The following is a 144,179-nucleotide window of genomic DNA, read 5'->3' as shown; positions in this document are numbered from 1 at the left end:
ATCTGCAATGCAGACGAGCATATGGAACTGCACATCCACAATTTGTGGACATGACCGGACTGGTTTTTAATACGTCTTCCTGAATCCAGTCTTACTCCCATGTGATGTAAATTTCACTATTTGCTATTGTAAGGTAGGTTTTCCATAGCAATGCATTTTAGTTTAGCAGATTGCAATGGCCTAACTATTGTCTTCTATTTGGAAGGAAATCAAAACTGATGCTCACACTGTACCACTGATGCCATAATGAAGTAAATTTACTAAAGCATTTTATGGAGACAAAGATACTGGCATATTCCAGTAGGGTCCCATTTACATTGTTGCCAACTTGATTTTTCAATAGAAAGTCTATTGAGAGCATCTCAAACGGACACGTAGTTTGGATGTTGCCCATAGGTTGATGTGTTGGGACGTTTATCTTTCAGACACCCACACTCCCTGGTCACTTATCTCTCAATATCTCTCTGCATGTACAGCCAGAAGAAACGTTAACGGATCAAGTTTGTTGTCCTTTCCACTCCCAGGTGTCCCATGTTTTCATGGAGTTCTTTCAAAACCAACATACGGAATACTCTGGGTAGTACCAATTGTCAACTTCATCCATTCTTTAACTAAAAAACAGATACTGCTGGTGACTCATTATCTCTCTCCCGCTTACTTGGAAACCGATTTTGGTCCACATAAAGTAGTATTCTACCAATTATCTTATCTTCCCGTTGTGCTCTACGGATTTTTCCTTTTGGTAGTTGCTGAATGGACAGGGGGTGATCTTGTTCTCTTGCTTTTATGGAGGTTTCCACCGCCAACGGACACCACAATGGTGTGTCTTCCTCTTGATAAGCTTGTACTGCTTGGGTAGTGCTCTCAATTGCTTCCAGACTGATTTCCTCCGAGCATTCTTGAATGAACTCCTCAGGCTCTAGTGGCATTCTCGACAATCGGTCAGCATCCGCATTGCATTTTCCTGGCCTGCACTTGATGCTGAAATTGAAGTCAGCTAGTTCAGCGACCCATCTCTGACCCATGCATTCAGTTTGGCTGTATTGAGGACATAGGTCAAAGGGTTGTTGTCAGTGTATACCTCAAACTCTTTGCTGTAGTAGAGATAATGCTGGAGAAGTTCCGAATGTAAGTAAGATAGTAGGAGAGGAATCCTAAGATCTGCCTCAACTCCCCGACAGTATAAGGTCGCTTTTCATTTAAGGCCAGTACCAGAGCTATTTCTGCTGGGTCCATGATATATCCTTCTCCGGACACAATTTTCCCTAGATATCGGACTTGCCTTTTGAACAGTTCACACTTCTTTGAGGTCAGCTTAACTCTATGTTGTTGATACCGCTGTAATACGGTACTCACGTGTTCAACATGCTCCCGGAAGGTTTTGCTGTGTGCCACATTGTCATCCAAGTACGGCTGGCAGATATCGTCCCTCAATCCTTCCAAACAGGTCTTAATGATCCTCTGAAATTCTGCTGGAGCTGAAATGAGCCCAAACGGAATGCGGATCCACTCATATAACCCCCACGGTGTGATGAATGCTGTCAAGGGTCTACTGGACTGTTCAACAAACCCTTGATGCTATGCTTTACCCTGATCGAGGACAGTGAACCAGGTACTTCCTGATAGTCTAACTTCTGGTTACTGGGGTCCTGTCTTTCAAATTGATTTTCAGTTGCAACAATGGGATACAGCCTATATCAGAGTCATCTTTAGAGAATGCATGACACTCTTCTCTCAGCATCTGTTTTGCTATCGCTATATCTTCAGCACACAAGTGTTCCAGGGATACTGTTGGATCCCAAGACCCTGAGGTGGGTTGTGGAATTTCCTCCCCTGGGCAACTCTTATTTCTTGGTGGGGAGACTGAATTCATGGTAGACCCCTGGGCGGGTCTCACACTGGCTGGATATACCGTTTTAATGATTTCAATTCGTGTTTTGTAGTATTCATCACCGGTACTGTCACTCGAGCAAACCCACCAGTAGGAATTATAACCACAGTTTCACTTTGAACTAGGCCTTCCAGAAGTTCTGAGGAGTCTTTTGGCACGAACAGTCTTTTCTGGACTTTTCTTCTCGGTTCCACCCGGACTCCACACCTCACCCCCACCATTTGGTTTGCAGGGATGATGGTTGGGCACCAGCCTACATTGACTTCTTTTAGGTCCATTGTATTCTGTGCTTTCTTTACTCTATGAATCACATTTTCCGCCACGGCGTTTGGTATGGCAAGTGATGTGGCAATTGCATCCACCACCAGCGTCCCTGACTTGTGTTTCGTGATGACCTCACTGATTACATTATAACCCAGGATAGGATCCTCTGCCACGTTGTGATCGCTGGTCACAAGAAAAGGTACCAAAAGCTCAATGGTGTTGCTGTTCTTTTTGGCCCTCAGTTGGAAAGTCACTTCCACCCGGCCTATGAAAGGGATTTTGGTCTGGTTAACAGCTTTACAGTGTAGTTCCACTGGTCCTAAGAGTTATTTTAGTGACCGAAGGCAGATATGTGGCAGGTAGCACCTTCTCCATTCTTCATTTAAAAGGCTCGCTTGGGCTCCTGTGTCCCACAGTGCTTTTACCAGGAGTCCATCTAGCTGGCACTGTATAAAGTACCTTTCACCGATTAGGCTGATGAGGCCAGGGGCGGACACAGACTGTAGTGGGCCCCTGTGCAAGAAAATTTTGGGGCCCCCCCCTGCGCTTCATAAGGCAACAAAGTTATGTAAACATAACCCCCCCATGCGCATCTCTCGCCCCCCCATGTGCATCCCCCCCATGTGCAGCTCTCATCCCCCCCATGTGCAGCTCACCCCCCCGTGCATCTCCCATCCCCCCCGTGCATCTCTCATCCCCCCCATGTGCATCTCTCATCCCCCCCCATGTGCATCTCTCATCCCCCCATGTGCATCTCTCATCCCCCCCATGTGCATCTCTCATCCCCCCCATGTGCATCTCTCATCCCCCCCATGTGCATCTCTCACCCCCCCCATGTGCATCTCTCACCCCCCCCATGTGCATCTCTCACCCCCCCATGTGCATCTCTCACCCCCCCATGTGCATCTCTCACCCCCCCATGTGCATCTCTCACCCCCCCATGTGCATCTCTCACCCCCCCCCATGTGCATCTCTCACCCCCCCCCCTCCTAGTTAATTAATTGTATTTAAAACAAATAAAACTTGTTATACTTACCCCCATGCGATCCCTGCAGAATCCTGGCGCTCGTCCACGTTGCTGCCACCAGGCTCTACTGACGTTCGGCCATGTGACGGTGCCACATACATAGCCATCAGCTTTTGTTTTGGCCAAAAGATTTTTAAAGCCGCCACCACGATAAGGTAGACTCTTCTGGCCGGGCCCTACTTTAACCTATTAAAATTTTCTTAAAATATCCAATACTCTTTCAAGATATATTTTTATTTAGTTTTCTCTAAGGGAATGTGTCATATACATTTTTTTTTTTAAATGACCAATAATACCACATACAGGGAATACCGCCACACCATGACCAGACCACATATTACCACAACATAGTGACCGAATAATACCACACAGAAGGGGGAAAAACTGCCACACCATGACCAGACCACATATTACCACCACATTACTAATATTACCATAAGTGTCATTATACACGGGAGCTCTATACATGGTATGTATAATGTAAGTGTCCAGGTAATCTAGTGATCACCAGTGACATTATACACAGGAGCTCTGTATATAGTGTACAGGTAATACAGTGATCACCAGTGACATTATACACAGGAGCTCTGTATATAGTGTCAGTGTACAAGTAATACAGTGATCACCAGTGACATTATACACAGGAGCCCGGTACATAGTATATAGTGTAAGTGTACATGTAATACACTGACTCACTGGTGACGTCTCTAGGTGAAGTCCTTCAGCTACGCTTTTCTCCTTCATCCAGCACAGACTGCCATCACGTCTTCCAGCCAGGACTCGTCTCTGCATAAAATAACACAGTTATCTAGAGCACATTCCCCAACTTCTACATTACGCAGCTGAATACAGACGTGCATCCACCATCAATATATGGTTAGTTATTATGCAACCTACCATTCCAAATATAAATTGTAATCCACCACGGTGCCCCCATTAACTGTAAATAGGCACTTAATATATAATTTAATTAGAACCTCTACTCTTTCCGCCAATTTGTTACCAGTTACACTCCTGCATCCGCAACGCCCCCTACTCTATACTTCCTGCTCCCCACATTCATTATTTACATGTGTGGCACCCCAGGGGTCTGGTTCCCACAGTAATAGCAATATTACGTCTGTGAGCAGGTGGGAGGTTTCCTGGTCAGACATCCTATGCATGCCACACCTCCTGCCCAGTCCTGGGAGGGGAAGGACTTCCCCTATATAAAGCTGGGGCTGAGGCAGGGTTAGTGAGTAGAGTGAGAGAACACAGACAGAGACACAGTCTGGTCTGTAGTGGAGCAGCTTTAGGAACAAGAAAGATCAGGAGCTCTGTGGGAGCTGTGCTAAAAAGAGATCAGGGGCTGGAAGCTGTAGAGCTCGCCCTGATTGAAGAGTTCTTACCGGACCCGGGGTCCGAGGCTGTGGGGACTAATCCTTACCCAGCAGCAGAAACCGCCCGGCAGGGGATTTCAGGTCCTCTGGCCAAGAAACCCGAAGGCACGGTCACACGCAAGGGACCAGCACCGCGACGTGGAGCGGAAGCTACCAGAAGGCCCCGAGTCACCGGCCATACGGGTGAGCACCACACGGTACACTCAGGGACGTGGGCTACTTTTACCCGCCTCTAGCAAGGTAGCCAGAAGAGTACGATTAGTTGGGGAGGCCTACAACTCCGCCTGGCCAGGGGAGATCCCATCAGCTCACGGACTGACCAGGCCCCGATCGCTAGCCAGTACTCCGGGAGGGTCTACCTTGTCACCAGTAAAGACCCAAAACTACACCGCACCGTCTCTGAGTGTTTCATCATCCACGTCCGCTGCCCTGAGGCCATACCCCTCCCGTTGGGGGTTATACCATCCCCGCTGCACAACCGTATCACCGGCCTCAGCGGTCTGCCCTGCAGCGGCGGTCTCATGACCGCATTCAACGGGTGGCGTAGTCGAACATTCTAAACATCTACTGCTAAATACTGCCGCTCAGTTTGACTCCCTGGGCACGGACCGGGTCACCGCCACAAAACTACTACCCCTCTCAGATCCGGCTCCGGGTAGGCCCCCGCGTGCGCAACGCTACTCAGCACAGGCCCAGGGGCGCGTCAACTTTGGCGTAGTCGGCAGGATTCCGTGCCCGCAACCACCGGGTACTGCGTGCCTGAAAGAAGACTGTTAAACTTACCTGTGGTGAAGATTCCCGCCATCCGGCGCCATCTTCTGCCTTCTTCCCGCCATCCGTGAAGTTTTCCCGCCATCCGGCGCCATCTTCTGCCTTCTTCCCGCCATCCGTGGAGTTTTCCCGCCATTGGACGCCATCTTGAGGACGCCGCGCGGGAAGAAGAGGGGCGTGGACTCCGAAAGCGCGCGAGAACTGAAGCCCCGCCTCACGTCAGGACGTTGCGTAAGGTCCTGGAAGGAGCCCAGCAGACGCCGACGTCACAGGAGCGCGACGGAAGGTCCTCAACCCTGACGATCCACTGCGGAGCCGCGGCCTACGGAAGAGGATCATCGCAAGGTAGGCCACGGTCCACTAGGGGGGAGGAGGATGTCGGATACGGAGAAGAGCTTCACTGCCACAGCCACCGCCACCGCCGCCGCTGCTGCGGTCATGCCTTTCACCATGCCCTATATCCCGGGGGCAGCCTGGCTACCCCAGTACTCAGGGGAGTCACATACCCTGAATGACTTTAGAGAAAAGCTGGATAGCCTCTTCCAGGTGTACCCCCTCACAGAAGAGCAAAAAGTGAGCATCCTGGTGGCCCAACTAACCGGGGCAGCCCAAAGGGAGGTAAAGTCCTGGCCACCTGGGAGGAGGACTGTCGCAGGGATATTAACCCGGCTGAAGGACACCTTTGATACCCGCACCTCAGCCGAGATTAAGCTTAGATTCTACGGGTGCAAACAGCGAGCACATGAGAATATAAGGGACTATGCACTAAACCTACAAGAGGCCCTGAGAGCCATTAAGCAGACCGACCCTGACGGCGTGGGAAACGAGGACAGGCTGTTGACCGAACAATTTATAGAGGGACTATATTGCAATGTCCACCGAACCCAGTTGCGGGCAATGGCCTTACAGGATCCTCATCTGGACTTTGCACAGTTCAAGGACAGAGCCATCCGGGTGCTCCGAGAACCGGCACCGGGTGGCGTGGTGACCCACAGGCGCCCTACTACCGCTTACCACCAGGAGGCGGCGCCCTTGTCGGCAGGGCCTGTGGGAGCTGACGCGCAGGCTTTGAACAATGACCCGGCTCCAGACTTGCACCATCAGGTCCAAGAGCTAGCTAAAAGCGTTGCTGCGCTAACCCGAACTGTGCAGTCTTTACAGGTTTCTGCTCCAGGGAAGATCCAGCTGGCATCCGGACCGGAGGACATCCCGTGGCGTCGACCAAGGAGGACTCCACCGGCCAGAGGAAGACCCAGCGACCGATACAACGAGGACGGACAACCCATCTGCCGCCGCTGCAATCAACCCGGACATATGGCAAGGTACTGTCCTTTAAACTGGCACAACCTGGGGTAGAGGGCCAACCCCTAGGAATAAGATCACCAGGCCCATCGAACTGGCGTGACAAATACGTGGGAGGACGTCCAGTCTTGCCTGTGGTACTGGATGGCATTCCTATGAGTGCCCTACTTGACACCGGGTCACAGGTCACCACCATCCCGTACGTGCTCTTTAAGCAGTACTGGAATGACTCGGATATAACCCGCTACCCTGACGACGACTTGAGTATCATCGCCAGCAATGGTCAACCCGTGCCACAGATCGGATTCAAAGAGATGACCATTAAAGTCGGTAGAGTCGAACTGGCAGCACAGGGACTGATCATTGTAGACATTGACAAGCGCGAGAGTCACCCAAAGATAACTCTAGGAACTAATGTGATTGAAAATTGTCTTGCAGAGGTGATTTTCATTTTACAGCAGGTTGCCAAGAACGCCAGCTCCGGCCAGCAGCGAGTGCTCCAAAAAGAGATCCGGGCACTGATGCGGCGGCAACAGGTGGAACTCTCCGGTGGTGAGATTGGAAGCGTGAGAATGTGTGACCCTTTCCCTATTGCCATGCCCCCAAAAAGTGAAATGATGATTTGGTGCCGGGCAGCTATTGGTCTAAGAGGTAGAGACTACCAAGCAATGGTAGAACCCGTCTACTCAGACAGTAGGCCCACCATTTTGACAGCACGGTGGGTGGTTGATGTACGCCATGGGAGGGTGCCCGTTCGCATCATAAACATCGGGAAAAGGGAAGTGTACCTGCCCCGGTATGCTACGCTAGCCAAATTGTATACCATCAATCAAAATTCTGTACAGTCCGTGGAACCCTTGCCTCCATCTCATCCAGAGGAAGGTAACGGCTCTAAGAAAACAATAGAGGACTGGTGTCAGCAACTACATTTGGGTACTGACTCCACTCCCTCACACCAGAAACAGGGAGTCTATCGGGTGGTTCAATAGTACGAGAGAGTGTTTAGTAAACACCCGTTAGACTTCGGGCGAGTAAAGGGGGTAGAACATCATATCCCCACGGGAGACCATCCTCCCATAAAGGAGAGATACCGACCCGTACCCCCTGCACACTACCAACACGCCAAGGGAATGCTTAGAGACATGAAGGAGGCTGGGGTAATCAGGGATAGCTGTAGCCCCTGGGCAGCTCCACTAGTCTTGGTTAAAAAGAAGGACAACACCATGAGAATGTGTGTAGATTACCGGAAAATCAACCGTATCACACACAAAGATGCGTACCCCTTACCAAGGATAGAGGAGTCTTTGGCTGCTTTAAAATCTGCTAACTTCTTCTCCACTTTGGATCTCACTAGCGGGTACTGGCAGGTTCCTGTAGCAGAGGCGGACCGGGAGAAGACCGCATTCACCACCCCGTTGGGACTTAGCGAGTTTACCTGCATGCCGTTCGGACTCTGCAACGCACCAGGAACCTTCCAACGATTGATGGAATGCTGTCTGGGACACCGAAACTTCGAGACGGTCCTGTTATACCTGGACGATGTCATCGTCTACTCCAAGACCTACGAGGACCACCTGAAGCACCTGGCAGAAGTGTTCGAAGCCCTGGCAAACTACGGCCTAAAGGTGAAACCCTCCAAGTGTCACCTCCTGAAACCAAAGGTGCAGTACCTGGGACACGTGGTGAGTGCTGACGGAGTGGCCCCCGACCCTGATAAGATCACCGCAATTAAGGAATGGCCAAGCCCCTCCAGCGTAAAGGAAGTGCGGCAGTTCCTCGGGTTGGTAGGCTACTACCGAAGGTTTATTCCCGGTTTCACCAAAAAGGCAGCTCCTATGCAGGACCTCCTGATAGGCCAGTCCAGGAAGGCCAAGAACCAGAAGCCGCCCTTCAGATGGGAGAAGCTGGAAGAAGAGTCCTTCCGCCAGCTGAAGATGGCCCTCACGGGGGATGAAATCCTGGCGTACCCAGATTACAGCCAGCCCTTTATCCTCTACACCGACGCAAGTAACATCGGGCTAGGAGCCGTACTGTCCCAGATTCAGCAGGGGAAAGAACTGGTAATTGCTTACACCAGCCGAAAACTGCGACCCACCGAAAGAAACCCTGAGAATTACAGCTCATTCAAGCTAGAGTTCCTGGCAGTGGTGTGGGCAGTCACCGAACGCTTTAGGCACTACCTCGCCTCTTCCCGGTTCACCGTGTACACGAATAACAACCCGTTGACACATCTGGACACTGCAAGACTCGGTGCCCTGGAGCAGAGATGGATGGCCCGCCTGTCCAACTATGAGTTCACGATCAAATACCGGGCAGGACGCTCCAATACCAACGCGGATGCCTTGTCCAGAATGCCAAACCTACCGGACGTAGGGGAAGATCCAGAGGAACTGGAAGAAGTTGAACTCCCCGCGTTCCACCGTCATGGGACTATCCAGTATTCCCACCGTGTAAGGGGTAAGCAATCTGCTACGTTCAACCCCTTACCTCATTACAACTGCGCGGAAACGCAAGACAGTGACCCCGCCGTCCGACTGGTGAAGGAGATGCTGACTCAGCCAGATGCCCGCCTTGACCCAGACGCTCCGGAGGAGGCCAAGCAACTGTGGGTTGAGAAGAGTCGACTGTTCCTTTACAAGGGGAAGTTGTGCCGCAGAATGGTTAACTCCCGGACGCATGAACTGATCTGGCAAGTAGTGGTGCCAAGAAGAGACGCGGCTATGGTACTGGAGGCATACCACGACGGAGCTGGGCACTTCGGATGGAAGAAGCTGGAGTTCCTGCTGCGCGGGCGGTTCCACTGGGTAGGCATGAGAGGAACCTGTTATGTTCTGCTACCAAAGCTAAGGAAAGAGAGGAGATCTGTCCCTACTATAAGACTCAGCTGAATCCCTACGATGTAACAGGGAACCTGATCCTGCGATCAGACCTGCTAAAGTCCTAATCTAGTCTGTACGGAGACCTATAGATGTGAGGAGGGAATCCCTACAAGTACTAAGGACTGGGAGGAATATGGGACACCTCCTAACAGAAATAGTAGCAGACAGACGAACAAACAAAAGAGATAGAACATAGAGGTCCATAGACCAAGCAAACTAACAGAGTTAGACACAGAGCACAGGCTAGCTAGAAAGTAGATATACAATGAAGTCCAGCAAAGCCAGAAGGGCGGAGCAGGATTAAATAGGCCAACAAGGTCATGTGACCAGCAAAGGAAAAAAAACCTAACAGCAAGGTTCTAACAGTACCCCCCCTTCTAAGAGGATCCTCCGGATCCCCTAGGACCAGGCTTATCAGGAAATCTCCTGTGAAACGCTCTGATAAGTCTGGACGCGGAAACATCATCTGACCTCACCCAAGAGTTATCCTCGGGTCCGAAACCTTTCCAGGCCACAAGATACTGCAAACTACCTCTATACCGTCTAGAGTCAAGGATGCGAGAAATTTCATATTCCCCGTCCTCCACCACCGGAGGAACAGAGGCAGAGGCGTCACCATCCGACACAACAGCTTTTTTTAACAGAGAGACATGAAAGACCGGATTAATTCTCCAGGAGGTAGGAACCTCCAACCTAACAGCAGATTGGTTGACAACCTGAAGCACCTTAAAGGGCCCTACAAACTTGGGACCCAATTTCTTAGAAGGAATCCTCAACCGCAGATTCCTAGAGGACAACCAAACCATGTCACCAACAGCGAACAAAACCTCCTGTCGTTTCCTATCAAAGTAGTCTTTAGATTTTCTGTTGGCCTCCTGAAGATTACCACGCACATCCGTCCAAACTCTTTCCAAATCACCGGAAAAATTCTCCTCCTCAGGCACGGCAGATCCCAACTTGGAGAACGACCCAAACGACGGATGTCTCCCAGAACAACAAAAAAAGGCGAACAACCAGCAGAAGAAGATGTATGATTGTTCAGAGCAAATTCGGCAAGTGGCAGAAACTCAGACCACCCCTCTTGATTGTCTGCCACAAAACAACGCAAGAACTGCTCAACATCCTGTTTTTTCCTTTCTGTCTGGCCATTAGATTCAGGATGATATCCGGACGAAAACGACAAATGAATTCCCAACCTGTCACAAAAGGCACGCCAAAAACGAGCCACGAACTGAGGACCCCTATCAGAAACAATGTCAGTAGGAACGCCATGAAGTCTGACAATTTCCTTGACAAAGGCCTTAGCGAGAGTTTTAGCGCAGGGCAGTTTGACGAAGGGAACCAAGTGACACATCTTGCTAAAACGGTCCACAACCACCCAGATGACAGTAAAACCCTCAGAGGAGGGAAGGTCAGTTATAAAGTCCATAGCCAAATGTGTCCAAGGAGCACTGGGGACCTCCAAAGGACAAAGCAACCCCGCAGCAGGAGTATGTGAGGACTTAGATCTAGCACATATAGTACATTGGCGCACCCACTTAATGACTTCCTTCTGCCATCCAGGCCACCAAAAACTGCGACCCACCAGTCTCTTGGTCTCAGAGATTCCGGGATGACCTGCCAACCGAGATTCGTGACACTCAACAAACAAATCTCTCCTAAAGGTCCCAGGCACAAACAACCTCCCATGAGGAGTGTTAGATGGGGCATTCTCCTGTGCTTTAAGAATCTCATCTTCCAAAACGGAGTCTAAAGCAGCTATCACAACACCTTCTTGTAAAATGTTTTCCTCTTTCTCAGCACCGACTATGGGAGAAAAACTGCGAGACAAGGCATCCGCCTTAACATTCTTAGTACCAGGGATGTAAGTAACGGAGAAATTAAACCGCGAGAAAAACAGTGCCCACCTAGCCTGACGGGCATTCAGGCGCTTGGCAGCATCAAGATATATCAGATTTTTATGATCCGTAAGAACCTGAACGGGAAATTCCGCACCTTCCAAGAAGTGGCGCCAGTGTTCAAATGCGAGTTTAATAGCCAATAATTCCCGATTACCAATATCGTAATTCAGTTCAGTCTCCGAAAATTTTTTTGAAAAAAAGGCACAGGGATGTAATCCATCCCCGTTATCCTGAGACAATACTGTGCCAACCCCCACAGAGGAAGCATCAACCTCAACCAAAAACGGCCTAGTAACATCAGGCTGCATAAGGATGGGAGCAGAGGTGAACCTCTCCTTGAGATACACAAAAGCTTCAATGGCCTCAGAAGACCACTGAACCGCATCAGCACCTTTCCTGGTGAGATCAGTCAGAGGTTTGACAATACTAGAAAAATTTTTTATGAATTTTCTGTAGTAATTGGCGAAACCCAAAAACCTCTGTATCGATTTCAAACCAATAGGCCTAGGCCATTCCTGCACAGCCTGAACCTTAACCGGATCCATCTCAAAACCTTTGCTGGAGATAATGTAGCCCAAAAAACTAATTCTCTGTACAGCGAACTCACATTTCTCCAGCTTAGCAAAAAGCGAATTGTCCATTAATAACTGTAATACCTCACGCACGCTCCGCCAATGAGACTCCAGATCTGGCGAATAAATCAAAATGTCATCCAAATACACAACCACATTTTTACCGATCAAAGGTCTAAGGATGTCATTAATCAGATTCTGAAAAAATGCAGGAGCATTAGTAAGACCAAAAGGCATAACCAGATTCTCAAAATGACCCACAGGAGTGTTAAAAGCAGTCTTCCATTCATCACCCTCCTTCATGCGCAACAGATTGTATGCCCCCTTAAGGTCAATTTTAGAGAACCACTTGGCCCCCAATAACTGGTTAAACAGATCAGGAATCAATGGCAGTGGGTAAGGATTGCGTACCGTAATTTTGTTAATCTCACGAAAATCCAGACAAGGACGTAAACCGCCGTCCTTTTTTTTTACAAAAAAAAATCCAACCGCCACAGGAGACTTAGAGGGCCTAATGTGACCGGCGGCCAAACTTGTCTGTATGTATTCCTCCAAAGCCTTCCTCTCAGGAATGGTAAGGTTAAATAAACGACTTTTAGGAAGAGTCGCTCCAGGGACAAATTCAATAGAACAATCATAGTCTCTATGGGGAGACAAAACCTGCGATTCCTTCTCAGAAAAAACTCTCCAAAAATCCTGAATAGGAACAGGCAATTCTCCCCTATCCAAAGCTGCAATACGCCCGTTACAACACTTGTCATAACATTTATGGCTCCAGGATTTAATTTCACTGGTAGACCAATCCAGTACAGGATTGTGAAATTTTAACCAGGGCAAACCCAATATTACTGGAGAAGGCAAGTTATTCAACACTACCAAATCCAATTTCTCATGGTGAACACCATTAATAGTGAGAGGAAATTCACTGACCTTGAGAGTAATATTCTTCAAAGGGGAGCCATCCACAGAAACCACAGCAATGGGGGATGATAAAGGTTCAGGTTTTAAATTGAGTTTTTCCACGAATCCCCCATCAATTACATTCAGTGTAGACCCGCAATCAACAAACACCCGAAATTCCATTAATTTTTCCTGAGCAATCGTGGAAGCAGCTAAAAATATACCCTTGGAATTTAAACAGGCAATACGGGCGTGACTGACCATTTTTTTTTCTTTCTTCATACGAAGCTCACAGCCTTTAATCAAATGACCAGATTTTCCGCAATAGAAACACAAGCCTTCTGAAAAACGACGGTCTTTTTCTTGAGAGCGAGGTGCCACCGATCCAATCTCCATCGGTTCACCACTGTTAGTACACACATTATCATAACCAGAAACTGACATAGCAGAGGATTTGCTCTCATTAACCCTAGCACGCAGTCTTCTATCCACCCGTATAGCTAATTGCATAGCCTGTTGCAAATCCTCAGGTGTAGGATAAGCAATTAGCAGGTCTTTAACCCTTTCACTGAGCCCAGCAAGAAATAGACTTTTCAGAGCAGAATCGTTCCACCCTGTTTGAGTGGACCAACGACGAAAATGAGTACAATATTTTTCGACATTACCTGATCCTTGTTTTAAACGTCTCAACTCAGTCTCAGCTGATGCCACACGGTCAGGATCATCATATAATAGTCCTAAAGCAGAAAAAAAACTATCCACTGATCTGAAGCATGTATCACTAGGTTGCAAAGAAAAGGCCCACTCCTGAGGCTCTTTGCGCAAAAGTGACATTATGAACCCTACGCGCTGGGATTCATCCCCAGAGGACTTGGGTCTCAAACGAAAATACAATAAGCAAGCATTTTTAAATGAAAAAAATTCTCGATGTTCACCAAAAAATAAATCCGGCAAACATACCTTAGGCTCCAAGAAATATGCTCCAGGACAGTTACTCACGTGCTGACGGAGCTCGGCCACTTCCAGAGAGAGTCCCTGCAGGTGTTTAGCCAAATCCTGAACCGACACCATGATGGAACAAAAAAAAAAAAAAAAAAATCTTTCCTTAGAGAATTTGCAGGCTGGACTTACTGTTATGTTCTGCTACCAAAGCTAAGGAAAGAGAGGAGATCTGTCCCTACTATAAGACTCAGCTGAATCCCTACGATGTAACAGGGAACCTGATCCTGCGATCAGACCTGCTAAAGTCCTAATCTAGTCTGTACGGAGACCTATAGATGTGAGGAGGGAATCCCTACAAGTACTAAGGACTGGGAGGAATATGGGACACCTCCTAACAGAAATAGTAGCAGACAGACGAACAAACAAAAGAGATAGAACATAGAGGTCCATAGACCAAGCAAACTAACAGAGTTAGACACAGAGCACAGGCTAGCTAGAAAGTAGATATACAATGAAGTCCAGCAAAGCCAGAAGGGCGGAGCAGGATTAAATAGGCCAACAAGGTCATGTGACCAGCAAAGGAAAAAAAACCTAACAGCAAGGTTCTAACAGAACCATCGAGAGGTGGTGCAGAGACTGTGGCCCATGCAACCTAAGAAGGAAGGACCGTGCTAGCCAGAAGACTCCCCTGCAGTCCATCGTCACCAAGCAGCCGTTGGAACTGGTAGCCTTGGATCATGTAAAACTGACCCCCAGCAGAAGTGGCTACGTCTATGCGTTAACCATCGTGGATCACTACTCCCGATTCTTGGTTGTCGTCCCCGTCAAGGACTTAACGGCTCAAACAGCAGCTAGAGCCTTCCAGCAGCACTTTTGCCGTCCACACGGATACCCAGAGAAGGTGCTGACGGACCAGGGACCTGCCTTTGAAGCGGAAGTCTTCCAGGAGTTCTGCACTCTGTATGGCTGCCGGAAGATAAGAACAACACCCTATCATCCGCAAACCAATGGACTCTGTGAGAAAATGAACCAGGTGGTGATAGACCTTTTAAAAACATTGCCCCTGGAAGAACGCAGTCTGTGGCCTGAGAAACTGCCTGATCTGGTGGACCTATACAACCACATCCCGGTAGGTTCTACCAACTGTACCCCGGCTTACCTAATGAGAGCAAGACCTGGTAAGCTGCCTGTTGACCTGGATATGGGAGTCCTGACACCCGAGGACACTTCACCAGAAGCAGACTGGGGCACAGAGAGGCAGCAGCAGTACCGGAAAGTACAGGAGAGCGTGGAGCGAAGTCTCTGTCAAGCTAGAGAAAGACAGGAGAAGACTTACAACCAGTATGCTCCCGCTGTTCCCCTGGTACCTGGAGAGCAGGTCTTGAAGAGGAAGAGACGGCTCCACAAGTTGGACGACCAGTGGGAGAAGGACCCGTACACCGTACTGCCCTCAAGCCATGAGAACCCGAAAGTCTGCACAATCAGCAAGGATGGAGGAGAAACCACAGCCATTGTATCCCGAGATCACCTGAAGAAGTGTCCCGAACAGCTACGGAACCCTGAAGAAGAACAAGAAGACCCTCGACCCGCAGAGGAAAGGGAAGATATGGTCAGTACTGTGCTCGGAGACTTCCCTCGGTCTTGGACTCAAGTCAATGGCGCTGTTGTGGTACCCGTCCTCACCTTCCTCCAACCAGCATCTCAAGTACCTACGGAGAAACAGGTAGAGCTGGAAGAGCAGCCGGTCCAGGAGGCAGAAGACCCCACACAAGCAGACCAGGAGGATCAACCCTCTGCTTATAGTGAGCCTGCCGTGCCCCTAGTGAGCCAAAGAGCCCGTAGACAGCTGCCCAGTTTACCTTTGACAGCCCCTACACCCTGTAGCTCAGGACCAGTCAGTCAGCTCCGTAGGTCCACTAGAGCCACTAGAGGCCAGTTGCCCGTACGTTGGAGGATCTAAGTGTTTAGACTGCTTTATTTGTATTTACCTGTTTATTGTTGCCTGTAAATAATTGCGTATTTTTAGTTATTTTATAGGTGTCGTTTAGGGATTATCCGGAATCCTTTGTACATATGTTTGGAGCGTAACCCAGGAAAGGACAAAGACTGTTAAGGACTCGGGGCAGGACAGACCCCTACCTGGTTACGGCTCCCTGTTCCTTGGTGAAATGGACACCTTTGTTTTCTTCAAAGACTGCACCCGGTTGCGGACATGCCGTGACCATCCTAATGTGTTTTTCTTTATTGTACTGTTTCTGTTTTTACTTGTTATGTTTTACAAAAATATGTTTAGTCCCGGAGTACTAAATTTCACTAGGGGGGAATGTGGCACCCCAGGGGTCTGGTTCCCACAGTAATAGCAATATTACGTCTGTGAGCAGGTGGGAGGTTTCCTGGTCAGACATCCTATGCATGCCACACCTCCTGCCCAGTCCTGGGAGGGGAAGGACTTCCCCTATATAAAGCTGGGGCTGAGGCAGGGTTAGTGAGTAGAGTGAGAGAACACAGACAGAGACACAGTCTGGTCTGTAGTGGAGCAGCTTTAGGAACAAGAAAGATCAGGAGCTCTGTGGGAGCTGTGTTAAAAAGAGATCAGGGGCTGGAAGCTGTAGAGCTCGCCCTGATTGAAGAGTTCTTACCGGACCCGGGGTCCGAGGCTGTGGGGACTAATCCTTACCCAGCAGCAGAAACCGCCCGGCAGGGGATTTCAGGTCCTCTGGCCAAGAAACCCGAAGGCACGGTCACACGCAAGGGACCAGCACCGCGACGTGGAGCGGAAGCTACCAGAAGGCCCCGAGTCACCGGCCATACGGGTGAGCACCACACGGTACACTCAGGGACGTGGGCTACTTTTACCCGCCTCTAGCAAGGTAGCCAGAAGAGTACGATTAGTTGGGGAGGCCTACAACTCCACCTGGCCAGGGGAGATCCCATCAGCTCACGGACTGACCAGGCCCCGATCGCTAGCCAGTACTCCGGGAGGGTCTACCTTGTCACCAGTAAAGACCCAAAACTACACCGCACCGTCTCTGAGTGTTTCATCATCCACGTCCGCTGCCCTGAGGCCATACCCCTCCCGTTGGGGGTTATACCATCCCCGCTGCACAACCGTATCACCGGCCTCAGCGGTCTGCCCTGCAGCGGCGGTCTCATGACCGCATTCAACGGGTGGCGTAGTCGAACATTCTAAACATCTACTGCTAAATACTGCCGCTCAGTTTGACTCCCTGGGCACGGACCGGGTCACCGCCACGAAACTACTATCCCTCTCAGATCCGGCTCCGGGTAGGCCCCGGCGTGCGCAACGCTACTCAGCACAGGCCCAGGGGCGCGTCACATGCACCCCCTGCCCCAATTCATTATATCATGTCCGTGCTCTCCCCACCCCATCATCATTTATCATTTACTGTCCAGCAACCCCACATTCATTATGTGCAGCTCGTTATCCCCCTACTCCCAATTCCCCCATGTGCAGCTCATTTTCTCCCAATTCCCCCATGTGCAGCTCTCATCCCCCCATGTGCAGCACTCACCCCTCCATTTGCACATCTCTCACCCCCCTCCCCCACATGTGCACATCTCTCATCCCCCTCCCCCACATGTGCACCTCTCTCATCCCCCTCCCCCACATGTGCACCTCTCTCATCCCCCTCCCCCACATGTGCACCTCTCTCATCCCCCTCCCCCACGTGTGCACCTCTCTCATCCCCCTCCCCCACGTGTGCACCTCTCTCATCCCCCTCCCCCACATGTGCACCTCTCTCATCCCCCTCCCCCACATGTGCACCTCTCTCATCCCCCTCCCCCACATGTGCACCTCTCTCATCCCCCTCCCCCACATGTGCACCTCTCTCACCCCCCTCCCCCACATGTGCACCTCTCTCATTCCCCTCCCCCACATGTGCACCTCTCTCATCCCCCTCCCCCACATGTGCACCTCTCATTCCCCTCCCCCACATGTGCACCTCTCTCATTCCCCTCCCCCACATGTGCACCTCTCTCATTCCCCTCCCCCACATGTGCACCTCTCTCATCCCCCTCCCCCACATGTACACCTCTCTCATCCCCCTCCACCACATGTGCACCTCTCTCATCCCCCTCCACCACATGTGCACCTCTCTCATTCCCCTCCCCCACATGTCCACATCTCTCATCCCCCTCCCCCACATGTGCACCTCTCTCATCCCCCTCCACCACATGTGCATCTCCCATTCCCCTCCCCCACATGTGCACCTCTCTCATCCCCCTCCACCACATGTGCACCTCTCTCATCCCCCTCCCCCACATGTACACCTCTCTCATCCCCCTCCACCACATGTGCACCTCTCTCATCCCCGTCCACCACATGTGCACCTCTCTCATTCCCCTCCCCCACATGTCCACATCTCTCATCCCCCTCCCCCACATGTGCACCTCTCTCATCCCCCTCCACCACATGTGCATCTCCCATTCCCCTCCCCCACATGTGCACCTCTCTCATCCCCCTCCACCACATGTGCACCTCTCTCATCCCCCTCCACCACATGTGCATCTCCCATTCCCCTCCACCACATGTGCACCTCTCTCATCCCCCTCCACCACATGTGCACCTCTCTCATCCCCCTCCACCACATGTGCACCTCTCTCATCCCCCTCCCCCACATGTGCACCTCTCTCATCCCCCTCCCCCACATGTGCACCTCTCTCATCCCCCTCCCCCACGTGTGCACCTCTCTCATCCCCCTCCCCCACATGTGCACCTCTCTCATCCCCCTCCCCCACATGTGCACCTCTCTCATCCCCCTCCCCCACATGTGCACCTCTCTCATCCCCCTCCCCCACATGTGCACCTCTCTCTCATCCCCCTCCCCCACATGTGCACCTCTCTCATCCCCCTCCCCCACATGTGCACCTCTCTCATTCCCCTCCCCCACATGTGCACCTCTCTCATCCCCCTCCCCCACATGTGCACCTCTCTCATTCCCCTCCCCCACATGTGCACCTCTCTCATTCCCCTCCCCCACATGTGCACCTCTCTCATTCCCCTCCCCCACATGTGCACCTCTCTCATCCCCCTCCCCCACAAGTGCACCTCTCTCATCCCCCTCCACCACATGTGCACCTCTCTCATCCCCCTCCACCACATGTGCACCTCTCTCATCCCCCTCCACCACATGTGCACCTCTCTCATTCCCCTCCCCCACATGTCCACATCTCTCATCCTCCTCCCCCACATGTGCACCTCTCTCATACCCCTCCACCACATGTGCATCTCCCATTCCCCTCCCCCACATGTGCACCTCTCTCATCCCCCTCCACCACATGTGCACCTCTCTCATCCCCCTCCACCACATGTGCATCTCCCATTCCCCTCCACCACATGTGCACCTCTCTCATCCCCCTCCACCACATGTGCACCTCTCTCATCCCCCTCCACCACATGTGCACCTCTCTCATCCCCCTCCCCCACATGTGCACCTCTCTCATCCCCCTCCCCCACATGTGCACCTCTCTCATCCCCCTCCACCACATGTGCATCTCCCATTCCCCCCACTCCTAGTAAATTGTATTTAAAAAAAAAAAAAACTTGTTATACTTACCCCCATGCGATCCCTGCAAAATCCTGGCGCTCGTCCAAATCGCTGACACCAGGTTCTCCTGACTTCCGGTCATGTGACGGCGCCGTCACATGACCGGAAGTCAGGGGAATCATGAAAGCGCTGCCGCAGCAGCGCAGCGCTGAGATGTCCCGGACCCGGCTCTTAGCATGGGGCCGGGGGCCCCATGAGGAGAGAGACGCACAAGAGGGGGGCCCCCAAGGGGGCCCCTACCGGCTGGGCCCCATACTGGAGTCAGGGCAGTCATGCCCTGATGGCGGCCCTGCTGGAGGGGCCCCCTCTCCCTCGGGGCCCCCGTTCAATGAACCGGCTGCACGGGCGGTAGTTCCGCCCCTGGATGAGGCTATCTTTACTGACCGAGGATTCCTCCACCCAGGAGTACATCGTTTGACCTTCACACTGGGCTTTAAGTAACTGATGCCCCTGTCTCTCTTGCAGCTGTTGTAGACGGGAACACACTTGGGGATAGTACTGACGCAGCAGTTTAACCTCATGCGCCATTCTGGGGTTTGGTGAAATTTGGATTTGCTTCTGGGGTCTCCTCTGTGTTGAAGTTGCCAGTCTCCCAACACTGGCAACCTCCTGTCTTTTAACCCAAACGACCTTGACGATTGGCATTCCTTAGCATAATGTCCTTCCTCACCACATCTTAGACAGTGGACACACACCGTACTCTTAGGCTGGGTGCCCACGTAGCGTTTTTCAAGCGTTTATGCTGCGGAATTTCCGCAGCGTAAACGCTTTTTAAACGCTAGGTAATCCGCACCCCATGGTCCCCAAGGGGATTCCGCATGTTCTATTTACATGCTGCGGATTTTTCCGCAGTGTTTATGCTGCGTACAAAAATCCGCAGCATGTCATTTAATTTTGCGGAAGCGCAGCGGAACTCCCGCCATTGACTTGCATAGAAACCGCGACTGTACATTTGTACAAGCGGCTTCTATGCGTCTCTATGTGCGGATGGTACCCAGTTCTGGAGGAGAGGAGACTCTCATCCAGACCTGGGTACCATTGTACCTGTAAAAAAATAATAAAATAACAAATAAAGTTATATTCACCTGTCCGGCGGCTTCTCTCTGAATGCCGGCATCGCTTGAGGACCTGCGGTGACGTCACAGTCATGTGACCGCAGGCCCTTCACTGCTCTGTCTCGCAATATGCCGGCAGCTGGGAACCAGACAGGAACGAGCGCTGCAGCACACACCGGGGCCTCGGGGGTGAGTATAGCTTTATTTGTTTTAATTTTTACGGTCACACTGTATTAATCCATGCCGTTTGCATGGATTTATACAGTGTGACCTAGTTGTCAAGCACTTTCCAAGTGATGCTATCGCCTGGAAAGCGCTTGTCAATCTGCATGCGGAAACGCATGTGAATCCGCATGTGGATCCGCATGTATTCTGCAGGAAAAACGCATGCACAATCTGCATGCGTTTTTTCTGCCAGGGAGATGCAGAAATGCTGCAGAAATTTTCTGCTTCATTTCTGCATCGTGGGCACATAGCCTTATTTGATGAAAGCTTGGTATCTTCTGTTTTGGAACCCACTCCTGGGTCTGAGGGATACAGATTCTGGCCTGGAACGAATCAACTTTTTCACCTCAATCAACTCGGCTCGCAGTTCTCCTATTACTTCCTCCCAGTCTTCGCTGGCGATCCTCTCTTTTGTTGGTGATTTAAGGTTCCCTCTCGGAGGTGGCACTGGAGAGTCTCCATGATGATCTTCGGACTGGCCACTGGGGGTCTCCAAATTCAGCTGACTCATTTTGGTGATTTTAGGAGCAGAGCCTTTCTTTAACTTCTGTTTGCTCTCTGACTCAAAATTAGCTGCCTCATTCATTTTTTCAATTAGGACTTCGTCCAGAATGCTAGGATCTTCTAGGTACTGGTTCAGCTGCAACATGATGTCTTTGCTGACTAACCCCATTCCCAATGATCTCAAGAACTTCTTGTGGACTAGTCCAGCATCAAACTTCTCCTCCGCTTCTACATCTCTGGATGCAAACAATAGTCTATCCTTCAGTTCAATTACTCTGATCAAGAAACTTTGGGGTCATTCATTATTTTTCTGTGAGAGGTTAATGAGTCGGTGGAACAATTCTGAAGTACTCTCTTCTTTATAGTGCCCTTTTAAAATCATCTTCAGCTGTTGCAAGGTCAATTGACTCTTCATTTCTAGCATACTACGGAGGTTCAGTCCTGGGCTGATCGCTTTCACCTCCCCCTCAACAATCTCATCTGGCTGGTAGCCTGCATGATCTGGTGCAACAAGTTCATATGAGACAGTTTCTTTTTCTGTTCACACTCTCCAATCTGTCCCAGGATATTGAATTCTTTCCTTATGGTGATTTGTGGTGTTAGAGATAACTGTCTTCCTGATTTATCTAACCCGAGCAGGGTAAAGGTTCTGTCTGAGTCTGTCACCCGTTCAGAGGTTTTGGTCAATTCCTGCAGGGCTATTGTTAGGGCTTTGAATTGTTCATTCAATTCCTGTAGTTCTGTCTGCGGACAGAGATTCCCGCTTTTGATAATTTGTGCCGCCCTCCATCCTCCGACTTCAACCCGGTTAGAAACTGTGTTAGCTCCTGGAGGAACGTCCCCATGGCGTCTTCAGCTTCTTTCTTCCCCAGCTCGTCCATTTTTGCAATACTGGCAGCTAACAGTTGCCTGCGGTTGTGTCCTTTAGAAATCTGTTCTTCTGACGTCTTTATATGTACTGCTACTGTTCTCAATTCTTCACAGATTAACTGAAGAAGCAGCAGCAGCTTAGGTCTGGTCCCCTTTAACTGGTGTAGCAGAACTGAATTGAGGTGCTGTGCTGCTGTGTTTTTCCAGACACTTTTCCTCTTTTTCCTCTACACGCTAATTCCCACTTAGGATTTCCCGTATGGGTCACCAATGTTACACGCACGCCGCTAGGTTCAGATAGGGCGAGACGGGTTTCATGAATTCTTTGGAATCCTGAGGGAACCGTTACTCAGGGTGACCATAGGCTGCAGCTTCTCTCAGGCACACGATAGATTCAATTGCTGACCAGACACATCTGACAAGAGTCTTTTTCAACCGTTTAACAATGGAATTTAATCTGAAGCACGGCCAGTGCAATTCAGGGATATTACAGAAACAATCTTCATTACAGTACTGTCTGAGTTTCTTGAGCAACCAGCTCCAGTAACAATATAGTAGTTTCTTCACAAGGCACAGTATTACAGTCTCTTCAGTAGCATAATTCAGCATAGATTAGATATTTTAGCAGCACACTTCTATGCATACACAACCACAGGCTTTTCCTTCACAAGGACACAATACACTGTGTTCCAAATTTTTATGCAAAAAGTGTTTAGGAGTGATAAGGTAAGAATTTTTTTGTTTGTCAGTTAAACTCATTGATGGTGATGTGTGTCAGGGCTCTTTATATCACTGTAATCAATTGCAGACACCTGTGCTAGATAGTTTGGCAGGTGTGTCCAATGAAAGGCAAGACTACTTAAGAAGGCTGTCCCACATTATTAAGCAGCCTACATTTTCTGCCAAAATGGGAAAGAAAAAGGATGTGTCGGCTGCTGAGAAGCAACAAATTGTGGAGTGTTTAGGTCAAGGTATGACTACAATCAACATTGCCAAGACACTTCATCGTGATCATCGCACAATCAAGAAGTATGTAGCTGATTCACAGTACACACGTGTGCGTGCTGATAAGTGAAAATTGAGGATTCTTTCCTACAGGCAATTACGTCAGGTTAAAAGAGCAGCGGCAAAAAAGCTTTGTCATAGCAGCAGACAAGTTTTTGAAGCTGCTGGTGCCTCCAACGTCCCCCGAACAACAAGATGCAGGGTCCTTCAGAGGTTTGCAGCTGTGTGTAAGCCATCCTGTCGACCTCCTCTATCCACTGTACACAAGCAGAAACGGCTCCAGTGGGCCAAACAATACATGAAGACTGACTTCAAAACTGTTTTGTTCACCGATGAGTGCCGTGCAACGCTCGATGGTCCAGATGAATGGAGTGGAGGATGGCTGGTTGATGCACACCCCATGCAAACACGGCTACGGCGCCAACAAGGAGGAGGTGGAGTAATGTTTTGGGTTGGAATCATGGGGAGAGAGATTGTTGGCCCTTTTAGGATCCCTGAAGGGGTAAAGATGAACTCCATAATGTATGTTGAGTTTCTCAAACAGCACTTCCTGCCATGGTTCAAGAAGAAGAACCGTGTATTCCACAGCAAGATCATTTTCATGCATGATAATGCACCGTCTCATGGTGCACATAACACATCTGCATCTCTGGCTGATATGGGCATAAAAGTGGACAAACATATGGTGTGGCCCCCATGCTCCCCTGACCTCAACCCCATTGAGAACCTCTGAAGAATCATCAAAAGGAGTGTCTATGATGGCGGGAGGCAGTTCACATCTAAGCAACAGCTCTGGGAGGATATTATGTCCTCATGCAAAACAATTGAAGCAGAAACCATCCAAAACCTGACAAATTCATTGGACGAGAGAGTTCAGAAGCTCCTTTCGAACAAGGGGTCCTATGTGCAAATGTAACATCACCTAGAATAAAGTTTTGGGTTGAAAACTGTTTGATTTCAGTTTGTAATAACCTGCTAATGCTTATAATTTCAAAAATGACCATTTTTTTGTTCTTTATTCAAATGAAAAGGTTGAAAACTCTTCTGTGCATAATAATTTGGAACATGCATTTTGAGTGTTTTATTTTTTAAAAAATATACTGTTATCATAGGCAGTTTATACAAAAACCTTTATTTGACTGGAAAATTACAATGACTGCAATTCATATAGGTAATTTGGGAAAATCTGAGAAAATATTATTTGCATAAATAATTTGGAACACAGTGTAGTACACAGCATTCTTTATCCTGAATGGATATGGAGGGGTGGGGATTTGATGAGGGAGAAGAACCCTGTGACACAATTTCTTCCAGTCCTTATCTTCCTGCTCGATAATACTCTGCACTGTTAGTTCAGGAAGTTTATCTGACCTGTGTTTAGTTTCTCTCCTAATCTGAATCCTGTTCAGTTGCCTTCTGTCAGATCCAGATAACACACCACATTTCTCTTCGGCTTCAGCCAGACTACAATAACAAGTTCCCCACAATCCCTCTGGGGCTCTGCTAAACCCTCCCTGTCTCCTGTGACTGTGTTAACCCCTCTAGTTGCTGAATGCTTCTGAATCACAACACTTTCTGTCTCTTGTGACTGTGCTAACTCTTATAGTTGCTGGATGCTTTTGAAGCAACATCACTACTTCTGCATATCACAGTATGTTAGCCCACACACAAAACTCAGCTTCTGCAGAACAGCATAATACACACCTCAGATGATTCAGAACCTCATAATACACCTCAACTGCTGCAGAACATCGTAATACACTCCTCAGTTGCTGCAAAACCTCATAATACACATCAACTTCTGCAGAATCTCATAATACACCTCAGCTGCTGCAGACAGGACTGCCACCAGGAATTTCAGGGGCCCCATACTGGCAAAATGTTTGGGCCCCCTTGAGACTCTGTCCAGGCTCCATCGCAGCTCCGCCTCCACTCTTAGAACCTTCCACAGTCCCTTCGCCCACTTTTGGAACAACTCCACTACTGCACCACGTCCTTACCAATCACACATTAACAGTTCCCATTAAACACCAGATCACATACATAGCCAGCAGCTTTTGTTTTGGCCAAAAGATTTTTTAAGCCGCCACCACGACAAGGAGACTCTTTTGGCTAGACTCTACTCTACTGTAACCTATTAAACATTTGTTATAATACCCAATACTCTTTTTAGATATATTTTTATTTATTTTTCTTTAAGGGAATATGTCCCATACATTTTTTAAAAGCAATAATGCCACATACAAGGGACAAATACCGTCACACCATGAACAGATCACATATTACCATCTCATAGTGACCGAATACTACCGCATGCGGGGACAAATACTGCCACACCATGACCAGATCACATATTATACCACATAGTGATCAAATAATACCACATACAAGAAACAAATACTGTCACACTATGGCCGGACTACATAGTACCACGACATATTGACCGAATTATACCATATACAAGGGACAAATACCGCCACACCATGACCAGACCACATTATTACCACCACATAGTGACTGAATAATACCACATACAAGGGACAAATACTGCCACACCATGACCAGACCACATATTACCACCACATAGTGCCAAATACTACATTACTGATCATTAATAAAAAAAAAACACAATACTAATATTACCATAAGTGCCATTATACAGAGGATCTCTGTACATAGTATACAGTGTATAGTGTCAGTGTACAGGAAATACAGAGATCACCGTTGACATTATACACAGGAGCTCTGTATATAGTGTCAGTGTGCAGGTAATACAGTGATCACTGGTGACATTATACACAGGAGCTCTGTATATAGTGTCAGTGTACAAGTAATACAGTGATCATCAGTGACATTATACACTGGAGATCTGTACATAGTATACAGTGTATAGGTGTCAGTGTACAGGTTACACACTGACTCACCAGTGACATCTCTAGTTGAAGTCCTTCATCTTCGCTTTTCTTCTTCATCCAGCACAGACCGCCATCACTTCTTCCAGACAGAACTCATCTCTGCAGAAAATAACACTGTTATACAGAGCACCGCTTCCAGAGCACATTCCCCAATTTTTCCCCAACTTCTACACTACACCAGATGAAGCAAAAAAGCTAAATAGTGCCACCCTGCACAGTAACAGGACCCCCCCTCACTGAAAACAGTATCCTCAAAAATAAAATACATAACAACAGTAATAATATCCATAATTAGACCCTACAGTAATAATGTCCCACATCCTGCTCCCTTGTCTTCATCTTGCTGCCTTGTCTCCATCCTGCCCCCATGTCTCCATCCTGCCCCCATATCTCTCCATTCTGCCCCATGTCTCCATCCTGCCCCCATTTGTCTCCATTCTGCCCCAGTCTCCATTCTACCCCCATGTATCAATCCTGCCCCCATATCTCTCCATCCTGCACCCATTTCTCCATTCTACCCCCAATGTCTCCATCCTGCCCCATATCTCCATATGTGCTTCTACTTGCATAGTGCGGCTTTACAAAAAAAGTTAAAAAAAAAAAGTTTCTCCTTACTTTGCCGCGGTCCAGCGGCACCTCGCTCTCCCATCATCCGAGGCACAGTCGCTGCTCACTGACGCATGACAGTGACTTCATACGCCGGCGACATCTGTGCTGACGTCAGCTGCCGGCTTGTGATTGGCTGGTGGCTATTGTTCCACACAATAAGGAATCTGACAGCTGATTCCTACTACACGACACCCCGGGCAGCATGAGTTAGACATTGGTTCAATCATTGCAGTCGTGTATTTTTAATCTGATGCTGCCACTTAAAACACACATTTAATATCTGTCCGTAAACGTTTGCCTGTTGTAAAGAACTTGGCGTCCCCTGAATTGTGTGCGGTGGCTCCTGAGGATGGAAGCCTGGAGGCAGCGGAGGCCTGCAGCTTACAGGTGAGTGTGATGCACCCCACACCCGACAGGACTAAGACACGGTTTGTCTGTAAAGTCATGAGTTGTGGTCATGTGAAGCCTGCATCTGATGTCATTACATTATATTATACATACATATAGATTCAGTACAGACCAAAAGTTTGGACACACCTTCTCATTTAAAGATTTTTCTGTATTTTCATGACTATGAAAATTGTACATTCACACTGAATGCATCAAAACTATGAATTAACACATGTGGAATTATATACTTAACAAAAAAGTGTGAAACAACTGAAAATATGTCTTATATTCTAGGTTCTTCAAAGTAGCCACCTTTTGCTTTGATGACTGCTTTGCACACTCTTGGCATTCTCTTGATGAGCTTTAAGAGGTAGTCACCGGAAATGGTTTTCACTTCACAGGTGTGCCCTGTCAGGTTTAATAAGTGGGATTTCTTGCCTTATAAATGGGGTTGGGACCATCAGTTGTGCTGTGCAGAAGTCTGGTGGATACACAGCTGATAGTCCTACTGAATAGACTGTTAGAATTTGTATTATGGCAAGAAAAAAGGAGCTAAGTAAATAAAAACGAGTGGCCATCATTACTTTAAGAAATGAAGGTCAGTCAGTCTGAAAAATTGGGCAAACTTTGAAAGTGTCCCCAAGTGCAGTTGCAAAAACCATCAAGCGCTACAAATAAACTGGCTCACATGAGGACCGCCCCAGGAAAGGAAGACCAAGAGTCACCTCTGCTTCTGAGGATAAGTTTATTCGAGTCACCAGCCTCAGAAATCACAGGTTAACAGCAGCTCAGATTAGAGACCAGGTCAATGCCACACAGAGTTCTAGCAGCAGACACATCTCTACAACTGTTAAGAGGAGACTTTGTGCAGCAGGCCTTTGTGGTAAAATAGCTGCTAGGGAACCATTGCTAAGGACAGGCAACAAGCAGAAGAGACTTGTTTGGGCTAAAGAACACAAGGAATGGACATTAGACCAGTGGAAATCTGTGCTTTGGTCTGATGAGTCCAAATTTGAGATCTTTGGTTCCAACCACCGTGTCTTTGTGCGACGCAGAAAAGGTGAACGGATGGACTCTACATGCCTGGTTCCCACCGTGAAGCATGGAGGAGGAGGTGTGATGGTGTGGGGGTGCTTTGCTGGTGACACTGTTGGGGATTTATTCAAAATTGAAAGCATACTGAACCAGCATGGCTACCACAGCATCTTGCAGCAGCATGCTATTCCATCCGGTTTGCGTTTAGTTGGACCATCATATATTTTTCAACAGGACAATGATCCCAAACACACCTCCAGGCTGTGTAAGGGCTATTTGACCAAGAAGGAGAGTGATGGGGTGCTACACCAGATGACCTGGTCTCCACAGTCACCAGACCTGAACCCAATCAAGATGGTTTGGGGTGAGCTGGACCACAGAGTGACGGCAAAAGGGCCAACAAGTGCTAAGCATCTTCAAGATTGTTGGAAGACCATTTCCGGTGACTACCTATTGAAGCTCATCAAGAGTGTGCAAAGCTGTCATCAAAGCAAAAGGTGGCTACTTTGAAGAACCTAGAATATAAGGCATATTTTCAGTTGTTTCACAATTTTTTGTTAAGTATATAATTTCACAGGTGTTAATTCATAGTTTTGATGCCTTCAGTGTGAATGTACAATTTTCATAGTCATGAAAATACAGAAAAATCTTTAAATGAGAAGGTGTGTCCAAACTTTTGGTCTGTACTGTATATATATACATACATGACACACACATATATATGTATACAGTGTATCATCCCTGGCGGCATGGCTTACCATCTCCCACCATGCAAGACCGCCAACTTACCTATCAGTCCAGGCTGCACACTTTGCTCCATTACTTGCTGTGTGCATGTCTCTTGTCTGATTGCTTAGAGCGGCAGCACTGTTGCTTCCTGATTCTTAAAGTTACAGCGTGCGCAGTCCTAATGTGTCCCCAGCCTATTGCTGTGAGTCACTGGATACTTAAACCCCCTCCACCCAGTAGGAGGTGCCTGAGCAACACTTTCATTCAGTGTGTTCTGTGCAACTGAGTTGCCAGGTCCTGTCCTGTATCTTGTCTGTTTTCCGCCACCCTGGGGGCTGAGTACCCAGGCCCATTACCTGTATCTGTGATTTCTAGTCTTTTTCCGCCTCCCTGGGGGCTGAATTCCCAGGCTCGTTCCTGTATCTGGTTCCAGGTTCAGTTCCTGTCTGAACTGTGTCCTAGCCCGTTACCTGTTTGTCTCTATGTCTGATCCTTTCCTTTTCCTGCAGTGTCTGAACCTGCACCTAACTCCAACTCATTGTCTCTGTACTTCTGTTTGTGAGTTTTGTGTCAACTCGTTACTTCATTGCAAGTAACTTGTGTGTATCTGGTTCCGCTTGTCCCGTTTCCCTGCCTCCGTTTCTACTTCCTGTGTTCTAGCTATCTTCCTGTGTTTCCCAGTCTGTTCCATGTGAACAGAGCCTTGTCTGCCTGCACCTTCTGCTCTGCGGTTACGTTCCGCCTCGCTTGTCCTCCGCACCTGCGGTTATGGTCTGCTCTGTTCTGCTCTGCTTGCCCTCCGCACCTGCGGTTTTCGCTCTGCTCCGCTTGCCCTCCGCACCTGCGGTTTTCGCTCTGCTCTTCTTGCCCTCCACACCTGCGGTTTTCGCTCTGCTCCGCTTGCCCTCCGCACCTGCGATTTTCGCTCTGCTCCGCTTGCCCTCCGCACCTGCGGTTTTCGTCTGCTCCGCTTGCCCTCCGCACCTGCGGTTTTTGCTCTGCTCCGCTTGCCCTCTGCACCTGCTGTTTTCTCTCTGCTCTACTTGCCCTTCGCACCTGCGGTTTTCGCTCTGCTCTGCTCCACTTGTCCTCCGCACCTGCAGTTCTGCTCTGCTTGTCCACCGTACCTGCGGCTCTGTTCCAGTATCCCTGTCTGTACTGGTCTCTATCCAGCCTGCATTCCTACCTGCCAGTATCTGCTTGTCTGCATACCGTCCGTGCCTGCCAGTTCCACCTGTCTGCATGCCAGCCGTGCCTACCAGTACCCACCTGTCTGCATGCCTGATGTGCCTGCCCGTTCCTGCATTCCCCAGTGTGGGTCAACAGCTATGACCGGGGTCTGACCTGGAGTAGCACCTGGGCCACCTCCCACGTCCCTCCTCGGACCACGGAGTCGATTAAGCCGCCGTGTGTTCGTGGTCGGATCTGGCGAGGCCCCTAGTCACGCCCCTCTAGGCACTCCTCGGTTCGTGGCCCAGTGGGATCACTAACCACGCTCACGCCTGTCAGTCCGGGCGTGAGCGTAACATACAGGGTTTCCAAAAGTAGGTGGACAGAAAGTGTAATAAGGTTATGAAGGGGGAGATTTATCAAACATGGTGTAAAGTGAAACTGTCTCAGTTGCCCTTAGCTTCCAATCAGATTCCACTTTTCACTCCTCACAGACTCTTTGGAAAATGAAAGATGGAATCTGATTGGTTGCTAAGGGCAACTGAGCCAGTTTCACAGATCTAGTTTTCACAGATATATCTCCCCCAAATCTGTTTTCTTTTCAGATAATTCAGATAACACATAATGGCAAATAATTTAAATACAGATCAAAGAAAATGGATTTTAACAGAGTATTGGAAATCTCAAAATGCTGAAACCATTAGAGCAAATTGGGTTGAAACATTTGGTACTCAAGCCCTAAAGAGACAAACCATTTACCGCATTCGTGACAAATTCAATGCAACTGGCTCAATCCTTAATGCTCCAAAAACTGTTCGACGCAAAACAGTCTGTACAGAAGATAATAAACAACTTGTTGCTGAAACATTTGTTCAGAGTCCAAGAAAGTCCACCAGAAGAGCCTCTTTGGAATTGGGTATTTCATGAGCTTCTATCATGCGAATCCTGAAATTTATTGGGTGGAAAGCTTATCGTCCACGTCTAATTCATGGTTTATTGGAGGATGATCCAGACAGGTGGCTGCAATTTAGTGAGATTATGCTTACCGAAATTGAAGAAAATCCAGTAATTTTAGATAACATTATGTGGAGTGATGAAGCTTCTTTCAAATTATCCGGCCATATTAACAGACATAATTGTATTTACTGGTATAATGAGAACATGCATTTAACATTAGAGCAACAACTAAATGAGCCTGGTATCAATGTTTGGGGTGGTAGTTCAAGTTTTGGTGTTTTAGGACCAATATTTTTTGATGGAACAGTCACAGGAGATAAGTATCTCGAAATTTTAATGAATCAAGTTGTTGCCCAGTTACAGCAACAGCTTAATTCAAATGACCTTAATTTCCAACAAGATGGGGCCCCTCCACATTATTCAAGAGTAGTCCGCGAGTATCTTGATGAAACTTTTCCTAATAAATGGATTGGCTGAAGAGGCCCGCTTGATTGGCCGGCACGTTCACCAGACTTGACCCCAATGGATTTTTTCTTTTGGGGAGTACTCAAGGACAAAGTTTATAGTCGAAAACCAAAACGTGTCAGTGATTTGAAAAATTACATAAGAGATGCATTTCAAGAAATTAATACCCAAAGAGACTTGTGCAAAAAAGTTGTCAAAGCGTAAGAGGCAGACTTCAAAGCTGTGCAAATTGTAATGGAAAACAGTTTGAGCACCTGCGTTGATAAAATTTAAGGGCTTTTGTATTATTGTTCAGAATAAAATGTAATTGTCAATGTTATGTTTGTGTTAGTAAATATAATTTTTTATGTAAATCAAAATAAATGTTATTATTTTCTGGCCACCTACTTTTTGGACCACCCTGTATACACACTGCTCAAAAAAATAAAGGGAACACTCAAATAACACATCCTAGATCTGAATGAATGAAATATTCTCATTGAATACTTTGTTCTGTACAAAGTTGAATGTGCTGACAACAAAATCACACAAAAATTATCAATGGAAATCAAATTTATTAACCAATGGAGGCCTGGATTTGGAGTCACCCCCAAAATTAAAGTGGAAAAACACACTACAGGCTCATCCACCTTTGATGTAATGTCCTTAAAACAAGTCAAAATGAGGCTCAGTATTGTGTGTGGCTCCCACATACCTGTTTGACCTCCCTACAACGCCTGGGCATGCTCCTAATGAGGTTGCAGATGGTCTCCTGTGGGATCTCCTCCCAGACGTGGACTAAAGCATCCGTTAACTCCTGGACAGTCTGTGGTGCAACATGACGTTGGTGGATGAAGCAAGACATGATGTCCCAGATGTGCTCAATCGGATTCAGGTCTGGGGAACGGGCGGGCCAGTCCAAAGCTTCAATGCCTTCATCTTGCAGGAACTGCTGACACACTCCAGCCACATGAGGTCTGGCATTGTCCTGCATTAGGAGGAACCCAGGGCCAGTATATGGTCTCACAAGGGGTCTGAGGATCTCATCTCGGTACCTAATGGCAGTCAGGCTACCTCTGGCGAGCACATGGAGGGCTGTGCTGCCCTCCAAAGAAATGCCACCCCACACCATTACTGACCCACTGCCAAACCGGTCATGCTGAAGGATGTTCCAGGCAGCAGATCGCTCTCCACTGCGTCTCCAGACTCTTTCATGTCTGTCATATGTGCTCAGCGTGAACCTGCTTTCACCTGTGAAGAGCACAGGGCGCCAGTGGCGACTTTGCCAATCATGGTGTTCTGTGGCAAATGCAAAGCGTCCTGCACGGTGTTGGGCTGTGAGCACAACCCCCATCTGTGGACGTCGGGCTCTCAGACCACCCTCATGGAGTCTGTTTCTAACCGTTTGTGCAGACACATGCACATGCGCCTCCAGCCTCTGGACACTACGCTGACAGACACAGCAAACCTTCTTGCCACAGCTCGCATTGATGTGCCATCCTGGATGAGCTGCACTATCTGAGCCACTTCTCTGGGTTGTAGAGTCCGTCTCATGCTACCACGAGTGTGAAAGCACAACCAACATTCAAAAGTGACCAAAACATCAGCCAGAAAGCATTGGTACTGAGATGTGCTCTGTGGTCCCCACCAGCAGCATCACTCCTTTATTGAGGGTGTCTTGATAATTGCCAATAATTTCCATCTATTGTCTATTCCATTTGCACAACAGCATGTGACATTGATTGTCAATCAGTGTTGTTTCCTAAGTGGACAGTTTTGATTTCACAGAAGTTTGATTTACTTGGAGTTATATTCTGTTGTTTAAGTGTTCCCTTTATTTTTTTGAGCAGTGTATATACATATTTATTAATAATATGACACCCTTTTAAGTATAGGATGTGATTAGATAGATATGGGATAGATAGATAGACACATTATACTCACCTAGTTAGAGCTCTTTTCCTTCCTATCATTCTACAGCAGCATCTTTATTTTTTTCTTCCATTCACATGAGGCTGTTATGTAACCCTAAGGTGCTGATAGGATCTTCAGTGTTTGCTAAGATTGAACGGTAGAGGAAGGAGCTTTCAGCTTTCAGCTCCTTGGTCCACATTCAGTTTCTCTGTCTGTCCCTCCTAACAGCTGGTTAGTCCACTCAGCTGAGTCCTGCCACTGCTGGCTTACACTGTGTACTGCCACAGGGAGGCTGAGGCAGGAGGCAGTGGAGTGTCTGGCAGAGATTAGGGATGTTGTGTCAATTGTGACATTACATCCAGTCTCTGCCATTGTGGGTGTTAGCAGCTCCTCCAGAATCTTGAGAGAGCTGGTTACATCCCCAAGTGTGATATCTAGGCAACAGTGCAGAATGCTGACAGGGAGTATATTACAAACTGTCAGCATTCTTCAGCCTAGATACACACACAGAATAGGAAAAAAGCCTGGACAACCCCTTTAAGAGTACTTTCACCTGACCATATTTTAGTTTTGAGTGCTGTCCGTAAAATGAACTTACTTCACACGGACAGCACTCGGGCGAATGTTATTAAATTAGGCTGTTCAGATGGCAGGTTTATCAAATGGACCGAATGTCCGTGTGAAAAAAAAATCGCAGCATGTGTGTATTTTGGAAGAGCCTCACCTGAGTGTACAAAACAATTGGATCCTACATTTAGCATCTAATGTTTATAGATACATCACAAATTTTAACATAGACTGTGATTGTAAATTTTTTAAACTGCTGATGTATAAAAACAAATTCCATACGGATGACATACAAATGAAAGTATACAGTAGATGAGAAATCGCCCGTTTTTTCTGGACAATTTTTTTTTATACAGTCGTGTGAACTTAGCCTGACTGTGGTGTAAACTTAGAGTAGAGAATCTAAAGATTCGCCCAATTTATCAAACATTTTGAATCACTGTGACCATGAATCTGATTTCAGTCTGTCTAGTCTACACTTCCTAAAAATTAGATATTTTAAATCATCTACCCCATTATGTGTGACATTTATGGAAATAGATACAAAAAAAAAAAGCTTTTCTGAATGTGATTTGGAAAAGAAAGCAGTTTGTTGGTCAGATTTTTGCTTCTCACTGAACAAGGCCCATGTGAATGCTTGTACAGTTCCTCTTCGTTATTATTTTGCTTCATCGCTCATTATACTTTATCTCGTGTGCTTTTACATGACATTTCCAAATGACCAAATAACATGTCCGCTCAGAGGACTTCCAGTGTATGAGTACCTAATAATGTGAAAATGGTTTCTGTTCACCATGTTCATTGCCTCAGGGTACTGACCCTGGTAATGACCTACATTCTCTGCGTCACATGAATGTGAGGGTCCTATGACATGCCCTCTGAGGACAGGGCAGCACAGGAAATCAATTATTGTGTTCTCACTGCCTGTAGTATAAAGGCTCAAAAAGCACTGCTGTAGATTTATGATACACCGAAACACTAAAACTGTTTATATTCACCCTAGTAACCAATAACAGTGCAGCTTTCATTTAATTTTCACCTCTTAAAAAATAAAAGCTGTGCTGTGATTGGTTGCTATGGGCAACAGACGGTTTCTCTCTCAGTTTTTATAAATTTGGTGACCTCAAATAAACCAAAACATTTCCTTGATCAAAATAATGTGCATTTACTACAGAGGTAAAAAAATATAAATCTGACTCTGAGGAAAGAAGAAACATGCTGTCAATACCCATTCTCCGCCATATCTGCCATCAGGGGAAACTATGAAGATCTCCATAAATACAGATACCGTTGACAGACATTTAACATACACTATATGGACAAAAGTGTTGTGACACCTACACATTACATCTAGTTTTTATGACATCCCATTCTAAATCCATAGACATAAATGTGAATTCAGACCCCCATTATAACAGTGTCCGCTCTTCTGGGAAGGGTTTCTACAAGATTTTGTAGAGTGTCCGTGATAATTTTTGCCCATTTATCGAGAAGAGCATTTGTGAAGTCAGACACTGCTGTTGGATAAGGCAACCTTGCCCACAAAATCTGTTCTAGTTCATTCCAAATGTGTTGGATGTGGTTGAGGACTGCTCTCTGTGCGGCCGGTCTTGCGGCTATGGTTCCTCCTAATCGCTTCCACTTTTCAATAATACCACTCACAATTGATCGTGAGATTTCTTCCCCCCTAAATATTGCATTAACTGACTTGTTACATCAGAGACATCTGATCTACAGGACCAGGCTGGTCAGTGAGCTCTTTAGAACAATGCATGTTAACATACATCACATTAATACAATTAAATAAATAATAATACAAATTATGGATGAATAAGGCCACAATGTTTATTAAATGTAAGCAGAAATGATAAAAATTTATTTAAACTTTAAAAAAACAATAAGAATTGACCACGTTCATCCAGTATTAACCAGGGCGACTAACCCCTTCTAATCAACATCACAACAGACTAAGAACATTTTTAACTTCCTCCTCTGGGATCTTCAGGCACCAGAACCACTGTCACAACTCTTTATTAAAGGAGATCGTTCACAATGAAAGTCCACAGGAACCAATCAGTATCTATCTCGAGACTTACTTGAGCCCAAGAAGAAAATACCAGAACATGTACTGTTGACCCTATAATGAACTCAACAGACAGGTACCAGTAGAAAAATTTGGAAAGGAAAAGGGGGGAGGGAGGGAATAAAAAAACAAACAACATGAACCAATTACAAAAAAGGGGATGTGTTACCATGTTCCCTCCCTGGCGAATTGCCACAAGAAGCGCTCTTGCTATAGTAACACAAATCCCAGTAATACAATTAAATAAATAAAATTACAACCCACATTATGGTTGAATAAGGCTGCTGTCACGACTCAGCTGTCGGGTGAACAGGGATCAGGGGCTCCTACCCTGTCCCTAACACTAGGGGGCGCCATAGCTCACCCTATTTACGGGGATACCTCTGAAGATGAGGATGCCAGGGCCTCCACCCCCGCCCTAACTCCTAAGTAAGCCCCCCATCTGTTCACCTCCCCCACCCGGGGAAGAGGGGCGCTACTGTGCACAGTCATACATCAACCCGACAAACAAGGCAACACAGACAGGGGTTAACAGAAAACTCCAGGCATACAAAAATTCACTCACATATAACAGAGGAAAGCACCGGGGTGTGAAGCTAGGGGGATAAACCAAAATGGAGAAGGAATAAGGAATTTCCATGCATACAAACCAAACAACTGTCACAAATAATTCCTCCAACTCTCCTCCTCATAAGTAGTCCTCTCCCTCCGTTAGCCATGCAGCAAATGCTAGCTGTGACAATGACTCCATGCCAGAGCACAGTATATATAGGAGCGGGGAGTGGCTAACACTGGATAGCTGAGAGGCTAAATGAGAGTAAGCTTCCAGGAGCTCACCACTGAGCAGTTTAACCACTGCACTGCTGAAAGAAACCTGCACCATTTAATATGAAGGCGAAAGGCTTCTAATGAGTGGAGGAGTGGGAGGAATCAGACGCTGCAGTCTTCTGGTTCCTCTCTGTTGCGGTAAACCTGTGACAGCTGCAATGTTTATATTAAAAGTTACCAGTGTCATGTCCCATGATTTGGGAATTTTACAGACTGCATTGCACTTCTTTTGTTGTCATGTATTGTTTCATTGCATTGCAATGAAGTTTGCCTTCCTTACAAGTTTGTCCTCTCTCTCTCCCTGTCTCCCTCTGATGTGGCTGTGATGTAACTAACCCCTCCCTTCTTCCACATGTTCTTTCCTCATACTCCATTTTAGCCATAATAGAAGCTCATGTGCTTACACCCTGTATCCAAAAATGGTCTTTTTACCTGCTGCATGTTTGCATATTATTAAGCATTCTGCAACAAAATAAATCTTCTTGTGAATCTTCATCAACGTGCTTTGTGAGTAAGGTTAAAAGAGACAGCCTAGAAATGGAGTTTCACAGCGCCCTATATTTGCAGCTCAGCTATGGAGTCAGAATAACCAGGAATTATAAAAATGTATTTCAACTTTAATAAATAATAAAATAATTTCAGAGGAATGTATCAAAAAAGATAAATGACGATGTCCACTCAATATTAACCAGGAAAAGTAACCCACAGGCCATGTAGCTACGTAGCACTGCCAAATATGGCAGCCCTTTGATTGAAAGCAGTGCTGTACCATAGCTTTTGTCACCGCCCTTTGTTAATGATTCACTTCAAGGAGATGATAGAAGCTGTGGTGCTGCACTGCTGTCACTCACTTGCTTCTATCACTACTCCTTGATGAGAGCGGGGACAGAAGATGTGTGGCAGTGGGGAAAGTCCTCAGGAACCGATCAGATTCGAACTCAAGACTCTCTTGAGCCCAAGAAGAAAGTTACAGAATCTTGCAGAAACTGTACAGGCTGATTGAGTAAAAACTAGCATGAACCAAATATACAAAAGGGGCTGTGTCACCATGTTCCCTCCCTGGCAAATTGTAACATTAGACACCTGGGGCAATGGGACTTTAAAGGGTTTGTACATTACTTTATATTACCCCCCTCCCCCAATGTGTACCCCCGGGGCCCCTAAGGATTTTTGTAATTACCTTACGTTGCAGATAATGCCTGTGAGCAGCGCTATCACTGTCCGCTCACAGGCATCACGTGACCCCCGGCTGCAGCCGGCTCTGACATCCGCTGATCTCACAACAAGTGCTGGCAGCAGCCGGGGATCTTTGTCTTCTGCGTTCCAGGTGGATGCCAGGCTGTGAGCGGAATTACCCCCCCCCCCCGCATCACATCCGGCATCCACCGCGCGCTCTGCCTCTCCTCATTCATTGGGAAAGCGCACGGTGGATGCTGGGTGTGACGCGGGGGGTAACCCCGTCCACAACCCCCAGCAGTCGCCGCGGGGACCCCAGTGCTGAGTCACGCCTCACTTGTCGTGACATCAGCGCGGGGCCACCAATAGCGCCGCTCACATGCATTATCAGCAATGTAAGATATTTACAAAAAGTCTTAGGGGCCCTGTGGTGATACATTTTGGGGGGTAATATAAAGTAGTGTACAACTTCTTTAATGAAAAACTTGAATTCAGTGATTACGAGGTGTGCCCTAATACTTTTTTACATGTGATTTATATAGACAGCTTTGGGATCCCTATATAACTAGGCTGAGTTGTCAATCAAGAGCGTGAGGAATTGGGTGATGGTCCAAGTGAGAGCTGCAGACTGGGCTATTTCTGAGACTCAGGTTATTTAATCCCATATAAGAAGCAAAGCAAGATTTTACAGTTATCATGTATGCAAAGTACACTGTGAGCCAGAGAAAGGCAGGAAAGGGGGAAGGGAACATACGTTTGCCAACAATGGTGACATTGTACGTTAGATGCCACGCTCACAGAGTTTGTCATTACAGGAGGCGGCTTACTAGAGAAACAAGTATCAATGTGACACATTCATGTTCCTGCATCTCCAAATCAAGGATTTCATATGACAGATGTGTAGATTTCTCCTGTGTGTGGTTACTTTATCATGTCATTCAGATATACACATAAAAGAAAAGAAAATTTGCTTCGTTTTGTGATGAAGATTAAAGCTACACATTGACAATAGATGGCCGCATAACGTAAGAAGGTGATGTCATGCTACTACATCGGCACTAATGATGAAACTGTTCATAATGAAGTCCAACAGCCGCGCACAGCACTAAGTGATGTAGTAGTGTGACATTGCGATCTTATTTCACGGAATACATGTTGCCATGTTACAGCCTAAAAGCAATATGTTGCTTCTCTATTTTGCTGTTTATCTATTTTGCATTCCCCATATTGTCTTTGGCTGTGTTCACACTGCCTTTTGAGTTTCCGTTCAGCATTACGCAGTGATATTTGTATAATAGGAATCCATTATATTTTTATAGAGTCTGGCATAAATACCCTCTTCAACATTGAAATTGCAACACAAAGAAGTAAAAGTCATAGATTTATGGAAATCGCAGGATGGATAGACATGTTAATGATAGGCAAATGATAAAAAATGGAAACAAAATTTTCAAAACATCTTGATTTATTCAGTATCGATTATGAGCGCCACATGCAGAAATCTACGCACTTACATGCCTTTTCATGCTATCTATGAGGTTATTAATGGTTGTCCCAGAAAGTTCTGCCATGCTGAATGGCAGCTTTCTTTGCGATTGCCGACCAATGATGTCCCACATGTGCTCGATGAGAAACGGGTCTGGGGACACTTCAGGCCATGGTAGAATGTTTAGGCAATGCAGGCTGCTCACAGTAGCACAAGCAATATGTGGCATGGCATTGTTGTGTTGAAGCGTTCATACCATTGGTTCCAAAATCAAATCAGTCTGTCCTCTTCAGTGATAAGTCTTGCTTTTGTCTTGGACACAATGAAAGCTGGAGACTTTTATGGAAACCATTTGTGCAATGTATATGAAGAGGCCTTCACAATGGCACGTGAATGTGTCCCAGGAGCCATTTTTCAATACAACGCCAAATCACATGTTGCTTGTGCTACTGTGAGCAGCTGGCACGGCCCTATATTGATTAACAGGGTAGAGTCGAGACTATATAGTGGCAATTGAAGTGTCTAAAGCATAGAGCAGATCTACAATGCAACTGAATGAACAATAAAGTGCGAGTTAGTCAATTTGCATATACATTCGCATGCACTGTTGCAAATCAAGTACCTAGTTTAGAGCAAATGGATTTTTGAACTGGACACACTGAAACTCAAAGGACTGAACTGAGAGATCAAACTATTTGCATTCCAGTAACTAATATGCCTGCCTGCATCTTTAGTGGCCTCTGCCACATTTCTGTCCTTGTCTCCTGCATCGTTATCAGGGGGTGGTGATAGAATCAGGGTGAGTGACAGCAGGTTAACCGCACAGCTTCTATCACTGCCCTCAAACAAATCGTCATTGCGGGCAGCGCTGGTGTCACTTACCCTGCTTCTATCAACACCCACTGATGAAGGCTCATTTCAGGGAAAGAGGCAGCGGGGACAGGAGCAGGGATTGTGGCGACGGCGATTTAAGGTGCCGGCAAAGGGGACATAAGTGTGGTGCAGCCACTGAAAATGAGAGTGACAAGGACAGAAGTGTGGCGGAAGGTGCTGAAGATGCAGGTGGCGGGCACAGAAGTGTGGCCGCAGACTCTAAAGCTGTGGTCACTTCTCATTCATTACCCCCATGAACCAGGAGACAACATTGACAAAGCTTCGGTAAACGCGCCATGATGACGTTCAGTTTTACAGGAGGGATGATAGAAGCTGCGGAGAGGTGATTGCAGGTCCATCCTCCTGTGACATCCCATTTGAGGATCTCCTTGACAAAACATTACAGGAAGTAAAAAAAAACCTATATAGGTAATAACTACACTGCTCAAAAAAATAAAGGGAACACTCAAATAACACATCCTAGATCTGAATGAATAAAATATTCTCAGTGAATACTTTGTTGTGTACAAAGTTGAATGTGCTGACAACAAAATCACACAAAAATCATCAATGGAAATCAAATTTATTAACCAATAGAGGCCTGGATTTGGAGTCACACCCAAAATTAAAGTGGAAAAACACACTACAGGCTGATCCAACTTTGATGTAATGTCCTTAAAACAAGTCAAAATGAGGCTCAGTATTGTGTGTGGCCTCCACGTGCCTGTATGACCTCCCTACAACGCCTGGGCATGCTCCTGATGAGGTTGCGGATGGTCTCCTGTGGGATCTCCTCCCAGACCTGGACTAAAGCATCCGCCAACTCCTGGACAGTCTGTGGTGCAATGTGACGTTGTAGGATGAAGTGAGACATGATGTCCCAGATGTGCTCAATCGGATTCAGGTCTGGGGAACGGGGGGGGGGGGCCAGTCCATAGCTTCAATGCCTTCATCTTGCAGGAACTGCTGACACACTCCAGTCACATGAGGTCTGGCATTGTCCTGCAATAGGAGGAACCCAGGGCCAACTGCACCAGCATATGGTCTCACAAGGGGTCTGAGGATCTCATCTCGGTACCTAATGGCAGTCAGGCTACCTCTGGCGAGCACATGGAGGGCTGTTTGGCTCTCCAAATAAATGGCACCCCACACCATTACTGACCCACTGCCAAACCGGTCATGCTGAAGGATGTTGCAGGCATCAGATCGCTCTCCACGGCATCTCCAGACTCTGTCACGTCTGTCACATGTGCGCAGTGTGAACCTGCTTTCATCTGTGAAGAGCACAGGGCGCCAGTGGGGACTTTGCCAATCCTCGTGTTCTGTGGCAAATGCCAAGCGTCCTGCACGGTGTTGGGCTGTGAGCACAACCCCCATCTGTGGACGTCGGGCTCTCATACCACCCTCATGGAGTTGGTTTCTAACCATTTGTGTAGACACATGCACACTTGTGGCCTGCTGGAGGTCATTTTGCAGGGCTCTGGCAGTGCTCCTCCTGTTCCTCCTTGCACAAAGGCGGAGGTAGCGGTCCTGCTGGTGGGTTGTTGCCTTCCTATGGCCCCCTCCACGTCTTCTGGTGTCCTGGCCTGTCTCCTGGTAGTGCCTCCAGCCTCTGGACACTACGCTGACAGACACAGCAAACCTTCTTGCCACAGCTCGCATTGATGTGCCATCCTGGATGAGCTACACTACCTGAGCAACTTCTGTGGGTTGTAGAGTCTATCTCATGCTACCACGAGTGTGAAAGCACAACCAACATTCAAAAGTGACAAAAACATCAGCCAGAAAGCATGTGAGATGTGGTCTGTGGTCCCCACCTGCAGAACCACTCCTTTATTGAGGGTGTCTTGATAATTGCCAATAATTTCCATCTATTGTCTATTCCATTTGCACAACAGCATGTGAAATTGATTGTCAATCAGTGTTGCTTCCTAAGTGGACAGTTTGATTTCACAGAAGTTTGATTTACTTGGAGTTATATTCTGTTGTTTAAGTGTTCCCTTTATTCTTTTGAGCAGTGTATATAGGCAGAATAGTATGATATTTTATAATTGAGCAAATTACAAAAGTGCTTAGGGCCTCAAAATAGATATTTACATAGGGCATTATAGGTATTGGACAACCACTTTAAGAACCTAATAGACCATAAAAGTTGATATATCAGTGATAATGTGTTCACCACTAGTGTTCTAGTGTTTGAGGCTGACAATGATGTGTTTAGATCAGTTAGTGCAGCGATCATTGAGTTTATTACTTTCTTATTACTTTCCATTTCAGTAACAGTGAGTCTACACCTTTATCCTTCATGTACTCAGTTGTTTGAGATTTGCATGTGTTCATTAGGTTAACAATGAGAAGTTATGTACAGCACAACCTTGTGCTCCCCAGGGGGGAAGACATTTGCATGGAAAATATTTTCCTATACAACATCCAACATATGAGAGCATAACAATGAAGATACACACATACCAAACACAAGTCCTAACTGCTGTAATGACCGTATCACAACTGAACAATACCTTACATGTTGCATGCTAACTTGGTTATTAGGATGGCAATTTCTAAATGTAGCAATTTATTAGCGGCTACGCGCATGCCCATACATGAATAAGGCGTGGGGTCCTAGAAATTAGTTTGGTTTTCATTAGTGTTTGCGAATCCTACTATAAGGTATTTAGATTTTTCATGTTATAGCTCCTTATGTGGATGAGGGACTTGTGAATTGGATAATTGACTACCTGTCGGATAGGCCACAGTTTGTTAGGTGGGGGACGGCTACATCAGATAGTGTACTGAGCAGTGTCGGAGCCCCGCAGGGAACAGTGCTGTCGCCATTCCTCTTTACATTGTACACAGCTGACTTTCAGTATAAATCAGACCGTTGTCACCTCCAGAAGTACTCGGATGACTCTGTGATAGTTGGCGGTATTGGGAAGGACCAGGATGAAGAGGAATATAGAAGGGTGGTTGCGGACTTTGTAGTATGGTGCCAGGCTAACCATCTAGAACTAAATGTTAAGAAAACCAGGGAGTTGGTGATGAGCTATGGAAGGTGCAAGAAGGTATGCCTACCTGTTACCATTGACGGTCAGGATGTGGAGATGGTGGACAGTTTCAAATATTTGGGGGTTTACCTGGATAGCAAGCTAGACTGGAAGTGCCACATGGAGAAGGTCTACAAGAAGGGGATGAGTAGATTGTACTTCCTAAGGAAGTTAAGGTCTTTTAATGTGTGTGGCAAAATGCTTGAGGTGTTCTACCAATCCATTGTGGCTAGTGCCACCTTTGCGGCAATAATTTGCTGGGGTAACAGTGTGCGTGTTGCTGACGCCAACAAGCTCAACAAACTTATAAAGAAGGCTAGCGTGACGGTGGGCCTACAGCTTGGGACTTTTGAAGAGGTGGTAGAGGATAGGATTAAGAAGAAGTGCAGAGCTATAATGGGCAACAACACACACCCGCTTTATGAACTGTTTGCGAAACAGAAGAGCACATTCAGCAATCGCCTAATACAACTAAGGTGTAAAAAGGAAAAATACAGGAGATCGTTTGTTCCAACAGCTATGGGGGTGTTTAACAAATGTCTGAAAAGCAATGTCTAAAGCATTCCAAATGTTATGTTATCATATGTGTCATGTTCGAGATCTGTGTTCTCCTGCTGTGATACCGCAATTTCCTCCGGGATAAATAAAGTATATCTTATCTTATCTTAAAGGGAATCTGTGAGTAAGATCAACCCCCTAAGCCCTATACATGGGCACGTAGAACATACAGTGGGGAAAATAAGTATTTGATACACTGCCGATTTTGCAAGTTTTCCCACCTACAAAGAATAGAGAGGTCTGTAATTTTTATCGTGGGTACACTTCAACTGGGAGACAAAGAATCTTAAAAAAAATCCAGAAAATCACATTGTATGATTTTTACATAATTAATTAGCATTTTATTGCATGAAATAAGTACAATAGGAAAACAGAACTTAATATTTGGTACAGAAACGTTTGTTTGCAATTACAGAGGTCAGATGTTTCCTGTAGCTCTTGACCAAGTTTGTATACACTGACCTTCTCCAGATCTTTCAGGTCTCGGGGCTGTCACTGGGCAACATTGAGTTTCAGCTTCCTCTAAAGATTTTCTATTGGGTTCAGGTCACTGCAAGACCTTGAAATGCTTATGTAGCCACTTCTTAGTTGTCCTGGTGTCCTTAGACAGCTCTTTGGTCTTGGCCATGGTGGAGAGGTTGGAGTATGATTGATTAAGTCTGTGGACAGGTGTCTTTTATACAGGTAATGAGTTCAAGCAGGTGATCAAATACTTTTTTCATGCAAGAAAATACAATTTAATTATTTAAAAATCATACAATGTGATTTTCTGGTTTTTACTCTTAGATTCTGTCTCTCACAGTTGAAGTGTACCTACGATAAAAATTTCAGAGCACTCCATTCTTTGTAGGTGGGAAAACTGGCAAAATCGGCAGTGTATCAAATACTTATTTTCCCCACTGTAGGAAGCTGAATAGAATGATACCTTGATATCTGCAATCTGATCTCTTATTTCAGAGAAATCCACATTTTTCATATATGTAAATGAGCTGTTCCAGGCTATGGGGCGAACACTGATCTGCATGAGAATCTGCCCCCAGAGCTTATTTTTAATAAAAAGGGGCATTACCAGTGTGATATGTGATGGCCGCTCTCTGCTCTCCTGATCTCACTGCAGAGCTGTGTGTGATTATACCTAACACACCTGCAGGTTCTTCTCATTCAGCTTCCATCTCACAAGATACAATACAGCAGAGCTGTGAGAGCTGCAGCTGCTAACGTGTTTGTAAGGAAACAAAGTTCAGTTCTACAGTTCTCTGTTAGTTACATGTCTTACACTAGTGATGTCCCCTTTCATTTACAATAATCTCTGGAGGCAGATTCTCAAGTAGATCATTGTCCGGCCCATAGATCTTAACAGCTCATTTACATATAAGAAAAATGTGGATTGCACTGGAATAAGACATCAGATCACAGATTTCCGGTTATTTTATTTAGCTCCTATGGCCTACATGCCCATATGTATGGCTTGGAGGGTCGATCCTACTGACAGATTCCCTTTCAACATCTCTGATTATTGCTAGCAGTTCGGGTCCTCAGACCCCCACCAATTCCAGGGAAGAAGCATTCAATTAATACATTAGCAAGTGTACAGCTGTGTACTAGCTGACAAGAAAATGTATGGATGTGTACAACGTTGTCTGTTCAACCCCAGGACCTCAGCCAATAGCACACCAGTAGTCTTATACAACTCAATTAAAAGGAATCGGTCACCAGGTTTTTGTAACCTCATCTAAGAGCAGAATAATGTAGAAAGCGAGACCTTGATTCCAGTGATGTATCACTTTGTGTCACAACTGCTGCACTCAGTAAACTATCAGAGTTTTTAGATGTAGCATGAAGCAGAGCTCACAAAGCTAACCCCGCCCACACCACAGCTTTCTGTGCACATTGTCTATTGACTGTGAACTGCTTATCAGAGGAGGAGGCGAGGTCTGACAACTGTTCACATGAACACCATTCCCAGCAGTGATAATGTCTTGGTGATAAAACTTTCATTGTAAGTAAACAACAGCACACAGACTAATAAGTGACACATCATTGAAAGCTGTGTTTCAGCCCTCATCTCCTGCTGTCTCCAGATTACATAGCAAAAATCTGCTGACAGATTCCCTTTAAAGAGTAACCGTCATTTTAATTTTATTTCATATATCAGTAATACACATCAAAATGAGCAATTTTGTATTATATCTTTTCAGAGAAATCTGCTTCGTTCTCCTCCTGGACTGATCATTAATTTACAAAATTCTAAATTCACAGGTAAAATCTGTAGTCAATGAATACAGATTACTACATTACTGAGATAACCATTACTACTGATGAGATTCTATATAGTGAGGAGGGTGGTTAGGAGAGAGAAGCTCTGTCTCTAGCTTCCTCCTCTTCACCTCTACATAAAATCTTATCACTAGCAACTATCATCTCCTGTCTTCACTAAATACAGATTTTACCTGTAAATAGAGAATTTTGAAAATGAATGATCAGCCCAGGAGGAGAAAGCAGCAGATTTCCCTGATTAGTTTAAAGTTTCTTATTTACTATTGATTTCTGAAATAAAAAAATAAATCAACAGTTACTCTTTAAAGCAGGGGTCTCAAACACGCGGGCCCTGAGGCTGCTTTATGGGGCCCGCAGGCACAGACCCCTTGATGATTACGACCTGGTCCAGGAGGAGCCGCCGACAGCAGCGCTGCATTGCCACGCAGAGATCGTCTCCTAGCACAGCATTACCAATGCCAGCCGCCGGCCAATCAGAGGCTAGCAGCTGACATTTGCGTGCCGGCGCAGCAGCGTATGACATCACTGCCATGCGCAGATTTCAGCTGCTGGCCTCTGATAGGCCAGCGGCTGGCATTGGATATGCTGTGCTGGGAGACGGTCTCTGCGTGGCAATTCAGCGCTGCAGTTGGCGGCTCCTCCTGGACCAGGTCGGGATCGTCAAAGGGTCTGTGCCTGCGGGACACATGTGACGCCGAGGGAACGGAGGAAAGGTGAGAAGAATCTTTTTTTTTTCTCTTTTATGTGTGTGTGAAGAACAGCGCAGGGGACAATTCTACAATATGGGGACCTGAATGGGGATAATTCTATAATATGGGGACCTGTATGGGGCATTACTACCGGATGGGGGACATTACTCCAAGACGAGGACAAGGATGGGGCACATTACTGCAAGATGGGACCACCAGGATGGGGCACATTACTGCAAGATGGGGACCACCAGGATGGAGCACATTACTGCAAGATGGGGACCACCAGAATGGGGCACATTACTGCAAGATGGGGACCACCAGGATGGGGCACATTACTGCAAGATGGGGACCACCAGGGTGAGGCACATTACTACAAGATGAGGACCAGGATGGGCACATTACTACAAGATGGGGACCAGGATGGGAACATTACTACAAGATGGGGACCACCAGGATGGGGCACATTACTACAGGATGGGACTGCCAGGATGTGGCACATTACTACAAGATGGGACTACCAGGATGGGGCACATTACTATAAGATGGGGACCAGGATATGGAACATTACTACAAGATTTGGACCACCAGGATGGGGCACATTACTAGATGTTTGCCACAATTACTATACGGTGCTAATTGTAAAACAATATTACTCTATGTGGCCAATTGGAGAAAACAAAATTGTAAAAATAAAAAAAAAATAGAAATTAAAAATAAAGCATGAAAAAATGTTTTGCCACTAAAAATGCTGTTTTATATATATAAAGTAAACACAAAAAGTGCACGTTTATTATCGCCACATCCGTAACAACCCAAGCTATAAAAAAATAAACACAGCAAAAATGTTCAGACGGTGTATACAAAAAAATGGCATCACTAAAAATGTCACTTTGACATGCAAAGAATGCGGCCCACCAAATTCTAATTTTTTCCATGTGCGGTCCATATACCCAGCAGAGTTTGAGACCCCTGCCTTAAAGGATGCTTCTCATCTTCATAAATGGGTATTGTTGGATAGTGCTTATAAATACAAGCATATTTTAAATGTACTTATTAAAATTTTTAGCTGTTTTTGAGATATTAAAAACACTTGACTTGGAGACCGACCACCGCTGCTCGACAGGAGAAAATTCACAGTCCTTACAAGCTCTTTTCCATTGAGGTTGTAAGCACAATTTTGAAGATGGCAGGATTTCTGGAGCGCAGTTACCTTCTAATCCTATCCAGCTTTACCTCAATTCTTGCGAGCTAACCAGCAGTGGTGGTCAGTCCCCTCGGCAATGAGCTATAAACAAAATAAAAGTATTACAATTTGCAGCTGTCCTTGATATATTAACAAGTAGTAAACTGAAAAAGTGATTATTTTACGGACCAGAATAGTGCATTTTTTGCAGACGTAACTGGCTGATTTTTTTTACATGCCTTATGATTAACATTTTGTAAATGAATGATCTCTACCAGTCTCCAAGATAAATATTCTCTTTCTCCTACCTCTTCACACCTTCCATACATAAAACTGGAGAGAACAGACACAAAGCAACATAATGACTTACTGATGAAAGGTGTCAATTCCCCAATGAGTCATTATCGTTAACGTCAATATTAATGGGGACATCTGTATGTAGAAAAGTGGTCATGGAACATGTGATAATTATGTTATCAGCTTCCAGAAAACAATAAGGTCTTTCTAGATTCTATTAAAGCGCACACATCTATCGCTTGCCGATGCTACTGCACATGGGCGGGTGACATTTTGCTACAGGAGAAAGAAACCTGCCTGCAGCAATACGGCCCTCGCCACTCGCGCTTGCGCAGTAGCATTTCTAGGTTGCTGAGAGATGCTACTGCTCACGCGCAGCGCCATATTGCTGCACCCAAATTCTGTTTCCAAAAGCAAATTGGCGTGTGCGCAGTAGCATCTCTCGGCAATCGAAAGATGATACTGTGCATGCGCAGGTGCCAGCGGCCATTTTGGGAAATGTAAATTTCACATTGGCAGAGAAATTACAATACAAAGGCAATATTTAAAATAGTAGGCAGGTCACCTGTCAGAGGCATGAGATAGGCATACATAATGATAGCACCAGTTACAGCCCCTCCCCAAAGGCCACCCCGAAGCATGAGCATATCATTATGGCAGAAATGAAAATAAAGATTATAAAAGAACCACTGGACGGATTTCATCAACAAAGGTATCATTTTACTCAGTGTAATGTCACCCACCTGACAGTGTATGTGGTTTTCTAAGCACAATTCTGCTGACAGGTGCGCTTTAAGGACCTATACAGAATACTGTGTTTCAGATGGTTCTTTATGGGGAATCTGCTCTATTTACCTATAACAAAAAATAAAACGGATGTACAGGACAAGAGCAAGGATGGAGAGATTGTAAAATAGCAGGCAGGAAATATAAAAAAGCAAACTGTTCAAGTGCTAAAAGGTTTTAGAGTTGGTTGCTACCAACTGTCATAGGGGCGTCAGAGTCTGCGCAATCTACAGATTCTTACACTCTTCCTTTTAACTACAATGATAGCTATGATCAGCGCAGGGTGACTCGGGCGTCAACTCAAAGAGTTGCTGCTCCTAGGCTGGTTAGTAGAAGTTAAATCTTTGCTGGGCTAAGCTTGTTAATCTCTTTCAGTCACATGCTGTGGGAGAACCAGTCATGTCTGCCTTCCTTCTATATATGCTGGCTTTTGCTATGCAGGTAATGCCAGCTATAGTTAGTCTATCCTGGTCTGGAGAGGTGGACACATCCTGGTTAACTGGTGGTTATTCCAAAGTTGTTGCGAGCAGTGTTTGGTGAAGTCTTTCCTTTTCCCTTGGTGTCTGTGTGTTACTTTGTTGCTTCATGGGCTCTAGACTTTTGTTCCTTAGTGGTTTTCCCTGTGAAAGTGCTGTGTGAATGTGCTTCTACTTTGCCCTCTCTGTCTTGTTTGTGTTCTCCCCATACACTTATCAGATTAGTGCTACTCAGGAGCAAAGTGAGGAATGAGACCCAGGCATCACCACCATCAGGGGTAATCCTGGGGACAGGGATAGCTAGGGACCCTGAGGAACAGTATAGGAGCCCATTTGCTATTCTACAGTCAGACTGTGACATCAAGAAGTGGAAAAAGGGAAAAGGACTGATCACATTGTAAATTTTCTTCACTCGCGTATTGTAATGGCTGTGCCATCTATCTTCACCATTAAAAGTATGGTTTCTACATTGTACTTTTCTGCTTACCAATTTCAAGGACTAACAATCAGCAATGTTTCTCCTTCTGAAAACCCGATTTACGTAAACTTGTTTCATCGGTTTGTTTTGTAAAAATTTGTAGGTTTTCACTTGTTCTTTTAAATTACATTCAAGTACCCAATATGCTTCCATGGTCCAAAGAAACAATACAACCAGGTTACCTGGTTTTCTTTAAAGTTAGTTATTGACCATCTACCTAAATAGGAAAATATTTTCTTCCTAGTATGACATGTAAAGTACAACTGAGTATGTTGGCACTAGTAGAAATAATAGTAATTAATCGCTTACAAATTACATTATCACAAAAAAGACAAGAATTTTCATCATGGAGAGGATTTATTATACAAAAGTATAAAGGCAATCAGTAGCCCCTCCATCCAATACATTAATTCTTCATTCAGCACAGATAGTTTAGACAATAAATAATTAACAATAATAATTCAGACACGCTACATAACACAGATGACACGGGTATCAGAGCCATCTCACAGTGTTCCACGATCTGCAATTCCTAACAGGTTCCAGATTGTTTTGAGATAAACAGATCATTGCCACATAGCACCATCACTCCAGACATGGCTCGTCCATTGGCCCTACCATATTTTACAGCACGCAGAAGGTCAGATCCTATTATTATACTATTGGCACTTGGTAGGTACATTGGCCAATGTAATGAGTTCCTTGGGGGAGGGGAGTCACATATTTTAATATATTACTTTATATAATTCTATTTTTATATAACAAAATTTGTATATCCACAGAGTATGCCTATGCAAGATGCTCACGTACATCATGCATCCAAGTTACCTAAATGGGGTCTATGGGGGCTTCTGGCACATGACATTTCTACATGGTTTTACACCAAGGACTTAAAAATATGGATTAATAGAACTACACTTCTTATCTCATGCTGTTCACATTTCTCTAATTTATGTAGCCAATTACATATAAAGAAGGAAGATTCATCGGATTCACAGTCACGACCATGAACGCTAATAGGAAATGATAAAAATAGACATCGTGAAAATGCCTAAAAAAGTGTGAAAATAATAAACTTTTTATTTTACAATGACTGAATATGTTAGTAATATGGAGAATGTCTTTATGGGACTTAAAGGTCTATGCACAGTTTAACGCAATGATGCAGTGGGGCACGGAACCAGTATTATAGAAAAATCCATCTATTCACTGGAAATGTAGAGGAAACTCTGGAGCATCCTGAATAATACACGAGGCACTGACTTATTGTATATACACAAGACCCGATAAAACTGCATTTTCCTGAATTCAGTCCACCAAATGACCGCCGTATTTCTTGCTGGAAAACTTCTTAAGTTATTTAGAATGTACAATCTGCTCACTGTTCTCGTGTCATCCCATTACGAAACTGATAGATCTATGGAGGACCTGAGAAAAATTCTGTAAGAACTAAAAAGTGTATGTGATCCACTGAGATCAACCTATTTGGACAGACCAATTGGGGCATTTTCTGTAGGCTAATCTGTCACAGATGGAAATGGTATCATAGTCAAATGCTAATTAAAGGGAATCCGTCAGCAGGATTTTGCTATGTAATATGACAGCAGCATGATATAGGGGCAGAGACCCCAATCCCAGTGATGAATCAATTAGTTTACTGGGAGCAGCAGTTGTGATAGAGTCAGAGAAGAAATCGTATTGTTGAGCTGTGTATAACCCTGTCCACACCACTGCTAATCAGTGCTGGGTGTGTGGTTGGACTAGGAGGCACGAGGCATCTAGTCCTCTAGTGATAATCACTAAATAAAACACTGATTTTATTGAAACAGCAAAGCCCTCATTGAAATCAGGGTCTCTACCCTTACATTATGCTGCTCTCAGATTGCATAGAAAACCTGCTGACAGATTTCATCCAATCTTGACTGTGTTTCTTATATCAGTGGCCATAATGGATACTTTTTATGGCCCATATGGAAAGTACTGATACTAATCTAAATTGACTCATTACTTTGTGCTTAGAGTCTGCTGGTGTCCTGGTGAATGGTCTGATGAATGGGTAGCTGTCAAGTAAGAAATGTAGTCTTCAGCATGTGTCCACATTAACGATAATGAGTGTAAGGTTTTTAGAAGTGTGATTAGAAAATCTAGGTCAGTATTTGGAGGTCAGTCACTCTTGTGATGCTCAACATACAAGGTAATTTCGTTTCGGCAGGAGAGGCCGTGCTGTGCGCGTGTCTCAGACAGTTAATTCACTACAGGATTTTATTCACTGAAATGTACAGAGCTGCGAGGCTCACATTAGAGACGTCACATCAAACAGAACATTCTCATCATACAATAATCAGAAACAGAATAACCCAGCTAAGAAATCATTAGAATCAATTCCCAAAGCTGTCCGGTACGTATCATTATCAAACTGTCAATTACAAAATGAGTAAAAAGACTATAAAATTTGAGTAAAAAATGCTGCTGCTCTGAATACAAATGGACTGAACCTGGCGGCCACATTGGGTGACAAATGGCATCAAGACTCTCGTCGGTTTGTCATTTGACGTGCATGTTATCAGGGCACTTGGCCAATGTCTTTTTGTAAACCCTTGGACCCACGGGAGCCAAATAATTCAATTTGGCTAAAAGTTACTCATGCTTCCTTGCATGTTTGCCAGCACCACAAACACCCCTGAGGTAGACCCGTCTCTGTTGTATTGCATGGGGTACACCTCACAGTCCTCTCTTCTTGGTTAGACACTTTGGCTTTATGTTAGCACCTGGACTTTAGTTTTGCTCTTAGGTGCTGACCTCACAAACACCTTAAGAGTCTGAAAAGGCCCTTTTTTTTGCAGCTCAGATAAAATTAATGCAGTTCTCCTATTCCTCCATAATGTTCAGCAGTTTATTGCACTAAGTCCACGCAAAAAAAACTCCAGTATTGTGAGGTGCAAAGAAACATCCTCTATAAGGGCTCCCCATTCCTTGTCACTCAAAGGTGCCAGGTGACAAACATAGTCCCAGTTTTGCAGCAGCTATTACGTTGTTGCCAAAAGAGAAGAACAAGGGTGAACTTTTGGTCACATAGACTTTTACAGTTTGTTTTGGAATATCATCTCCAAAAAAATGTAGCAGTGGTTTGGATAACCATCATCATCTCTCCCCAAAAAATGTAGCAATGGTTTGGATAACCATCTTCGTATCTCCAAGGCTTCACAGTTGACTTGGTCATATGAACGTAAAAGAAAATTTACACTTACTGGAGGACAAAACATCTGTACCTCTTTTGTAACCATCCTCCTTATTCAAGCTAGGCCATCTCAGGTAGTGGTACAACTCAAGAACTGAAAGTGGAGAAAACACTGCTCATTTTAGTGCGAGAACAAGTCATCTCTCGTAAATGTCCACACATTACAATTATGCAATGATCTTCTGGGGAATATCCACTGATGCTCTAAGGAATACAGCATTATCACGTACATAGTTGCGTTTTCGAATGTCCTCATGAGAGATAAACTTAGGATATCCAAAGCCGAGGGTGCTTTCATCCAGAGAATTTCGAGAACCGCTTGGTTTCTGGAAGTTTTTCCAGTTTGGGTCAGGATTAAAGGTTTCTGTAATGTGTTGGGGTTTGGACAATGAAGGATCGCTTTGGTCAAGTAATGAAAACGTGACACGAAATGAGAAAGGCCATTCTAACAGGTTGTCATACTCGCCAGGGAGAACTCTTATATATACGGAAAGGTAACTGCCTTCACCGCTGCCGTTGCCATTCAAAAAGGCAGAGACTTGGAGCTTGTAGCCATATCTGTGCGTATAAAAGGGTGGGCTAAATGATTCAAAGTTGCCCCGAACCTTCGCTTCCTGCAATTTGCGAGAATAGTCGCTGATCTTCCATATGAGTATTCCTTCACTGCTCACAGACAGCTCCTCCACCTGCTTCCTCAGCTCCAGAATCTCCTGCCTTTGTCGATTTACTAAGGAGGACATCATACTGAGGTGGGCTCTCATATTTTCTTCTATATGTCTGCTCATACCAATCTTAGGGCACTGGTGGAAAAAAAGGAGAAAAAAAGCATGATTTTCTATTACTCTTATTAGTATTTCTTCCATTTTTCATTAGAATATGGTTACATGTAGCAAATTTATAGCTGACATTCCTACAACTGTCCCATTCATCTGAACAAGACATGAAGAAATATCCATGCACATGTTGCAGAAACCGCTCCATTCAGATGTATGGATTAATTTCTGGAAGGAACATGCCATCTGTGATCGAGCCACAAAGCATTACATTTCAGTCTTACCCTGTGTTTGCAGCCAGATTCCTTAAAAGGACAAAGTACTAAAGCAGAACTACAGCTGTCCTTTAGATGCCCACTCAAGTCTTCTCTGGCAATGCTGGCAGTGCCACACTGGTTGGGACAGGAGACTGGGTACCGTGGACACTGAAACTGGTGACTCTGCAAAATATAGAATACGATAAAATACTCAGTTTAATCACTTGAAACGTGTTAAGCAAATTAATAGATTACTGTAACCACAGTTTATGCAATGTGATGTTTTATAGTATCTATCATATATATATATTTTTTAATATTAAAAGTTTCCAGGATTTATTGGAAAAGAATACTCCATCAGTTATTCTCAAACTTGAGGTTCCAGTCATTGGTCAGGTGCGACCCAGCTGTTAATGCAGTAGGAGAGGAAGTTTTCCTCTGGCTGCACTAATCTCTGGTTTATGTACTTCATTTCATTTTTTTATGTTGAGAATGTAACAAGTAATTATGAGGCCCCATAGAAGCATTTGGAATGTGGCTCCACTACACTATGAAGCTTATCTTTTTAATCTTTAATATCAGCCACGTGTCTTCTCCTAATATACAGGGCTAATGTATCCAGTGATGTCACAGCACGGAGAAAAGTAGCTACAAAAAAACTTACAATTAAGAAGCATGCAAGCAACAGTCTCTAAACAGTATATAGTAGAACAAGGGTGATGTACACTGTGATACAACAGCACAGAAATAATGAGCATAGTAATATAATTGCGTGCATTATCCCCATGCTCCGACATCACCCGGTGCATTATCCCCGTGCTCAGACGTCACCCTGTGCATTATCCCCGTGCTCCGACGTCACCCGGTGCATTATCCCCGTGCTCTGACGTCACCCTGTGCATTATCCCCGTGCCTCGGAGTCACCCTGTGCATTATCCCCATGCTCCGACGTCACCCTGTGCATTATCCCCGTGCCCCGGAGTCACCCTGTGCATTATCCCCGTGCTCCGACGTCACCCTGTGCATTATCCCCGTGCCCCGGCGTCACCCTGTGCATTATCCTCGTGCCCCGGCGTCACCCTGTGCATTATCCCCGTGCCCCGGCGTCACCCTGTGCATTATCCCCGTGCCCCGGAGTCACCCTGTGCATTATCCCCGTGCCCCGGAGTCACCCTGTGCATTATCCCCGTGCCCCGGAGTCACCCTGTGCATTATCCCCATGCTATGACGTCACATTCCCAAGAATAATACACAAGTGGCAATCTACTACCATGCTAGTAATGTCTGTGCCTTTCCTGTGTTAAGATCAACAAACTTTAACCAGTTGTAAGTCCCTGGCATCTCCATGTTCTGACTCCTGAGGTCCTTGTAGAAATATTGAGAAGCCCTAATACATATTTTTTGTATACCATGTTCTCTTTGCATTGATTAAAGAACTGGTGTAAAGAAAGCCCAATGCTATCCCTTTGATGGTAGATATCTGATGCACTGCTCACCTATGCTACCAATATGTAACCCAAGTTTCACAATCACTTTAAACGCTGAGATTATAACTTAAGGGAAACTTTTCTTTTACTGTAAGTACTTTTTGAAAGCAAAGAATTTCCTCTATGCAGATACCCAGCAGTCCTAGAATATACCAAGTGCTCGTTATTACCTGGATAGTGTCGAAGACAAACTCCTTGTTGCAGTAAGGGCATGGTTGTGTACGCTTGGGGCACTCGGCCAGTGAGTGCTGTGACAGGACACGTCTCATCATTCGAGCGCCACACTTGTTCTCACAATACACGCTTTCTTGGGGACAGGAGCCCTGGTGATCCTAGTTTAGCAAAGAAAACAGAATGGGTTAATGGAAAGAAAAAAGCTTCCCCGTCTTCTGAGATGAGACAAATGAGTAAGATGTACTCAGCGTGAGAAAGACGAGAGGCATTTAAATGTTTGACACAGCTAATACATCAAAGATTATCGCTCTAAATTGTAAATGTGTAAGTCATTAGCTGAAAATGTGAAATATTACACTGAATGCTGAGCTAAGGCAATGTGGTTGGCATGACAAGGGGGGATTTTTTAAGAGGATCTTGAAAATTGCCTTATAAGTATATTGCATTAAAGAAAAATGTAAATGTGCTAATGGTAGAATCCAGATAAATAGAAATAGTAAAGTGACAGACAATCAATGCTAATAATTACACTGTATATAATAATGGTAACATGAGGGGTTTCCATTCTTCACTCAGAGGAGCATGCATGACTTATAAGTCTCCTCACTCTGACATGCCAGGCTTGGCTTGTCACTCTCCACAAGGAGAAATGCTACCCCTTGGACCCCACTCTTCAGAGGAAGAGGAGAGAGGAAGGATTATCATAGTGAGGACATATTTAGCAGATCGACTTCTGTGGTCATAATTTCAATATGCTATGTAGCCAAAAATTACCACTTACTTCTCAGTTTGAAAAAAATGGCATCAATGGCTATCCTATGACTGCATGTATGTCAAACGATCTGAAAATTTGCCTAAATCAGGATTTTGTGTTAAATGTATATTTTTTATTTTTACCATTTTTGTATCACAATCTTAGTTTAATGTTTCCTGTTTTATTTATAGAAGACTTTTCAGCAGCCTCATTATCATCACAGGCAGGTTTACAATGACAATAAACATCTTGTTGCGATTTCACTTTGAAATCAGATACCGCTCACCCATTCAAGTCTATGGGTACATGGAAAACATCGGACTGCAATCAGATGACATCTGAGTGCAGTCATATTTCCGACACTCGGCTCAAACTCTAATCAGAGTTTGATCTAAGTGACATTAGTATCGATCTGATTCTCTCAGATGAGAGAATCTACAGTCGTGTGAAAGAGCCCTTAAACACATGATCCACCATTCATAATATGTGATGTCAGAGCTGACTTTTCTTTTCCCTCCCATCATAATGGTCTTTGAACATGATACTTCAATACAAAAGATACGGTCTGAGTCAATCTATTGCTCCTAATGTAATGTACATGTGCATTTCCTGAAATACCAGGAAGTTAGAGTGTAAAATAGCCCCGGTGTCCAATGTGAAAATCACACTTGTAAATTTTTTAATACAGATTGAGATATAAAAAATAAAACTACCAAAAATTAAGACAATATGACGCGCCCCCTGGGACATATTCCTTTTTGAGGGGAATACCCGGCACCGGATCGGATGGGGGGTTGTAGTCTCCGAGCGGCTGTGACCCGGTCCCGTGCCCAGGGCGTCAAGCTCAGGGTTATGTGGCAGTCTTTACTGATGTTATTAAAGTTCGTTGTGTCGACTACGCCACCCGTTGTGATGCGGTCACTGTGGCCGCCGCTGCAGCAGGGTCCGCTGAGGCTGATGGTGGATGCGCAGCTTGGTGGGATAACCCCCAACGGGAGGGGTATAGCCTCAGAGGGGACAGGCGCAGAGGATGGGGGTTGTGGTGGTGCGGTGCAGCCGGTAATGATGACAGACTCGGGTAGTGCAGTTAAGGGTCTTTACTTACTGCAGATGTTCCTGGTCACTCTAGCTCCAAGTGACCTCCCGAGCCGTGCTGCGTCCACCAGGTCCTGGATCCGGCCAACCCCCAAACAAGTCCGGAGCGTGGCCCTGAGCTCTCCCTCTGTCCTTTCTTCAGCCGTCCCCACCAGTGATTCACCTAAGTCCAGCTCCCTCGGGCCTTCTGTTGGGCAACCTTTGGCCTAAGGTTCCCTGACCCTTCCTGTGGTGTGCCTTCAGGGTGAATGTAGTGGGTGACCGTGACAGACACTGCCCACGGTCTCCGGTCTCTGGCTGGGGAATGTCTTTGCCCCCACCAGCTTGGGTTCCGGTACCCTCTTGCTGACTCCTCACCCGGTGTTCTTATTTGGGTTCTTGGGTCCCTTCTTTGTCCCCGTCTGGGTCTTTCTTCACTCCACTCTCTCTCCAGGGCTGCTGTTTCCTGCTCTCTGCATCTGACTTGTCCTCTGCAGCTAACTGACTCTCTGCGTCTGACCCTGATTCTAGTTGGTGCCCTCCTTATATATCCCTCTATGTGTGAGCTCAGGTGACCAGCACCCAATGAGCTCCTACCACTACCCAGACTGCTCCCCCTATCTGCCCCTACACTACATGGGATGTTCCTCCCCCCTCCCACTCCAGCCAGGAACAGGCTCGGTCGCACCTGCACATTTCTAAGTGGGAGTGCCGTCGGCCTGCTCCTCTGGAATGGGATGTATGTAGTGCATGCAGTCTATCTGAGCTCAGTTCCACACTCCTTCCTTACCCGGGAGTGGAATATCACACCTCTGGGTTGAGGTGCAATACTCCTGTAGCAGCCGAATCCTCAGGGTGCTACATTCCCCCCTGGTAAATCACAGCACGTCCTCGGGCTGCAAAGACAAAAACACCAAAACATACAAATTTTTATAAACATATAAAACATATAAAATATTATATATATAAACTTTTTCATATAAACATCATTATAACATTCTCGTCGTCTCTTTCTTTCTTCCTCCTCTGGTCACCGTGCAACTCGTGACCAGGTAAAGTGCGACAGTCTTTTTATAAGCAGTTTCTCATAAAACCAGTAGGGGGCGCCTTAGGAAGCGCAACTATGTACAGGGAAGTTTTGGCCGTTCTCAGTCCCCGGCCAAGTAAAGGGAATGGGATGGCTGCTCACAGTCCTCAGCCTGGTTTGGGTAGGGGACACACGGGTTAAACTGTTCACTGGTCCCAACGGGGACTAAACTTTAAAGCAGCCACGGTTACTTGTGTACCCCGACGGGTAACTATTTACATCTTCTTTTGTACTATTTCAGTCATAGTACCTTCTAGCCTTGAACCCGTCCGGGTCTTCTGGCTCCTCCTCCCTACACCGCAACTCCTCCTCTGTCAGGCGATGCACGTGGAGGGCGTAAGGTCCCTTGGCACACTTGTGCCGGGTGAACGTTACCTCGTCACCGACGTAGAGGTCACGGCCTTTGTGACCCTCTGGCAGGTGAGACTCGACATCCCGTCGGGTAACGAAGACGTCACCCATGGTGTTCCGGTCCTTTATGAAGCCCCACCCATGCTGCGCATTAAACTTTATTACCGTCCCGATGGTACGGGGACGATCTGCTGCATAGGGGTCCCTTCTGGTCCGACTCTTTTGCTCCGCGCTTCGGGTCCGGGCCCATTGCTCTCTGGCCCGCCTCTCCTCCCGCTCTCTCTTGAACTCTGCCAGCTGTTGACGGCAACACTCGGTACGCTCTGCTGCAGCTGCCCGAGTCTCTCCGGTGAACCCCATCAAATCTTCTCCCGTGGGGTCCCACACGAACTGGGCTTCCTCGAGTGGAGGCGAGACCCGAGTCACGGGCTTTGGAGCCGGGATCAGGGGCTCACACAGGGGACCTAACTTCTTTTGTCGCTCCAGTTCCAAGAATTCTTTGGGCCAGATGAAGGGCCGCCCGTCCGGCCACGCTAGCTGGCTGAAGGGGTCCTCTCCCAGACTTGGCACCCTTGATGTTACGGGTGCGGGCGCGATGGTGGGGGCGCCCAGGTTGCCCAGGCCTTGCGGCCAGGCCTGGGGCATCTGGAAGGTAAATGGAACTGTTAACACGGCGGCACCCTGGGCCACCTGGCCTTGCGACCAGGCCGGAGGCTCCGCGGAGGTAGATGGCTCTGCTGGGGATGCGGCGCCCGGAAACGCTAGGCCTTGCGACCAGGCCGGAGGCTTCCCTTCCTTCGCCACGCTCCGGGTCACGACGCGTGACGTCACTGGGGTCGCGACGGCGGCTTCCGGTCGGGGCCTAGTCGGTGGCGGTGTCATGGCGGTCTCGGGTACGGCAGGGGGACTTTCGGGCTCTGCGACGGGGAGCTGGGGCAGGTGGGTGGTCTTCCGGTATGGGGTATAGGCGTCCCCCTTACCTGCTGCCATACGTCTCGCTCCCTCTTCTGCGCCGTCTCCGGCCTTGGGTCCTCCCGCGTCATCCGCAGAGGTAGTCGGTGTCTTCTTCCAAGGGAGCGGGTTCCGTGGACGGATTCCAGCTTGCTGGGCCATCTCCCGGCCCCACTCCGCCAGGATCTCCCTCTGCACTCGGGCCATCCTTCCCGCGAGGCCCTCCAGGGCACTCCGCGCGCACTCCCGATCTCGGGGAAGCTGCGCCAGGATCTCCGCTAAGCCTAGCGGGGTTGTTGACTCCAGCAGGCTCCTGACCATCGGGTCGGTGCTGCTCTGCTCTGCTTCCGGCAGGCTCCTGGCCAGCGGGCCGGTGCTGCTCTGCTCTCCTCCTTCTTCCTTCTGCAGGCTCCTGGCCATCGGGCCGGTGCTGCTCTGCTGCCGCTCCATTCCCGGGTCTACTCTTTCTCTCCTCGACTCCGGGTGCTCTTGCTCTGGACACCTCGCCTCCGGGTGCGCTCGTTCTAGACTGCTCCAAGCGACACCCATCTTTGCTCTTTTCTTTCGTCTCCTCCCACTCCGAGGGCGGTCCCGGGGCCACTCGGTGACTGTCAGCTCCAGGGGTAGTTCTTTCACGCTGACAGACACCTCCAGCATCACAGTCTCTGTTGGTGGGGGCGGTTTCCACTTTTGGCGCCATTTTCTGTCCCGGCCCACGATGGGAGGCGGCCTCTTGCCCTCCTTTGGCACGCCCATAATGGCGTCCGCTGCTCTTCCAAGGCGGGAAATCTGCGGTTTTGGCGGGAAGCGTCGCCCAGTGGCGGGAAACTCTGCAGATGGCGGGAACAAGCTGGAAATGGCGGACAATCGGCGGGAAACGACTGGTGATGGAGTCCGATGGCGTGGACCCTCCGGAACCGGCAGGAGTCTTCTTTCTGAGGTAAACTTGCACTTTTCTTCAGGCACGCAGTACCCGGGTGTTGCGGGCACGTAATCCTGCCGACTACGCCAAAGTTGACGCGCCCCCTGGGACATATTCCTTTTTGAGGGGAATACCCGGCACCGGATCGGATGGGGGGTTGTAGTCTCCGAGCGGCTGTGACCCGGTCCCGTGCCCAGGGCGTCAAGCTCAGGGTTATGTGGCAGTCTTTACTGATGTTATTAAAGTTCGTTGTGTCGACTACGCCACCCGTTGTGATGCGGTCACTGTGGCCGCCGCTGCAGCAGGGTCCGCTGAGGCTGATGGTGGATGCGCAGCTTGGTGGGATAACCCCCAACGGGAGGGGTATAGCCTCAGAGGGGACAGGCGCAGAGGATGGGGGTTGTGGTGGTGCGGTGCAGCCGGTAATGATGACAGACTCGGGTAGTGCAGTTAAGGGTCTTTACTTACTGCAGATGTTCCTGGTCACTCTAGCTCCAAGTGACCTCCCGAGCCGTGCTGCGTCCACCAGGTCCTGGATCCGGCCAACCCCCAAACAAGTCCGGAGCGTGGCCCTGAGCTCTCCCTCTGTCCTTTCTTCAGCCGTCCCCACCAGTGATTCACCTAAGTCCAGCTCCCTCGGGCCTTCTGTTGGGCAACCTTTGGCCTAAGGTTCCCTGACCCTTCCTGTGGTGTGCCTTCAGGGTGAATGTAGTGGGTGACCGTGACAGACACTGCCCACGGTCTCCGGTCTCTGGCTGGGGAATGTCTTTGCCCCCACCAGCTTGGGTTCCGGTACCCTCTTGCTGACTCCTCACCCGGTGTTCTTATTTGGGTTCTTGGGTCCCTTCTTTGTCCCCGTCTGGGTCTTTCTTCACTCCACTCTCTCTCCAGGGCTGCTGTTTCCTGCTCTCTGCATCTGACTTGTCCTCTGCAGCTAACTGACTCTCTGCGTCTGACCCTGATTCTAGTTGGTGCCCTCCTTATATATCCCTCTATGTGTGAGCTCAGGTGACCAGCACCCAATGAGCTCCTACCACTACCCAGACTGCTCCCCCTATCTGCCCCTACACTACATGGGATGTTCCTCCCCCCTCCCACTCCAGCCAGGAACAGGCTCGGTCGCACCTGCACATTTCTAAGTGGGAGTACCGTCGGCCTGCTCCTCTGGAATGGGATGTATGTAGTGCATGCAGTCTATCTGAGCTCAGTTCCACACTCCTTCCTTACCCGGGAGTGGAATATCACACCTCTGGGTTGAGGTGCAATACTCCTGTAGCAGCCGAATCCTCAGGGTGCTACAAATACATTTAACATAAAATCTGATTTAAAGAGTAGGTTATTTTATGATGACATATTGAAAGATCCCACCTAAATTGGCTGGACATGCTAACTAATATCACAGGACTATGGTGATTGTTAAGATGGTATATATATATATATATATATATATATATATATATATATATATATATATATATATATATATATATATATATATATATATATATATATATATATATATATATAAAGAAAATGTTGTGTAAACCCCCCTACATGGGCTAACTTATGCGTCTGCAGCCGCTTGACTGGCAGCATCAGGGGAAGAGAAGATTGGGCATGTTGGATTACAACAAGCCTATCCTTTCTCATACTGGACATTCCCTCTCCTGATCATGGTAGAGTTATGAGCCATCATGCATGTATAGTCAGTTTTAAGCTACCTCCTTCTTTATTTGAAGAATCTTAAGGTTTTGTTTTTTTACCCAAGCAGTCTTCAGTATGAAAAAGATATCATTATAATAGACAAGCAGCTATATCAGAAGGATGCATTGGAGAGAGTCAGTGAACTGGGACCACCATTAATGTCTTGACCCAAAAGGCTCATGTGTTTACTGTCAGCACGATGATGGCTGCACGTGAAAACAAGCTAATTGGAAAACATCCAATAAAATGGAGAGGGTCATGGCACATTCATGATGTTTGGTAACAATCACAGATTTCATACAAATCTATTAAAATCCAAATATACACAACATAATTGTAAAATAGTACTCATAGTAGTTCTATTGTGCATAGATAATTTCAGCACCACATTACACATTACAGAAAAGCCAATTTCAGCAAGACCAGCTGGCTAATATGTATATGGAGGCCTCCCCACCCTACACCTGATTCTTTGTTCTCATAAACTGCTGCCAAAAAATGCTTGTTTCTGTCTTCCATCCCTTTAGCTATTGAACAAACCATACATGCTTGACCAAACCCTCCGTGCATGTGGGCATTGGGAGTAACAGCTACAGCCAAACAAGCCAAAAGGCAGCATTTGAAGGTACCATGATTGCAGATCAGGGTTACTGAGCCCAACAGATGTCATTTATTTAGTGAACTCTCACCTCATAGGCCTCTCCAGTGAAGTCATTGCCACAGAATTCACAGCGAACCTTACGCTTCGGGCAGTCGTGCTGCATGTGTTCTGGTAAATCTTTGCGTATCAGTTTGGTGCTGCAGCGGTTTGGACATGGAATCACATTGAAGGCACAACTGTTGAGATGAGTCTAAGGGGCAAAAGTAATGATCAATGAAAAACCCAAGTCTTTTCCCTAGATTTCACACTGAGATAGAGATACTGTAGGATAGCCCATTTAATATATGTGTACCTGTATACCAAGAAGTTTAATACATAGTAGGTTCTGATGCTGTAACTCACTAACATTCTATGGATTCTATTAAACAGAGGCTGGACAGACATCTGTGAGATGGATTAGTGACTCCTGCATTGAGCAGGGGGTTGGATACGATGACCCTGGAGGTCCCTTCCAACTCTACCATTCTATGATTCTATCACTAGTAATATTGGGAATAGTATTTAGTTAAACTCCTGGGTCTAAGCTGGCTGAGTAAAAAAGATAAATGTATATTACTCAAAAAAGCTTTTGCATATGAGCATAATGGAACACTTTGGCTAAGGCTACTTGGTAATCTTGGGCACATTGCTTGCGATGCAACATCACAACGTAATGAAAGGGAGTGGGATATGACTCATACGTAAGTTGTGGTGACTATAACACTCAAATTGCAATATTTTAACAAAACTTTGAATAAAATAAGTTTCTAGTAAGGCGACTTATACAACGTCTTAGCTTTGGTCACCCATCATCTCACCTGGAGTTGTTTTATTTGCCCGCTCCATCGGCACCCCTCCTCACTATGTATACATCGAATGGACAGACTGAGCACTTGAGTTTCCAGCTCTCGGTCAGGGTAAATCTATTCCGCAGACATTTAGGAGAAAAGAAAAACCCTCATAAGACACAGTGAACAGAGCAGAGTATTTCACCCAGTCAATACATTCTCTAAACACAATAGCTACATTTTCATCAGGCTTGCACCTGCTATATGCCAAGTGTGACCAGCATTATGCCACTGGCGATTGTCCTTGGCCATGTGTAATAAAACATATATGACAGCTGCCAGCTCAGCTGTGCCTCAATCACTCAACAGGGCATTTGTCATGGAATTTTCAGAGAAAAGAAAGTTATATTGAGTTGAGACATTCCATGTTCTGTACCGAGCACGTGTGACGGGAAGAGTGTTTTTTTTTTAGCTGAATAAAAGGGGGTAGCTTTGTTCTAGGGCTTGTCAGACACTGGTAGGCTGGATTGACAGAATATATTCAAATCAGCCATTCAGCCTAAAAACTGGTACATAGAAGCATAGGCTCTCTCCTAATGCAGTCACCACAAAGACCCTTTTCTCCAGTGCATCTCAAAACTGTACTGATGTTGCTTTATCTACAGTCTGTACTGGGTTTGGCAAGGACGTAAGATACAAAAGCATGGTTTATGCTCCTGATGGAGCTGCATTTAAAAAAGAGCCAGGAACAGACGGGCATTGTTGTGGAACGAAGAGTCTCCCGGGCTCTGCATAGTGGTTCTGGAGAAGTTTTCTTTGGCAGGAGCACTACTGGTCGGCAGCATGGATAGGGGCTATTTTTGTAGACAGATCCTCAAGTAGAAAACAAATAACTGCTATTATTTAAAGAGACGTGTGTGTTCTCCTTCCGGAACAAACTAAATCTTCCAGGGAACGAAAACCCTACTACTAGTAATGATGGGATCTGTTAGTAGATGGCACAGTACCTTGTTGCGTAAATATCTCCTTTAAAGTATTGACCAGTGAAAAGTTATCCATTCCTTAGTAAATTCTCTTAAAGAATTTAGAGAATCCCGAATAAAACAATTATATATTCTTGTGTATAGCAGCATCTGTCTGAGATGGTTGCATTGAGACACGATGACCCCGGAGGTCCCTTCCAACTCTAACATTCTATGATTCTATGAATAGGAAGATTTACTGTTCTGGAAAGCTGAGTGATTAACTTATAGGAGAAGCACTGGAGATCATATGGGTTGTCATTCCCCTCTCCCAGCTAGGAAGTAACTAAGAAGAGGCTTTTAGTTACCAACATTATATAGAACAACTCAAGGTCTTCTATTTACTGGTGATATTTTTGACAAAAACATTCATGCATTTGACAGCTGAACGCTCCAGCTCACTGGCAGATAAGATGGCAACCACTATGTTCTGCCTGATTTGCTGTGACATAAACTTCAAGGTGAACTGGAGCGTATCCATTAAGAAAGGAAATAAGTGCACTTCTCTTTCAAGTAGACTAACAGTTGTTCAGATTCTAAGCCTTAAAGTCATCTTTACCTTTGCATAGTCCAGGGGTAGTTGGTCTTCTGGACACTTGAAAACACCTTCACTGCAGACAAAGAGAAAATAAAAGTTAAAATGATACATGTAGAGACAATGTCTGGCTTATATACTGCAACACACTGGCCCTGATTTATTATTTTCTTTTCACCTTTTTAATAGGGTAAAAATTGTTTGAATATTGAAATTTTTATTTCCTGTCAGGCGACTGATGTCGCCCAAATCAGCATGAATTTCAGCCGGGTGTATTATTCTTTTAAATACACCAGTGTTTTAAAGAAAATCTATTTAACAAAATCCGTCCGGGGACCATAGCCAGAGACCTGACTAGTCCGGCGTTGCCCCTGGCCGGCTCTTCCCAGCGCTGCTACATACACATAGGGAGTGACCCGTTGACCACCTCTAGCAGACCTTCAAAGTTTATTTTTTCTGAAACGCCAGATAGGTAACTTTATTGGAAGCTATTTACGCCATCAGCATCAGTGTAGGAGGCAATCCGTGCAAGCATGATTTGTGACCTCACATTGTATTCAACATATAATCAAATCTCCAAAATGAACTACCGTACATACGAATGTACAGTACGGGACGATCAGTCTCCCATGTGTATAATGCAGCTAAAAAGAAAATTACACGTTACTGGCCACGATAAACGTGGTTAATGTTTCCTCTTCCAGTGCCGATCTAAATCTAGATCCACAATTCAGCTTTGAGCTCTTTCCAAAAATGCACAAGACATGGGAGAATATATTTATAGGATAGATAGTGTTTAGCTGCTTTGAAATAACCCACAGCCATAATCCTGCTTCTTTTCAGCGAATGAGTTTGGTTTTCATCTCTTTTTCGCAAAGAAATGACTCCATAGCTTGGGTGTACTTGTTATATTTAATGAGGGCAACGTGCAGAGAACTTACAGAGGCAACTACATCTGATAGTTGGCCCCCAGGCCATTTTATGTAATGTAATAAAATATAATTATGTGTATCAAGCGCCACTGCCTTAGACGTTACTTGAAGATAATTAGAAGGAAATTATATTATTGGAAGTTATGTTAAATAAATAGTGCATGAGAAGCAATTTGGCATGGCATAACCCTGAACTGGAGCTACCATGAACTTCATAGGTAGCATGAGGTTAAAGTATCTAACATCACTATACTTATTATACAAGAGCGAGCAGCAAATTAACTCCTGCCAGTACACTGGAGCAACTTCTAAAACTAAATGTTGGTGATGGCAATAGAAGTGTTTATCAAGACAGCACAGCAACAGATGTGTTAAAGAACCTTACACTTTAGAAATAGCTTGTCAATGTAACAAATCTTTCACATCTTGGAAAGTTAGAGGATAACCCCTGCAATGTTCTGGCTGCCATATTGGTTGTCATCCGATGGCCACACAAAGGCTGTACTGACCGCCTGTACTAGGTATGAACAGTCATTCTGTGCTGTCAGACTCTTTAATTTAGGAGCGGTCCAACATTTACTTTTTTGTCTTTAATGTTTGCATGTCCCCTTTTCTCAGGTGCCCTGGTACCCAGTTCTGGGGGTATTCTGGTTTTCATTGAAGTGGCCAAGGAAGTGTATATAGACTTTCTTAGGAGCAATGCTTTCTGAGCAAAAGGTATGTAAATTACTTTTTTTTTACTATGGTAGAAAAGCTCTCTCATATAGCCAACACGTTTACTTTAGTGAGTAACCCTGAAACAAGTCCCTACTAATGTGTGTTTGGTTTGAGTAATATAAAATAGTCTTCTTCCTTCTGGAGGATAGTTAATCTACATCCATTTTTGCTAAGGAGCATTGCCTATAAGTTTCTTTATACCACCTGGATCTTTTCAATGAGAACTGGTACCACCAGAGCGGCATCATAGGCATGCCATCCTGTCAACCAATATCCTGCTTTGTCACTAATGAGGGGCATGAATTCTGAAACAGCTGTTTAGAGATGGATGTCAGGTCTGGATAATTTGCAGACTCTGCCCCAATAATAGTCATAGTTATTTATTACACGAACCATGCTATTAATGTTTTCTCCATGTGTCACCTTGTTGTTCCTCCTGTGTCCTACAGTGCTTGGTAGATGTCATAGTATGCAAGATCCAGATCATCATAGTCATCTAACATCAGGATTTACTTCTCCCCGATACGGTAGATGTCATTTTAATTTACTTTTTGGCCGTTACAGCTAGAAGGAATGGCTGTAGCTCTAACATTTATGTGTATTTGTATCTCCTTAATCAATTTCAACAAAGCAATCTAAAGGAAATTTGTGTACACAATTATGCACTTAATAGATCAGAAAGAAATTTCAGCATCCATTGTCGTATACATGTAGACAATCCTGCGACGCAGTGTAGAACCAGTAAGATGTACAATATCGGACTTTTGTACAAGCTACAAATGACTCAATATGATCCCAATTACAGCGCACATCTGGGCTGACTTGCAGATGCTGCGATGATCTGTGCTGCCAGCTGGCTGCTGAAGACTTTTGTTCTGAATCTCTCTCCTCTCATGTAACTTCCTCCCTTCATAAGCAAATGCTGTCCACACTGCACCACTGTGCTTGTTTGCTTTACACAATGGGCTACGTGTACAGAGCTTCTCCTGACTGCATCAGGCATTTCACAAGCCCCAAGTGGATATTACTGCACTGTAAAAAAAATAGGGTGTTGTAAATAGCATTCTTATTATTTGTACCTTCTTTGCTAATGTCACCAGCATGTTTTCCACAGTGCTATGGGTATTTATTTAATTTACAATTTTGCACTGCATATTGTTTGGATTGCTAACAACAAAACTGTTTATATTTTATGTAATATTATATTTTATAATAATATTTTTTTTTCGTTATAGAAAAATCACTATTAAGGTGATTTAAGCTAATAGAAAGGGATTCTCTACTTCTAACCCCCTCTAGTTAGTCTGATGAAGACCTTTGTTCTGAATCTCTCTCCTCTCATATAACTTCCTCCCTCCATAAGCAAATACTAGAAAGGGATTCCCTACTTCTTAATCCCCTCTAGTTAGCCATATTTGAGATATGGAAATAAAATCCAGTTCACACTTAAAAACTTCAGTGCATCTTTTTTGCCACCATTTACCAAATTTGCAGAGAAAGTCGTAGGGTTTTTATTACCATTTCACCTAGCAATATGGTGTGAACCAAGCCAAACATCAGTCTGTATATATTTTATTAGGTGCCCAGTAATGCGATGTCTTGGATCCCCCCAACTAGATAAACTCGGAATAAAACGCAAATAATGTAATCCAACTTTTATTCTTACACAAGACCCTTACTAGGGCCAAGGGAGGACCACATAAACAACCAAAACATATGCGAGCCAAAGATATTGCATTATAAAAAAGAAAATGATATAATACGTAACACAACAAAAATAAAAAACCTATAAGACCAAAAATGTGCAATCCGTCTTGGCACTTCATATAATAATACAGAAGCTCTAGGGACAGTAAACTGCACTCAAAGCTGGAGGTCAGTCTAAATGTCTCCCCCCAACCACCACCCCACTGGCTATGATACCCTCACCAAGCTAATATTTAACTTTATCCCTTGCAGAGAAAATAAACAATCGCACAAAGCTACCGCCATGTGAATGGCCAGATACAAGGACACATAGGTTACTGTAACTTTAAAGCAAACATTCACATTCTTTTTTCCTCTTGAACTGGAACGAAGTTCAGTCCTCAGTGAGAATTCGTCTACCCACCTCAGAGATCAGAAGCCGAGACCAGAAAACCACAGCGATGACAGAACCAGGACCAGAAATACCGGCCGTAAAAATGAGCTGCGGCCAGCTCAGAACCCACAGCATTTCTGCACACACCTTACAGATCTACAACAGTCTACTGTCAGGGGAACAGGGCTGTCCCTGAGTATGTCACTTTCTAGATATGACACATATCATTGCAGCTAATATAGCACACCCAGTACAAAGGGCAAACGAGGTAGATTATGTCAAGTGTCTGGAACAGACATTCTTGTTGATGCCCCATAAGAGACACATCTTATTTTTAATTCAACTTTACTGATTGTTCAATGATGCCTATATGTAAATTAGCACTCATCCAAAAATAAGAAACTCTCTACTGCCACCTATAGGTTATTACCCTGTAGTCAATGTTCAACCCATTAAAGAGCCTTGAAAACAAGACTAGGGTTTACAGCCAAACCATCAACTCCTATCGGTAGACAGCTGTTTGGAAGTTTTTGCTCCTCATCAGTACAGAGCATAGTACTGGGTAGTTGGCAGAGATATCATTGATGCAACTAAACATTGACACAAGTGGCACTGGTTATCCTCAAGAAGGTCCAGCTGGTGTCAGAGTCATAAACAATGTGACTCTGGTTTGGCTGACATTCCCAGTAAGTTTCATGGCAATTTAATGGATTAGACATAGACTCCCAGGATAGCTACCTATAGGAGGTACAAGAGGTAGCTTTAGTGCCTCGGATAGGTAGAGAAATAGTTTGTATACAGAGAGAATTACCAGTAGGACTCTCTACACCAGCTGAATCTCCATAAGGCGAACCAGAATCCCCAAGCTGTTCCTCTTTTTTTCATACAAGTTTGCGCAATTTGGCAGTAGGATGCAGCGATACTGGCTGCATTTATTTCAATATTATGGAACACTGTACTTGACACATGAGCAAACAATACAAAGTAGAAATGATGCATAAATGTCATGTACCATATGTGATAACTAATAGCAGATTTGGCAACATATGCAATCATAATGTGTTTTTTTCTTCCCAGAGATGGCCTAACAGTTGACCCATAAGCCCAATAATTGTTAACATCAGGAGGCTGTGAGAGGAAAACAGCAGATGTAAAACACTCTTCTTAAGTCCTACAAAATACACATCCTCGTCGGTTGTGCCAGGCAGCTGCTCGTCTCCACACCCAAGAATGCTGTGGGAATTCTCCTCTGGAATCTCCACTTTCCCTAAGAATGGCCAAATCTTATTCCTGCCAATCACCTGCTATGTGACGCGACCGAGGGAACCCCAGTGGAACCATTACATAAGTGAATACTTAGGCGCCTGTCTTATCGAGTGCTGCCATACAGTTCACAGAAATGTAGCTGAAGCTGTCGGTCCCCAAAATATGTATAACTGCTATATGTCCAATGTTAGAAAATAGAAAGAGCTGGTAGCCTGGCCCAATATATATTTAGATGTGCTATTCGGGCACGGTATTCCAGTGCATAGGGTGTGCTCTAACTCCTTTGTTCTTCAATGCCCCTCCCTGTTCAATACAAGCATCTTCCATCTACCGGTAACTGTTTTGCTAGGGGCTAGACAATAAACAGGCTATGTAATTGCCAGTTACCTCTCAGCTAATCATATAACTGAAAACCGTCCGTCCACATATGTCTGAAGAGTCCTGAATCACATGGGAGGATAATGTTAATGAGTTCATATTAATTCCACTTTGCAAGTCAAATGCTCAGCTCAGCCCTGCACACATTGTCGGGACTTATAAGTGCAAGGAGATTTTATAGCAAAAGTGGTTTTCTAATTTTTGGAGTTTTGGCATTACCCACTCCTGCTTAGGAGATGACTTCTTTACTCCATAACTAACTACTGGGAATGCAGACCGAGATTCTGCTTCTTATATGGAAGGGACTATGGTAAATTAAATAAATGATGCTTAAAAATGGATTAATCTTAATAATTATACATGTTCTTCTATCACTACCATACATTGTTCTGTTAAATGGTTTGCCATAAATCCATGTTGCAAATATAAGAGAGAAGTGTTGCACTTTAAACATGGCATGTGCCATATTGGTTTGAAAAGATAGACCTGTCCACATGAAGTATAATTCTTGTGCATCTGTGGCAACATTCCCCAGATTTTGTGGCAGATTTTCTAGAGATTTCATCACGGGAAAATCCACTTAATAAAACGACATGCTAATAATTATACATCAGCATCGCAGGTCAATTCCTGCTGTGTGTGGATGAGATTTGGTATAAACTACAGAGTTTTCACCAGGAAAATCCACAGCCTATCAGCCCTGTATTAAGTTGTAATAAGAACACATCCCATGTGGTGTCCCTTATGGGATTAAGACATCCTTTCAAATTGTAAATATTGCCATGAAGGTTCAGTAATAAGATGATTGGGGGAGATCAAAATTTTATTCATCTATATATAATCTCTAATCTCTCCTTCAAACCACATATCCAAGCTCTTTCCACTTCCTGTTGACTCCAACTCAAAAATATCTCCTGGATCCGCACATTCCTCAACCACGAATCTGCAAAAACACTAGTGCACGCCCTCATCATCTCCCGCCTCGACTACTGCAACCTCCTGCTCTGTGGCCTCCCTTCCACCACTCTCGCACGCCTCCAATCTATCCTAAACTCTGCTGCCCGACTAATCCACCAGTCCCCCCGCTATTTCCCGACCACTCCTCTCTATCAATGCCTTCACTGGCTCCCCATTGCCCAGACTCCAGTTCAAAACCCTTTCCATGGCATACAAAGCCATCCACAACCAGTTTCTCCATACATCTGTGACCTAGTCTCCCGGTACTTACCTGCACGCAACCTCTGATCCTCACAAGATCTCCTTCTCTACTCCCCTCTTATCTCCTCTTCCCACAATCGCATACAAGTTTTCTCCCGTGTATCCCTCCTACTCTGGAACTCTCTACCCCAACACATCAGACTTTTGCCTACCGTGGAAACCTTCAAAAGGAACCTGAAGACCTACCTCTTCCGACAAGCCTACAACATGCAGTAACCACCGCTCCACCATACTGCTGCACGACCAGCTCTACCCTCACCTACTGTATCCTCACCCATCCCTTGTAGATTGTGAGCCCTCACAGGCAGGGTCCTCGCTCCTCCTGTACCAGTCGCCGTTACGTTTTGTTCAAGATTATGTGACCTTCATGGCAATATTTCAAATGTAAATATAGGACATTAAAAGGGAATCTCTCAGGAGGTTTTTACTATATAATCTGAGAGCAGCACGATGTAGGGGTAAAAAACCTGATTCCAGTGATAGGCCACTTGCTCAGCAGCTTGCTGTAGTTTCAATATAATCAGTGTTTTAATCAGTAGGAGATAATCACTGACTAGATGTCTCATGTAAACCAGTCCAGCTTTACTTGTGTAGCCCCACCCCCACCACTGATTAGCAGCTTGCTGACAATGCACAGTGTATACAGGAAGCAGCCAATAAGGGGTGTGGGCGGGGTTATACACAGCTCAGCATTCTGAGCACTGCTGGATCTGTAGCAGGGAAAACAGTGATTCTATCAAAACAGCATTAAGCAGCCCAGTAAGTAATACATCACAGGAATCAGGGTCTCTGCCCCTACATCATGTAGCTCTCAAGATTACATAGCAAAAACCTGCTGACAGATTCACTTTAACAATATTTTTTGTTCAGTATTTTAGAAACTTGAATGGATGGGAAAGCTGGTTAGTGTAGCATGTCATACACATAGTGATACCATGCGGTGTTCCAGAACTCTATCCAGTGGCTCTCTACAAGGTGGTAATGCTGTGTACATTAATATGATAAAAAAGGTGCAAGTTCTGTTAGCCATATCTGTCTTTGTTACTGATCACAGCTCTAGATATGTATAGTCACATTCTCTTAATTTATGTAGGGTTTTTCTGTTTTTGTTTAGACCTTTGGCCCAATAACGTAGCCTGAGCTACCTCACATTGCATAGCAGCCAGCTCCTGAGCCAGAAAGTCTCAGCAACACTGAGCGCCAATTACTTGTGTCAGAGGTAGAGAAAATCCAGAGTGCAGAGACGAACAGAGGATCCATATAATGAGTCCAGAAATAATAGCGACCTTTTCAACCCAAAGTCTTCCAAATGATTATCTCATCCCATAATGTACTGGCAAAACACACTAAAACAAAAGAGCATGTTTAATGTAAAATGTACAATGTTTACAGCTGGATCTGAAATAACCATTGTATCACAGTGCAATGTTAATAACAAATAACGTAGGATTAAATATTTCCCTTGAGATGTAAAAACTCATACTCTGGCTGGAGGTTATGAAGAATAAATATGTGCATGTACCGTTACTCTGGAAGTTAACAAAAAAGCTTTAAAACCCAGAAACCTCCTTTAGGCTCAGTTCACATCTGCGTTAGTCACTTCTATTGTTCTATTCCATCATTAAGAGCAAAACAACAAAATGTACAGTAATTGTTGTGCCGATTTGTCACATGATGAGCACCAAAAGGTACCCAAAGACCCCACTAACTAGAATGGTGTCTGTTTTTTCATGATGTCCAGCATTGCGCTGTAAAAATATGACAAACTGTCGATACAGAGCCTCCAATGCAGACGTGAACCCAGCCTAATTTGTGCACTTTTATATATATGTATGTGATTGTTATTAATAGCCCTTATAAATAAACATATCACCTTATAATAAACACCCATTGTTCTATTTTAGAAAAGCCCTGCAGCAGTTCCATGTGCTCTAATGTAAGAGCTGCCCGGGTGGCATATTTGCCAACCATTAGACTGTGGTGTTATGTAAGCATGTGATGTTTGCACAATAATTATAAGGGTGGAAACATTACATTTAGATCTATTCTGCAAAGTATAATGTATTGGTATTTCATATTAATTTCTTTTAAAGCGGTTGTCCTCTTTCAGAAAACTTTTCCAGATATGTACAGCTCGTTGTACCCTACATTTTACTTATGATCCCGGGGTCCAGCGTCTCTGCCTCTGGTCTCTGATATTTGCGTACAGACCAGTGACCACACATTGAGATCGCTGCAGCCAATCAGTGATTCAGCGGCTCTGAGGAGCTCGAGACGTCTATACTGTCAGAGCCGGCAAGGTCAGTGATTGGCTGCAGCGATGTAGACGTCATCTCATTGCTGTGGCGGAGACACTGCGCTGGACCCTGAGAGGTTAGTAATACTCAGTGTTGTTTTTTAACGAGGAAAAGTTTTCTAAAAGGGGACAACACCTTTAAGGTAGACTTACATTTACGTTTTGCGTGAAGCTCCTAAGTTCCAGTAGTATTTGAAAAAAAGGCTGTAATGCTGTCCTAACATATCCAATTACATCAACCTGTGTATGATCCATTATAGAAGTGAGGGATTTATTTGTTTGGTAAGATAAGTCTGATTACACTCATTACAATATTGTGCAATTACCGTGATCTGTCTTCACACCTCTGCACCAACCACTTTATAATGCGGCTGCTTCCTTATGTGACAATGAGAACTCTGTACTTCATCTAGCAAAAAGCCAAGGACAACTGTAATCTATGTCACCCCCCCTCCCATAGGAACACCATAGCATACATCTACACAAGTCTGGACAGCCATACTGTTGGCTTAGTCACCAGTGACGCCTAGTCTTCATGGATGATCCCAGGATCCATTACCCCAAAGCCCACCCCAACTACTCTTGCTTTTCGAGTATCGTGTTTGATTTTATTTTAATGTTTGTGCATTAGGAGTCTGGTGGAAGGTTCTATTCCTTGATCAAGAGCCATCTCCATATGCACACATATACAACAAAGGCTGTGAATCACCAAGACCGCCCACTGGACTCTTAAAATGAGAATGAACGGGAATAAAATTGAAAAAAAAAAAATCAACTAAATATACAAGGTACGGTATATTGATTTTTTCCCCCCACCAATTCAAGGGTGGACATATTGGTCCAACTTGTGCGGCTGCACAGCGGCCTGGAGGTCAGGGGGTCCATACTACCTGCAAAGCAGGTGAAATTGTCCATTATGATGAGCTCTTGGGTGGCAAATGGCCCATATATTTGTTCTTGCACAGGGGCCTCTTCGGTCTGTGTCAGCCAGTGCACCAATTATGTGAGTCTCGCCGGCTCTTCCTGCTCATATGGCCTTTTGCTCATAGATCAGACTCCATGTTCAACTTAAGGTCCTCTTATTTTTTCATTATATTAAACAATTATTGTAAAATTGTGCAGTTTTCTTTACAGTAAGCTTATATTAAGAGAGGAGCAAAAACATTTGAACTACCCTAGTCCGATGTCCAGGTCAGTCCTCCATGGCAGCTAAACCAGCCAGAGTTCAATTCTACACCAAACAATCCTCCATCTGGACTCCTGAGCACCTCTGCCGCTTACTAGGGCCCCGTGATGTCATGATGACACGTGAGGCCTAGTCATGATGACACTTGAGGCCTAGTCACGACATAAGCAGCGGGGGGCCTAGTAAGCTGCAGAGACGCCTAGACATCGGACCAGGGATCTTTTTTGCTGTTCTCTAGAGGATATGGCACGATACAAAACATGGCTGTTATCAGCCTGGAAAACAGGGCTGTGTAGTTGGTAAGCCAAACCACCAACTCCTCAATTTCCCTGACTCCGACTCCACAGACGGCCTCACTACTGAGCGTGTACATAAAGTGCAGCACAGATTCATCTCAACTAAAAGCCGAGACCCTTAGATCAGGAACAGAACAGACCTTTATAAGACATTTCATAACTTTCCCAAATTCTTATGAAACCATTTACAGCACATCATGCATTGTACTACTGTACCCAATATATTATATATTTTAGGAGTCGGACACCGGCACCAACTCCACAGCCCTGCAGTAAAATGACTACTTTTCTTTTTAAAAGAGCCATTTACAAATTGTATGAATATATAAATGGCTGCACGTGGTAAGGTTTGGGTATGATATCAACCAGGAGTTTTTTATGGCAACACTATTATTATGAAATCCAACTCTTCAAATGGAGAATGCCACATGTTCACCTCGTAGTGAGGTTTTCTCATAGAGATCTAAGTGTATTCCTCTAACTAGTAGTTATAAAGAATAGTATAATTTGTTATTATAACCAGACTACAAATTACAGTCACTCACAGACCGAGGAGGCATGCAGCAGCCATATATAACATTTTATATATTCTTGCTGGAACTTGTGGTTCCATACGACTTCTGTTTTCTCCTTTTTATTTTCTCTAGTCTTGCGCACAATATCAGTTATTTTATTTATTTATGACATATACGGTAATAACAAGCACAGAGCAAGGTCAGCAACTCCATTCAGTCCTCACACCACTTCCTCTCATAATACAAGATAAGCAGTAGAATTCTGCACGCTCCCGCCAGAGAAAGTGCTGTATTGTTGTGTGGCAGATGAAACATGCACATTTCCTTCCCATTCACCTCCATGTTTCCAGCAGACAGTATTTCCCATGGTCAGGGTTATTTGGGGGCACTAGAACAATAAGGAGATTCTGTTCTCTTACAGCGGAGGAGAATGCAAGTCTGCCAGTACCTGCCAACATCTGACAGCTCCTATCTGGAAGATTTGGTCAGGATATTTGCGGTTGCAGACGACAGCAATGGTTTCCTTTGAAAACGAGTTAAACTGCATTAGGATAAAAGAAAAAAAAAAACGTTTTATCCAGAAGTCAGAATACTATTGTTCACAGACGATATCTTGACTGGGGTAGTGAGTGGAGCCATTAAACCTAGCTGATAAGACAAAAAAAAATGGAATTTGAAATAAACCATGAGAGGAGTGGTTCTTAGAAGGGACTGGTGCCAGCTTCATCTAGACTGGTGTGTTATAGTTAACAACTGTTAAATTCAGACTATCAAATAAATGCAGTAATTAAACTGCTGATGGTTCTGACTAAAACCAGCCATGGACATTAACTAATATTCATGGAATTATAAAATTTAGAAAAAAATAATCTCTCGAACACCCCATTAGGCAGTTGTTGGTCCCAGTAGGATGACAGTTTGTGATCTGTGTATGGTCAAAGGACTCTTCTATCAAAAAAGGAATTGTCCAAAGCATAGAACCCCTTTAATGTAATGATCATTCTAATTGTTTGCATAGGAAGTAACTGAGTTCCTTATAATAACCATCTATAGACTAAAGATTTCTCAGCTTTCCCATATAGCGACAGATTTCCATCGCATGTAACAATTGCTTTATTATCACAGATGTACTGGTTGTTGGAACACATGTTTGTCAGAACTGTAGTGCATCTGAATGAAACAGAGCATCTTTTGTTAGTGGGTAAATATCTCTTGAATATTTCAAGTAGCAATTCCACCCTTTGTACACTATACACAGATTTAACTCATCCTATAGACTGGTGGCAGTGGGAACCGCAGGTTGAGCCTCATGTGTTCTCCACTAAAAGTCCATATGGGGCACAAAGAAGGCTTGCCGCAATGTCTAAATGTGATTTTAATGAAGTTATACAAATGAGAAGTTTATGAAATAAAGGGGTTGTCTGGCTTCAAAATAGATCAGTACAAAATAACAGAAGCAAAGGATGGGTAAAAATAAATAATAATAATCCCATTCTTAAGTCATCCCCCCTCTGTGGTCAAGTGCCCAAAGAAAGTAACGCGACTGCTTTCTGTCCCACCCGAGCTGCACCAATGGAGGTTAAAGCACATGAGTATGCACCATTTTAATATTTTTTTTAACCATTTGTTGCATCTCTATTTTTTTTTTTAAAAAAGTTGAACAACGCTTTTAATAATTTATGGGGAAATTGCCTCCATTATAACGTTATGCTCTGCAGTAAAAGTACTTATAGAGATCATTGCACTCATGGTAGATTGCAATGCATAATAGTTAATAATAATTATAATTATTAGTCTATAACGATGAGATTTCACAAAACTGCAGGTGATCATGCTGTGAGTTCAGAGACACAGGGATCTAGCGCTACTGCACAGCAGGATATCCGTGATGCATTATATCGCAGTGAAGCCCTAATTTCATCATTATTCCATTTTGTATATCCCGATTTCCTGTATAGTGTTGAATTAACAATTTATGTAATCAGCGCAGTTTAGAAAATCAAAGCTGAACTCCGATTTGTTGGTAGGGGTCACAAGTGAACAAGTACACGCAAATTGATCGGAATGGCCCTTTGGTTAGATTGTAGTGTCAGGCTTCCAATAACAGTAATCTCCATGTAGTGCCAAAGGGGTTTGTGTGTCCACAAATGGAAATCAGCAGTGATGTGAAATGACAGGGTGATGTTCTCACATGTATTGATGATATGTCAGAAGATCGTATTTACTACATTTATTTATTAAGAAACTGTTAAGAAAAAAATCACACTCAAAAAGTGCTGCTTGTAAAGAAGCAAATGGTGTGTATCTGCCATTAGTGTAAGTTTCAGTGATACTGCCCCTTTGACCTCGGCACAGACACAGAAGGAGGCGACATATTGCAAGAACACAGACCTGCAAGATCTCTCAGTGAAATTAACACAATACCGAGGATCACTTTACACGTCCCGCATCTTCCCTCATGTCTTCACTCTCGGGAGGCTGAACTTGAGCTACGTTTTCTACTTCAATTAAACAGCAGTATGACCAAATCTGAATACTATTTATCATTTACCGGACTGCAACACTAATGCATGCAGAATGCAGATGTAATAAAATCAAATAGCGTAAAAATGGTTATTTGTACATTTATTTAGTAAGAAAAATAGTAATAATAATAATGTTCTTTGTGTGAGCATAGGCTTTCAGAACAAAGCCTAGGTCTGCTCCCTTACACCTACTCCGAGCAGACAGATGTCAGCACAGCCACACCATCTGTTGCTAGGCAAAACATGCTCATGGCGAGGAACTGCAACCTATGCAAAACAGGCAGGCCAGGAGGCGGCTATTAGCATACCTTGCCAGTTGGTTTGTCTGCAATTAACCTGGATCTATTGTTATTCATTAAATGCTACTTACACGCAGGAGGTTTTGGGGTGCGGTTCAGAAAAAAAACGCTATTTTTTGTGGAAAATCTACCAGGGTTTTTTGGTAAAATGCATGTGCATTTCCTCTTGCATGCTTGGATAAGATTTTGGTTTTGCACATAATATATGCTTAGGGCACACTATGCTATAAAGGTGTATGGCACACAAATGCCCAGCCTGAACTCATCCCAACTCCTCTAGTAAAAGGAAGACAGATGGGAATAAAACAATATAATGCACTGTGCAACAAAAGGGTTACAAGTTATTTGTATGTTATAAATTGTATTTTTAAGGCCAGTTTTATGAGGCTGTTGAGTTTGGGTCAAGAAGCTGTGACGGTCCCAACATCGTGGTCTGTACTCAGACTGTGAATATTAGCCATGTGAGACTGGCCTAAGGCCTCGTTCACATTGACATATTTCTAAGGTCAGTGTGGTCCGTGTGTGCAATAACTACAGACAGGCACATTGACCAAAGTCACAGATCAAACTCGTACTTATTATAGTCCATGTGGCTGTTCACATGTGCAAGGATTTTTGCAGACCAAGAGGTCGGCACAAAAAAGATGGAGACATGTCCGATTGATCCAAATCATATATCAAACTCGCAAATGCACATTTGTGAGTCCATGAAAAAAAAAAAAAAAAAAAAAAATCGGACTATTTGATGTAAGCTGGAGAGACCTCCATAATTTTTTTATTGCATATGAGAAAAATCTGATGAAACGTTATGGCCAGGGTCACACCTGAGCACCGGATGTGATATGCTAATGACACTCGGCTCCAGAGGATCACAGCACAGCTGCGGAGGAGACCAAGACAGTAATTTCTGCATCTTCTCTATTGCCTGTCTGGGCGGATATCAGACTGCACTGGGATGCCATCCGAGTGCAGATCGAAGTCTCACACGTATAAGAGCCGAGTCTCGCTGCCAATGGCAGCATGCGGTGATTATTTTCTCATGCTGATTTGACATACGAAAACACTCTGCACTGTCCCATAGTATAACATTGGGCTGAGTGCTATCCGATAAAACATTGCACAGCACTCCGCCGTGTTATACGCTCATGTGACCCTAATAGTATAAGCTGGTACACTGGTCAAACTGATATATCTCTATTAAAAAAAAAATCTAATGAAGCGTGGACCATTTTTAGCATGCGAGAAAAATCACTAACGTCGGAATGAACGGTTATGCAGAGGCACAAGCCGCAGGGACTCCACCTGTGTAGTATCATGCACCACCAACTGCTCCACCATCGTTCCTCTATGACAACTTACTGCGGCCGATCATCGCTCCAGCACTTTCCCATCAGGACAGCACAAGTTATCACTTCTAGTGTAAGTCTATGGGGGATATGTGACGTGATGTTCATAGGCCACAACTTTGCAATCACAAAAAAAAAAAATCAACTGTGTTGGATCAGTTTAATTATCATAAAATCAGTTTAATTCCTCCCCCACCAACATCATTCAATCCTTGTATCGTAAAACACTGCCAAGCCTCAGCTTTGGGGAGAATAGCTCCACACATATGTCATCTGATTGACTAGATTACTTTGATTTGATAGCAACCGGAGAAATGTATAAAGAAAGCCGTGTACGCCTCCCATGTGCGCCTCATGCATTTCACATATCTATCTGGGATTCAGTCTGACAACTGTTACACTATTTGACCATCCACTGGTGGACACAGACAGAAAAGGGTCCCTGTGCAAGAACAATATATGGGCCCTTTGCAGCCCAAGAGCTCCTAAAAATGCAAAATTGCACCTGCTTTTGAGGTAGTATTAGGCCCCCTTACCTCTTGCAGCCACACGGGTTGCACCAATGATACGTCCGCCCCTGTGGCCATCATGATTTCTCAGTAGCCACCAAGCTCTTATATTTTGCAACACAATCATCTCGGAGCCGACATTGTATATTTTCAATATTTGCTTCCTGCAGACACTGGCGTGCCACAGCTCAAGTCATTACGGCTTGGCCTCAATGGATTCTTTAACAAAGACATCTATATCCTTCCTTGTTTACCACAAACAAGGGAGATTGTGAATGAGACGGTAAGATAGGATGACTACTGAGGATATGGTGAGATGGCAGTAAAGGAACCATGAACTCCTCAGCTGAAAGACTGAGGCACAGCTTTGGCTTCTAGACTACACACAATGTCAGTGAGAACATGAAGTCACCTTGGTTCCTCTAAGTAGATATTCAGAAGCATAACGTGCATCCATGTGTATCAATGTCAAGTTCCTTGCAGATATTAGGGCAGGTACGAGCAGGTCTCTTCTATGCTCCTCACGCTTTCATTCAACACTTGAGGCTTGCACAAGACAGGGCCTGCTCCCCACGCTTGGTGCACGCAGCCAGAGAATAGAAGAGGAGGGTTTCAGAGATGTGTCGTGTGGGATTAATATAAATCAGAGCCAGGCAGTTTCCCCCATAGGCCATGGTGTCATTTTCAGAAGCTCTGTTGTAAAGACTATGTGGCTGGTTATCTTTACATGGCGTCTCCCGCTCCCTGACCTTCTGGGCGGTTTCCTGAGGCGAGCCTACATGTAATTATACCAGACAATTCCTATGGGAAATTTAAATTGCCCCACTGTATAATCATAATGAAAAAAAGAGCCCACACTTTACCTCCTGGATGGAAAATTCACCAGCAGAAAATTGAATAGAATAAGCTTCCACATTAATGAGACACCCTTGTGGAGCGGCATGTGGCCACCTCTTGCTCCGGTGCTTCTCTCATGCTCATATCATAGCTGACAGGCAATGAAGCAGCTCATCATGGTCCAGTTATACCCGTACACACAGGGCCCAAGAGAATTCGCTTGTGTGCCATAATACATTACCAAATTTTACACCTAAAACCGAATTTTTAAATTATTCCTAAAATGTGACAGTATTTGTCCCTTGTATGTGGTATTATTTGTTATGTGAGTATCCCTTCTTTAGGGTGCATGCACATGCAGACTTAAAATAAAAAATGCATTTTATGTAAAACACACTGCAGACAGATGTTGGCTGGAGTCCATAAGAATACATGAAATGCAAGACAGATATAACATTTTTTTAGGTACCGTTTTTAAGTTCTTTGGCATTTTTTATTAAAAATTGCAGCGTGCTCTCTGTATTGCATTATTTCATCCACAGATCTGCATTGTTTTTCTTTTTTTCAGTCTTTAGGGTGCATTTCTGACATTACAACTATATAGGGAATCTAGAATTCACATTGTCAATGAATCACGTGACTAAAATGCAACAAAACACGCAGATGCTAAAAAATATAAATTTATAAAAAAAAATTCAACAAACGTGTAAAAAAAAACAACAACCAAAAAAAAAAAGCATCATCGGTAGAGAACAAAAATGTTCAGATTATTACCCAGCTTTCCTAGACTCCTGAATAGTAAATGAGTCTAGGCAATAGGGCTGGTGATGCCCACCTATATTAGTAGGTATATTTTGTTGCTATGTTTTTATGGTGCCTTCAATATAATATTTGGTGAAATCTGAACCCCCCCCCCCCCTTTCCTTCTGGTCTCTTTTCTCTATGAACACAAGTGTGAACAGACAGAAGTGTGTTTGTGCTGAACCAGCGGAACATAATACTCCCACCATGATGCACAATCTCAGACAAATGTGCGGAAATGCATTAATCAGAGTGACAAGTGAGTATAAAGAGCCCATGGGTGAGCTGGGGGTATTAGTGCACACGTGCACAGGCAGCAATATGAGGAGCAGCTGCTAAATAAGCCTCCTCCCTCCGCCCCTTGTATATATTCAGCTCCTCCCCGCGTCACTCACGGCGCAGCAGCCATTGTGTGTCAGCCAAGTGGCACTTAATGAAGTCAGGGATTGAGAGGGGTTGTTCATCAGGCCCTAGACAAAGGTGGGGGAGGGATTGACTAAATGGTTAGGCAGCTCTTATGCTCAGCCCTCTGCTTATCCAATACAGAGAACACATCCTAATCATTAAGCCTTATTTAACGGCAAAATCTCTCAAGAGCCAATACTCCAATGCCTCATGTGTAATGCACAGCCAAGGATGATCATAGGAGAATTCATTATAAGCCACAAACACACTCAATTTTTCTAAAAAAAAACCTAAACATTGCAACCGATCGTCATTATCTGCTGCCAGAATTACAGCTGCATGAAAACTTCAACAATGATTGCATGTCTTCCACCAGAAACAATCTCTGTATATGTTCAAGAAGGTCATGGCATAACTTCTATTTACTCAGACTAAGGCCTCATTCACACGCCCGTGGTTAAACACCTAAGTGCAAAAATGGTACCGGTGTCATCAGTGTATGGTTCTTGTGTCCATTTTAACCATCAGTGTTTTTCGAAAATGTATATAGAAATAAATTACAAAGCTTCTCCTATACTTTGCGATGTTAAACACAGACAGCACCCGCATGTCATCCGAGTGCTGTACGTGTTTTTCACAGTCCCATAGACTTGTATTGACCCTTGTCAGTCATGCTGCTGGAAAAAAAACGGACACGTCTTCGTGAGTTTTGCACGGACACACGCTCAGTCAAAAAACACGGATATGTTAATAGCACCATAGGTTATAATGGGTTTGTGCTGAATCCGTGAAAAAAGATGGATAACTTGTAACACGGACGTGTTAATGCGGAGAAAAGAAGTCTTAGGGGACGTCCACACAGGGCAAAAAAACCTGCCACAAATCTGCAGAAAATCTGCACGTATAACATAAGAATTTAGTTGCGAATTTTAGCATGATATTCTTCCCATTTACTTTCAAAGGTTCGCCCATGGAGAAAATCAGAAACAGAAATTGGAATATACTGGATTTATAAATCCATACTATGGGCCAACTTTTGTACAGAATAAATTCCAAATCTCGTGGATGAGATTTGTTGTCCACTCAGGATTTTCCATGTGCAAATCCACATAGAATATCCACAGCGTGCACGGGGGGGCTCCGGACAATCCCTCCAGCAGATGATGTTGGGGAGATAAGGACTTGGCATGTCCAATTTCAGACTATTAATTCTTTTGTTCTGGGAAAGAAGATAAACTGCCAAGAAGGGAGTCAACAGAGGCACTCTCAGAGAACACAGGAATGCTTGGCAGAGCAAGCGTTCCTGTGTATGGAGGCGTTGGGAGAGAGCTGCTGACCAATTGATCGGTAGACCCATCATTTGGCCAATAGCTATTTTTTATGTATGGGGCAACTTAGGGTATGTGCGCACAGGACAGAAAGTCCAGAGCGCTGACTCCGTATGCCACCGCTAAGGCTCAGTTGACTGGTGTATGTATGGAAAATGCCTCTGTATATATGAAATCCAGGGGAGAATACCATAATTTTGGCATGCCATCTTATGAAAGTCTTTGTGCACATCTAAGAAAGTCCTACTATGGTTCCATAAAAAACAAAGAAGTAATACATGTATGAGGCTGAAAGTCTGTTGTAAAAAAAAAAGGCCTTTAAAATTGGTAGTTCGGTGAATTCAGGTCATCATCTCTACGCATGGTCTGTCTACATTTTCTAGAAATGCTTATAAACAGTCTTTATAGAAGAACAAGGAAAATGTCTGTTCATCAGGGGAGATGATTTTTAAGCAAGCTTAAAAGGAAACTGTACTTTCAATGAACTTTGAATATAAGAAACTTTGAAATATATCTTATCAGAGAAATCAGCTTTTTTTGCCACTTAGGAGCCACTTCTTCCTCTTTTCAGTCTTATTCAGTCTGAAATAAAAACTCAGCTCAAATCTGTCTTGTTCAAACAAGTCAGACTGCCAGCTCACTATGGTGTCAGGTTTCACATCCCATTATACTCTATAGGAGAGAAGAAGTGAGGAGGGAACAAGCAGAGGGAGACACAGAAAGATTGTGTTGAGCATTCTAACAAGTCTTTTACCTCATCCCAGAGCTTGATTCACATCCAGACAGTTCAGGACTCCTATATAATAGAATGTGCAGCAGCATGACAGTTATCTAGGGTGCTAAAAGGGAATAAAAAGCAGGAAAACCTTTCTATGTTCTGTGCATGGGAGCCATCATAGCAGCTAGTCTTCTCTCACCAGCTAACGGTCAATGTCAATTACAAACTAAGTGGTAGGGCCTGTAGATGTAAAAATTGGCAATGATGCAAGATACAAGTCAAATAATGGCCAGAAATTTTGTATCTCTTCATGTGAACACACAGGACAGCTTATTCTGAAGTTACTTGAAAGTATGGTTATCCTGTAAAAAAACAACATTCTTGGCAGCACATTGACCAGTGTAGACAGGCCATTAAACAACAGCTCATCAGCTTGCATGTAGCCAACCAGCAGTTGTTTATCTTTGTGATCGGCACGATTAAATGTCTCCAAAGGCTTTTGTCACTGTAACGTTCTAAAATTCCATCAAAGTTTCTGTCAAACTGTCTGAATTCTATCTGCAGCACTATTCTTGCTGTGAAAATTCAATAGGGTCTGTTAGTGTCTATTAGAATCCACTGAAATATGGATCAGTATAATCAGAGGCTTACATATAAAATAATAAGCTACCAGTTACTAACATTTTCTAATGTCATCCTAGACTAGAGATTCAACATGATAAAACTGTGTTTTCAGACTCACTAAATTCAACTATGACCTTGTAAAACATGGATCCCAAATACGGTGCTCATCTTCTTGTTGGTCAGCTGTAAGTCTATGGAGATGCATATTTTCCAGCCACGGCTAATACTGAATATTCACACAATTGAGTTTAGGTGCCCATGAAACACAGTCTGCGTACGAACCATGATATACGGACTCGCTGTGGGTCTCTCAACTCAAACTCAACAGCCTCATTTGTTAATGTACGTAATTTTGGAATAGGCTATCTGATTTACACTAGACATAAAGAACCTGGAAGCAGAGGCAAATAAATGAGGGTCATTAACTTAAAGTTTAACAGTCCATCAGCTCTTCAAATACATTCTGCCGCAATGTGTGATATATACCAGTATATCCAGCCTGTCAAATTATCCTGCATTAATCTAGTCACCTCGGACGTACGGTCATTCTGAAGATGAAGTCTGCTCCTCATATAGTCCTATAACTTATAGACAAATACATTTATCATTGTAGCCTTCAAAATGGACTATTTGTAACGACCTCCTTCAGGGTTATCCGAAAGCTCCACCATCTATTCCAAGAGGTGAAAAGCATAAGAACATAGAGCAGGATAATTGTGGATGAACTTGCTTGTAATATGAGCAAATATTTGCCGAGGTTGAACGGTTTCACATAACTTAAACAGAACAAGGAGTATTAACGAGAACTTTCTACAGAACAGTAGCACCCCCAGAGCTTGAATCCCAAACTCTCCACAGCATCCCGGTCAGCTAGCTACAGCCTGCAGTCTGCGTCTAATTCACTGCTGAAACACACAAGGACACAGTAAAACAAACGTATAAAAATACTCTGTTGTAAAAAAGTAACAGTAAACAGCAAGTGCTAGTAAAAAGGTGATAAAAAACAGGGTATTTAGTTGACACGTTTTTTGCAAAAAATGTATACTAAGGGACTGCTCTGATCTGGGTTACCTTGACGTTGGTAGAGCGGCTTAGTATAGATTTTTTGAAAAAAACGTGGAAACTAAATACCCTGTTTTTTATCACCTTCTTACTAGCACTTGCTGTTTACTGTTACTTTTTTACAACAGAGTATTTTTATATGTTTGTTTTACTGTGTCCTTGTGTGTTTCAGTCTTCTGGTGGTGTGAACACTGTCCTACAGACTTGTTCACCATGTGCATGGCCCATGTGTTTGTATTCAAGTCTATTCACTGCTGATGGAATTATAGGGTGACATTGCTGCGTGATGAAAAAATCCAAACACTGAAGAGAGCACAATGTGGAATTGGTTTTTATGCAACTTTCCAATATTTTTTTTCGGGTTCACTAAAGGGTTAATCTGCGTTATATGAGGAGGAGGTGGACAACTAAATATTAATCATCGCTCTATTCTCCTCTATTAATAATCTCATGCAGAGTGAAGAATTTGAGGCATCTTTAAAAGAACAAAGTCTCAAGTTTTTTTGGGGGGGGTGGTGAGGAATCCATCCCAACTTATTAGTAGTTAGTGTGTCCTAGTATGTCTAACTGACCAACAACAGTAAGGTCCACCAATTTACACAGTCAGAAACATAGCTCTGACCATTCTTGGTTACTAGTGGCTACCAAGTGTTCGTTAGGTCAAAACCTTCCTGCGGATACAATGCCTCAAAGTTTTTAGTGCGGAGCCAACATTGCAGGGGAGAATAAGGATCCAGCTTCTTTATCTGACAAGTTGTGATAGCCTTCACCTATACAATTTGTAGGCGGGGGGATGTTGGGTTGAGTTTTCTGAAGCTCCTATTGCACTATTGTTTGGCACAGGCAATCAGAATAATGGTGTTGAATGTTGATGGGAAAAAAATTCTTCTACAAGAACCTGCAGTGATTTGGAAACGGGTTACACTGCAAAAGGTGCAATCCAGAATACAAATGGAGCAGATTTCAAATCAGCAGCGGATTTACGCTTGAGTGAGCTAGTGAGATTTCAGAAAATGTCGTCCATGATGCTGGAATTGTAATTTCTGCTAATTTTTTGTCCAGAATCTTATTACATGAACCAAGGACAACATCTGTAAGGAGTTTGTATCTTCTCTGGTTTCCTCCCATACGCCAAAGATATACTGATAGGGAGCCTCAATGGGGACAGTGATGATAACGTCTGTAAAGCGCTGTGAAATTAATGGCGCTCTATAAGTGATTAAATTAATAAATATTGCATATCTGAAGGAGTCGTACCTGATGATTTACAGACTAACTCCCTTCAGCGTGAAATTCATGGACCAAATGGACTACTAAAGAGCAACTAAAAGCAAAAACAAGAATCCACGTAGTAGGCTATAACCAACTTTCCAGAATTGCCTTTTGGTGCAATAATGTTATTTTTGAAAAGATGTTAGGTGATAACTTTCAATGGGAATTAATCATTAACGTATAATGGTTTGTGTGAAAATATATACATACTTGTAGGTATTTGTTCATATACTGACGTTCAGCATCATTTTGAGCTTTTAGGGGACGGGGAGTAAATCCTAATCACTTGACTTTTTGTGACACTAAAAGAACTGACTCTTTGGTATTTACTATTTTTAGCAAATAAACAGTTTACCATATAACCCATATAACTTTATCTGTCACTAGGATATCAATTTAGAGTAAGTTTAAGCAAAAAAAAGTTTACACTAGACACAGGTAAAGTTGGTTATATGATTATAATTGGCCAAATGCTCATTCAGCCAACAATTATTTCTCCGCATCCCTCATACACCTGCACACTGATCTTGTTCATGTATTTTCGACATTGTTATACTAAAAGTAGGTGCGACACTCTTCTGGCAGTGGCTCATCTCTCATGAAATCTGTTAGAACTCTCCTGTTGGTTTTTTTCTTGTTTGCTGGTCACATGACCTTTTTTGCCTATTTAATCCGGCTCCGCCCTCCTGGTCTTGCTGGACTTCATTGTAATTACTACTCTTGAGCTAGCTTGGTGCTCTGTTACCTTTCTCTGTTAGTTTTGCTAGGTCTTCTGACTTCTATGTTCTATGTTGTGTGTTTGTCTTTTACTGCTACAATTTCTGCTAGGAGGTGTCCAACTTTATCCCAGTCCCTAGTTCTTGTAGGGATCCCTCCCTTGCATCTATAGGTCTTCGTACAGACTAGCTGAGGACTTTAGCGGGTTTGATCGCAGGATCAGGTTCCCCGTTACATCGTAGGGATCCAGTTTAGTTCTATTGTAGGGACAGATCTCCTGTCTTTCCTTAGTGCTTGTAGCAGATCATAACAGTAAGTCCAGCCCAAAAAGAAAAAAATTTCTCTAAGGAAAGACCTCCAGTTTCCATCATGGTCTCGGTTCAAGATTTGGCTCAACGCTTGCAGGGACTCTCTCTGGAGGTGGCCAAGCTCCAACAACACGTGAGTAGCTGTTCTGGAGCACATTTTGTGGAGCCAAAGGTACGTCTGCCTGATCTATTTTTCGGTGAACAACAAGATTTTTTTTCTTTTAAAAATGGTTGTTTATTGAATTTTCGTTTAAGACCCAGATCCTCTGGTGATGAATCACAGCGCATAGGGTTCATAATGTCACTTTTGCGCAAAGATCCTCAGGGATGGGCCTTTTCTCTCCAACCTAGTGATCCGTGCTTTAGATCAGTGGATAGTTTTTTTTCTGCTTTGGGTTTGTTGTACGATGATCCTGATCGGGTCTCATCTGCTGAGTCTGAATTGAGACATCTGAGGCAGGGATCAGGTAATGTGGAAAAATATTGTTCTCACTTCCGTCGGTGGTCTGCCCAGGTGGGGTGGAACGATTCAGCTTTGAAAAGTTTGTTTCTTGCAGGGCTAGGTGAAAGGGTTAAGGATTTGCTGATTGCTTATCCCACACCTGGAAACTTGCAGGAGGCAATGCAATTAGCTATACGGGTGGACAGGAGACTGCGTGCAAGGGTTAATGAGAGTAAATCCTCTGCCATGTCAGCTCCGAGTCTTGAGAGGGTCTGTGCTGACAAAGGAGAGCCGATGGAGATTGGGGCGATGGCACCCCGCTCTCAGGAAAAAGACCGCAGGCTTTCTGGAGGTTTGTGCTTCTATTGCGGAAATTCTGGTCATTTCATTAAGAACTGTGTGCTTCGTATGAACAAAGAAAAAAAAATGGTCAGTCATGCACGTATAGCCTGTTTAAATACTAAGGGAGTATTCCTATCTGCTACTACCGCTGGCCAGGAAAAATTAATTGAATTTCGGGTATTTGTGGATTGTGGTTCTACTCTGAATGTGATTGATGGGGGATTCTTGGAAAAACTTACATTAAAACCTAAACCTTTGTCATCCCCTATTGCTGTGGTTTCTGTTGATGGCTCTCCCTTGAAGAGTGTTACTCACAAGGTCTGTGAATTTCCCCTCACTATTAATGGTATTCATCAAGAGAATTTGGATTTGGTAGTATTAAATAATTTGCCTTCTCCAGTAATTTTGGGGTTGCCCTGGTTAAAATTGCACAATCCTGTACTGGATTGGTCTACCAATGAAATTAAGTCCTGGAGCCCTAAATGTTATGACAAGTGTTGTAACGGACGTATTGGTGCGGTGGAAAAAGGGGAATTACCTGTACCTATTCAGGATTTTTGGAGAGTTTTTTCTGAGGAGGAGTCACAAATTTTGCCTCCCCATAGAGACTATGATTGTACCATTGAATTTGTCCCTGGAGCGACTCTTCCTAAAAGTCGTTTATTTAATCTTACTATTCCTGAGAGAAAGGCTTTGGAGGAATACATACAGACAAGCTTGGCCGCCGGTCACATTAGGCCTTCCAAGTCTCCTGTGGCTGTTGGATTTTTTTTTGTAAAAAAAAAAGATGGCGGTTTACGTCCTTGTCTGGACTTTCGTGAGATTAATAAAATTACTGTACGCAATCCTTACCCACTGCCATTGATTCCTGATTTGTTTAACCAGTTAGTGGGGGCCAAGTGGTTCTCTAAAATTGATCTCCGGGGGGCATACAATTTGTTGCGCATGAAGGAGGGTGATGAATGGAAGACTGCTTTTAACACTCCTGTGGGTCATTTTGAGAATCTGGTTATGCTTTTTGGTCTTACCAATGCTCCAGCATTTTTTCAGAATCTTATTAATGACATCCTTAGACCTTTGATCAGCAAAAATGTGGTTGTGTATTTGGATGACATTCTGATTTATTCGCCTGATCTGGAGTCTCATTGGCGGAGGGTACGTGAGGTTTTACAGTTATTAATGGACAATTCGCTTTTTGCTAAGCTAGAGAAATGTGAGTTCGCTGTACAGAGAATTAGTTTTTTGGGCTACATTATCTCCAGTGAAGGTTTTGAGATGGACCCGGTTAACGTTCAAGCTGTGCAGGAATGGCCTAGGCCTATTGGTTTGAAATCGATACAGAGGTTTTTGGGTTTCGCCAATTATTACAGAAAATTCATAAAAAAATTTTTCTATTATTGTCAAACCGCTGACCGATCTCACCAGGAAAGGTGCTAATGCGGTTCAGTGGACTTCTGAGGCCATTGAAGCTTTTGTGTTTCTAAAGGAGAGGTTCACCTCTGCTCCCATCCTTATGCAGCCTGATGTGACTAAGCCGTTTTTGGTTGAGATTGATGCTTCTTCTGTGGGGGTCGGTGCGGTGTTGTCTCAGGAAAGCAAGGATGGAGTACATCCCTGTGCCTTTTTTTCAAAAAAATTTTCTGAGACTGAACTTAATTACGATATTGGTAATCGGGAATTGCTGGCTATTAAACTCGCATTTGAACACTGGCGTCATCTCTTGGAAGGTGCTGAATTTCCCATTCAGGTTTTCACTGATCATAAAAATCTGATCTATCTTGATGCTGCCAAGTGCTTGAATGCCCGTCAGGCTAGGTGGGCACTTTTTTTCTCACGGTTTAATTTTTCCGTTACTTACATCCCGGGTACCAAGAATGTTAAAACGGATGCTTTGTCTCGCAGCTTTTCTCCCATGGTCGGTGCTGAGGAGGAGGAGGAGAGCATTTTACAAGAAGGTGTTGTGATTGCTGCTTTGGACTCCGTTTTGGAGGATGAGATTCTTAAAGCTCAGGAGAATGCCCCATCTAACACTCCCCATGGGAGGTTGTTTGTGCCTAGTACCTTTAGGAGAGATTTGTTTGTTGAGTGTCATGAGTCTCGGTTGGCGGGTCATCCAGGAATTTCTGAGACCAAGAGACTTGTGGGTCGCAGTTTTTGGTGGCCTGGATGGCAGAAGGAAGTCATTAAGTGGGTGCGTCAATGTACTGTGTGTGCTAGATCTAAGTCTTTGCATGCTCCTGCTGCGGGGTTGCTTTGCCCTCTGGAGGTTCCTAGTGCACCTTGGACACATCTGGCTATGGACTTTATTACTGACCTTCCCCCCTCTGAAGGTTTCATGGTCATCTGGGTGGTCGTGGACCATTTTAGCAAGATGTGTCACTTGGTTCCCTTCATCAAACTGCCTTGCGCTAAGACACTCGCTAAGGCCTTTGTCAAGGAAATTGTCAGACTACATGGCGTTCCTACTGACATTGTTTCTGATAGGGGACCTCAGTTCGTGGCTCGTTTTTGGCGTGCCTTTTGTGACAGGTTGGGAGTTCATTTGTCGTTTTCATCCGGATATCATCCTGAGTCTAATGGCCTGACAGAAAGGAAGAATCAGGATGTTGAGCAGTTGTTTTGTGGCAGACAATCAGGAGGGGTGGTCTGAGTTTCTGCCACTTGCTGAGTTTGCTCTTAACAACCATACATCCTCTTCTGCTGGTTGTTCGCCTTTTTTTTGCTCTGGGAGACATCCGTCTTTTGGGTCATTCTCCAAATTGGTATCGGCTGTGCCTGAGGAGGAGAGTTTTTCCGGTGATTTGGAGAGAGTTTGGACGGATGTGCGTGATAATCTTCAGGAGGCTAACAAAAAATCTAAGAGGTACTTTGATAGGAAACGGCAAGAGGTTTCGTTTGCTATTGGTGACATGGTTTGGTTGTCCTCTAAGAATCTGCGATTGAGGATTCCTTCTAAAAAATTGGGTCCCAAGTTTGTAGGGCCCTTTAAGGTGCTTCAGATAGTTAACCAATCTGCTGTTAGGTTGGAGGTTCCTACCTCCTGGAAGATTAATCCGGTGTTTCATGTTTCTCTGTTGATAAGAGCTGATGTGTCGGTTGGTGACGCCTCTGCCACTGTTCCTCCGGTGGTGGAGGACGGGGAATATGAAATTTCCCGCATCCTAAATTCTAGACGGTATAGAGGGAGTTTGCAGTATCTCGTCGCTTGGAAGGGTTTCGGACCCGAGGATAACTCATGGGTGAGGGCGGATGATGTTTCTGCTTCCAGACTTGTCAGAGCGTTTCACAGGAGGTTTCCTGATAAGCCCGGGTCTAGGGGATCCGGAGGATCCTCTTAAAAGAGGGGGTACTGTTAGAACTCTCCTGTTGGTTTTTTTCTTGTTTGCTGGTCACATGACCTTTTTTGCTATTTAATCCGGCTCCGCCCTCCTGCCTTGCTGGACTTCATTGTAATTACTACTCTTGAGCTAGCTTGGTACTCTGTTACCTTTCTCTGTTAGTTTTGCTAGGTCTTCTGACCTCTATGTTCTATGTTGTGTGTTTGTCTTTTACTGCTACAATTTCTGCTAGGAGGTGTCCAACTTTATCCCAGTCCCTAGTTCTTGTAGGGATCCCTCCCTTGCATCTATAGGTCTTCATACAGACTAGCTGAGGACTTTAGCGGGTCTGATCGCAGGATCAGGTTCCCCGTTACATCGTAGGGATCCAGTTTAGTTCTATTGTAGGGACAGATCTCCTGTCTTTCCTTAGTGCTTGTAGCAGATCATAACAAAATCGACCCACCACCCAACATTGTCAGAGAAGACTTAGGGCATCCCTACCAGTGGCAGCCAGTCATGTCTGGTGGCACTTATCCTTCAGAGCAACCTATTTGCCCATTCTTCCCCCCTGACATTTGGAGGAGCTCAATATAGATAGAAAATGGTCAATATATACTGCCAGAAATCTGAAGCATGTGGTCACACAAAATACAGTAAAATGCTTATATTAAAGTCAGAGCATGGCGTATTTATCACAGAAAACAAAATCATGGCGTCTACCTATTGTCCTGAAATGGGTAAATCTGCAGTAAAACCAACAACAAAAGCCACATGTTAATACGTGCTTAATGCTTATGATTTCATCAATTCCCCTGCTAGACACCACATGCTTTATCCCCTGATCACAATCACTGGAATTTAAAATCTAAGGATATAATTGATTTTTTTTTTCAGGACATCAAAAGAAAAGGAAACAGAATTGATGTCAAAACTTTCTAATGTCATTAAAAGTTTTCTGACAATGCTCATATCCTCATTTTATAGGATTACACACTGGTAAACTACTTCTCAGAGTCTTAAGGAGCTGACATCAGTAGCCGAACCAAAGCATGAAAGTGCTCTTCTCCTCCCTGACAACATTAAGCATGAGGTGTATATCTGGGGGGCATATGGGTGGATCCCGCTGAGGCATTAGAGCAGATTGTAGTGTTACTCACACGTAACCTGCCTGTAACGTTACAAGATCAATACTCTAGAGCAGGGTTCCCCAACTCCAGTCCTCAAGGCCCACCAACAGGTCATGTTTTCAGGATTTCCTTAGTATTGCACAGGTGATGGAATTATTGCCTGTGCAGGTGATGCAATTATCACCTGTGTAATACTAAGGAAATCCTGAAAACATGACCTGTTGGTGGGCCTTGAGGACTGGAGTTGGGGAACCCTGCTCTAGAGGTTCAACATCCCTCCTTACATACACACCTTATAAATCTGACCACAAATAGTGAGGGGTATCCACAACTCATCACCCAAATACCACCATATCCTAAACACATTTCCAGGGCAGTAGATGATGCCTACATGCAGCTACGTGCTAACTTTCTGAGCGACATAAACTTTTCTTAGGTGAGCAATGGTCATTACATAATGACAGCCCAACGTAGGAATCTAAGTCAGCCAGGACTATTATGACAAAGAGACAAAGGCAATAAGAAAATGGTAGTAAAAATATTAACTCGTGATATGCTGTTACCAGTGGCAAAGGAAGACATAACAGTATTGAAAAATAAAAGGGTATGCCACTTTTAACATTTGTGGGTAAATTACAGGGATAAACTCTCAGATGAGTTCAAGCTCAGTCTTGGAATGTAAAAGGTTTTTCTTGTGGTTATAAGGGTATGTGCACACAGAGTTTTTTTGGGTGAGTTTTGTAGTGGAGTTTTGTTTCCTAAATTGGTTTTGAAAGCGTTTTCTGCAGCCTTCTGATTGAATAGTGACTAATTTGGAGCATTTTCCATCAGGATATACTTCAATCAAGTGACATGCACTCTCTTTTTTCCCACCTGGTGCTTTTCAAAACCTGAATCAAAAGAAAGAAATGCTCAAAAGACTAAACATATGACCAGCAAGCATTTTTGAGCAATTTTTCAGATGTTTTTTTTCGGAGCGGACTCGCTCCATAAAACTCCTCCAAAAATTCTGTGTGCACATAACCTCAAATCCAGTACCTGGATAAAGGTCAATGAAGTGTATCCTCATAACAGCATGTTGGCTCAGTGTTTAGCACTGTGGTTGGGTCCTGGGGTCAAATCCCACCAAGGACAACATCAGCAAGGAGTATGTTCTCCATGTGTTTGCGTGGGTTTCCTCTGGGTTCTCCAGTTTCCTCCCACACTCCAAAGACATACTGATAGGGAATCTAGATTGTGAGCCCCAATGGGGACAGTGATGACTGTATCTGTAAAGCTCTGTGGAATATGATGGCGCTGTATAAGTGAGTATAATAAATAAACAGCCTATATGGATATGGGTATAGAAACATACACTGATTCATTTCCCACCCTCTAGCATAGCACTGGTTGAGATCAGTTTCAGCCTCAAAGTTTGGGCATTTTTAATGGTTTCAATCACATATAAAAGTAGTAGATCTAAAGGATTACAACATTGTGATCCACTGACCATTGGAAAATTGACTTTTATGTTGGCGAATGACCCTAATCCAATGTAATTACTAGATTGCAAACCAATGTGAGCCCATCTTTACGCCCTGGCATGCCACGACTGCCCATCATATCACAATGTACATAGCGTAAGCAGAGTTTCAATTGCATGAAATGACAAGAGCTTGCAATCAAAGCTGATTATGAAAAGTGAATAAGAGGAATCTCACTGACTACAGTGTAAGCAAACGAGTTAGTGCATCTGTAGTAAGTGCCTGGGGAATAGCCCTGGCACCATAGATGATGGATTTTGGCAGTTTTACAAGCAACAGAAGAGTGGAAGACACTGTAAATCCTCCTGACTGTAAGAGGCAGCAAAGGATCTGAACAAAGGAATTAGGTGCAGGGCACAAGAGCCCCTTGTTCTCTACATTATTCACCTATTTCCACCACATTGATGTGCATTTCCTCTGCTTCATAACCCAACTCATACACTTTCCAGCCTTGTGTTTGTTGACAACCAGCAACAATGCAACACAATGAGCGTCCTGCTGCTCCATTCACTTCATTACATTGACATTCATCCAACCTGCCTCAAACTAAAACCAGTACAACAGCCTAAGCTCCCGAGGGCTGGGATGGGTTTACTGGAAAAAAGAGAGAATATGTCAATACAATCCAGCAGGTGTAAATCTGGCCAAGCACGTAACAATCAATTACCATTATTCATGGTCTACGGTAGTAAAATCATTGGTTCTACACTTTTATTTGCTGGAGAGAAGTTAGTTTAGAACTAGAATTAGATAAAAGAGCAATGGAGAATATTATCAATACTGGGGACAACTCTGCATGGAGAAATCACTCATCATTTCTTACATCCACACTCTTTCCCTTACAATTTTTCCTAACAAATTTTGTTATTTTTTATAAATTCCCAAAATTGGAGGCAGTTTTGCATTTGTCAAGATGTAACAACTCCCATCACAGGGGATCAATATTGGTTGTTTTGGCTGGAATCAGACACATCTATAGCGCCTTAAAAAAAATTACTCTCATCATTGCAAATATCCGTAATCTCTCCCATACAATTTTCCCTAAAAGATTTTTTCGATTTTCTATTAATTCCCAAAATTCAATGCAGTTTTGCATTTGACCCTTCCCATTGCGGGGGATCAATACTGGTTGGATAAGATGGAGATTGAAGTCTACCACTATACACCAATTTTGGACGCTTGATAGACAAGGAGCAAAACCAAAAGATTTGCCCCACTTGCAAGAAGAAAAAGCCAAACTGCAGCCGGGTGAGGAGCAGCAGGTCAGCACTTCTTACACTGCGCGGTCTATGATGGAAAATTCACCTTAGGTTACAACCTGCAATCATATATTTCACTCGTGGACTTTTTGGTGACAGTGGGGTCGCGGTTATGTCACAGGGCGCCATGAGCCCACAGTGACGGTCATTACAGGTGTGCAGCCCACGCTCAACACATATCCTGGAAAGTGGCAGCCTGTGGGGAGCATGAGGGGCACAGGCCAGCAGTGACATGGCAGCAGGGCATAAAGAGGCAGACTGGCACAGGCACCAGAAGAAAGGCTACAAGGAGCTGTCAGCACACTGGCACTGCCCCCTCCTGCTTACCTGAGGAACTCCTGCAGGCAGGTGTCACAGAAGCGGTGCCCACAGGTGGACACTTGCACGGGCTCCCTCATTGCCTTGCCACACAATGGGCAAATTAACTTGCGCCTGAGCTTCTCCAGGAACTTGTAGTCATAGCCCGGCATCTTGTGGCAGCAGCGGCACAAGGAGCGCAGGAGCGGAGGGAGGCGGCTGCACGTCCAAGGTCGCCCGTGTCACTCGCCACTTCTCCCTGCAGCTCGGGGCGTGCAGAAAGTAGGTGTCACCTCCAAGACGGGAGCGCAGGGCATCCAGGGGGGCAGCAGAGCAGGGGCAGGATCCGGGTGTCTCCTCAGCCGCGGCTCCTTCCAGCTGTCTCTCTCCCAGCACTTGCTCTGTCTGCTCCAGCTCAGCTGCTCAAGGTACATCCAGCCCTGCCTGCCCGCCCCTCCTCCGCACGGCGGCAGGGAGGGGACTGCGTGACACTCTACAGGTCCCCCGACAGGTGGCGCTGCGGAGCATAGCACACAGAGGACAGTGACAGACAGAGCGGAGGGCTGTGCACACTACGACTCCCATCCTCGCGGCTCCAGCTGTAGTGTCACTAGTGCTCAGTCTTTATCATGCATATTCTTTTGGTACATTTTCTTACTAATATTCTCTTTCTTGCAGTAATCGAGACCTATCCTCTTAATTTTATTGGCCATGTTGGACTAGAGCTCTGAGAATAATAATAATAATCTTTATTTTTATATAGCGCCATTAATTCCACAGCACTTTACAGACATTATCATCACTGTCCCCTTTGGGGCTCACAATCTAGATTCCCTATAACTATGTCTTTGGAGTGTGGGAGGAAACCAGAAAACCTGGAGGAAACCCACACAAACTCCTTGCTGATGTTGTTCTTGGTGGGATTTGAACCCAGGACCCCAGCGCTGCAAGGCTGCAGTGCTAACCACTGAGCCACCATGAGCTACCTGCCTGCATTCACAGCCCTTCCATTGATTAGCCAGGCGTGATGTCATCATTGCAGGGTGACGCACATGTGATGTCACGCCGGACGACTAATGATAATAATATTTATTTCTATAGCGCCAACATATTCCGCAGCACTCTGCATTTACGAGGGGACTTGTACAGACAATAAAGACATTACAGGATAACACAACTCAACAGTTACAGGAGGAGTGAGGGCCCTGATCACAAGCTTACAATCTATGAGGAAACAGAGGAGACAAAGGGTAAATGGTGAAAAGTGCTTGTATTCTACGGTCCAGCCATCAGTATAATAAATAGGGTATTCACATAACGCTGCATGAACCGGTCACCAGCCAGTATGGGCACAAGTACAAATGTGGCACCCCAGGGGTCTGGTTTTCCACAGTAATGTAATGTTATGTCTGAGAGCAGGTGGGAGGTCCTTTGGTCAGGGATCCTGTGCATGCCACACCTCCTGCCCAGTCTTGGGAGGGGAAGAACTTCCCCTGTATAAACCCGGGGCTGAGGCAGGGTGAGTCAGACAAGGAGAGTGGAGACAAGAAGCAGCATAGGAAACAGGAGAGTTCCAAGGAGTCAGGGGCTGGCAGCTGCAGCGCTCGCCCTGACTAAGAAGATTCTTTACCGGACCCGGAGTCCGAGGCTGTGGGGACTAACTTCTACCCAGCAGCAGAATCCGTCAGGCAGGGGATTTCAGGTCCTCTGGCCCAGAAGCCCGAAGGCACGGTCACACGCGTGGGACCAGCACCGCCATCGTGGAGCGGAAGCCATTAGAAGGCCCCGAGTCACCGGCCATACGGGTGAGCACCACACGGTACACTCAGGGACGTGGGCTACTTACATCAGCTTCTAGCAAGGTAGCCAGAAGAGTACAGTCAGTTTGTGAGGCCTACAACTACGCCTGGCCAGGGGAGATCCCATCTGCTCAAAGACTGACCAGGCCCCGTTTGCTAGCAAGTACTCCGGGAGGGTCTATCGTTGTTACCAGTAAAGACCCTGAACTACACTGTACCGTCTCTGAGTGGTTCCTGCTACCCCCATCATCCACGTCGGCTGCCCTGAGGCCATACCCCTCCCGTTGGGGGTTATACTATCACGCTGCACAATCCTACCACCGGCCTCAGCGGTCTGCCCTGCAGCAGCAGCTCCCTGGCTGCACTCAACGGGTGGCGTAGTCATCAACTATTTACTACTAATAGACTGCCGTCTAGTTTGACTCCCTGGGCACGGACCGGGTCACCGCCACGAGACCACAACCCTCCACTGATCCGGCTCCGGGTAGGCTCCCGCATGCGCAACGCAGCGCGACACAGGCCCAGGGGCGCGTCAACTTTGGCGTAGTCGGCAGGATTTCGTGCCCGCAACCACCGGGTACTGCGTGCCTGAAAAGCAAAGACTGTTCAAACTTACCAGTGGTGAAGATTCCCGCTATCCGTGGAGGTTTCCCGCCATCCGGCGCCATCTTCTACCTTCTTCCCGCCATCCGCGAAGTTTTCCCGCCATCCGGCGCCATCTTCGACCTTCTTCCCGCCATCCGTGGTGTTTTCCCGCCATTGGACGCCATCTTGAGGACGCCGCGCGGGAAGAAGAGGGGCGTGGACTCCGAAAGCGCGCGAGAACTGAAGCCCCACCTCACGTCCGGACGTTGCGTAAGGTCCTGGAAGGAGCCCAGCAGACGCCGACGTCACAGGAGCGCGACGGAAGGTCCTCAACCCTGACGATCCACTGCGGAGCCGCGGCCTACGGAAGAGGATCATCGCAAGGTAGGCCACGGTCCACTAGGGGGGAGGAAGATGTCGGATACGGAGGAGAGCTTCACTGCCCCAACCCCCGCCAGCGCTACCGCTGCTGCAGTTATGCCCTTCACCATGCCCTATATCCCGGGAGCAGCTTGGCTACCCCAGTACTCAGGGGAGTCACATACCCTGCATGACTTTAGAGAAAAGCTGGATAGCCTCTTCCAGGTGTACCCCCTCACAGAAGAGCAAAAAGTGAGCATCCTGGTGGCCCAACTAACCGGGGCAGCCAAAAGGGAAGTAAAATCCTGGCCACCTGGGAGGAAGACTGTCGCAGGGATACTAACCCGGCTGAAGGACACCTTTGATACCCGCACCTCAGCCGAGATTAAGCTTAGATTCTACGGGTGCAAGCAGCGAGCGCATGAGAGTATAAGGGACTATGCACTAAACCTACAAGAGGCCCTGAGGGCCATAAAGCAGACCGACCCTGATGGGGTGGGAAACGAGGACAGGCTGTTGACTGAACAATTTATAGAGGGTTTATATTGCAATGCCCACCGAACCCAGTTGCGGGCAATGGCCTTACAGGATCCCCATCTGGACTTTGCACAGTTCAAGGACAGAGCCATCCGGGTGCTCCGAGAACCGGCACCAGGTGGCGTTGTGACCCACAGACGCCCCACTACCACTTACTACCAGGAGGCGGCGCCCTTGTCAGCAGGGCCTGTGGGAGCTGATGCGCAGGCTTTGGACAATGACCCGGCTCCAGACCTACACCATCAGGTCCAAGAGCTAGCTAAGAGCGTTGCTGCGCTAACCCGAACTGTGCAGTCTTTACAGGTTTCCACCCCAGGGAAGATCCAGCTGGCATCCGGACCGGAGGACATCCCGTGGCGTCGACCAAGGAGGACCCCACCGGCCAGAGGAAGACCCAGTGACCGATACAGCGAGGACGGACGACCCATCTGCCGCCGCTGCAATCAACCCGGACATATGGAAAGGTACTGTTCTTTAAACGGGCACAACCTGGGGTAGAGGGCCAACCCCCAGGAAAAAGATCACCAGGCCCATCGAACTGGCGCGACATATGTGGGAGGACGTCCAGTCTTGCCTGTGGTACTGGATGGCATTCCCATGAGTGCCCTACTGGATACCGGGTCACAGGTCACCACCATCCCGTACGTGCTCTTCAAGCAGTACTGGAATGACTCGGATATTACCCACTACCCTGACGACGACTTGAGTATCATCGCCAGCAATGGCCAGCCCGTGCCACAGATCGGATTTAAGGAGGTGGCCCTCAAAATCGGTAGAGTCGAACTGGCCGCACAGGGACTGATCATTGTAGATATTGATAAACATGAGAGTCACCCAAAAATAACTCTAGGAACTAACGTAATTGAAAATTGTCTTGCAGAGGTGATTTTCCTTTTACAGCAGGTTGCCAAGAACGCCAGCTCCGGCGAGCAGCGGGTGCTCCAGAAAGAGATCCGGGCACTGATGCAACGGCAACAAGTGGAACTCTCCGGCGGTGAGATTGGTAGCGTAAGAATGTGTGACCCTTTTCCTATTGCCATGCCCCCAAAAAGTGAAATGATGATTTGGTGCCGGGCAGCTATTGGTCTGAGAGGAAGAGATTACCAGGCAATGGTAGAACCAGTTTACTCAGACAGTAGGCCCACCATTTTGACAGCACGGGGGGTGGTCAATGTACGCCATGGGAGGGTGCCCATTCGCATAATAAATATCGGGGAGAGGGAAGTGTACCTGCCCCGGTATGCCACGCTAGCCAAATTATATACCACTAATCAAAATTCTATACAATCTGTGGAACCCTTGCCTCCATCTCACCCGGAGGAAGGTAACGGCTCTAAGAAAGACATGGAGGACTGGTGTCAGCAACTACATTTGGGTACTGATTCCACTCCCTCACATCAGAAACAAGGAGTCTATCGGGTGGTTCAAGAGTATGAGAGAGTGTTTAGTTAACACCCGTTAGACTTCGGGCGAGTCAAGGGGGTAGAACACCGCATCCCCACGGGAGATCATCCTCCCATAAAAGAGAGGTATCGACCCGTACCCCCTGCACATTATCAACACGCCAAGGGGATGCTTAGAGACATGAAGGAGGCTGGGGTAATCCGGGATAGCTGTAGCCCCTGGGCAGCCCCACTAGTTTTAGTCAAAAAGAAAGACAACACCATGAGGATGTGTGTAGATTACCGGAAAATCAACCGTATCACACACAAGGATGCGTACCCCTTACCAAGGATAGAGGAGTCATTGGCTGCTTTAAGATCTGCTAACTTCTTCTCTACCTTGGATCTCACTAGCGGGTACTGGCAGGTTCCTGTAGCAGAGGTGGACCGGGAGAAGACCGCATTCACCACCCCGATGGGACTTAGTGAGTTCACCTGCATGCCGTTCGGACTCTGCAACGCCCCAGGAACCTTCCAACGATTAATGGAGTGCTGTCTGGGCCACAGAAACTTCGAGACGGTCCTGTTGTACCTGGACGATGTCATCGTATACTCCAAAACTTATGAGGACCACCTGAAACACCTGGCGGAGGTGTTCGAAGCTCTGGCGAGTTACGGCCTAAAGGTGAAACCCTCCAAGTGTCACCTCCTGAAACCAAAGGTGCAATACCTGGGACACGTGGTGAGCGCTGACGGAGTGGCTCCCGACCCCGATAAGATCACCGCAATTAAGGGATGGCCAAGCCCCTCCAGCGTAAAAGAAGTGCGGCAGTTCCTAGGGTTGGTAGGCTACTACCGAAGGTTTATTCCCGGTTTCACCAAAAAGGCAGCGCCTATGCAGGACCTCCTGATAGGCCAGTCCCGGAAGGCCAAGAACCAGAAGCCGCCCTTCAAATGGGAAGAGCTAGAAGAAGAGTCCTTCCGCCAGCTGAAGATGGCCCTCACGGGGGATGAAATCTTGGCGTACCCAGACTATAGCCAGCCCTTCATCCTCTACACCGACGCCAGTAACATCGGGCTAGGAGCCGTACTATCCCAGATTCAGCAGGGGAGAGAACGAGTGATCTCCTATGCCAGCCGAAAACTGCGACCCACCGAAAGGAACCCCGAGAATTACAGCTCATTTAAGCTAGAGTTCCTGGCCGTGGTATGGGCAGTCACCGAGCGCTTTAGGCATTACCTCGCTTCTTCCCGGTTCACCGTATACACGGATAACAACCCGTTGATACACCTGGACACGGCAAGACTCGGTGCCCTGGAGCAGAGGTGGATGGCCCGTCTGTCCAACTACGAGTTCACAATCAAATACCGGGCAGGACGCTCCAATACTAACGCGGATGCCCTGTCCAGGATGCCCAACCTGCCGGACGAAGGAGAAGATCCGGAGGGACTGGAAGAAGTTGAACTCCCTGCGTTCCACCGTCATGGGACTATCCAGTATTCCCACCGGGTAAGGGGTAAACAGGCTGCTACGTTGAACCCCTTACCCCACTACAACTGGGCGGAAACGCAAGACAGCGACCCTGCCGTCCGACTGGTGAAGGAGATGCTGACTCGGCCGGAGGCTCGACTTGAACCAGACGCTCCGGAGGAAGCCAAACAACTATGGGCGGAGAAGAGTCGACTATTCCTTTACAAGGGGAAGTTGTGCCGCAGAATGGTCAACTCCCGGACGCATGAACTACTCTGGCAAGTAGTGGTGCCACGAAGAGACGCAGCCATGGTGATGGAGGCATACCACGACGGAGCTGGACACTTCGGGTGGAAAAAGCTGGAGTTCCTGCTGCGCGAGCGGTTCCACTGGGTAGGCATGAGGGGAACCATCGAGAAGTGGTGCAGAGACTGTGGCCCGTGCAATCTGAGAAGGAAGGACCGGGCCAGCCAGAAGACTCCCCTGCAGTCCATCGTCACCCGGCAACCGTTGGAACTGGTAGCCTTGGATCATGTAAAACTGACCCCAAGCAGAAGTGGCTACGTCTACGCGTTAACCATCGTGGATCATTACTCCCGGTTCTTGGTTGTCGTCCCCGTCAAGGACTTAACGGCTCAAACAGCAGCTAGAGCCTTCCAGCAGCACTTCTGCCGTCCACACGGGTACCCGGACCAAGTGCTGACGGACCAGGGACCTGCCTTTGAAGCGGAGGTCTTCCAGGAATTCTGCAATCTGTATGGCTGCCGGAAGATAAGGACGACACCCTACCATCCGCAAACTAATGGACTTTGTGAAAAAATGAACCAGGTGGTAATGGATCTGCTAAAAACATTGCCCCTGGAAGAACGCAGTCTGTGGCCTGAGAAGTTGCCCGATCTGGTGGACCTATACAACCACATCCCGGTAGGTTCCACCAACTGTACCCCGGCTTACCTAATGAGGGCGAGACCTGGTAAGTTACCTGTTGACCTGGAAATGGGAGTCCTGACACCTGAGGACACTTCACCAGAAACAGACTGGGACACAGAGAGGCAGCAGCAGTACCGGAGAGTACAAGAGAGCGTGGAGCGAAGTCTCTGTCAGGCTAGGGAAAGACAAGAGAAGACTTACAACCAGTATGCTCCCGCTGTTCCCCTGGTACCCGGAGAGCAGGTCTTGAAGAGGAAAAGACGGCTCCACAAGTTGGATGACCAGTGGGAGGAGGACCCGTACACCGTACTGCCCTCAAGCCACGAGAACCCGAAGGTCTGTACCATCAGTAAAGACGGAGGGGAAACCACAGCCATTGTATCCCGGGACCACCTGAAGAAGTGTCCCGAACAACTGAGGAACCCTGAAGAGGAACAAGAAGACCATCGACCCGTGGAAGAAAGGGAAGATATGGTTAGTACCGTGCTCGGGGACTTCCCTCAGTCTTGGACTCAAGTCAATGGTGCAGTTGTGGTACCCGTACTCACCTTCCTCCAACCATCATCCCAAGAACCTACGGAGCAACGGGTAGAGCTGGAAGAACAGCCGGTCCAGGAGGCAGAAGACTCCACACAAGCAGAACAGGAGAATCAACCCTCTGCTTATAGTGAGCCTGCCGTACCCCTAGTGAGACAAAGAGCCGGTAGACAGCTGCCCAGTTTACCCTCGACAGCTCCTACACCCTGTAGTTCAGGGCCAGACAGTCAGCTCCGTAGGTCCACTCGGGCCACTAGAGGCCAGTTACCCGCACGCTGGAGAATTTAAAGTGTATAAATTGTTTTATTTATGTTTTTCTGTGTATTGTTGCTTGTGAATAATTTTGTGTTTCCAGTTGTTTTTAGGAAACCTTGGTGGATTTACCGGGAATCCTTGTATATAGTTGGAGCGTAACCCAGGATGGACTAGAGACTGTTAAGGACTCGGGGTAGGACAGACCCCTACCTGGTTACGTCTCCCTGTGTTGGTGAAATGGACACCTTTGCTTTTCTTCAAAGACTGCACCCGGTTGCGGACACGCCGCAACCATCTTATGTGTTTTTCTTATTGTGTTGTTATTGTTATACTTTGTTATGTTTTTCTAAATGTGTTTAGTCCCGGAGTACTAAATTTCACTAGGGGGGAATGTGGCACCCCAGGGGTCTGGTTTTCCACAGTAATGTAATGTTATGTCTGAGAGCAGGTGGGAGGTCCTTTGGTCAGGGATCCTGTGCATGCCACACCTCCTGCCCAGTCTTGGGAGGGGAAGAACTTCCCCTGTATAAACCCGGGGCTGAGGCAGGGTGAGTCAGACAAGGAGAGTGGAGACAAGAAGCAGCATAGGAAACAGGAGAGTTCCAAGGAGTCAGGGGCTGGCAGCTGCAGCGCTCGCCCTGACTAAGAAGATTCTTTACCGGACCCGGAGTCCGAGGCTGTGGGGACTAACTTCTACCCAGCAGCAGAATCCGTCAGGCAGGGGATTTCAGGTCCTCTGGCCCAGAAGCCCGAAGGCACGGTCACACGCGTGGGACCAGCACCGCCATCGTGGAGCGGAAGCCATTAGAAGGCCCCGAGTCACCGGCCATACGGGTGAGCACCACACGGTACACTCAGGGACGTGGGCTACTTACATCAGCTTCTAGCAAGGTAGCCAGAAGAGTACAGTCAGTTTGTGAGGCCTACAACTACGCCTGGCCAGGGGAGATCCCATCTGCTCAAAGACTGACCAGGCCCCGTTTGCTAGCAAGTACTCCGGGAGGGTCTATCGTTGTTACCAGTAAAGACCCTGAACTACACTGTACCGTCTCTGAGTGGTTCCTGCTACCCCCATCATCCACGTCGGCTGCCCTGAGGCCATACCCCTCCCGTTGGGGGTTATACTATCACGCTGCACAATCCTACCACCGGCCTCAGCGGTCTGCCCTGCAGCAGCAGCTCCCTGGCTGCACTCAACGGGTGGCGTAGTCATCAACTATTTACTACTAATAGACTGCCGTCTAGTTTGACTCCCTGGGCACGGACCGGGTCACCGCCACGAGACCACAACCCTCCACTGATCCGGCTCCGGGTAGGCTCCCGCATGCGCAACGCAGCGCGACACAGGCCCAGGGGCGCGTCACAGACACAGAGGGCTATTAAGTGCACGGAGGCTGTGTGATCAGATGAAAGAAGAGACCAAATTTTGTGGAAAATTTTGGAAAGGCAAAACGGGGATAGTTAGATAAGTGGGGCCAGGCCATAGATCAAGCTAAAGAAATGAGTTATTAGGCCAGGCTTAAAACTGTGGGTATTCGGAATTAATCGAGCTGTGCTGGGTAGTGCATTCCAGAGAAGTGGTGCAGTAAAAGAAGAGCCACAGATGCCGAGGGGTAAGAGGTGCTCCTCAAGGCTCCTGTCCAGCGGCCACATGTTATCAACATGGCCGATGTACCTGGTCATACAAATTGATTTGCACCAACTCTAATGGAAACAATATGGGATTTTGATAAATAATCAGAAAAGAGAAGCACTGCTTACCACCTGCTCTGTAAGGGCTTGTAAACTGCGTTTTTGCTGCAGAAAAGCATTTTACTGTACCAGCAAAGTGAATGAGATCTTGGACAACTCATGTACATGCTGTTTATTTTTTTCCTTGTTTTTTTTTTCAATTCTGCAGCTTGTCAATTCTATCAGCGTTCTTGCAGCACTTTTCACCTATTCAAATGAATGTGGAAAAAAGCAAGTAAAAAAGCATCAAAAATACATGTCAAAAACGTGTTTTACTCAGCATTTTTCCTACCAACACTTTAATTTTTTATGCAGGAAAATCTGCCAAATACACATCGTGTGCACATTGCCTTATAGTAGGTTCCAGACAACATTGCCCAGTGCACGGTTCTTGATGGCCACAACAAGAGCTAATCCAAAAAAACTGCTTTGCAAAGTACTGGACTACTGTATTTTTAGTGTATTTTTTTATATATAATTTTGCCCAACTTTTCAATTAATTCATGTAATTTAGTTCTTAATCGTCTGCATGCTCGGATATGTGCTATGATATGTGGACAAGTGACTATTTTTGTGTATAGATGTGTAGACAGGGGCTACAATGCGACTTCAGCCACGACACAAGTCACGCTTCCAAAAAGCACTCTATGCCACTGCATATTGAAAGTGAATGGGGTCACAACTGCGCCAAACACGTTGCAGGAAATTCAGCTGGTTCTGATCTTTTGCGACTTGCTGGTCATGGTGCCTTGCAGGCCACAATACAACCCCATTCACTTGCATTACTCTGGGATGTAGCCGTGGAATAGATTTTTGGCTGTGTGACCTGTGTCATGGCCAAAATTGCCATGCAGTCCTGATTTGGTATGTTCACACAGGACACATTTGCTGTTGAATTTCTGCAGCGGAATATCTGCTATGCAAATGCTGTTTATGTATAGCTGGCTTTTCCATTTGCAACGCAGATCTCGTGGGGAAATCTGCAGCATAATTTGACAGGTTGCGGATCTTTAATTCAGACCCCTGGTCTGTTTAGTGTGGATGAGATTTTTTGGGTGACAAATCCATTACATATTACAATAGTATGATGAGATTTTATGAAAATTGACCCGTGCTGCAAATTTTAAAGCCTCATGTTAATCTATGCTGCAACACAGACTTCACCCATTACTTGCAAATGTGCAGCAAATCCAAATAGGTTTTAGTGCAATTAGATTCTAATACTATTTGCCGCTGCAGATTTCACAACCGATAAGTCCCATGTTCATGTACCCTGTGTCCCTCTTTGACCATAAAAAATACTTAGGAGCTATGCATTGCTAATCAATTAAACTAAAAGAAATGCATGGGAAAAAATCCAGAGTGACTGATTTTCTTCACAGGAACAGATGCCCGAGGGGCTCTGTAACCATACGACTGTTAATAGGCCCTTTCAATTGACAAAATGACCAGTTTAAAGCAATAAAATACATTACGAGGTTCCACAAGGCTCTTTTGCTAAGGCCTCTTTTAGACGTCAGTGTTTCGAGTAGTGTGGTGACTGTTTCCACACGTACTGGAGACACTTACACACGTAGACACATTCAAATGAATGGGTCTGTGCACATATCAGTGTGTTTCCACAGACCCCGTGTCCGTGGGCAAAACATGCTGACATGTCCGTTTTTTACCCGCTGCATGGGCCGCAAAACGTCCGTGTGTCATCAGTGTGACATGTGCCGACGCCTGGGAATGAGTTTACAGTTCATGCTGTTCACAAGCGCTGGGTGCTGAACGCTGCCCTCATCATTGTCCCCTGCCGGGACTGCGATCAGTACCAGCAGGGGACCATGATGAGAGTAGTAGTCTGCTCCCGTTGTGTCCTGGTGTAAAAATAAGAATAAAGTAAAAAATCCTTATACTCACCTGTCCTAAGTGTCCCCTGCTGTAATCCATGCGACCACTCACGTCAAGGAGCCGGGCAGAATGACGCCTGCAGCGAGCGGGCCCCAGACCTCTGCTGAGCTCAGTGAGCGGTGTCCTGTCATTCACTGAGCGCAGCTGCAGCGAGTCATTCTCCCCAGCTCCTTGGCATGAGTAGTCACATGGATTACAGTAGGGGACACTTAGGTCAGGTGAGTATAAGGGTTTTTTATTTTATTCTTATTTTTACAGTTGGATTGCAGCGCCGACAGGGGACAAAGATGAGGGTAGCATTCAGCACACAGGTGCACACGGACACGGATATCTCCGGTACGGGCTTTTCCAGTACCGGAAGTATCCGGATGTGTGAAACGCGCCTAAGACAGGTCAGGGTGACTTATAGACAGGTTATCATATGACACCAAGCTCTGTCATATTCACTGTAAGGCCATATAGACGTTATAGGGACCCCTCTTCTATGAATCAGAATGGGGAGCTGCTCCATAACAGCAGCTCCCATTCCGACAGAAGCCATGTATATATTACATGGACGGCCATTCCCATGACTAGCCAGCATGTCTTACTATATTTTGTGGCCTGGTTGGCAGCAGCTTCCAGTGGTAAAATTAGCTGGGAGTGGTACCGCAGGCAACATTCAGATATGGGTTATCTCTGATTAGACAACCACTTTAAAGAGGTCTTCCCACCCTTTTGGTATGCCATAACTTGTTAGTACCTGCAGATCCCACCAATAGGACCTGCTTCTATCTCTATAAAGGGGCCTTGGGTGCACCGCTGATCAAAATTCCTAGTCATTTGTATGGGAATTTTGACGACTTCTCCACTGAAGTTTCTTCAGGTAGATGCAGGCCCCATTGGTGGGTGCATGTGTCTTCTTACGCAAAGTGTCCTCGTAGTCAAGTGTCGGGCCCTTTATTTAGGAGGTGCATATTGAAATCTGTGTTCTGGTGTCGTAGACGGAGTATGCTGAATATCGGATACTTGAAAAGTGAATTATTTGCACAATGGCTTTATTGATCCAAGGAAGTCTAAAACTATTTTATGATCTTCACCTCCCTTGGCTCATTAATAAGGGGATATCCAATAGTGATGTCAGAATTGGTTCACATTTCCATTTCTTCACAATGTTTTGGCACTCAGGATGACTAGTCAACAAGCTATGGTGAAAAATTATGGCCCTGATTCATCAAGACGGGCTTTTTTTGTACGCCAGTCTTGATGAAGTGTTTGTTGGAGTAAGTTGCACCAAATTCTTTGAACCTTCTGCCTCTTAATAAATTTGGCTCATCTTTCAGCTGTAATGCGCCCCCAAAGAAATGTACCCCCTTGCCAGGAACTGGCTTACACCACTGTCATAATTTATATGACTGTCCCTCCCTGAGAAATGGGGTTACTCGGAGCCGGGTTAGTGTAGGGGCACCGGGGGAGGCAGTCGTGGCCTGGACCCGGTCCGTGCCCAGGGCGGTCACATAAAAGATTTTAATGGGCTTTCAAGTAAGAGTGGTATTTCGACTACGCCACCTGCGGTTTCCGGTGATGGACACCAGCGCTGCTTCAGTCCACTGAGGCTGGTGTTACAGGCAGCTAAGATGGGACGGCTCCCCGCAGGCGGAGCAGGCCTCAGGGCAGTGTGAGGAGGAATGGTGGGTGCAGTGCCGCGCAGGAAATAACAGGCTGAAGCGGGGTATGAAGTCATCCAGGGTTTTTACTCACATTCAGATGAACTTTAGCCGCAAAGCTTCCCTCTGCTCCTCACGGCGTACTGCGGCCACCGGGAAGGGGGTTCAGCACTTTCCAGGTAGATCAGGAGCACCTGTCGAGACCCCTCTGGTGTGTGTTCCACTCCTTGGTAAGTTCTCCCACTAAGTCTTCACCTGACTGTTTGTGTGGTTAGAACAAGGTATAAGGCCAGGTCCCACTGGATAAACGCAGGTGGCGTAAGCCGCTCCGTCCGTATCCCCCCTGGGATCCACTAAGCCTCCGGGCTTTTCCGACTGAGACGTGAAGTAACAAAGTTAGATATCGGGGGCCGGTCACCCCTCTTGCAGCAGGAATCCCTCTGACTAGGCCAGAATAAAGAATACAGGTGGCGTAGGCCGCTCCGTCCGTATCCCCCTGGGATCCTTTTGCCTGTGGAGCCTATCTCCTCCGCTCCCCTCCAGGCCTTCTTATGTTAGGACCTTGACCGGGTAGAGACAGTGGTTAACTCTGACCCACTCCTCGTCTCAAGGCCAGAGTACGAGGACCGTGTATCTTCAGTCAGATGCAGCCTTTTGATGGGCTCTGGCAGAATACCGCAATCAGAGACGAAGACCGCAATCAAGGACGAAGATCACAATCAAAGACCTTGAACTTAAGATGGCCGTAGATTAAATATGAAATATTAAGTGTTGCCTAAAAGTGTGTCCTCCACCCTCACCCACTACATGGTTCCCCCTATCTTTGGTTCCCCCCATCTCCTCTATCCCGGGCCGGGGCAGCACCCTGGTGCATTTAGGCCCCCTACAGGACAGGAGTGGTTTAGTGTTGAGTGGTAAAGTGGGGTCCTGAGAGATGCTCCATCCTTACTTGGAAGAGGAGATACCACACCTCGAGCTGAGGTGCAGTACCCCTGTGGCGACTGAACCCTCAGGGGCGCCACATTTACCACCTTTATGGTGTAAATCATGAAAAAATTTTTGGATGTGCTTGACCATGTCCCCTTCTGCCTGACCTCTGCCCAAAAGATGGTGTAGCTGGCCAAGACTGGTATAAAAATGGCAAAACAATTTTGTGCAGCTACAAATTATGTAAAAAAAAAAATAAATAATTTCAAGCCGTTTTACGCCAGAAAACTTGCATCGACTGCTTGACGAGGTTTTCTCTATTGGCTGATTACTATGTTATCTGTTCCTAAAACTCTGGCGAGAGCCATTTTCCTCATCACCCAGCTTTTGGAGGAGCAAATATACCTACAAAAGGAATAAACACAAATGTTACCAATTAAAGGAGGTTCAGACTTTACATTCGTCTGTTCCGTTTTAGGAAACGACAAACGGATTAAGAGATCCTCTGTATCACTTCCCATTGATTAATATGGAGTTCGTTTGGTGGAAGTTTAATTTTTCTCTAAAAAATGGAACCCAGAGGGACCCAGTAACAATCAATGGGGCCCCTCTGCTTCCATTTGCAAACTTGATGCTGCTGATCACTTATTCCACTTGTCTGTTCCTAAAGCAGAACAGATAAATGTGATGTCAGAAAAGACACGCGAACAGAGCCTAGAATTGCATTTTCTATATGGCTGCCAATGTAGAAAATATGTGCAATGAACAGCTATTTGCACCTCCCGCTCCCAGAGCTGTCTTGGTGGGTCTCCAGATCCAGATACAACTCCATTCTAAGGACTTTTTTATCCTAAGGAGGAAATGCCCTCTAAGAAAATGTAAAAAAATTGCATTTCTGTGTAGTCATTGGTAGTTAACGTCACTGAGGTCTTCACAGATGGACACGGAGACTGCTATAAATTATATATAGTTTTACATTTCGAGATCACTTTCTGGTAAAGTGCTGAACACTTCATGTGACTGGTTTCATAAAAGCCCCAAAGTCGTTTCCTTCAAATTCAGTATCATATTTTATAGTCATTATACCCTTGGGATCCAATGAGCTTCACAGCAGTTTTTCAAGACGCCAACAGACAAACTGTGATATTTTGTGATACGAAATCTCCTATTAAGTACAGAGAAAAGCAGAGACATACTTCATCTAATTATATGACACATGGATTCTCTGGAGTTTTCTATGCTGTTCGTATCATTAAATTCAATTGAAGGTACTGTAGTTGTGGGGGGGAGAGTTGTTCCACAGCATGGAAAGTGGTCCACACAAAAGTATGTCGCCCCCTGCCTGACTCACCGCATTACTGTGTCTTATGTTGATTCTTAACAACGTGGGCTCACACATCTGTGAAAGTGATTGCTCACAGGGAACTGGTACAAGTGGGAGGACATTAGCGATTAGTATGAAGAACGCGTCAAATAATAAATGACATGTTTGTACAGAGTAAGGTAGAAATGTGTTAATTTCATTTAGCATATACAGGTCACAAATCTCTCACATCACTTTTAGTTTTGTTAATAATTTTATGTCTATTGTATAATTTGATATTATATACACAACTAGGCTACTGCAGAACCTCTTAGGCCTCCTTCACGTGTCTGTATTTCCAGTATGTGTAGTATCCGTTTTTTTCATGGATATCACACATGCCCATTATAAGCTATGGTGCTGCTCACAAGAACAGAGACATGTACGTTTTGTTCCGGCAACACGGATGACAAGTCTATGGATCCGTTAATAAAACCTACAGCACACGGATGGCGGATGGCAATAATCGGTATAATTGTAGCATTTTATGACAAGCAGGCTGGGTTTAATAGAACTCTATACTCTACATGGTCTCTTGCTGTTGGGATCTTGCAAACATTCACTGCTTCCCTCCATAACAAGACAAAGATCAATCACTGAAAGGCATTTATCATAAAGCCATCTGCTGTATGACACTCTTAAAGCCCCCATACATATTAACGTTAGCTGATGCCACCGATATCAGAGGGAATGGCCGACAATCTAATGTGTATGGGATCCTCCCAACTCTCCCCCAACAAGGATCCGGCCTTTTGGATTTCCAATGACCGATCTCTTTTGTCCGGCGGAGAGATAAGCCGCTGCCAGAGGAGAGGTAATGGCTCTCTTATAGAACACACAAAAAAGAAAGCTCATAGGATTGTTCAGCCAACAATTATCTAATCTGTATGGGGACTTTTAGCTCCTACGCCTGTAGCAGAACTCCAACAAAGGGTGGAGGGAGCCTGTCAATAGACTGCTGTTTTCTATAAGGAAAATCTATTTATATTTCTATAAGAATTGATAAATTCAAATTTTTATTCATCTATAGGTTTAGAACCTTTTTAAATAGTCTAGTACCCCAAAAAGTTGATTTAAATGCTGAAACAGTAGTCATACAGGGAGCTTAGTCCCTATCATGCCTGGAGTGTAGTTTTTGACTTATTTTGTTTTTCAGATTTTTTTAAAATTTCTTATGCAAATGAGGTAGCTCTGTGCACCATTGGTGTGGAAAAAGATCAGTGCATTGTTCATTTTTATTGCCCAGATGTAGTACTTTGCATTTTTCCCTGTTAAAAACCATTCTGTTGGTTGCTGCCCATTGCTCCAGTTTATTTAGGTCTTTTTGAATCCTCTCTCTCTCTTCTCTAGTATTAGCTATCCCTCCTAGCTTTGTGTCATCAGCAAATTTAATCAGTTTACCCTCAATTCCTTCATGTAAATCATTGATAAAGATGTTGAACAATACAGGTCCCAGGACGGAGCCCTGTGGTACCCCACTTGAGACATTCATCCAACCACCCTTTGAGTCCGATCACTAAGCCAGTTATGAATCCACCTAACAGTTGCCTGGTCCATTGCATACTTGATCATTTTTTCAATAAGGATGGTGTGAGATACTTTGTCAAATGCTTTGCTGAAGTCAAGATATACTATATCTACAGCATTTCCCTGATCCACCCAGTCAGTGATTCTGTCATAGAAGGAAATTAAGTTAGTCTGACATGACTTGTTAGTTACAAACCCATGCTGACTCTGGTTAATCACTTCATTCTTATCCATGTACTTACATACATGTTGTTTAATAATTTGTTCAAAGATCTTTCCTGGTATAGAAGTCAGACTCACCGGCCTATAGTTCCCTGGGTCCACCTTCTTCCCCTTTTTGAAGATAGGAACAACATTTGCTCTTCTCCAGTCTTCTGAGACTTCTCCTGTTCTCCAAGAATTTTCAAAGATTATGGAGAGTGGTTCTAAAATTTCTTCTATGATCTCCTTCAGTACTCTGGGGTGTAATTCATCTGGACCTGGAGACTTGAACTCATTTATGTTAGCTAAATATTCCCTCACAATCTTTCTGTTTACAGATAACTTGGATTCCTCTATTCCTTTAAAAGGACAGTGAAGATCAGTTGATGTTACATTTTCTTTCTGAGAGAAAACAGATGCAAAATAGGAATTAAAAAGTTCGGCCTTCTCAACATCCTCTCTTACCATTTCTCCATTTTCATCCTGTAAAAATCCTATAGCATCTTTGACTTTTCTTTTACTTTTGACATACCCCCAAAATCCTTTTTTATTGCTTTTGACATCTCTTGCAAGCCTTAATTCATTGTCAGCTTTAGCTAACCTGATACGTGACCTGCAGGATCTGCAGACTGCATTATAATCTTCTTTAGATATGCCTCCCTCTTTCCATTTAATAAACATTTCTTTCTTTCTTTTTAGCATGTGTTTAAGTTCTGTGTTCATCCATCCTGGTTTCCTTAAATGCTTCCCATTCTTCCTACTTTTCGGGATTGTTAACGATTGTGCTTTGAGAATCTCATTTTTAAAAATTTCCCATCCTTCCTGGACATTTTTGTCCTTAAGGACATCCAGCCATTGGATCCCTCCTATTCTCTTTCTGAGTCTCTTAAAATCTGCCTTTCTAAAATCTAACCTTGAAGTTTGAGTCTTCACATGTCTTCCTCCTCTAGTTATCCAAAATTCTATAATAGCATGATCGCTGCCTCCTAGGGTCCCAGCCACCTTTACCTCCTCAACCATTTCCTCCCTGTTTCTAAGGATTAGATCCAAAGTAGCAGATCCCCTTGTTTTCTCCCCTACCTTTTGGAAGATAAAGTTGTCAGCAAGAGAGGATAAGAATTTGCTTGACCTGTTAGTTTTACTTGAGAGAGATTCCTAACAAATGTCTGGATAGTTGAAATCTCCCATGACCACTACGTCATATTTTTTGGAGAACTTGGTCATTTGATGCATAAAGAGTTCATCCATATCTTCAGCTTGCCCAGGTGGCCTGTAGTAAATGCCTACAATGGTGTCCTTTCCGTTGTTCTCTCCTTGTATTCTTACCCAAACAGTTTCCACAGAACTCCCAGTCTCTGAAGCTTCAATCTCTGTGCAGATATACGCTTTTCTAACATACAATGCGACACCTCCTCCTCGTTTATCAAGTCTGTTTCTTGCAAATAAGTTGTATCCTTTTAGCCTTGTATTCCAATCATGTGTATCGTCCCACCAAGTTTCAGTGATTCCAATGACATCATATTCCTTTTCCTGCATTAGTAGTTCCAATTCTCCTTGTTTGTTGCCCATGCTTTGTGCATTTGTATAAAAACATTTCAGTTTGTGATTGGTTTCTCTTCCTCCCATATTTTTATTATTTAAATTGTTTTGTCTTTGTTCTTCTTTTCCACTTCCAGTAGCAGAGATCTCAATAGTATTTGTCAGCTGTATGGCTTTTTCTGGCCTTTTGCTTCCCTTCCCACATTGTTCTAGTTTAAAGCTCTCCTGATGAGTGTAGCAAGGCGACTTCCAAATACATGTTTTCCAGTCTTCGTAAGGTGCACCCCATCTCTAGCAAGTAGTCCATCGTATAGGTAATTCATTCCGTGATCCAGAAATCCAAATCCTTGTTGACGGCACAATCGACGTAGCCAGTTGTTCACCTGTAGAATCTTATTCCACCTCATTGTTCCATGGCCATCCACTGGGAGGATGGATGAGAAGACCACCTGCGCTCCCAATTCTTTCACTTTCTTGCCTAAGTCTTCAAAGTCACTTTAGATGGTTTCCAGGTCCTTTCTTGCGGTGTCATTTGTCCCCACATGTATTAGCAGGAATGGGTAGTGATCTGTAGGTCTGAAGAGTCTTGATATCCTGTCAGACACATCTTTAATTTTTGCTCCTGGAAGACAGCACATTTCTCTTGAGGTTATGTCTGGTCTGCAGATAGCGGCCTCTGTTCCTCTTAACAGGGAATCCCTCTTAACAGGGAATTCACACACCTCCACCCTACCACCTCAGACCAGCAGAGGGAGCCCGTTAGGGACATATATAGGGAGGGTGGAGCTAGGCAGCTCAGTTCAGTCTTTAGTTTAGTGTTCAGAGACAGAGAGGAACACAGCTCAGAGTTGATCAGAGAGTGTGCTGACGTTCAGAGAGCAGTGAAGAGCAGCAAGCTGGCTGCAGTGCTTAGGTGAGCCAAGGCCTACAGCACGTGTGAAGGCCTAGTGAGGGCCTTGAGTGGGCTGAAGGCGAGAGGAGAAGGAAAAAGTAGCAAGGGGGCAGAGGAGCATACCAGGCTCACCCCGATATATATACCGGACACCGGGTCCACGCCTACAGGGACATTTATACTCAGTAGGAACCACCGGAACCCCTGGAGGACTACAGGTCCCAGGTTCACCAAACGCTGATTACAGTACCAGGGCTAGGAGTCACGGAGGTCCCAGCGTCCAGGGAGAGTGATCTCCAAAGAGAAGGCCCTACCACCAGGTCAGCAGGTGCAGAGAGAGACAGTAACCAAGCTAGGCCTAGCTCCAGGCAGGTCAGAAGCTTAGAGAAGAAAGCAACGGATCAGGAGGCCCTATACCCGCTCACTGGGGAGAGTCCAAAAGTGTGCCCTTCACCTGGAGTACCCTGGACTGTGCCTGCAGCATCACCAGTAAAGGTACTGAAGCTTACCCCCGTGTGAGTGTCCGTCTTTCCTCCGGGACCGTCCTGCCGTCTCTCCCCTACACCACCATCCAGTTCACCCCACGCTTCCCTGAGGCCCGCTCCATCTGTGGGGAGCCATTCCATCACAAGCTGGCCTACCATCCGCCTCAGAGGACTGCTCCGCAGCGGCGGCACCCCTTAGCCGCATTCCACAGGTGGCGTCACGAACTATCCAAATCCCCTATATAATCCCCTATATAATCCCTGCAATGACACTGTGTGCATCTGCGCACTAGGCTCATGCATGGTTATTGAACACGTGCAGGGCCAGGGATACATTTCAGATAACGCTGGATCTGTGAAAGAGAATGCTGTCAATCAACGTAAGGGGAGGTGCAAGCCTTGCTAATTGAGAGGGCGGATCAGTGCATTGTATTCTGGACCACACCAAGGATGCACTGTGCTCCTTCATTTTCTTTTTCTAAGACTGTGTGGCCATGATGCGGATTTAATGTGTTTCCGCGGCGCCATTTCCGCCACGAAAACGCATTAAAAACGCATGTTAAGTTGTCTGCCATGTTTCAAAATTATAATCCGCATGTGCTGTGCACATGCTGCGGAAATTTCCGCTGCAGATTATCATTGCGGAGAAATACGCAGCACTACCATTTCTTGTGTGTAATCGCGGCGAAATCGCAGCCATTGACTTGCATTGAACTGCATAACATCCGCATGCATACATGTATGCATTCAGATGTTATGCGGTTCAATGCGCGTATGGTACCCGGGTCTGGAGAAGAGGAGACTCTCCTCCAGACCCGGGTACCATTAGCAAAAAAAGAATTAAAATGTAAAAAAAAAAAAAACATTATACTTACCTCTCCGGTGGCCCCCGGTCTCCTCTCCGGTGGGTTTCTCTGTCATCGGCGTCCCGTGGTGTTCTGAAAGGACCTGCGGTGACGTCATTTAGTCATGTGATGGTCACGCGACCGCTGACGACGGCGGTCGCGTGACCTGTCAGCTGACTAAATGACGTCAGCGCAGGTCCTTTCTGAACATCGCGGGACGCCGAGGACAGAGCACACCACCGGAGAAGGAGACTGGGGGCCCCCGGAGAGGTAAGTATAATGTTTTTGGTTTTCTTTTACGTTTTCTTTTTTTTACTATTGATGCTGTATTTAAAGCAGCATAAGTTGGTCACACACTATAAATCCATGCCAGTTGCATGGATTTATATTGTGTGACCAACTTGTCAAGCACTTTTCCAAGTGATGCTCAAAATTGATTGGAAAAGCGCTTGAAAAAAACGCATGCAGAAATGCATGCAAAAACGCTTGAAAAACGTTTATCCCTGGCAGAAAAAAACGCACGTAAAATCCGCATGCTTTTTTTCTGCCATGGAGATGCAGAAATGCTCAGGAAATTTCTGCTTAATTTCTCCACCGTGGGCACATAGCCTAAAAGTTTAACATTTTTATAGGAGCCAAGTCCCCTATATGACTGTATAGTAGTTTAAACTGATTTTTTTGGAGGGTAACAGACTCCTTTTAAAGGGGTTGTTCACCCATATTTATTTTTTGTAAAACCAGGTTCTTAGTCGAAAAATAAGAAAATATCTATACTCGCCTAAAGATCCCCTACCACCCCGCTGTAGCGCTGCTCTGGTCCTTTACCTCTCTCATTGCTTTCGCTTCCAGTGGGGATAAGCATGTAACCATTACAGCCAATTAATGGCCGCAATGGTAACCAGTGCTTATTGGCTGCAGCCATCTATACACTACAAGGAAGTCTGGGTTCATTGCTCCTTATGACCTCTGGTCATAGGGTGCAAAGGAAAATAAAGGATCATTAAGAAGTCATATTTCCAGGTAGATGTTTATGAAATACCAGTACTTTACATGATAGGAATGATACACAGCACATTAATATTTTGATGTCTCATACTATTAACTATGGAGTTGTTGGACATTCCACTCATATTTGTGCGGCTTCCTGACCTGAAAATGTGGTGTGAGTAGATATTATTGAGTAATTCTCTAGTTGTGTTGCATTATAAATCGTCTCTTCTTTACCATACATTCCTGAAAATACCACTGGAAAATCATGAATGTGCAGACTGAGTCATATGATGTTCAGCTTTGGAGAAAATCAAGACCCTTTTATACAAAAACAACGGAAATCATTGACTGTTTATGAGTAAACGCATAACATAGACATTTATTGTGTGTGTGTAATTGCACAGTTTTGGAATATTATAAAATAAATTACATTTTACTACGACTCATACAGAGAGACAAATGTTCAGCATGTGGCGTGAGCAAAAGGCAAGTCTGCCACACATGAGACAATATCGCTCTAAGTATTGTACTCCGTAATATTTAGATTAGTAGGACTAAAAACGGAAAATATGGAAGTTAAAAAAAACTCTTGTCATTTGTTGCTCATCAAAAGTGTGCTTTAAAATGTGTGGTTTTGTTTGGCGGGACCATCTGAAAGAATCCCACTTAATGTATGACCATACATGTGCCATTTTAAGGTCTGTATACCGTGTCTTGAAAAAGTATTCATACCCAGTGAACTTTTTCACATTTTTTAATGTTACACCCATAAACTTAAATATATTTTATTGGGATTTTATATGATATACCGCCAACACTGGTGATATATTTATGGTGGTATATGCAGTATGTTTAGGGTTGTTGTCCTGCTTTAAGATAAATCTACACACCAGTCTCAAGTCTTTTGCAGCCTCAAACAGGTTTTCCTCCAGGATAGTCCTGTATTTAGCTCCATCCATCTTTCCATCAACTCTAACCAGCTTCTCTGTCCCTACTGAAGAAAAGCCTACCCACAGCATGCTGCTGCCACCACCATGTTCAACAGTGAGAATGGGTGTTTTCAGGGTGATGTGCAGTCTCAGTTTTCAACCACACATAGTTTTGTATTTAGCCCAAAAAGTTCTTCTTTGGTCTCATCTGAATAAAGAACCTTTTTCCATGTGCTAGCTGCGTCCACTACATGGCTTTTTGCAAACTGCGAACGGGACACCTTATGGCTTACTTTCAAAAATGGCTTTTTTCTTGCCACTCTTCCATAAAGGCCAGATTTGTGGAGTGTACGGCTAATAGTTGTCCTGTGGACAGATTCTTACACCTGAGCTGTGGATCTCTGCAGCTCCTTCAGAGTGACAATGGGTCTCTTGGCTGCTTCTTTAAGGCTGCGGAAACGCATCAAAAACGCATGGTAATCCGCACCCCATGGTCCCCAATGGCATTCCGCAATGTCAATGCACATGCTGCGGATTTTTCCGCAGCGTTTCTGCAGTGCTCATAAATCCGCAGCATGTTCATTAATTTTGTGGAAGCGCAGCGGAAGCGCCGCCATTGACTTGCATTGAGACGCATAGAATCCGGATAATATGCGTTTCAATGTGCGGATGGTACCCAGTTCTGGAGGAGAGGAGACTCTCATCCAGACCTGGGTACCATTGTACCTGTAAAAAAAAGAATAAAATAAAAAATAAAGTTTATATTCACCAGTCCGGCGGCCCCTGCAGCGCTTCTCCTTCCAGGACCTGAGATGACGTCGCGGTCATGTGACTGCAGCCTGTCTCGCGAGATGCCGGCAAGCCAGGAAGGAACCAGGAAGGAGCGCGACAGCACACGCGACGGCATCGGAGGTAAGTATAGCTTTATTTTTTTTATTTTTACGGTCACACTGTATAAATCCATGCCGTTTGCATGGATTTATACAGTGTGACCTAGTTGTCAAGCACCTTCCAAGTGATGCTATCGCCTGGAAAGTGCTTGTCAGTCCGCATGCGGAAACACATGCGTTAACGCATGTGGTTACGCATGTGAATCCGCATGTATTCTGCAGGAAAAACGCATGCACAATCTGCATGCGTTTTTTCTGCCAGGGAGATGCAGAAATGCTGCAGAAATTTTCTGCTTCATTTCTGCATCGTGGGCACATAGCCTAATTAGTGCCCTCCTTGCTTGGGATGTTAATGTAGGTGGGCAGCCATGTCTTGGTATTAGGAAGTAGTTTAGAATAATTCCAGCACCTTCTCCGTATCCATCACAAGAAATGTAAAGTTAAAACGTCCATTTTATTAGTTCCATTAAAAAAGCGCCATATGTAAGGCAGACCTAAGGTAAGGCTGAAATTTTTCCTTTTTTTCCTTATATACAGTACTGACCAAAAGTTTGGACACACCTTCAGCAGAAAAACGGTTTGCGTTTAGTTGGACCATCATTTATTTTTCAACAGGACAATAACCCCAAACACACCTCCAGGCTGTGTAAGGGCTATTTGACCAAGAAGGAGAGTGATGGGGTGCTACACCAGATGACCTGGCCTCCACAGTCACCAGACCTGAACCCAATCGAGATGGTTTGGGGTGAGCTGGACCGCAGAGTGAAGGCAAAAGGGCCAACAAGTGCTAAGCATCTCTGGGAACTCCTTCAAGATTGTTGGAAGACCATTTCCGGTGACTACCTCTTGAAGCTCATCAGGAGAATGCCAAGAGTGTGCAAAGCAGTCATCAAAGCAAAAGGTGGCTACTTTGAAGAACCTAGAATATAAGACATATTTTCAGTTGTTTCACACTTTTTTGTTAAGTATATAATTCCACATGTGTTAATTCATAGTTTTGATGCCTTCAGTGTGAATGTACAATTTTCAAAGTCATGAAAATACAGAAAAATCTTTAAATGAGAAGGTGTGTCCAAACTTTTGGTCTGTACTGTACATGTCTTGTTAGGTTTCCAGTTGTGTCATACACCTTCCATTTTTGGATAATGAATTGAACAGTGCTTCGTGAGATGTTCAGAGTTTGGGCTATTTTTTTATAACCTATTCCTGCTTTTCTCTTCTCCATAACTTTATCCCCACCTGTTTGGTGTGTTCCTTGATTTTCATGATGCTGTTTGATTACTAATGTTCATATCAAACCTCTGAGGCCTTCACAGAACATCTGTAGTTATACTCAGAATAAATTACACATGGGTGGACTCAATATACTAATAATGTGATTTATGGAGGTAATTGGTCCCTCAGGATTTTATTTAGGGGTATCGGACTACAGAATGCTGAATACAAATGCACGTCACCATTTTCAGATTTATATTTTTAAAATATTTATAAAACATGTATCATTTCCTTTACACTTCACAAATACTTGCTACTTTGTGTTGGTATCATATAAAATCCCAATAAAATACATTTACATTTGTGGGTGTAATGTGAAACATTGTGGAAAAGTTCACAGGATATGAATACTTTTTCAAGCCACTGTCATTCAATAGTATTTCTACCCACATGAGCACTGGTAAAATAGAAGCATTTAAAACCCAATATCTGACTGGACATGGCCAAATTTGCATGTTATATGTGAAAAAGCAATGCGTAAAATGCAGAATCTACTCAAGGCCTCCATGATAGAACTGATACAAATTAGGAGCACAGGATATGTTATCGGAATCTCTCCAGCTGGCCTTAGATTTCCAATTCCATCCGGCAAAGGACAAACGACCTTTCTGGGAATGTTTCTGGAATATTTTTTCATGGAAAGCTCTTTCGTAGATTAGCAACTATAGGGTGAAAACCTTAAACACAACCAACCTTTTTTCATGACAGTCTGTCATTGGTTGGCTAAATGATCGTTCATTCCTTAATGACGTTTCACCTTACAAAGATTCTTTTGATTGAAATCATCCATTTTGACAAGTTTACACTTATGTGTAGGGGCAGCTTTTAGGCTTTGGGACTGTAGTGCAAACAAGGTCACATACCATAGATTGATAAAAAAAAAATGCTAATATTTTAACACCTTACAAAATCGGGTATAGTAATAGTGATTTACCATTGATTGCTTAACCACTTCCTAACCGGGCAAATTTTTGTTTTTTTATACTTTTGTTTTTTCATACTAGAGCTCATGAATATCGAGGATTACATAGCAGGAGCTCATCATTGAGAAGGCTAGCAGAGATACAACAGATAAAACTGTGATTAATCACAACTGCAGCATGAAGCCCAGTAAGTGACCCAACATTAGAATTAGGGTCGCTGCCCTGACCTGCCATGGTGATAGATTTGCTTTTAGGGTAATCACATGTTGTGGTCATATCTGGCTTTTCTCAGTGAGTATTTATGTACACATATTCACTTACCAAGATTTGTTCTCCATTCCAGTAGAGTAACGCGCAATTACATTTTCATTTGCAAGAAAACTCATAACTATAGATGGTGAAATTGATTTGTAGGACCTGGTCTAGTGGACAGCCCAGGAATCTGTGAGATCTTGCAAACCGCCTCTTACTGGCATGACGTCATGGTTGCAGCCTGATGCAAATGTGACGTCACATACAGTATGTCCATTTATTCAAAAGAACAGCTGTGGATGCCTGGAATGAAGAGGCGATTTGAAGGGCTCCTGCCATAGATCCGTGACCATTGGAGCGTTGTGTTCAAGTCGATTTGCACCATCTCTACTCACAATTTAAAAGGGTTGCCTAATCTTTTTCAGGTGCTCTCCACTCCTCTGTCTTCTGGCTTTCTTCTTGCTGGAGATGAGCGGGGCGTTTCTTAAACCCCCATCATCCACACCTGCTGCCCTGAGGCCATACCACTCCCGTTGGGGGTTATACCATCACTGCTGCACATATACCACCGGCCTCAGCGGACTGCTCTGCAGCGGCGGCGTCAAAGCCGCACTCAACGGGTGGCGTAGTCGACAATCAAGTTAACATCTACTGCCATAGACTGCCACTTAGTTTGACACCCTGGGCACGGACCGGGTCACCGCCACAAGGACTACTACCCCTATCCAGATCCGGCTCCGGGTATCCCCTGAACATGGCCCAGGGGGCGCGTCAACTTTGGCGTAGTCGGCAGGATAACGTGCCCGCAACCATCGGGTACTGCGTGCCTGAAGAAAAGTTCGCATTTACCTCAAAAAGAAGTCTCCCGCCGGTTCCGGAGGGTCCCCGCCATCGGACGCCATCTCGGATCGGTTCCCGCCATTTGCCCGTCATCTGCAGTCTTTTCCCGCCATCCACAGAGTTTCCCGCCACTGGGAGAAGATTCCCGCCATTTCAGAAGATTTCCCGCCTCTCAGAGCGGACGCCATTATGGGCGTGCCAGAGGGTGGCAAGAGGCCACCTCCCATCGTGGGCCAGGACCAAAAATGGCGCCAAAAACGAAGACCACCCCCACCAGCAGAGACTGTGATGCTTGGGATGTCCATCAGCGTGGGAGGTCTGCCCCAGGAGCTGACAATCACCAAGTTGCCCCAGGACCGCCCTCAGTATGGGCGTAGACAGAACAAAAGAGAGAAGATGGGAGCAGCCTGGAGAAGTCTGGAGGAGCCGTACCCGGAGATGGAGGGAGAGGCAGGCAGCACCGACCCAGTGGTCAGGAGCCTGTTGCAAGCGACAACCCCAGAAGGCCTGGTGGAGATCCTGGCGCAGCTCCCCAGAGATCGGGAGCATGCACGGACCGCACTGGAGGGCTTGGCTCAGAGGATGGCCCGAGTGCAGCGGGACGTACTGGCCGCATGGAGCAGAGAGATGGCCCAGCAGGCTGGAACCCGCCAGCGGAGCACACCACCTGCAACGAGGAGCACGCCTGCCCCTGAAGAGGATGCAGAAGGGACGGAGGCCGGAGACGACGCCGCAGAGGGAGCTGAAGAGACGGAGGCAAGTAAAGGGGACGTCACTACCCCAAGCCCAGCCACCGTAGGCCTACCCCCGCTCCCCGTCGCAGAGCCCGAGACCCCACTCACCACTCACGTTGCTGCATCGTCACCGCTCCAAGCTAGGCCTCAAGCGGCAGGAGCCGCGACCACGCCCCCTGTGACGTCACGCTCCTCAACACTGAGCGCGGCCAAGCAGGAGACGCCACCGGCCTGGTCGCAAGGCTGAGTACCCCCGGGCGCCGCAGTACCAACAGCGCCCTCTACCTCCACTGAGCCACCGGCCTGGTCGCTGGGCCAAGTAACCCCGGGCGCCGCCGTCTTCACGGTGCCCTTTACATTCAGGGTGCCCCAAGCCTGGTCGCAAGGCCTGGTGAACCCGGGCGCCGCTACCACAACAGCGCCCTCAACGTCCACAGCGCCACACCTGGGTGAAGACCTATTTGCCCAGCACACATGCCCGGATGGGCAGCCCTTTGTGTGGCCACCGGAGTTCCACCATCCCCGACTCCGGAAAGAAAGACCTCTGGATGAGCCCCTGATCCCGGCTCCGGCGCCCGTCAAGATGACCCCGCTCTCGTTAGAGGAGGCGCAGTTTGAGTGGGACCCCGCAGGAGGACGTCGCCACTGATGTACAGTAGGAGCACTGTAAATAGTTACCCGTGAAGGTACAATAACTGTTACCATTATAGTCCCCGTTGGGACCAGTGAACTGTTCCAGTGTGTCCCATCTCCCCACAGGCTGAGGACTGTGAGCAGCCATCCCCTTTTCCCCACTGGCCGAGGACTGAGAGCGGCCATATCCCTTGTATATAGTTGCGCTTCCTAAAGTGCCCCCTACCGGTTTTATAGGAAACTGTTTTTTCTACCAGAGACTGTGGCACTTACCTGGTCACAATTTGCACAAGTGGCCAGAGGTCAAAAATGTTTTATATGAAGAGTATTATGCTGCTGATATATATATAGTGTTTCATATGTTTATGATGTTTTTGCAAAAATTTTGTATGTTTTTGGATATTTTGCTCTTTTACAGCCCGAGGACGTGCTGTGATTTACCAGGGGGGAATGTAGCACCCTGAGGATTCGGCTGCTACAGGGGTATTACACCTCAAGCCAGAGGTGTGGTATTCCACTCCCGGGTAAGGATGGAGTGTGGAACTGAGCTCAGTAGGCTGCATGCACTACATACATCCCATTTCCGGGGGACAGAACTACGGTACTCCCACCAGTATATGTGCAGGTACGACAGCGTCTGTCCCTGGCTGGAGTGGGAGGGGGGTGGAACATCCCAGTAGTGTAGGGGCAGATAGGGGGAGTAGTCTGGGTAAAGCTAGGAGCTCATTGGGTGCTAGTCACCTGGGCTCACACATAGAGGGAGTATATAAGGTGGGCACCATCTTAGGACAGGGTCTTTTTAGCCTGAGGAGCAGAGCAGAGGAGCTCAGCCAGGAGGGCTGACAGGGAGCTGTGGCTCCGGCTGGGCCCAGCTCTAGAGCCAAGCCTGCAGAGGGAGAGAGGAGAAAAGAAGGACCCAGAGAGAAAGACAAGAAGGGAACCCCAAGATCCCAGAATAAAGACAAAAGGGTGAAGGGTTGGCGGACAAGGGTACCGGATCCCAAGCTGGCAGAGGCCAAAACAAACCTTAGCCAGGAAACGGAGGTCGTGGGCAGGATCTGCCACGACCCTCACCAAATCCACCAGAATGGCACACCGAGCATAGGGTCAGGGAAGCCAGGGAAGGTTCAACCAACAAGAGACCCGAGGGAGCCGGACACAGGTGGATCCCTGGTGGGAACGGCCAGAGAGAGAGAGAAAGTCAGAAGGGAGCTCAGGACCACGCTCCGGAATCGCCTGGGGGTTAGCCGAGTCCAGGACCTGGTGGACGCAGCACGGCTCGGGTGGTCACTCAAGGCCAGAGTGACCAAAAGAACACCAGTAAGTAAAAACCCTGAACTGCATCTCCTGACTCTGAGTCTTCTTTCTGCATCATCACAACCCCCATCATCCACACCTGCTGCCCTGAGGCCATACCCCTCCCGTTGGGGGTTATACCCTCACTGCTGCACATATACCACCGGCCTCAGCGGACTGCTCTGCAGTGGCGGCGTCAAAGCCGCACTCAACGGGTGGCGTAGTCGACAATCAAGTTAACATCTACTGCCATAGACTGCCACTTAGTTTGACACCCTGGGCACGGACCGGGTCACCGCCACAAGGACTACTACCCCTATCCAGATCCGGCTCCGGGTATCCCCTGAACATGGCCCAGGGGGCGCGTCAGTTCAGAGCAGTGGCGAAGTTTGACAGTGATCCGGCCAACTTCAGAGCTGCGCTTGCAAGCTGTATAGCAAACAGCTTGCAAGTGCATTCCCCTTGCCTAGGAAATCAGCCAAGTCTGATAGACCTTAACTGTGTCCGGAATCCTAGGCAATGAGCTGTAAAATAAAAAATAAAAAATATCTCCATTCTTGAAAACATAGAGGCTTATTATTAAATGGGAAATACAAAGTTACTTGTTTTTGCAAGCATTTTGCAATTGTACCCATTTAAAGGGAACCTGTCATGTCGTATCTACTATCTACACTGCCCCGATTGCTTTGTTAGTGATGCAATGTGCATCACTAACAAGCCTTTTTCATTAAAATTGTTGGTATTATAATGATTTTATAGCTTTTGATATACTTTGTCCTACCTGCTCGTTTTCAGTCATAGGGGTGTGATCCTCATATTCAGTCATGGGCGGGCGCCGAATTCAGTCACTGCTGATGCCGCCCATGTATTTGAATATTGCTCCCGGCAAGCGCTATTATTGTGGTGGCACATGCTCATTTGTACATGTCCTGCCGCTGGTCCCGCGTCTGCGCAGTGAGGCTGTGTGATTACCAGCTTCACTGTGCAGGCGCAGGGAATAGAGCGTCATAACGCATGCGCAGTGAAGCTGGGAATCACGCAGCCTCACTGTGCAGGCGCAGGACATGTACAAATGCGCATGCATGGGCCCTACAGAAGTTTATGGATGCCAAAGAAGAAGTGGCATATAAGTGGAGAAAGAAGCATATTTTTCTAATAAGATATATAAGAAAGTTTCTTATATCCGCTTGTACTATAGATTTAGGAAAAGTTTGTTAAAATGACCATTTAATTCACGTCATTAGAAAATAAATGTGCCTGCCCTTAGGTGCAGCATATACTTTTATTATAGTTGCCATTTAATCAGATACCGGGTATGTAAGGCAATTACTAGGGTAATACTGACAATATATATTCTGAGCATTTACTATACAGAAGTAAATTGCTGTCAATCTTTGCAGGTAGTGAAATATAAACAGTGAGGAAGGTTGGGTAGGTGCAGGTATAGAAGCGTGGGTGTGTAACCTATGATTACCACTGAAAAGCTCTTTTTTCTGAAAATTGTAAGGCTTAACAAAGACAAATTGTGTGAGCTTAGGAGACATTAGTACACAGGAATTTTATTGCCATTGGGCAACGCAGAGGAGAACGCCGGCTGAATATGATGATAGGTTCGAGCAAGATGTGTAAGACAGTTTCTAAAATAGGTAGAGTACAACTCCTGCTCCTCAGAGTCATTTCCTGTGCTCTACAGAAATATATCGGCCCTATAATAGCCTCCACACAAAGGTCCAGACAGCTAATCCTGTCTGGCGTAATCTCAGAAAGGACAGAAGCTTAATGGATATGTGGCTTTAGAAGAGTTTCCATTTAGGCTTTTTTGTGTTTTTTTTTTAGTGTATTACTTCTTGCTCCACCTGTGTGTACGGGTGAAGAATTACTGTACCTTTATATCCCACTGTGAACCCAGCGGCTCCGTCTATGACTGTCTGACATTTCCCCCACTGAGGGGCTGAGCACACCGATCAGATCAATGTTTAATCAGGACTGTACTGACAAATTATTATCAGGGTCTCAGCTGTGAGTGTCCCAGGCCACATCTGGTGCTAAAATTGGAGGAAAATCTAACAACTAATGGAATTAGATGAAATCTAGGATTGGGAATATTAAAACACGAAAACATTTAGCTTTTTTTCATACATATATTTTAGTACTTTTTATATTTTTGATATATTTGTTCTATGTGCCGTAAAGTGACTCTATTTTAGCCAGACGGTGGTTTTCCTGAAGTGTCATTTTTGTCGTCTTCTTCATCGTTGCCACCGATGTCTTTTTGTTTTAAAAAATGTTATATATGAAATAGTGGCGGCTTCGGAGCATGTGCCTCTTAATAAGTAGGAGCATCTTACTCCAGCGGTCCCAATCATTAAAGGGAATCTGTCACCACTTTGGAGTTATCAGACCTCTACTATGGCCACACAGGGTATAGAAAAGTAAATCTATACTTACCTGTATGGCCCATAGTAGAGGTCTGATTTCAGAGAAAAGCGCTTTAATCAATTCTATTTTGTACAGATTTGGCGTCCGGGAAAGGCCAAGCAATCCCTGCCTATGTGCTTATTATTCCATGAAATCCCCGCCTATATTCTTAATTATCATATTCTCCCCCACCCCCGCACGTCACAGGGACCTGAAATGTGCACTGGTCTCCCTGACTTCCCGGGAATGTGCAAAGTGCTGCTCACATAGAGCTCACATAGAGCGCGCTTTGCTTCATCCCGGCCCCGTCTGCCTGTGCACTGCGCTGCAGGTTTCTGCTGCGCAGGCGCCGGGAAGTGACAGTGACTACCCGGCGTCACTACAACAATTTTGTCCATGTGTGTAGTTTGAGGGTGAAATTCTGACAGATTCCCTTTAAATCATGGAAAGTTCGGAAGTTTGTCACCCATTTGGAAACGTATTATTATTATCAGCCTTCATCTCAATCTCAAGCCATGGCGACTTGATGGTTGAACACTCTGTAGGAAGATAAATCTTGTGTAAGCCTAGACAGGTCCACCGGTGTCTTCTCCACCGTCACTTGATAGTATCAAGCCATTGGATTGCTGGTCTTCCTCTTCGCCTTGTTCCTTCTATTCTTCCGACCATGATGTACTTCTCTCTTCGTACGATGTGTCCAAAGTAGGCAAGTCGTAGCTTGGTGATCCTTGCTTTGAGTGACATGTCTGGCTTGATTTGTTCCAAAATGTATTTGTTCCTCTTGCCATCCATGGTATTGATAGCATCCTTCTCTAGCACAACATTTTGAAGGCATCGATTCTTCTTCTGTTATGTTTCTTTATCATCCAGGTTTCGCATTACCACAGAAAACACCAAGCTATGTATGAGCTGTGTCTTCATCACCAGTGAAATGTTCCTAGCTTTGAAGACCTTGTCCAGTGACTTCATTGTTGATTTGCTGTTCTCCTATTGACTTCCGATGTTGTCATTGCATCTCGAGTTATCATCGATCTGAGTAGTTTCATTTGGAAAAAGTTACTATAAAAAGCCTCTTTCCACAATTTAAAAATTTTAGCATGGAAGGATAAGCTGAAAATGGAAACAAAACATCACATATTAAGCAGTTACTCCAAGATTTTTAAAGCAAAATTTACCCCAAAAAGAGGCTCAGCAACCTAAAGGAGTGAACACCATTCCTTCAACTTCTACTTCACAATTGTCTGTGAATGTGAAACTTGAAAGAAACGAGGAACCTAGTGGTAGACAAACCAAACTTACATCAGATTGTGAAAAATCGTTCCATTTTTGACAAAAGGAATTCTCAATTTAAGACCTTGTTCAGATGGTCAGTGTGCTGTCCATGTGCCCACCGACAGAACATTGACCATTGTCAGTATATGGGCCAATGCATTTTTTCATTCTATAAGGAAAATATTGCAGCATGTAACAGCAGTCAGCTCCTACACCCATGCAATATTGACGAGCACAAAGTGCAGACAAATACGCCGAGCCTGTCACCTCCGCTATTTAGGGATATGAGTGGCCTGATATGGCCGTCTAGAAAAAAAATAACAGTATAAACAATGGCATAAACTTATAGTTACCTAGCATTTTCCACACAATAATTTATTTATACATAAAGTAATATTTATAATGTAGAGAAAGTTAAAGGATTTGTGATAAAGTTGTAAGTACAGATGAGTGGATCAATTTGTGGGTCAGCTTCCAGGTCTGTGGTTCCTGGAGTCTATATGGGAGGCTCGTGGATCTCTTACCTTCTGGCGTGCCCGCTGCACCATTTGATTTGTCAAGGCTGGCGCAACGTCATCTGTGCGACGTGACACAAAGACGACGCCCACCCCTGAATAATCAAAAGCCGTGCCGGAGACACTGGAAGGTAAGACATTTGTGGGCAACCCATCTAGCCACCATGTACCACTTATCTGGACGCTGGTCTGGAATCCAGAGAATCGATCCACTCATCTGTAGTAAGTTATCTTTTTATTCAAAGGATAGGGAATAGCTACCTGACTGCTCAGGGTCTGACCCCCATAATCCTGAAAATGGGGCTTGTCTGAATGTAGTTAAGCTCTGCTTAACTTCCTATGCTTGACCTCTACTTCATTCAGATGGGCAAACATGCGGTCACGTTCCGCCTAGACGTGCACAGCCTCACTCAATGCAAGTATATTGAGCGAGGCCGGACATGTGTAGTCGGAATGTAGAATCCTCACAGTATGCAGTGATGTAAGCATTCACAGGTCTGTGGTCACATACAGTGACTGCAGACATGTAACCTAAGGCGGACAACTGGGTGTACAATTAGAAAAAGCAATATATATATACTTAAGGAGTATTCTCAAAATCGTTTGAATTTTTTTTCATAATTTAATAGTACACATTCATATATATATTTATATATAGATTTATATATATATATATATATATATATATATATATATATATATATACTAGCTATTGAACCCGTTCTATGCCCGGGTGGCAAACATTTTTATTGGTATATGGTCTCCCATGCTGGTATGTGCTGCCCCTATCCTGGTATTTGTGCTCCCCAATCCTGTTCCCCCATTCTGTTATGTGCTGTCCCCATTACATCATGGTATGCATGGCACCCCTCATCCCTATCCTGGTATGCATGGCACCCCTCATCACTATCCTGGTATGCATGGCACCCCTCACTCCAAATACTGATATGCATGGCACCCCTCACCCCCAATCCTGATATGCATGACACCCATCACCCCCAATCCTGTTATGCATGGCACCCCTCACGACCAATCCTGGTATGCATGGTCCCCTCAACCCCCAATACTGGTATGCATGGACCCCTCACCCCCCAATCCTGGTATGCATGGTACAGCCTCATCCCTATCCTATTAAGTATGGCACCCCCTCACATCCCAATCCTGGTATGCATGGTTCCCTCACCCCCCAATCCTGGTATGCATGGACCCCTCAACCCCCAATCCTGGTATACATGGTCCCCTCACCCCCCAATCCTGGTATGCATGGTACCCCTCACTCCCCAATCCTGGTATGTATGGTACCCCTTCATCCCTTTCCCGGTATGTATGGCACCCCTCACCCCCCAATCCTGGTATGCATGGGCCCCTCACCCCCCAATCCTGGTATGCATGGTACCGCCTCATCCCTATCCTAGTAAGTATGGCACCCCCTCACATCCCAATCCTGGTATGCATGGTTCCCTCACCCCCCAATCCTGGTATGCATGGTCCCCTCAACCCCCAATCCTGGTATACATGGTCCCCTCACCCCACAATCCTGGTATGCATGGTACCCCTCACTCCCCAATCCTGGTATGTATGGTACCCCTTCATCCCTTTCCTGCCTGGTATGTATGGCACCCCTTACCCCCCCAATCCTGATATGCATGGTCCCCTCACCCCCCAATCCTGGTATGCATGGTCCCCCCTCACCCCTCAATCCCGGTATGTATGGTTCCCTCACCCCCCAATCCTGGTATGCATGGTACCCCTCATCCATATCCTGGTATGCATGGTCCCCTCACCCCCCAATCCTGGTATGCATGGTCCCCTCACCCCCCAAACCTGTTATGCATGGTCCCCCCCTCACCCACAATCCTGGTATGCATGGTTCCCTCACCCCCCAATCCTGGTATGCGTGGTCCCCTCACCCCCCAAACCTGGTATGCATGGTCCCTTCACCCCCTAATCCTAGTATACATGGTCCCCTCACCCCCCCAATCCTGGTATGCATGGTCCCCTCACCCCTCAATCTTGGCATCCATGGTCCCCTTACCTCCAATCCTGGTATGCATGGTCCCCTCACCCCCCAATCCTGGTATGAATGGTACCTCCTCATCCCTATCCTGGTATGCATGGCACCCCTCACCCCTATCCTGGTATACATGGCACCCCTCACCCCAAATCCTGATATGCATGCCACTCCTCACCCCCGATCCTGATATGCATGGCACCCCTCCCCCAATCCTGGTATGCATGGCACCCCTCACCCTCAATCCTGGTATGCATGGCACCCCTCACCCCCAATCCTGGTATGCATGGTCCCCTCACTCCCCAATCCTGGTATGCATGTTCCCCTCACCCCCCAATCCTGGTATGCATGGTATCCCCTCATCCCTATCCAGCTATGCATGGTACCCCCTCATCCCTATCCTGGTATGTATGGTACCTCCTCACCCTCCAATCCTGGTATGCATGGTCTCCTCACCCCCAATCCTGGTATGTATGGTACCCCTCACCCCCCAATCCTGATATGCATGGTCCCCTCACCCCGCAATCCTGGTATGCATGGTCCCCTCACCCCCCAATCATGGTATGCATGGGCCCCTCACCTCCCAATCCTGGTATGTATGGCACCCCTCACCCCCCAATCCTGGTATGCATGGGCCTCTCACCCCCCAATCCTGGTATGCATGGCACCCCTCACCCCCCAATCCTGATATGCATGGTTCCCTTACCGCCCAATCCTGGTATGAATGATTCCCCCCTCAATCCTGGCATGCATGGTTCCCTCACCCCCCAATCATAATATGCATGGTACCCCTCATCCCTATCCTGGTATGCATGGTCCCCTCACCCCCCAATCCTGTTATGCATGGTCCGCCCCTCACACCCCAATCCTGATATGCATGTTCCCCTCACTCCCCAATCCTGGTATGCATGGTCCCCTCACCCCCCAATCCTGGTATGCATGGTCCCCTCACTCCCCAATCCTGGTATTCATGGTCCCCTCACCCCCCAATCCTGACATGCATGGTACCCCCTCATCCCTACCCTGGTATGTATGGCACCCCTCACCCCCCAATCCTGGTATGTATGACACCCCTCACGCCCCAATCCTGGTATGCATGGTCCCCTCACCCCCCAATCCTGGTATGCATGGTCCCCTCACCCCCCAATCCTGGTATGCATGGTACCCCCTCATCCCTATCCTGCTATGCATGGTCCCCTCACTCTTCAATCCTGGTATGCATGGTACCCCTCATCCCTATCCTGATATGTATGGTACCCCCTCATCTCCCAATCCTGGTATGCATGACACCCCTCACCCCCCAATCCTAACATGCATGGTCCCCTCACCCCCAAATCCTGATATGCATGGTCCGCTCAACCCCTAATGCTGGTATGTGTGGCCCCTTCACCCCCCAATCCTGGTATGTATGGTACCCCTCATCCCCAATGCTGGTATGCATGGCACCCCTCACCCCCCAATCCTAACATGCATGGTCCCCTCACCCCCAAATCCTGGTATGCATGGTCCGCTCATCCCCCAATGCTGGTATGTGTGGCCCCTTCACCTCCCAATCCTAGTATGCATGGCACCCCTCACCCCCCAATCCTGGTATGCATGGCACCCCTCACCCCCAATCCTGGTATGCATGGTCCCCTCATTCCCCAATCCTGGTATGCGTGGCCCCCTTCCTCCCCAATCCTGGTGTACGTGTCCCCCTCACCCTCCAATCCTGGTATGCGTGGCCCCCTCACCACCCAATCCTGGTATGCATGGTCCCCTCACCTTCCAGTCCTGGAATGCATGGTACCCCCTCATCCCTATCCTGGTATGCATGGTCCCCTCAGCCCCCAATCCTGGTATGCATTGTACCCCCTCATCCCTATCCTGGTATGCATGGTCCGCTCATCCCCCAATCCTGGTATGTGTGGCCCTCACCCCTCAATCCTGGTATGCGTGGCCCCCTCACCTCCCAATCCTGGTATGCATGGCACCCCTCACCCCCCAATCCTGGTATGCATGGCACCCCTCACCCACAATCCTGGTATGCGTGGTCCCCTCACCCCCCAATCCTGGTATGCGTGGCCCCCTCACTCCCCAAACCTGGTATGCGTCGCCCCCTCACTCCCCAATCCTGGTATACGCGTCCCCCTCACCCTCCAATCCTGGTATGTTTGGCCCCCTCAACCCCCAATTCTGATATGCATGGGCCCCTTACTCCCCAATCCTGGCATGTGTAGTACCCCTCATCCTGGTATGCATGGCACCCCATTCCTCATCCTGATATGCATGGTCCCCTCACCCCCCAATCCCGGTGTGCGTGGTCCCCTCACCCCCCAATCCTGGTTTGCATGGTCCCCTCACCCCCCAATCCTGGTATGCATGGTCCCCTCACCCCCCACTCCTGGTATGCATGGTACCCCCTCATCCGTATCCTGGTATGCATGGTCCCCTCAGCATTCAATCCTAGTATGCATGGTACCCCTCATCCCTATCCTGGTATGCATGGTCCCCTCACCCCCCAATCTTGGTATGCATGGTACCCCCTCATCCCTATCCTGGTATGTATGGTACCCCTCATCTCCCAATACTGGTATGCATGGCACCCCTCACCCCCCAATCCTGGTATGTATGGTACCCCTCATCCCCAATGCTGGTATGCATGGCACCCCTCACCCCCCAATCCTGGTATGTATGGTCCCCTCATCCCCCAATCCTGGTATGCATGGTCCCCTCACCCCCTAATTCTGGTATGCATGGTCCCCTCACCCCCCAATCCTGGTATGCACGGCACCCCTCACCCCCCAATCCTGGTATGTATGGCACCTCTCACCCCCCAATTCTGGGATGCATGGGCCCCTTACCCCCCAATCCTGGTATGTATGGCACCCCTCATCGCTATCGCGCTGCACACACATACAAAAAAATAAACACTTATATTCACCTTTCTTCCCGTTCTTCTGTGTCCCGTTCTTCTGGAGGCCAGGGGAGGAGTGCGGCGCCGGAGTACGCGCATGCCCATACCGCGCTGTCCGGCGCCATTTTGTGTGGCGCCGGATAGCGCTATGCGCATGAGCCGATTCAGACGCATCACTCCTCCCCCGGCCTCTGGACAGAACAGAGGCGCCTTCTCCTCCCTGTCAGGTAAATATATAAGTATGGCGCCGGAGATCGCGGTATGCATTCAGTGCCTACGCATACCGCGATCTCTGGCGCCATACACTCCTCTTACCTATAACGGCTCCATGCGTTCTTCTGTCTGGAGCCAGACTGCGCAGGTGTGTCGTGCTTCAGCAGTCTATAAAGGCTTCAGACAGAGATATGCATCTCTGGTTATATTATAGACTAGCTATTGAACCCGTTCTACGCCCGGGTGGCGAGCATTTTTACTGGTATATGGTCTCCCATGCTGGTATGTGCTGCCCCCCTCCTGGTATTTGTGCTGCCCCCATCCTGTCCCCACCATCCTATCCTGGTATGCATAGCACCCCTCATCCCCTTCCTGGTATGCATGGCACCCCTCATCCCTATCCTGGTATGCATGGCACCCCTCACCCCCAATCCTGGTATCCATGGCAGCCCTCACCCCCAATCCTGGTATCCATGGCAGCCCTCACCCCCAATCCTGGTATGCATGGCACCTCTCACCCCAAATCCTGGTATGCATGGCACCCCTCATCCCCAATCCTGGTATGCATGGCACCCCTCATCCCCAATCCTGGTATGCATGGCACACCTCACCCCCAATCCTGGTATGCGTGGCACACCTCATCCCCAATCCTGGTATGTGTGGTACTCCTCATCCCTATCCTGGTATGCATGGTACCCCATCCCTCATCCCTATCCTGGTATGCTTGGTATCCCTCATCCTGGTATGCATGGGCCCCTCACCCACATCCTGGTATGCATGGCACCCCTGATCCCCATCCTGGTATGCATGGCCCCTCATCCGAATCCTGGTATGCATGGCACTCCTCATCCCTATCCTGGTATGCATGGCCCCTCATCCGAATCCTGGTATGCATGGCACCCCTCATCCCCAATCCCGGTATGCATGGCACCCCTCATCCAAAATCCCGGTACGTATGGCATCCCTCATCCCCCAATCCCGGTATGTATGGCACCCCTCATGCCCAATCCTGGTATGCATGGCACCCCTCATGCCCAATCCTGGTATGCATGGCACCCCTCATCCCCAATCCCGGTATGTATGGCACCCCTCATCCCCCAATCTCGGTATGTATGGCACCCCTCATCCCCCAATCTCGGTATGTATGGCACCCCTCATCCCCAATCCCGGAATGCATGGCACCCCTCATCCCCAATCCCGGAATGCATGGCACCCCTCATCCCCAATCCTGGTATGCATGGCACCCCTCATCCCCAATCCTGATATGCATGGCTCCCTCACCCCCATCCTAGTATGCATGGCACTCCTCATCCCTATCCTGGTATGCATGGGCCCCTCATCCCCAATCCTGGCATACATGGTACCTCTCATCCCTATCCTGGTATTTATGGTACCCCTCATCCTGGTATGCATGGCACCCCTCATCCCTATTCTGGTATGTATGGTACCCCTCATCCTGGTATGCATGGCACTCCTCATCCCTATTCTGGTATGTATGGTACCCCTCATCCTGGTATACATGGCATCCCTCACCTCTAATCCTGGTATGCATGGCACCCCTCATCCCCAATCCTGGTATGCATGGCACCTCTCACCCCCAATCCTGGTATGCGTGGCACACCTCATCCCCAATCCTGGTATGTGTGGTACTCCTCATCCCTACCCTGGTATGCATGGTACCCCATCCCTCATCCCTATCCTGGTATGCATGGGCCCCTCACCCACATCCTGGTATGCATGGCACCCCTGATCCCCATCCTGGTATGCATGGCCCCTCATCCGAATCCTGGTATGCATAGCACTCCTCATCCCTATCCTGGTATGCATGGCCCCTCATCCAAATCCTGGTATACATGGCACCCCTCATCCCCAATCCCGGTATGCATGGCACCCCTCATCCAAAATCACGGTATGTATGGCACCCCTCACCCCCAATCCTGGTATGCATAGCACCCCTCATGCCCAATTCTGGTATGCATGGCACCCCTCATGCCCAATTCTGGTATGCATGGCACCCCTCATGCCCAATCCTGGTATGCATGGCACCCCTCATGTCCAATCCTGGTATGTATGGCACCCCTCACCCCCCAATCCCGGTATGTATGGCACCCCTCATCCCCCAATCCCGGTATGCATGGCACCCCTCATCCCCAATCCTGGTATGCATGGCTCCCTCACCCCCATCCTGGTATGCATGGCACTCCTCATCCCTATCTTGGTATGCATGGACCCCTCATCCCCAATCCTGGCATACATGGTACCTCTCATCCCTATCCTGGTATGTATGGTACCCCTCATCCTGGTATGCATGGCACCCCTCATCCCAATTCTGGTATGTATGGCCTCCTCATCCCAGAAACCTGGTATGCATGGCACCCAATCCCTCATCCTAGTATGCATGGCACCCCTCATCCTTATTCTGATATGCATGGTACCCCTCATCCTTATTCTGATATGCATGATACCCCTCATCCTGGTATGCATGGCACCCCTTCCCTCATCCTGGTATGCATGGTACCCCTCATCCCTATTCTGGTATGCATGGCACCCCTCACCCCCCAATCCTGGTATGCATGGTCCCCTCACCCCCAATCATGGTATGCATGGTCCCCTCACCCCCCAATCCTGGTATGAATGGGCCCCTCATCCCCCAATCCTGGTATGTATGGGCCCCTCATCCCCCAATAATGGTATGTGTGGTACCCCTCATCTTGGTATGCATGGTCCCGTCACCCCCCAATCCTGGTATGTGTGGTACCCTTCACCCCCCAATCCTGGTAAGCATGGTCCCGTCACCCCCCAATCCTGGTATGAATGATTCCCCCCTCAATCCTGGCATGCATGGTTCCCTCACCCCCCAATCATAATATGCATGGTACCCCTCATCCCTATCCTGGTATGCATGGTCCCCTCACCCCCCAATCCTGTTATGCATGGTCCGCCCCTCACACCCCAATCCTGATCCGACGCCTCACTCCTGCCCCGGTCTCCGGTGAAGAGAGGCGCCGTGGCAACGCTCCTCCCGGTCAAGTAAGCATGTAAGTATGGCGCCGGAGATCGCGGTATGCGTTCAGTGCCTACGAATACCGCGATCTCCGGAGCCATACAGTCCTCTTACCTGTAACGGCTGGATGCGTGATTCTGTCTGGAGCCAGACTGTGCATCGCGCATGCGCAGTCTATCGAGGCTTCAGACAGAGACACGCATCTCCAGTTATATTATAGATATAATATATTGTAATAGATCTTATTACAGAAATCTGCTTCTTGGCAGTTGGTGCTCATAAAGTTCTATGGTGAACTGTAGCTGTCATTTCAGGAGAACATGCAGCTGATTGGCTGTGTCTGCCTCTAGCTCCTCCTTCTCACCTCTCCTCTCCTTAGAATTTTAAAAGCACCAACTCCACTGAACACCGATTTTATTCTTGAATTGAGAATGAAAGATGAATGAATACAGGAGGTGAAAGAAGCAGATTTCTCTGATAAGATATATTACAAAGTTACTTATTTTCATTTGTATTATTGATTTATGAAATAAAAATTAAAAAGACAGTCGTTAAATGAGCTTAACAAATAAGTAATTCAAATTATTAATACACTTCATCACACTTGTTTTTACACATCTTCTTTGGCCCTGGGTTTCGCAGCTCCACTTCTAGATGGTGTTTGATACAAGACAACATTTCCTGTGTCGGCACATAATCATTGCTGTGGGTGAAGTGGGTCGATTTCACATATAGCGCTGAAATACCGGCACAGGTAACGCTGAGAGTGGATCTGCCTATTTCAGGTCCAGGGGGATTATATGAAGATCGGGGCACCTGTGATATAAGAGGTATCTCTCCCAATAAAAATTTGTTTCCTGTGTTCTCCTAACCTTAACGTTCAAAGACATTTTCAATGTCATTTTGATAATAACCTATCATGTTCAACAGTATTATCCAAGTAGGCAAGGACCACAGACATTACCTTTGTAAAAATTATCACTTCTAAGTAAAACAGAAAATTGTCCCTTTAGGCATCCATATTGTTTCCTTACTGCCTTATCCCTTGACTTCTTCTAAATCTGAACAATAGACTTGTTGGAGCATAGTAACTTCAAAGCAGAATCCATCTATACAGATGTCAGCTTGAGTTGTGTTTCTTATTGCTCAATTCTTGTCCAATATTTCAGCACACTATAAAATTTGATAAAAAACACATAGAATGTATTAAACACAGAAATTGAAACATATCACAACCATGTGTCAGAGATATGACACATTTATACACTTACAGTAAAGATAGTGATAGGGTATTCAGCTAGCTCAGGTCATCTAAATGTTGCTGTTTTGGTGCCTTCTAGAGAATCGAATACCCCCTAGCCTCCAAGGACACAACTGCAGGGAGCTGACGGGTTACTATTAGAGCTAGGGGCGAAGCAGCGGGGAAACGAGGAGGATAGGTGAATATTGTATTTACGGGGGGCTGGGTGGAGTGGAAGGTTGCGACGGCGGCGGAGGAGCGGGCACACGCAGTAGCCAGCTGCTGCGGCTACCACGTGTGCCCGCTGCTAAAGGGAAATTAATATTCCCTCTTATCCACTCCCATGGGTGCGGAGAAGAATGAATATTCATTCTCTTTAGCAGTGGGCACAGAGGAGCGGCTCCTGCTGACAACTACTAAAGAGAATGCATATTCACTCTTCTCCATGCCCATGATCCCAGCATGAAGAGGAGTGAATATGCCAGCAGCTCACAGCAGCGTCTGAGAGCGTGCGTTGCTCAGATGCTGACATGAGCTGCTGGCAGACAGGACGCAGCACTGGAGCAGAGGTGAGGAAGGAAGGTGAGTATTAGTGTTTATTTTTTATGTGTAAAGTGATTGGGCCATTCATACCAGGATTGGGGTATGAGTGGGCCACACATACCAGGATTTGGGGATGAGGGGTGCCATGCATACCAGGATTGGAGGATGAAGGGTGCCATGCATACCAGGATTGGAGAAAGAGGAGGCCATGCATACCAGGATTGGGGGATGATGGGTGCCATGCATACCAGGATTGGGGAATGAGAATGCCATGTAATAGGAAAGACGATGATCCAGCTCCACAGACTCCAATAATAAAAGCAAATGTCTTTTATTTAGAATTTTTAAAAATATCCAGATAGCGATAATGTAACTCCAGCTGGTGGAAGAACAATAATAGAAGGGAAAACACAGGGGCACCAAGGAGGGGTGCGCTACCAGACGCATTTCGAGCGAAGACCGTTCTTACACTTGGTATGAATAAGTGACTTATTCATACCAAGTTTAAGAGCGGTCTTCGCTCGAACCGCTGTAATGCACACGCCCGGGCTGAGCGGCGTGTGCGTGTGATTGTAGTGATTCCACTGGACCGTGCCGGAGAGTGAATGCCTGGAGGGGCGTAACTAGGTATTCACCCGATCCGACCAGGGTCGCACGACGGCATACGACGCCAGTGCACCAAGGAGGAACCGAGCAGAGGGACCAGGTGCTACTCCAGGACAGACCCCGGACACGGCTGTTGACCCACACAGGGGAATACAGGAACAGACTGGTAGGCTGGCACACAGACTGGTGGGTATAGGCAGGCACGACTGGTATGCAGGCAGGCGGGTATGCAGGCGGGGGGTACAGGCAAGCACAGCTAGAGTGCAGACAGGGAGGCACTAGCAGGTAGGAACACAGGCGGGATAGGACCCAGTACACACTGGGACTCAGGAACAATACAGGCAGAGTGAGGCCGCCCAGAGAGGTGAGCGAGAACAGGGCAGGACAAGGCCGCCTGGAGCGGTGAACAAAGGGTCAGAGCTGAGCGAGACTGCCGGAGCAGTGAGCAAGAGTAAAGCAGGACGAGGCCGCCTGGAGCGGTGAGCAAGAGTGGAGCAAGACTGCCGGAGCAGTGAGCAAAAGGATAAGAGCGGAGCGAGACTGCCGGAGCAGCGAGCAAAGGAGTCAGAGCAGGCTAGAACCGCCGGAGCGGCGAGCAAAGGAGTCAGAGCAGGCTAGAACCGCCGGAGCGGCGAGCAAAGGAGTCAGAGCAGGCTAGAACCGCCGGAGCGGCGAGCAAAGGAGTCAGAGCAGGCTAGAACCGCCGGAGCGGCGAGCAAAGGAGTCAGAGCAGGCTAGAACCGCCGGAGCGGCGAGCAAAGGAGTCAGAGCAGGCTAGAACCGCCGGAGCGGCGAGCAAAGGAGTCAGAGCAGGCTAGAACCACCGGAGCGGCGAGCAAAGGAGTCAGAGCAGGCTAGAACCGCCGGAGCGGCGAGCAAAGGAGTCAGAGCAGGCTAGAACCGCCGGAGCGGCGAGCAAAGGAGTCAGAGCAGGCTAGAACCGCCGGAGCGGCGAGCAAAGGAGTCAGAGCAGGCTAGAACCGCCGGAGCGGCGAGCAAAGGAGTCAGAGCAGGCTAGAACCGCCGGAGCGGCGAGCAAAGGAGTCAGAGCAGGCTAGAACCGCCGGAGCGGTGAGCAAAGGAGTCAGAGCAGGCTAGAACCGCCGGAGCGGTGAGCAAAGGAGTCAGAGCAGGCTAGAACCGCCGGAGCGGTGAGCAAAGGAGTCAGAGCAGGCTAGAACCGCCGGAGCAGTGAGCAAAGGAGTCAGAGCAGGCTAGAACCGCCGGAGCGGTGAACAAAGGAGTAGGAGCAGGCTAGAACCGCCGGAGCGGTAAGCAAGGCAGAGCAGGGGGGACAGGGCTCTGTTCACACGGAACAGACAGGAAGAGAAAGGCAGAGCCAGATACCCACAGGATACTTGCAGTGAAGTAGCGAGTGGACCACAAACTCACAAACGGGAGTACAGAGACAACAAGCAGGAGTTAGGTACGAGTTCAGACTCTGCAGAAAAAGGAAGGGAACGGACATAGAGGCAAAACAGGTAAAGGATAGGAAAGAGTTCAGACTGGAACTGAGTGTACGGAGGAGACCGACACTGCAGCGGGATACAGGAGCGGGTCTGGGAATATGGCCCCCAGAGAGGCGGGACAAACAGGCAAGGAGCGTGTTCAGACAGGACAGACAAGATACAGGAACAGGTCTAGGTAATCGGCCCCTAGAAGGCGGGAGGAACAGGCTAGGAGCGTGTTCAGACAAGATACAGGAACGGGTCTAGGTAATCGGCCCCTAGAAGGCGGGAGGAACAGGCTAGGAGCATGTTCAGACAGGCCTGGAAATACAGCCTCCAGGATAGGCAGACAAGAGAACACAGACAGGACTCAGTTCAGACACAGGAACTGATACCGCAAGGCAGGAGACATAGACAGGACTCAGTTCAGACACGGGAACTGATACCACAAGGCAGGAGACATAGACAGGACTCAGTTCAGACACGGGAACTGATACCGCAAGGCAGGAGACATAGACAGGACTCAGCTCAGACACGGGAACTGATACCACAAGGCAGGAGACAAAGAACAGGACCTGGCACCTTCAGAGTGCAAGCACACACTGAATGAAACACTA

At 46.2% G+C, this 144,179-nt stretch overlaps 1 protein-coding gene across 1 annotated transcript; it reads right to left on the bottom strand.

Moving 5' to 3' along the window:
* Window positions 1-50,362: 50,362 nt before the first annotated feature.
* Window positions 50,363-98,186, bottom strand: TRAF4 (TNF receptor associated factor 4). Its single transcript, XM_073667883.1, has 7 exons — window positions 97,757-98,186; window positions 65,806-65,857; window positions 64,255-64,359; window positions 63,486-63,647; window positions 55,950-56,111; window positions 54,320-54,475; window positions 50,363-54,062 (listed from the first exon to the last, which is right to left on the bottom strand). Exons 1-7 carry the CDS (start codon window positions 97,897-97,899, stop codon window positions 53,430-53,432), a joined length of 1,413 nt encoding a protein of 470 aa, XP_073523984.1. The 5' UTR covers window positions 97,900-98,186; the 3' UTR covers window positions 50,363-53,429.
* Between the last annotated feature and the right edge of the window lie 45,993 nt (window positions 98,187-144,179).

The sequence above is a fragment of the Phyllobates terribilis genome, unplaced genomic scaffold (genome assembly GCF_046119375.1).
Source record: "Phyllobates terribilis strain yellow unplaced genomic scaffold, ASM4611937v1 Scaffold_2__4_contigs__length_985480577, whole genome shotgun sequence".
Lineage (NCBI taxonomy): Eukaryota > Metazoa > Chordata > Amphibia > Anura > Dendrobatidae > Phyllobates > Phyllobates terribilis.
The sequence above is the reverse complement of the archived record's forward strand: the minus strand, read 5'-3'. Positions and strand labels throughout refer to the sequence as shown.

Coding starts and splice junctions, on each gene's coding strand:
- TRAF4 (XM_073667883.1), bottom strand. CDS start 97,899: ATGCCGGGCTATGACTACAAGTTCCTGGAGAAGCTCAGGCGCAAGTTA. Junction 63,648..64,254: donor GGCAAATAAAACAACTCCAG/GTGAGATGATGG, acceptor TTTGCCCCTTAG/ACTCATCTCAACAGTTGTGC. Junction 54,063..54,319: donor AATCTGGCTGCAAACACAGG/GTAAGACTGAAA, acceptor TTTTTCCACCAG/TGCCCTAAGATTGGTATGAG.